The sequence below is a fragment of the Leucopleurus acutus genome (assembly GCF_964270905.1).
Source record: "Leucopleurus acutus genome assembly, chromosome: 16".
Lineage (NCBI taxonomy): Eukaryota > Metazoa > Chordata > Mammalia > Artiodactyla > Delphinidae > Leucopleurus > Leucopleurus acutus.
Genome location: NC_139158.1, coordinates 35,174,611 through 35,293,931, shown reverse-complemented (window position 1 = coordinate 35,293,931; position 119,321 = coordinate 35,174,611). Strand labels below are relative to the sequence as shown.

General features: G+C 52.9%; 4 protein-coding genes and 1 pseudogene across 7 annotated transcripts; 3 read left to right on the top strand and 2 right to left on the bottom strand.

The window, feature by feature from the left end:
- Positions 1–2,394: 2,394 nt before the first annotated feature.
- On the bottom strand, positions 2,395–56,613 carry LOC309973631 (coronin-7). Of its 2 annotated transcripts, XM_082857975.1 has the most exons (26): positions 56,584–56,613; positions 52,238–52,308; positions 51,679–51,862; positions 49,125–49,201; positions 36,898–36,948; positions 31,306–31,392; positions 30,782–30,864; positions 10,531–10,585; positions 9,977–10,034; positions 9,755–9,900; positions 9,575–9,667; positions 9,289–9,420; positions 8,330–8,456; positions 7,778–7,953; positions 7,192–7,300; positions 7,001–7,087; positions 6,778–6,920; positions 6,600–6,704; positions 6,437–6,522; positions 5,503–5,644; positions 5,316–5,405; positions 4,242–4,358; positions 3,827–3,962; positions 3,339–3,430; positions 2,728–2,814; positions 2,395–2,605 (listed from the first exon to the last, which is right to left on the bottom strand). In XM_082857975.1, exons 3-26 carry the CDS (start codon positions 51,860–51,862, stop codon positions 2,600–2,602), a joined length of 2,469 nt encoding a protein of 822 aa, XP_082714101.1. In that variant the 5' UTR covers positions 52,238–52,308; positions 56,584–56,613; the 3' UTR covers positions 2,395–2,599. The 2 variants fall into 2 exon arrangements, with proteins under 2 accessions (XP_082714101.1, XP_082714102.1); XM_082857976.1 differs by lacking the exons at positions 36,898–36,948; positions 49,125–49,201; positions 51,679–51,862; positions 52,238–52,308; positions 56,584–56,613 and adding an exon at positions 32,148–32,314.
- On the top strand, positions 23,713–25,843 carry VASN (vasorin; the record flags this gene model as incomplete). Its single annotated transcript, XM_082857977.1, has 1 exon — positions 23,713–25,843. The coding sequence occupies exon 1, from the start codon at positions 23,813–23,815 to the stop codon at positions 25,841–25,843; it is 2,031 nt and encodes a 676-aa protein (XP_082714103.1). The 5' UTR covers positions 23,713–23,812.
- A 5,739-nt stretch (positions 56,614–62,352) lies between the features above and the next one.
- LOC309972518 (small ribosomal subunit protein eS19-like) lies at positions 62,353–63,098 on the top strand (annotated as a pseudogene). The gene is made up of 2 exons: positions 62,353–62,481; positions 62,682–63,098. The product of its transcript is annotated as a small ribosomal subunit protein eS19-like (transcript).
- Positions 63,099–72,080: 8,982 nt separating this feature from the next.
- DNAJA3 (DnaJ heat shock protein family (Hsp40) member A3) lies at positions 72,081–103,110 on the top strand (the record flags this gene model as incomplete). 2 transcript variants are annotated; one of them, XM_082857259.1, is made up of 12 exons in its annotated part: positions 72,081–72,291; positions 78,175–78,308; positions 84,022–84,105; positions 84,898–85,098; positions 86,099–86,251; positions 91,386–91,533; positions 92,577–92,641; positions 94,123–94,251; positions 94,766–94,881; positions 95,641–95,738; positions 101,187–101,303; positions 101,911–103,110. In XM_082857259.1, the coding sequence occupies 11 exons, from the start codon at positions 72,081–72,083 to the stop codon at positions 101,288–101,290; spliced, it is 1,443 nt and encodes a 480-aa protein (XP_082713385.1). In that variant the 3' UTR covers positions 101,291–101,303; positions 101,911–103,110. The 2 variants fall into 2 exon arrangements, with proteins under 2 accessions (XP_082713385.1, XP_082713386.1); XM_082857260.1 differs by lacking the exon at positions 101,187–101,303.
- Positions 103,111–105,740: 2,630 nt separating this feature from the next.
- On the bottom strand, positions 105,741–115,205 carry NMRAL1 (NmrA like redox sensor 1; the record flags this gene model as incomplete). Its single annotated transcript, XM_082856346.1, has 6 exons — positions 115,142–115,205; positions 114,873–114,946; positions 111,364–111,602; positions 108,458–108,707; positions 107,000–107,190; positions 105,741–105,920 (listed from the first exon to the last, which is right to left on the bottom strand). The coding sequence occupies exons 2-6, from the start codon at positions 114,910–114,912 to the stop codon at positions 105,741–105,743; spliced, it is 900 nt and encodes a 299-aa protein (XP_082712472.1). The 5' UTR covers positions 114,913–114,946; positions 115,142–115,205.
- Positions 115,206–119,321: the final 4,116 nt, after the last annotated feature.

Below are 119,321 nucleotides of genomic sequence, written 5' to 3'. Positions count from 1 at the left end.
CTCAGTGAGGCCACCCTGATGCCCTACCATCGCTGCAACTTGTCCTCCATTCCTTTTCTTTTCTAATACAGGCTTTATTGAGAGAGAATTCATACACCACACAATTTGCCCTTTTGAAATGAATAATTCAGTGCTTTTTAGTATATTCACAGAATTGTGTAACCATCACCATTAGTTCCAGAACATTTTCAGCCCAGCCTTAGCAACTCCATACCCATGAGAAGTCACTGTCCGTTTCCCCCTCCCCAGCCCCTCGTGACCACTAATCTGCCTCCTCTTCTATGGATGTCTCTTCTGGATGTTTCATAGAAATGGAATCATACTACATGCGGCCTTTTGTGTCCGTTTTTGGGTCTTCGTTGCTGGGCGCGGGCTTTCTCTAGTTGCGGTGAGCAGGGGCTATTCTTCGTTGCGGTGCACAGGCTTCTCACTGCGGTGGCTTCTCTTGTTGCAGAGCATGGGCTCCAGAGCCCAGGCTCAGCAGTTGTGGCGCATGAGCTTTGTTGCTCCACACATGTGAGATCTTCCCAGACCAGGGCTCGAATCCATGTCCCCTGCATTGGCAGGCGGATTCTTTGATTTGATTTGATTTGATTTTTTGCGGTATGCGGGCCTCTCACTGCTGCGGCCTCTCCCGCTGCGGAGCACAGGCTCCGAACGCACAGGCCCAGTGGCCATGGTTCACGGGCCCAGCCGCTCCGCGGCATGTGGGATCTTCCCGAACCGGGGCACGAACCTGTGTCCCCTGCATCGGCAGGCGGACTCTCAACCACTGCGCCACTAGGGAAGCCCGGCAGGCGGATTCTTAACCACTGCGCCACCAGGGAAGCCCCTTGTATTTGGTTTAAACCTCCATTTTTTTTTTTTTTTGGTCCATGCCATGTGACATGCAGGATCTTATTTTCCCCACCAGGGGTCAAACCAGTGCCCCCTGCAGTGGAAGCCTGGAGTCTTAACCACTGGATCACCAGGGAAGACCCATAAACCTCCATTCTTTTTTTTTTTTTTTTTTTTTTTTTGCGGTACGCGGGCCTCTCACTGTTGTGGCATCTCCCGTTGTGGAGCACAGGCTCTGGACGCGCAGGCTCAGCAGCCAAGGCTTATGGGCCCAGCCGCTCCAAGGCATGTGGGATCTTCCCAGACTGGGGCATGAACCCGTGTCCCCTGCATCGGCAGGCGGACTCTCAACCACTGCGCCACCAGGGGAGCCCCATTCTTGATCCCTCCTATTTTTTTCCGAAGCTCTCCACATTCTATCAAATTATACCATTCATTCATCTTTATGTTTATTATCTGTTCCCTCCCACTAGAATGTGGATTCCTGGAGGGCAGGACATTGATCTCTTTTCTCCACTCTTGGGCATCAGCACCTGGAAGAGTGGCTGGCACATGGAAGGCACTCAACAAACGTTTGTTGAGTGAATGAGAGTCGGGCTGCCTCTTACTATGTCTGGACCACTACCCTTCTTTCCTTTCCTCCAACTCTCCAAATTCTTTATTCTCTCAGCACCCTGGCTGCCCTTCCTTTTGTCTGAAACGTTCTTCCCAGGGCTCTCTCCATGCCTTTGTGGCCTTCAGGCCTTAGCTCTCAGCTTAAACATCGCTTCTCAGACCCTGACTACAGTCTCCTCCTGCATCCCCGTGGCTCCCTTTCACGTAGTTTATCTACTTCACAGCCCTCCTTGCGCTGTCTATTTGCGAACTTGCACATGGTCCGGCTCACCCTGGCCTACTAAGACTATACTAAGTGCCTCGAGAAGCCATGTCTCTCCCGTTCATTACAGGAGCTGCCATCCAGAGCCCTGCTGGATACTAGCGTGTTGGATGAATGAATGAATTCCCAGCAGGAGCAGAGTGAGGCCTGGGACAAGCGGGAGCCCAGGGCCAAACCGACCTCACCCATACTCCTGTCCCCTTCCCCTTCTAGCCAGCCAGAGACCACAGCGACACGAGAGGTGGCCAGCTTAGAAAAGTTTAATTGCTAAAAACATCCAGGGTACGTGCAGGCTAGTCCCTGCGGGGCTCACACCCCCTTCGTTGGGCTATCAGCTCTGTGATGCCCATTCCTCCTGGCTTCAAGTTTGGGGAGCAGGGCTACTGGTCCCAGGCCCCTGAGACTGGTGCTGCTCCAAACGGCCTGGTGGAGGGCCAGCCCCCTAGGCCCTTGACCAGAACTGGAGCAGCAGGCAAGATAGGACGGCATGTGATAACAAGGTGCTGGGCGAAGCCAGCCCAAGCTGGGACCAGCCCAGGTCAGAGTAGAGGGGACAGGGAGCCCAACGGCTGCCCAGGGACATGCCACTGAGCCCTCACGCCCACCCCACCCCCATGCCCCTGGCTCCACATGCTAGCAGGCAGCTGAGGAGAAGCAGCTGGTCCCAGAAAATGCAGAGATGCAGACAATCCATGGGGGTTGCAGCAGGGCCCAGAGGCTACGGAAATGCCCAAGACCCAAAGGAAGCCAGGCCTTCTGGGGTGAGGTGTGCCCCGGCCAAGAGGTGGCTTCCAGTTTGAGGGTGAGACGTGAGGTGTGAAGGGGCACCAGGTGGTTCAAGGAGGCAGCAGTGGCAGGTGAGGCTAGAGGTGGCTGGTGGGCAGGCTAGTCCTGGGGAGATAAACCAAGAAGTGGGAGGGAGTTGAGAGGGCCTGGGGGAGAGGGGTGGTGCATGCGGCAGGTGTGAGTCGGGGAGAGATGGGACAGGCAGCAGGGCCCACTCGTCCACTCACCCACTCGTCCTCGTCCACACCTTCGAAGGAGTCCTGTGGGAGCGGGTCCACCCGGTTCCCCAGCTTTGCCACCATGGCACTCAGCAGCTGGGAGAGGGGACGGGAGAAGAGGTGGGAAGGGAACAGGGCTTCTGACCCCAAGAATGTCAGATCCCAAGGCTGGAACCCCAAGGTTCAAAGTTGTGGGAGAATCATTTTCATTAGAGCCCTGACAAAGCTGATGGTTTTCATTGAAAAAGATACCTTGACAGAGACGGGGGAGCCAGAGACAGACAGACTCTAACACGGAACATAAGAGTCACAGGGCAGCTGTCTCCACATATTGCCTCAGACGCTCAAATATGCACCAGGGTCCCCAGCGCACTTGGGTCTGGTTGGGTTGGGCCAGGCTAGGGTGGGGCCTCTTTCCACCCTTCCCTGGCTTCCTGAGCCCTGTGCCCTGGGGGCGGCAGCAGTCACCTTCAGGGCTTTGGAAGGTCTTCCCTGTCCTACTGACAAGTGGGTGACACTCGCTCCTTGCCCAATCTGGGTTGGACTAGAGAACTGAAGGGCAGTCACCAGGAGCAGCCAGGGCCCTGTGACCCCAGCGGCCAGCCCTCTTCCATGCCTACCTCTTCCTTCTTCTGCTGGTCCGACTTCTCTTCCAGGTAGAGTGCTGAGGATAGGGCCCGCCGGGCTGGGCCTTCACGGGGGGCCTGGCTCACTGGGGTGGGACAGCAACAAGCATCAGGCAGCAGAGAGCCCCTTTGGTGGGGCCTCCTGGCCTAACCGCTTGGTACCAGCCCCTGGAGGATTCCATGGCAGAGAGTGCAGAGGTGGCGCTTCGGTTCACAAGGCCTGCCCTTGGCACCAGGCTGTGTGCACGTGCGCATGTGTGTTGGGGGTGGAGGGCTTGTGATGGAAACACAGACCCTGGGCCCTGCCCTCCAGGGCCTCAGAGACCAAGTCCGAAGAGCAACCACCCCATCCCTGGGAGCACTAGAGGTTTCTGATTGCCAGCAGGGATGGAGGTTCGGACTTGGGCCTTCTGCCCCTTTCCCCAACCCCCACCCACTCCCCTGCTTCCTACCTGCCCCCCCAGCCCAGTCCCTCATCCTACCTGGGGTCATGTCAGGGGGCTGCAGGCTAAGAAGCCGGGGCTGCCCGTTAGCGCCTCCCAGCCAGGCCTCAGCGCTGAGCACCGGCTCCCAGCTCACGGCGGTGTCTGGGAACACGTCATCCTGGAAGAATTCTTTCTGCAGGGAGGGAGTAAGGGGCTGCCCTGAGGTACTGACCTACTCTGTGCCCAGAGGCCTAGGGCACACAGGCATCCATTGGGAGGGGGGCATGGCAAGACCCAGGACCCCAATCTGAGGTTTCTGCAAGTTTCAGAACACCAGCAGAGTAAGGGGAACAGGTGCCCCAAAGAGCAGTGAGTGGGGCAGTTTGGTGACAAGACCAGTCAGGCCCCAAAGCCTCTGACAGGAGCTAGGCAGGGGGTGCTGGGCGTTGGCATGCCGGGCCCCCAACCTCACCCTGACTCGGGGCAGCCGGAAGGTGACAGGCTCCAGGGAGGTCTGGCGAAGTCGCAGGCAACGGGCAAACTCCACCTCCCGCACGTCACACTCCGTCTTGGGCAGGAGAATGAAGCCCTGGGGCGGCAAGGGAGTTGAGCTGGGGCTGGAGTCCAGAGCTCACACTGAGCACCTGGGCCCCCTCACTTAGGACCATCAGGACCAAGACCTATCCCTGGAGAGTGGTGTGATATTTAACAACTAGCTCTCTGGAGGGAAAATGCCCCGGTTTGTAGCATTTGCCTATTTCCATGGTGTGAAAACTCCCACCATGTCAATTTCACACTACTAACATGACTGGGTGAATGCAGATTTGGGAAGAGATGTGCAGTAGCAGCCCATGATACAATATTTCTGCCAGACAGGGCCCACAGATGTAAATAACCTCAACAGTACAAATAATAGTGAAGTCAAGTAAAATAATTAGGAAGTGATAAATTAAGTATCTATTGCCTTGGTCTTTACTGTAACTTATTTGTGGGTTCATAAAACTTAAACTTACGTAGTTTAATTTTTAACAAATGGTTGAGTTTAAAAATCAGTTCCTGAACTTCCCTGGTGGCGCAGTGGTTGAGAATCTGCCTGCCAATGCAGGGGACACGGGTTCGAGCCCTGGTCTGGGAAGATCCCACATGCCACGGAGCAACTAGGCCTGTGCACCACAACTACTGAGCCTGTACTCTAGAGCCCAGGAGCCACAACTACTGAGCCTGCGCATCTGGAGCTTGTGCTCCGCAACAAGAGAGACCGCGACAGTGAGAGGCCCGCGCACCGCAATGAAGAGTGGCCCCCGCTCACTGCAACTAGAGAAAGCCCACGCACAGAAACGAAGACCCAACACAGCCAAAAATAAATAAATTAAAAAAAAACAACAAAAAACAGTTCCCGAGGCTGCTGGGCACACCCCACCCGGCCCAGTGACTCAAGGGCCCCACAGGCCCCTGCAGTCCTGCACATGGCCACGAGAGGGCGTGTAGCCCATGGTCCCACCTACGGAAGGAGGACCAGGGAGCGTGTGCGTGTGCGAGGGCTCACCTTGTGGGGGTCAGGTGATGTGAAGCTGTTGCACTCCAGGAAGAAGGGGGCCTCGGGGAGCAGCTCATACAGGAACACGCGGGTGTCGCCCTGGGGGGACGGCAACAGTGAGGTGGCCAGCATTAGCTGCCTTTCCCCCCACCTCCTCTCACCTGCCCAAAGCCCCCGCCTGTGCACCCCAGCCCACCTTGCCCGTGAGCAGCACCAGGCGGGTATCTGGGTCATAGCTGGGCAGCAGGGTCGAGGGAGCCACATCCAGCCCCAGCACTGCCAAGGGGCCACTGGCCAGGGCCTCAGCCGAGTACAGGAGTAGCTGGCGCTCACTTCGGCTGCAGGGGGGCAGAAGCAGGTCCTCAGAACTGGAGGGCCCTGGGGCATGGCAAGGACTCCAGCAAGGCCCCCAATCTTGCGGGGCTGGAGGCCTGAGGGCCTCGGGGTGGGAGGAGAGGCCTCTGCCCATCCTCCTTCCTAACCCAGCCTCAGAACCACTGGCCTGGCCTAATACAATAGCTTTCTAACCTGCCACCCTGCCTCCTCCCGGACCTCTGACCCCTCTGCCCCTCCTCAGCACACTCGTGTCCCATGGCCGCCGTGGCTATTAAGTCTGGACTTTTCTCCCCACATTCTGTTCCAGGCCCTTTGCTCCAGCCAGGCTGGTCACCTTCTGGGCCACTCCACCCAGAGGTGAATGCCCTCTCCTCCGGGTCTGTGTTTACCAGCCCCTTTGTGACCCAGTTCAGATGATACTTCTCTTAGGAGGCCCTCCCTGATCCTTCCTTCAGAGCACCAAATGCCCATCCCTTGGACCTCTCCAGGAGGCTTGGTTCTGTGTTTTGTGTGCTTCGTCTGATCCCCACCAGATATGGGCTCTGCAGCAAGGATGGCTTTCATCCCTCTGGGCCCCTAGTTGATTCATTCCTCCCCATCTCCTTCCCTCCCATCAATCCACCCATGCACCCATCCATCTATCCATCCACATATCCATCCATCCATCCACCTGTCCAATAAATGAGAGTTGGGGACAGCTTCTGCATGCCTGACACGTGTATGTGTATCTGGGGGAGGGGGCACAGGTGGCTGCTGAAGTCTGGGGATGGGAATAGTGGTCCCAGAGTTCTCACCTGTCAAAGCCAGACACCAGGAGACAGTGACCATCACACACCCAGACAATGCGGGCTCCACGGGCCCCCTCAGGCCCTGGGCCTTCCTGTTGAGATACAGTACATGAGGCCCAGCTGGGACCCCCGCCAGGTCTGAGGGCCGCCCCCAGCCCCTCCTGCTCACCTGCAGGGGCTCAGGGCTACCCCGGGGCTCGTAGATCCGCAAGTGCCCATCCTTGCAGACAGTGGCCAGCTGCCGCCCATCAGGACTCCAGGCCAGGCCAAAGATCTGGGGGCAGGTGGGGATGTGAGAAGCAGCCTCTTGCCCTGTGGCTGGGTGCCTGCCCCCAATGCTGTCCTACCTGATCCCGGTGGCCCTGCAGCCTCAGCCGCTCTGCTCCAGCCTTAAGGTCCCAGATCCGAATAGTAAGGTCATAGGAAGAGGAGGCCAGCACGTCAGCTGCCAGCGGGTGGAAGCGCAGAGAATAGATCTTCTCCGTGTGGCCTGGAGGCGAGGCATGGGGTGACACTGAGCCCCTCAGGAGCCACCGCCCACCCCCCAGCCCCCACCCAGGCCCCCCTGACCTGTGAGCACGGCCTCAGGCATGGTGAGCACCTCCTCAAGGCCCTCTGGGGGCACCCGCCACAGTCGGATCCTGGCATCCTCCCCAGCTGCAGAGAGCACAGGCTCATCACTGCTGACCCAAGGCCCCCCTTCTCTGTTCCCATTGAGGACCCTGGGACCCTCCCTCAAGCCCAGTGCCCAGCCTCCTTACCCACAGCGAGGTGGTGGGGATCAAAGGGGTCCCAGGCCAGATCGGTCACGGCTGCCCCATTCTGCAGCGTGGGCAGTGCTGTGTCGGGCAGACGGCCGGGCTTCCGCAGCTGTGGGAGGTGCCCCCACCCCGAGGCCCATCAGTAACGTGCAGGAGAGTCCGGTCCCCAGGGCTGCAGGGCAAGCAGCATGCCTGGGCCCACACCCTCTGCAGCTGATGATGCACCACCAGGTGGCCCAAGCTCTCTGCCTCAGCCACCTTGCGCTCTGAGCCCCAAGTGCCAAGCCCCGGAAAGTGAGGGAGGCAGCATGGAGTGGTGGAAAGAGCTCAGGCTTGGGGCTCAGGTGGCCTGGGTTCAATTCTCAGCTCCACCACTTACACAGCGTGTGACCCGGCAGGTCACTAAGCCTCTCTGTGCCTCACTGCTTTCATCTGTAAAATAGGGATAAGAGTAGCACCCCCCACACACCGCATGGGATGCTGGGCACTTGGTTTGTGCTTAGAGAATGTGAGCTGGTGTGGGCACCTGACGCCCTCAGCGTCCTGCAGGGACATGGGGACAGCACGGCAGGGTGGGGCCCCTCACCTCGAGCACGGCCACCTGCCCACCACTGCTGAGCAGGGGCATGGCCACACGCTGCCAGTTGGCACAGAAGCCGTCGCTCTCACCAGGCGTGGTGAGGTTGAGCCCCTTGAGGTTGGTGATGTGGCTGTCTCGGTGCAGGACGGTGCCCTGAGCGTGCCGGAACTTGGAACTGGGGCCTGGCGGGCAGCAGGGACATGGAGCCACGTGAGGTGAGGGTGCTCTGCCTGCCCTGCGCTGTCCTGCAGGAGGACCCGGGCCAGTCCTGAGTCCGGGCTGCCTGCTCCCCTCAGCAAAGGACCGTGCAGGTTGTGTGCCCAGATTTCTGCCAGTCCAGCCAACACAACTCGCCCAGAACGAGACTCGAGGGATCTCGGAACGTTTAGGCCACCCTCTTACAGGTGAGACTCTCTTCATCCCGCAAAGAAGTGACTCCTCCAGGAGGGGAGGCGGGACTGTGGGGGGAGGCAGGACTGGGGTGCAGAGGAGGGTGGCTGGGGTGGGGGTGGACAGGGCTCCCATGGTAGGGGGTTAGCCCCGCACTGAGGCACTTACCCAGTAGGCTTTGCAGGGACCTCTGGCTGGGGCTGGTGCTGATGCCGCTGGTGCTGGAGAGCGAGGGCCCCAGGCTGGAGGGCGTGGAGGGTGAGGTCAGCCAGCTGGGAGGGGAGGAGAAGCCCTCCTGGGAGAAAAGCTCCGGTCAGCCAGCAGCCCCGTCAGGCGGGTGGTCAGCCAAAGAGAGAGGAGATGCCGGGGTCATCACTTTGGGACACTGGGGTAGGCAGGAAGCCCCACCGTGGGATGTGGGGTGGGGACGCAATCGCTGATGGGCAGGAGGTAACATGGGGTGAGCTGAGCATTAGCATGTGGGACAGCAGGTAGCAGCTGCTGCTCCTGGGAAGGTGGGCCCAGAATGGTCAAGATCTTTCAAGAGGGTCTTCCCTGGTGGCACAGTGGTTAAGAATCTGCCTGCCAATGCAGGGAACACGGGTTCCAGCCCCTGGTCTGGGAAGATCCCACATGCCACGGAGCAACTAAGCCCGTGCACCACAACTACTGAGCCTGCGCTCTAGAGCCTGCGAACCACAACTACTGAAACCCGTGTGCCACACTGCTGAAGCCCATGCAACCTAGAGCCCGTGCTCCGCAGCAAGAGAAGCCACCGCAATGAGAAGCCCCTGTACCACAACGAAGAGTAGCCCCCACTAGCCGCAACTAGAGAAAGCCTGTGCACAGCAATGGAAGACTCAATGCAGCCAATAAATAAATAAATAAATAAATAAATAAATAATAAAATTAAAAAAAAAAGATCTTTCAAGAGAAACTAGAAATCCAGATTTTATATGAAAGTCTCACTTTCTAGGCATTTGCTCAATTTTGAGAACACGGAGGTTCTTCATTTATGCTTCTTGTGTTTCTGAGACCATCGGGCAGGCCACACACTCCTGCCCTGACCTGGGGCCCCTGCTGCAGCATTGCAACGGGGAAGCCAGGTGGGCTGCGCTGATACTCACGCTGGGGTCCGCATCACCCACAGGTGTCTCTGTAGGCTGGGCCTCTTCCAGGGTGGGCTCTGCAGGGGGTACCAGATGGGAAGTGAAGCTGGGGTGGGGTCGGCAGGCTGGGTGGAGGCTGACCCTCTGCACCTGTGGGTAGAGGCCGGCAGGTGAGGCAGGAGGGCTTGGGGTGGGGATAGGGGACACCAGGCAGCTGAGTTAGTGCACAGGTGGACCACGTGCCACGGACGCGGCTGCTGCCCGTGGTGCAGGCCAGGAGCAGTCAGCCAGGCCTTGGCCTTACCTGCTGGTTGCTACCAGCCCACCAGGCATGGGGGTCGGAGGCGGGCACACAGCCTGCAGTGTCCGGGAACAGGTCCTCGTGGAACTCCACAGCCTGGTGGCACACAAGCACACAGGCAGTGAGGTCAAGTCCCCCAGGCTCCCCCAGGCCCTCCCAGTCCCTCACGCAGGACCCCCTCACCTTGCGGGGCACGTGGTAGCTGATGGGCACGATGGCTGTGTCGCTCAGCTGCAGGACGCGAAGCACCTCGCAGCCCATGACGGCCAGTGCTCGCCGGGGCACGAGGGCCACCCCCTGCAGCACGCTCTCCAGGAGGCACTGGGTCACTATCAGGGACACCGTGGAGGACAGTCAGAGTGGGTCGGGGAGGGGAGGGGGCACAGGGCGGGGAGCAGGGCTTACCTGGGCTCAGTGCCGGCTGCTCGGGGGCCACCTCATAGCAGTACAGCTGACTCTCGCCCTGAAACGATCCCCACCCGAGCGCTGCTCGCTGACTCTAGCTCCAGCCACCCCGTCCCTCCCCAAGGACGGAGTCACAGAGCCACAGCCAACGTCTACAGGGCGCTGATGTGCGCTGGGCGCTGAGCTGAGCCCTTGGTAGACTCTGCCTCGCCTGTTCATCATCATGGAGCACGAATGAGCACCAGGGGTATACGTTCAGTAGGACAAAGTGTCTGCTGTGTGCTGACTCTGCTCTATTCTCAGCCTTGGATTCACGAAGCTGACATTCTAGGGAGTGATCCCGACTGCATGGAATGGAGACTTGGAGCCCCATGTGCCTGGAGCCCCTGGCAGGGGTGGAGTCTGGGCAGCACTGTTCTAGCTCCTCCTTTCCGGGGTGAATAGCATCCTGCACTCCCCACTCTCCCAGGTGGCTGGCCAGGTCAAACGTTGGGGCCAAGTCTGGCGAGTGAGGGCACCAGCCAACATGGGTGGGGGCTTGAGCTTCTCCTCACCTTTCCCGCCAGGACCAGGAGCCTGGAGTCTGGATCCAGCAGGGGCATCAGAGACCTGGGGGAGAGACAGCCTGTCATAGGGATACAGCCAGTCATTGTGGCCAAGGGGCAGGGGAAGGGCTGACAGCATCGTGACTCTAGATCGGGGCTTAGGCCAAGCACAACAGTGGCCAGGAGTGATGCAGCCCCTCCAGTTGCATCCAGCCTGGTCCCCAGGGACCCTCTACCTCCTCTCCCTGCGCTCCCGACATGCTGAGCACATCCTCACGTCCCAGCCTTTCTTTCCCAGGTCCTCCGTCTGCCCAACTGCTTCACCCCAGGACTGTGCTGGGCCTGGGCACAGGGGAGCTGCCCCCTCTTTCTGCACCTCAGCCATGATCTCTTCCCATGCTCAGCAGCTCCAAGAAGCCCCCCGACATACATTCTGTCCCTGGTCTCACCTCCAACAGCCTAAACACCAGGCCCGGGAAGGTGAGAGGGGTGCTGGAGCTGGGGACCCCCTCCATCTCCACCCGGCACAGTTGGCCTGGGTGCTCCAGGACCCAGGCTTAGGGACCCTCTCCTCAGTCACCCCTGCTCCTGGGCTTTGATGCTGTCCTAGAGACTCAGAACTCCCCTAGGCACCATCTCTGAGCCCCAGTGCCCAAGCCTGAGCCAGGGGCCAGGAGCAGGGGCTCCTTCCTGCCGTGCTACCCTGGCCTCCCTGTTCTCTGTCCCCCAGGTGGGGCCCTGGTGCGGGGGCAGAGGCTGGAAGCCCCCAGAGCCCCTGCTGCTCTGTGTTGCCTGTCTCGGCCAACAGCCTGTTGTTCTCCAGAGATTTACCACTCCCCTTCCCCTCCCAGGCCCTGCAGGGCCCCTTTGCAGCCCCTAGCCCTGACTGCTGTTTTCCAGGCCCGGAGTCTCCTGGACATGGGGCACCCAGGAGAACTCAGACTGGTGTCTTCATCTGTTTCTGTTTCCTGCTCCTGGTTTTCTGGTCCTGCTCTCACCTCCCTGGGGACCCATGGGCCTGGATCCCCACCTCAACGCTGACACTCATCCTCAAATGGAACCCCGTCCTCCTCACTGTGGTCCCAGCAGTCAGAGGTCGCCCAGCTGTGGCAGCTGCCTCCATCCCTCACCCAGGCAACAAACGGTCCAGCCCACCCCCTCCCCTGCCCAGCCAGCTGCCCACCACCCCTCCCCACCCTGCTGGAAGGGAGCCACAGAGTGGACTGGGAAGCTGGGTGGGTCCCTGGGTGGCTCCATAGCTTCCTGGAGTGCCTTGGGCTGGTCACCTGTGAGTAACACAGCCTCTAATTACCTTGAGCCCAGCAGGGTGAGCTGGGCTCAGAACTGCCCTCTTGACCTGGTCTGATCACTGCCTGCTGTGGGGGAGAGGGGGGCAGGGGGACAACGTGGTCATGTGACCTCAGGTGTCCCCCACATTGACGCTGGATCCAGTGGGGCCACACCTAAGTCCCTTCAGCAGTTCTAACAGGACTTTCACTCACCCACTAGTTCATCCACAATCATTCACTCCCTTGGTGAGCTGGTCTGCGCCTGGCCCTCAGCTGGGCTGGCAGGTGTGACCAAAGGTGAGTGCAGCAGACCCCACCTCTGGCCTCAAAAGCTCACGGCCTGGGTGAGAGGCAGACAGAATTCCACAGACATATGCGTGAAGGAAAAGTTCTCCGAGGACACACAGCAGGGAGCAGAAGGGCCTGACTCTGACTGGCCACAGGGGAGTGGGCATTCTCTATGACCCAAAGTTTAAGAGAGATCAACCATGTCAAGGGGAGAGAGTTCCAGGCAGAAAGGGCAGCATATGCAAAGGCACTGTGGCAGGCGGGTGCACAGCCTGTTTGCGGAACAGGGAGTAGAATGACATGGCTGGTGGTCTGGGCAGTAAGGGTGAGGGGCTAGGCTCAGGATGGGGTGGGTAGAGGCCACACAGAGCAGGGCCTAGTACATCAGGAGGAGGGTTCTGCCTCCCCCCATCGGATGAGCAATAGAGAAGCAAATGACACATCTTAAGTGAAGAGGGAGAGGATGAGATTTGTGCTGAGCAGAAGTCACCATGTGGAGATAGGCAGGAGGAAGGAAAACAAGAGTCTGAGAGCAAGTATGCTGGGCAGGGACTCTCATCACCCTGCTGCTGCCTTGGCAAGAAATGGGGAATCGGCCTGCAGTTTCCACCCTGGCATCAATGGCTCACCTATGCTCTAAACCAACCTCTTTAAGAGGCTTGACCTGGCACCCCTGTGCCCCTGCCCCATCAGGCCCAGCTGGCTGGCCCAATGACTCAGGTGCTAGGGCTGCAGGGGCAGGAAGTCAAGGAGGGCAGGGCTGGCTTCTCTGACAGGTCAGGCCAGTCTTCTTCGCCTCAGGCAGAGCTACCTGAGAAGCTCCGTCAGGCGGGAGCATCCTACCCACCACAGCACAGGCCAAGAAATGGGGTCATGGCACCCAGCCCCAAGAGTTGGCCAACAGCTGGCACGGGCCTGACCCCAGGCCTTGTAAAGAGAGCCAAGCCAGGTCTGGGTCTGGAATGCAGAACCAAGCCCCAGCCTGGCATAGGGCCAGAGGGTGGGAAAGCTGGCATGGGCATCTCTCCTGCTGCCATGGCAATGGGGGAGGGCTGGCATCTGGGCCTGCCACTGGGAAAGGCTTTGACCTAGATCTAGGGGTCTCCTCCAGACTCAAAGCCACAGAAGGTCTAGAGCCCAGACCTGCCACCTACCCCTGAGCCCAAGTCCCAGAAGATGCAGAACCATGGTGGTATCAAGTGGATCACGTGGGGGAGGGGTACCCCCTGATACTCCCATCAGCTTTCCCAATATTGCTGCAAATAACACAGGAGGTACCGCGGTGAGCCTGCCAGGAAATACACTTTCAAGAACCCTCCTCTGGTTCTCCCTGCCAGCCCATCTCTCCCACTCAGACCCACCACCTAAACATCCTGGCATTGGCACTGGTCCAAAGCAGAACAGGTCCCCAGTTCTTGTCACCCAGGCTGGGCAGTGGGGACCCCCTTGAACCAAACCCAGCCCCCCACTCCCTTGCTCCCTTAGAACCAGGTTCTAAGGCAAGTGGTGCCTTGAAGCCAAATGAGGACAGGATGGACATACTGGGGAGGGGGGCCTCCTGGAAGCTGTCCTTGAACCTCCGGGTGGACAGGAGCATGGCCTGTGTGAGTCCAGGCTTAGGATTGGGGCAGGGGATGGATCCTTTAGGCAGGTGGGATCTCACTATCAGCAAGAAATGGCCACAGAGGCGAGAAGATTCAGGACCTGTCAGGAAGTCCTGTTCCTAGAGGAGAGTCAAGCTGGGGTCTCCTGAGGGCCTTAGGGGACACAGGGCCCAAGGGCAGAGGCATAGGGACAGTCTGAGCTGACCACAAACTCAAATGCTTCAGGAAACTGAAGGAGTGCAGCAGCCTGGTGTGAGACAACTAGGCTTGGTGCGGACTGGGGCCACCTGTGAGTCTGGGCCTTGGTCACAGGGGGCAGCTGCTGCCCAGCCTTGGCCGAGAGTTCCCACTCAAGGCAAGCTGGGAAGTCCCATTTTAATGTGAAACTACTGGATTTTTCAATGTTGGCAATGGCTTCAAATTTTTAAAAAGTCCCACAGGAGCCAAATGAAGCACACCTGAGGGCCTGCACTGGCCTAGGAACGGACATTTAGAGGTGTGCAAAGCACACTCCACAGCCACATATAACAACAAAAGCATGGGGTGGAGACCTCTGCCCATCCTGAAAGGGGGCCGTGTTGGGGAGAGGTCCTGAGGAGGCGAAGAGCTGAGAAGAAAAGTCTGGGAGGTAACCGTTGCACCTGGACCCTGCTTAGCCCTGTTAGAGACTGGACACGGAGACTATCCTGCCTTCTGGAGGTGATCCAGTCCTTCAAACACCATGCAACCCCCCCACCCCTGCAAGTTGGTGTGGCCCAGCCTGCTGGGATAAGCCTTCAGGCCCCCCCCCGAGATTTGAGCTGGCCCAGCCAAGCCCTGACTGTGGGCTGGGCTGGACGGGGTGGCGGGTGTCCTTGAGCCGGCTGTAAGTTAGGAGCTGAGCTGGGTCCCCAAAGGCTCTGAGGCATGACTCTGACCACAAGTGCAGAGGGGGAGGAGGGCAGAGTGTTTTCCTGGAATCCTCCAAGGCAGGGGATTTTTCTGGACTAGCCCAGCCCCTGGCACCCACCCCTTCTGCCCCATTAAGGGCCACTGTCAGCAGCACCCAGGCCTCACCTACTGACAGCGAGGCCCAACCTCACATTTCAGCCCAGCACCCCCCAGCACATTCTGGCCTTGAAGCTGCCGGTAACTGTGGGTAGTCTATCATGTCCCCTTCCTGGGTGTTGCTCCCTTCATCTAAGACGTGAGGAAAGTGGTCCAGAGGTGCTCACAGCAAAACGACCCCAGGACTCAGATTTGGCATTAGAGGTTGTACTTATGAGGCTCTCAGAAGGGATCTGTGTGTGTGGCCTAACCAGGAGTTTCTGAAATTGGGATTAGCTACCAACAACAACACGGAAAGATTTCACATAAAAAATCCAGATTTCCAGTTTCTTCTGTAAAACCTGAAACTCTGGCAGACTGGGACAGGTCATAGCTACTGAGTGTCCCCTCCCCAGGTCTCCACAGGCTCTGGGGTCCGTTCCTCGAGTTTTTATCACCTGCCTGCTATGTCACAGGCATCCAGGTTTGGGATGCTTGGTCTCACTCATTATTCGCTCGCTTCTTCACAGGGAAAAAGGGATCTGCCAGGGTCATATTACAAACTAGTGGCAGACCAGACTGTACCGCAGGACTCCTGACTCCCGACGGAGCCAAGCAAGGTCTCTCTTGCCCGCCTGGTCGGGAGTTGGCGGGGTGAGGACCTGGCTTCTTGGCCGAATGACCCTTTCAGCAGAGGAGAGGCGGGTCTCCGTCGGCCCCACCTCGGCCAATAGGGAACAGCCACACCCCCCGCCCATGGCGGCCACGCCCCCAGACTCTTAAGACTGAACCCGCCTCCCGCGAGCCGACTCCGCAGCCCAAGCCTTGGGGCGGAGAGACGCGGACGCGGCTGCCTTGGCACCTCAAGACCTCAGGACCCAGGACCCCTCCGGCCTCCGGGCCAGGAAGCACTGAGGCCGCGGCCCGTCCCGCCCGGCTCGCGCCGCCGCCGCCGCCGCCCGGTGAGTGTCTACCGGGCTGGGGGGCTGCGGGCGGGAACAGGGGACGGGCTGTGCACACGCGCCGATCACGCGCGCGGACCCCCCCGACCTCCGCCGCGCGCACATGCACTCACGGCGGGCACGCGGCCCCCAGTCCTGCACGATCAACTGGATCAACTCGGGGACGCACGGCGGGCGGGCACCGTGCGCCCCCGGCCCGCCCCCTTATCTGGCAGTCCTCGGGCTCCGACAGCTCCACGGCCGGGGTGCGCGCACGCGCGAGTACGCGGCTCACCGGCCCGCGGGGCTGCAAGCAGACAAAATAAACACCCCCTCCCTCCTCCCACGGCTGGGCCCTCCGGCATGACCAGTTTTATGAAACAAACCCCTTTGACGGGATGGCCAAGCCAGAGTCTTGGGTTACTTTTACCTACTGGAGTGACACTGGTTCTGGGCATGAATACCCCTAACCCCTGTCCCCCTGTGCAGATCGACGGCCTGGGGTCCGTCCTGAGGGCTCTGTCACTCAGGGCAGAGCAAGGGGCCCACAGGCATGCAGCCCTTGAAATGGGGTACAGACCTTGGCTGACTGGGTTGTACTCCAGGTATCAGGGTGCCCCATCTCTGCCCCTGCCAGGGAAGGGGCTTTGCTCAGGCTGTGAACCCAATGGCCTGGAGCCAGCCTAGTCTTTTGTGTCCCTGGGCTGGCAGCACTGCAGCCTGAGGGCTGCCGAGGTCCCCTGTGGTCACTGGCAGGCCAGCTGATTAGTGCCAGCCATTCTGCCTCACCCCCATTTGTTAACGATTACCACACCAGGGTAGCTGACTACTTCTCCCGCTGGGGCCAAGGGCTGGAGTGTGAAAGGTGGGAAGGAGGAAGTGACCCTGAGGGTCCCTCTGCTTGCCTTCTGCACCAAGGACAGGTGAGGCTCTGGGGCGTGGCACCAGGACCCAGAGCCCCCTCCCCAGACCAAGAGCTTCTAGGGCTGGGGGACTGAACTAAATCTCAAGGTCCCTTCCCACTAGGCTGGACTTTGGGCATTGGGGGCAAAGAGGGGTGGCTGGGTGAGTGACCTCCAAGTGGGGTCAGCAGGCCCAGCTGTTGGCAAGGCCCAACAGGGCTAAGGCAGGCAGTGTGGGGGATGGGAGAGTAGTCCCCTGAGTTTGCTGTCTTCTCCCAGGGGAATCAGCCCCTGGAGCTTCTGTAAACAGAGTGTCAGAGGCAGGAAGAGGGCTCTGGTAATGAGCAACCCAGCTGGATTCCCTCCAGACCATTATCTGGCCTCTCCTGGGCCCAGGGAGGGAGGATGAGCACACGCGTGCCAGGCTGGGGGCCCGGGCACTGCCTGTCCCCACCTCCCCTGGCCTCATGTTTCAGTGAAACAACTACCTGGGACCAGTGAGCAGGTGGGGGCTGGTGTCCCAGGGTATTTGCTGGAATGGCACCACTCTCTCCAGACCCTGGACATGGAGGAGGAGGGGTTCAACATGAGAAGCCCCTCAGACAGTGCCCAGACCAGTGCTCTCGCCAGGCAGTCCCCTCTGGCAAACGCCCCCAGGGAGATGCCCTGGGCAGGGGATGCATCCAGCTCCTGGCTCCCATTCCTGACACCTCCACTACAGTCCTGGGTGAGCTAGGACAAGTCCCAGGTAAAGAGTTGAGTCCTTGTGGGGGCTTTTAAGTGGGTAGCAGTTCCTGGGATCAGGACAGCAGGGTCTCAGCTGGGCCCTGGAGGCAGCTCCCACCTCAGTAGGCCAGCCAGCCAGTTCCCCTGGTGGCCAGAGAGAAGGCTGGGTGAGCCTCTGCCCACAGAAGCATCCCTGACCACTGGCAGGCCCTGAGCTCATGAGAAGGACAGCAATGCCACTTAACAGGGTTAGTGATCCCTCCCGGAGCCCCCCTCAGAGTCCCCTCCCTGGGCCAGGGAGCCCAAGGCTCCGCACTGCCAAGAAAACCAGCTCCCCTCACTGCTGTGGAATTTGAGAGTTCTTGGAGAAGGGGGAGGGCGTGTGTGTGCGTGTGTCCCAAAGCACAGCCCAGTGGGCGTGTGTCTGGCGTGGGCATGTGTCTGCGCGCGCGTGACCAGAGCAGGGCTGTGTTTGGGGGCGGGCAGGGGTGTGCTGAGGGTGGGCGGGGGCTCAGCCTTCTTCCTTTTATCAGTTTCCACATTCCACAGTCAGCCGGATTGCTTTCCCTCAGCTGGCTGGGCCGCCTGGCCGGCCAGACCCGCCGGCCTCCCCCGCTTTTCCTCATTCCACCCTCCCTGGGTATGAGGAGGCTGGAGCAGACTCCCTTGGGCCACCTTAGGATTGGGGGGTGGGAACAGGCGAGGGGCCAGTTCTTCTCCAAGGTGGGGAAGGGCCCCAACCCGCCTCCTCCCAGGGAACGCAATAAGGCTCTCACATTCCTCAGAGGCTGCCTGAGAGATTTAATTAAGGAGGAAGGAGAGAGCTAGCCTGCACTGAGAAGAGGCTGAGGCTGGGATGGCCACTGGGGCCCCCCTGGCCCTGGGCCTGGGTGGGCAGCAGTGAGAGGTGAGAGGCAGACTTGTGGCTCCCCTAATCAACCCCACCTGCCCACCGATCATCTCACAGGCCCCAGGAAGGGCCTCCTTTGCTGCAGGGTAACCGAGACCCTGGGCATGATGGAATGAGAAGGGCAAGACCCCTCTGGGGCTACCTCCTTCTCAGACCCTGTCTAGGCCCCAGACAGCCTGGGCCCAGCCGGCTTGGGGCTGGTGGCCTCCCTTGGTGACTAAGGTCTTCCTCTGGTAAATTCAGGTTTAATTGCAGAGTTAGGGCCTTAGTTGACGGGTGCTTGGCGCTGGGTGGGGACAGGGCAGTGAGCAAGCCCCATGTCTGAGCCCAGCCCCAGTGGCATCACAACTGCACGTGCTGACGGTGGCATCTGGACCAGCCCATTTCAAGTTGGGCCGCAGCCACCACATAGCTCCTGGGGCAGCAGGTGTCCTCTTCCAGCAGAGTGGCACCTCTGCTGAGAAGGCATGTCCTGCCACCCTGAGGGCTCACTTGAGCCAGGGACTGGCCTTAGTCACTGGTCTCCCTGCCCTGGGCTGACAGGTCTAGCAGCTGCCAAGTCACCCACAGTGCCACAGAAGACACCCACCTGGGGCCAGGCAGCTCCTGCCATGGAGTGGGGAAGGGGGAGGAGGTCCAGCTCCTGCTCTTCTGGTGCTGCCAGCTGGCCATACCTGCTCAGGGATCTAGACTCTTCCCTGGACAGGGAGACGGGCTGACGTACAGACTATCCCCCTTGGCAATATTCTGCCCCAGGATCTGAGGCCTGGCTATACAGGAGACCCACCCAAGCAGCTTCGCTAAAACACAACTCTGCCTGGGTCTCACCCCAGAAATTCTTATTTAATTGGCCGGGGGAGGGTGTGGTGTGAGCATTAGGAACTTTCTAAAGCTTTTTGGTGATTTTGATGTGCAGCTGGAGTTGAGAAGCCCTATAGGTGGGAGACGGAAGGGAAGCCCGGATGAGTTCATGGTGTGGAGTGTCAGGACTTACCCATAGTGTGAGTAGAACCCGCTGAGGGTGGTGATGGAGTAAGTAAAGCAGAGACGCCAAGACTGGTGGGTACCCCCACCACCAGTCAAAGGGCAGGGCTTAATCAAAAGGCAGGGCTAGGACCACCCCCCAAGAGGGCTATCTCCGAGGAACCTGAGGCTCAGCCCCCTCGGCCCCTTCCATGAGGGCCCAGGATAGAGACCCCAACCTGCTGGGCCAAGGGCTGCTTCTCCCCAGGGATGGGGAGAATGGTGGACCCAGCCCGGGCCTGGAGCCTCCTCAGACACGTCAGCGAAACTGGAGCCAACTGTCCTGGCTGCCGGCATGGTCCCGCCTGCCTGGGGGGTTGGCAGACTCCTGGGCTGGGCTGCTGCCAGGCCTGGCCGGCAGTGCTTCACCCTGGCGGGCCGGCACTGGGAGCCAGAGGCCCAGAGCCGTGGGGTCAGATCTGCAGCTCCAGACCCCTGTACCCACTCCGCAGTATTGGGTACGGAAAGGGACGTGTGCCTGCTTCTGTTTGCCCATTCCTGTTCCCCACTGGCCAGGCACAGGAGATGCTCCAGCCTGAGGTCTCATGTGGTCACCCAAAGGCCCGGGGTTCCACTCACTTGCCAGTCCCTGCCTGATCCAGGGCCTATGAGTGGGTGCCTCCAGGTGTCCCACACTTGGGGGTGGGTGGGGACACTCTGGGTCCCCCTGAGAGCTGAAATGATGATGTTGTTACTCACTGAGCCCCTCCTTCTGCTCCCCCTCCTCCCCCATCACATGCTGAACTGCCGGCCAAAGGACAGCTCACTTCCCCCCACCCCCTTCTAGAACTAAAGGCACCTTCCTCCCACCTCCCAGGCTGTTCTCTCTAGCTTCTCCTGTTTTTCCACGCCTGAGGATGGAGGGCAGCCTTTGCGTAGAGGCCTCACCCTGAGCCCAGGGGGCCTCCTGTCTGTGCCTAAATCTGCGTGAAGCCCCTCTCACACCATGGCATCCTCACCCCATGCATGCGGAGGGCAAGACTCAGGTTTTATGGGTGACACCCTCACTAGGTAGTGTTTACTGACCACCTAGAATGTCCTCCAAATACAAACTAAACAAGCCCTGAGACTCAGGCGCTGTACCCAGCCTCCCCCACTTCACAGATGGGAACTGAGGCTAAGGGCTGTGGCCAGGCTATCATGCAGCCAGGGTGCAAATGCAGGCAGTCAGACCCCAAAGCCCCATCCCAGCACTGTCCCCTGGAGGGCCCTTGTGGTGGGGCCAGGCCAAGGCGAGTCCAAGTGGAGGGGAGGCCCTGGACACTCTGCCCTCCTGCCTCCACTCCCCCCCCACCTCAAATCCCAGGGCTACCTCCAGAACTCTCCCCACACCCTTTCCAGAGGGAAAGGGCCCACCTCCCTGCCTCGAGTCAGCAGATCAGATATCAAAGCCCAGGCCCCTGGTCCTTCAGGGCTGCTGAAATTGCAAGGGCCAGGGCAGCCATGACCCCAACGAGACACTCCCACCCCCAATGCACACACACACCAGCACGCACCCAGACAGGCGGAATCGCTCCCAGAACTTGTTAAAAGAACTTCCCCATTTAAAACAAACAGAACAACACAGAACCACAACACGTGCTCAGAACAACTCCAGAAAGTGAAGCAGGGCTGCTAAGAAAAAAAGCCCACAGGTGAGAAAGGATCTGGGAAGCTATTTAGGGTCAGAGCTGGTCTCCTGCTGCCGTGTCACCGGCCCCCTCCAGTCAGTCAGTGCCCTCTGGGTCCCCTCTGGGGGCTCTCTGATCTGTTCTTGGTGGCAGAGCCCCCTGGAGCTGACAGCCCACAGCTTGCCATTTTCCCAAGCCCCAGTGCCAGCTCATTGCTGGACAGGTGGAATGGGGCTCAGGCAGAGGCACTCATCCCTGCATCCTGTGGACTGGAAGCAGGGTAGCTGCTGCCTACTGGGGTCTCCCCAGCCCAGAATGCCAGCTGCTCTTGTTCTGACCCAACGCCCACTCTCCATCAGCTTACCCAGATTGCCTCTGTGGCCAGACAGACCCCCGGTGTTCCTGCCTCCTTCCCCCATGATGACTTTACTGATTAAAGGGCCAGCAGACTACAGGTGAAGCTCAGAGCCCATGCTGGTCCCCTCATCAATGCAGAATGGGAAACACCCCCCAGTAAGCATCCCAGGCCCCTAAGGACCACATACCTGGCTCCTCGGAGCTAAGTGCTCCCAATCCTGGGAGGTGTCCATTCTGGAATGCCCAGGTGGACGATGAGGAAACTGAGAGGAAGCTGCTGTCTGTGGCCTCACAGTTCGGGTGCCCCTGGCCCAGGGCTGCCTGACTGGAGTGTGAGCTTTTAACTGTGATCTTTTATAAGGCTCAGGGGAGCTGAAGCTGTAGGGGTGGCCAGGCTGGCCAAGTGTAAGGTCCCCTCCCACCCCAGAGCCTGGCTGTGCCCTTCCTGACCCTGCCTGCCACCCCCACCCCCACCAGGAGGGTTAACTCAGGGGGAGGCAGCTCACCCCCCCGGTGCATGAGGGGGTGGGGGTTGCTCACAGCCCACATCTGGAGGCCAGGCCATACCCGCCGCCTTCTGAGTCAGGGAGGGTGGAGCGGGTCCCCACAGGGAAGGAGGCCAGGTGTGGCACACACAGCCCCCTGGGAATGGCGCCGGCAGGGCTGGGGGCACACGAGGCCTCCCGGGTTCTGGCTGAGGTTCATCTGAGGCTGAGTGCAAGATGCTCCTCTGCCATTCACTCAGCAAAAGATGGGCTCTGGGATACAGGGAGCAAAAACAGGGCCTCCCCTCAGGGAGGGTACAGCAGAATCTAGAGAGCAGAACAGGCAGCACTGGCTGGGGTCAGGGAAGGCCTCCCTAGCTGGCCTCTGAAGGGCAGTCATCAGTATTAACTAGTGAGGGGCAGAGGAGACCCTGCAGGTGGGCAGGGCCTAGGCAGGCCCAACCTGGTGATGGGCTTTTAGTCAGAGCTGGCCCAACACCATAGTGGCCTCCTGGGGACCACATGCCCCTCCTCCGCCTCACGTTCCAGGAGCCCACATCCTTGGGGAGGGGCAGCCCGATCGACGGCATTGGGCAGAACATGGGCTGCGTAGGGGGCCACGCTACCTGTGTGGCTGGATGGCTGGCCAGCGTGGGGGAAGGGGAGGCTGAGCCCCAGCACAAAAGGCCCTTGTGAGAGTAGGAGGCACCTGGAGGGGAGGCATGCCGGCCTCTCGGGGACTTTAGGGAACCACAGTGTGGGGACCGCTGCTGGGGTGGCCTCCGGGCTGCCCGCAGGAGCCTGAGTGAAGGGGGGCCCATGCTGTGGCCCTATCCTGTCTCGGGCAGTTCCAGCTACGAGTGGGAGCCTGGTGCGGCTGGGGGAGCCACCCCCACCTGGGCAGGACTGGGCCCCACATCAGGAGGGCAGGCCCAGCCACACCTGGATGTGGTTAAGGACCTGGGCTCTGGCTCAGATTTTCCGGGAGTGCAAAAGCAGCAAGTCACTGCACCTCCAGGAGCCTCTTCTCCTGTCATCTGGGAGTGAGGAGAACAGCTTCCACCTGGAGTGGCTGCTGGGGGACTAAACGAGAAGACTGTAGACGTTCAGTGCTGCGCGCACGTGGGATGGGCTGCTGCTCCTCTTGCTCAGGGCTTGGCCTAGAGTGGATTCCCAAGAAACGATAGAGGATATGATCTGCGAAGCGTTTCCAGGCTTGACACTGCCTCCCGGGCCACCACACAACCAACGTCCCCCAACCTGAGACCTGGGTCAGCCCAGGGAGGCTGGGGGCCCCTCACCTCTAGTTCTTTCATCGTGGCTCAGAGATGGGGGATCTGAAGACCAAGGTTCCCTGCCTCCCCCCTTCCCACAGCAGGGACACCTGCCAAGGGCTCCAGCCCTCCTCTGCCTCCCCGGGGAACTCTCCTGCTGGCCATGTCCTAGGCAGGTCTGACTTCACAAGTGGAAAAACACCAATCCCAGAGTTTCCCCGTGAAGTCTTCCTGCTGTGGTCTCTCCTCATTCAGAGGACTCAGAGTGCGGCGGCAGCGGCCAGTGGCCCAGGGCAGGCAGCTTCTCTACTTACATGCTCGGCCGCCTGCCTGCCTGGTCTCTCCCAGATGCTGTGGGAGGGGCTGCCGCTCCAGAACCCACCATTCTCCCTCCTTCGCTGTCCACCTCAGCAGAGATTTTTGGGGTGGTTTAGGGGGAGGGCACAGAGTCTGATGTTTTTTGACCACGTGTTCTCTCTGAGCCACAGAGAGGCCAAAGGGCTGGAGTTAAGGAGAAGGGGGTTATTTGTGGTCACTGAGTGTTTGGGGGCCAGGCCCCCCTCTGTGTGCATCAGCCCACCAAACCCTGGTGTCAGCGCAGGAAGTAGCAACTGATATCATAACAAGGTCATGTGATTGCTCAAAGTCACATAGCGAAGAAGTGACAGGGCAGGGACAGGAACCCAGCCAGGGCACTAGGGACCTGACTCATAACTACTGTATGCTGTTGGGTTTGGGGGCGGGGAGTGGAGAAGGGGGCTGGGAATTCCCTTCCCGGTCCTTCCTGGAGTGGCTGTCCCCTGGGGCCCCTGACTCAGGGTCTCCCGCTTTCCTCTCTGCTCCCAGGGACCAGAAGATGCGCTCCAAGACACCCCCGCCCCTGTTGCTGCCGCTGCTGCTGCTGCTGCCGGCCCTGGAGCCCAGGGTGCGGGGTTGCCCATCCGGCTGCCAATGCAACCAGCCACAGACAGTCTTCTGCACCGCCCGCCAGGGGACCACCGTGCCTCTCGACGTGCCGCCCGACACGGTGGGCCTGTACATCTTTGAGAATGGCATCACCACACTCGACGCGGGCAGCTTTGCCGGCCTGCCGGGCCTGCAGCTCCTGGACCTGTCACAGAACCAGATTGCCAGCCTGCCTGGTGGGGTCTTCCAGCCACTGGTCAACCTCAGCAACCTGGACCTGACTGCCAATAGGCTTCGGGAAATCACCAACGAGACCTTCCGTGGCCTGCGGCACCTGGAGCGCCTCTACCTGGGCAAGAACCGCATCCACCACATCCAGCCCGGCGCCTTTGACGCGCTCGACCACCTACTGGAGCTCAAACTGCAGGACAATGAGCTGCGGGCGCTGCCCCCGCTGCACCTGCCACGCCTGCTGCTGCTTGACCTCAGCCACAACAGCCTCCCAGCCCTGGAGCCTGGCATCCTGGACACCGCCAACGTGGAGGCGCTGCGGCTGGCCGGCCTGGGGCTGCAGCGGCTGGACGAGGGGCTCTTTGGCCGCCTGCGCAACCTCCACGACCTGGACGTGGCCGACAACCAGCTGGAGCTCGCGCCGCCCGCCATCCGGGGCCTGCGGGGCCTGACGCGCCTGCGGCTGGCAGGCAACACCCGCATCGCCCAGCTGCGGCCCGAGGACCTGGCCGGCCTGGCAGCCCTGCAGGAGCTGGACCTGAGCAACCTGAGCCTGCAGGCCCTGCCGCACGAGCTCTCGGTCCTCTTCCCCCGCCTGCGGCTCCTGGCAGCTGCCCGCAACCCCTTCAACTGCGTGTGCCCCCTGAGCTGGTTCGGCCCCTGGGTGCGGGAGAGCCGTGTGGCGCTGGCCAGCCCCGAGGAGACACGCTGCCACTTCCCACCCAAGAATGCCGGCCGGCTGCTCCTGGACCTTGACTACGCCGACTTTGGCTGCCCGGCCACCACCACCACGGCCACGGTGCCCACCATGAGGCCCACGGTGTGGGCGCCCACAGCCCCACCTTCCAGCATGGCTCCCACCTGGCTCAGCCCCACGGAGCCAACCACTGAGGCCCTGAGCCGACTACCCCCTGCCCCGCCCACCATGGGTCCTGCCCCCCAGCCCCAGGACTGCCCGGCATCCATCTGCCTCAGTGGGGGCACCTGCCACCTGGGGGCGCGGGGCCACCTGGAGTGCCTGTGTCCTGAGGGCTTCACGGGCCTGTACTGTGAGAGCCGGGTGAGGCCAGGGCCGAGGCCCAGCCCTGCCCCGGCCACCATGCAGCCACCCCAGCCCCTGCCCCTTGGCATTGAGCCCGCTAGCCCCACCTCCCTGCGGGTGGGACTGCAGCGCTACCTGCAGGGCAGCACCGTGCAGCTCAGGAGCCTCCGCCTCACCTACCGCAACCTGTCGGGTCCCGACAAACGGCCGGTGACACTGCGGCTGCCAGCCTCACTCGCAGAGTACACGGTCACCCAGCTGCGGCCCAACGCCACCTACTCCATCTGCGTCCGGCCCCTGGGGGCCGGAAGGGTGCCTGAGAGCGAGGAGGCCTGTGGGGAGGCCCGCACGCCCCCGGCAGTCCGCTCCAACCACGCCCCAGTCACCCAGGCCCGAGAGGGCAACCTGCCACTCCTGATTGCGCCCGCCCTGGCCGCCGTGCTCCTGGCCGTGCTGGCTGCTGTGGGGGCGGCCTTCTGTGTGCGGCGGGGGCGGGCCGCGGCAGCTGTGGCTCAGGGCAAAGGGCAAGTGGGGCCAGGGGCCGGGCCCCTGGAGCTGGAGGGGGTGAAGGCCCCCTTGGAGCCAGGCCCCAAGGCGGCTGAGGGTGGTGGGGAGGTCCCGCCTGCCGGGCCTGAGTGTGAGGTGCCACTCATGGGCTACTCGGGGCCCGGCCCCCAGGGGTCCCTCCCAGCTAAGCCCTACATCTAAGCCTGGGAGTGATGGACGGTCGGGGCCAGGCTCTCGGCCCCACTGGGACTGGCCAGGGCCCTCCTGCTGCCAGATCAAGGAAGTTCTCAGATCTGTACGATGAGGACATGTCAGGACCGGGGCTGTGTGACCACAGCAAGTCCCTGCCCGTCTCTGGACCTTGGTCTCATCTGTAAGAAGCTGGGACCCAGGTGATAACCTCTAAGGTCCCCCCACCCCCCGCCCGAGTGCCTAGAGGATGGCGTCAGCCCCGTCTTCTGCAACATGCAACCTCTGGGGTGGGGCGGGCCCTGCCGTGTGCTGGTAACACAGGCCCGGGCTGCCAAGCCCCCCACCCCAAGGAGACTCTGGGGGCCAGTGAAGGAAGCCCCCAGAAAAGAGAGCAGAGGGAGAGTGGGATTGGGGATGGGGTGGGTGAGACTGCCTCAGCCCCAGAAAGTGAAGGAACAAAAGAAACTGGAAAGAAAGATGCTTTAGGAACAAGTTTTGCTTTTGTTTTTTAAAATATATTTATAAAAGATCCTTTCCCATTTATTCTGGGAAAATGTTTTTCAAACTCAGAGACAAGGACTTTGGTTTTTGTAAGACAAATGATGATATGAAAGCCTTTTGTAAGAAAAATAAAAGATGAAAAGAAACAAGCATGTTTCTCAGGCATGGCCCCAGGGTATCCGGGCTGGACTAAGGGAGGGTGGGGGCTCACAGGGTCAGCCTAAAGGGACAGCCCTCTCTGTGGGGAAGCTGGGGCCAGGGACCCCTCTCCCCAGGAGGCACCAGGCCCTAGTCAGCATGCCCTAGGCTATCCTGCCCTGGGTTGTGTCTGCTCAGTCCGCTTGACTGAGGTGCCTGGACCAGCCTCCCAGTGAGACTGGGAACCAGGAGGGAGCAGGGATAGGAAAGGGGCCACTTCAACCTCCGGGTAGAGGAACGGTTAGGGCAGCCTTACCCTTCCCAGGCCCAGTCTTCTGCCAGCAGGAGCTGCAGGGCTCCTGGGAGAGGCTGGGGAGACGCTCATGGCAGACGCAGGCCAAGATGACCCCCAAGGGTCCCTCCTCAGAGATGGGTCTGATGAGCAGTTCACCGCCTGCCTTCCTCTGTGGAGGAGGTGCCTTGAGCCATGTCCTGCCAGGCCCTCATGGATGGTCCTGGACCAGATGGCACACACGGCCCAGCCCTTCCTGCAGTCCTATGGCCCCTCTGCATGGGCTCAGGCTGCAAGACCTTGCTCCCAGCCTCCTGCTCTAGCTACAGAGAAAGGGCCTTGGTAGAGGAGCAGCACAGATCCTGAATGGCAGGAGCTCTTTGCTGGGTGAGGAGGCAGGGACTGAGCCAGGGCTGTTAGGGTCCCTGTGATGCCCCTTTACTCTCTGCACTTGAGTAAAGTACCCAGGCTTTCCAGAAACCCCGGAAGTGGGAGTGTTTTCCAGGAAGCCACAGGCCAAGGTGGGGGCAGGGCCCCCAGGGATGCTATGCACAGCCCTGGCCTGGACCAGGTGCTGGGAGCTTAGGAACAGTGACAGACACATGCGCCCAGCACCTTTTCCTATTACCCTGTGGCACAAAGGGAGGTGCCCCTGGAGCCAGAGAGGCCCTGCAAAGGCTAGAGTGAGCCTCCCTGCGGCCCCATGCCCATCTCCCTGCATGGGTCATGGCCCCTGGCCCCCAGCCTCACCCTGGCGGGAAGGAGGCAGCCCAGCCAGGCCTGGGGAGCAGGCCCTGCGGTTCTGGGCGTTGATGTCAGTGCAGAGTCAGGCCCGGCCACACAAGGCTCTGGATTCAATTATCGGCTGCTGAGGGTTCTGGCATGAGAAGGGAGGAGGTGGGTCATGGTGGGCAGAGAGTGGTGGCAGCGGGCCTGGGTGGGGCCCCTTCTTCCTGAGGCAGCGGAGGCAGCAGCCCAGGTGGATTTCCTATGGGCCTGGGTCCCATTAGGGGAATGGCTCTGGCGAGGCCTGCCCTCCCCTCTGGCGGCCCCGTCAAAGGGGCCATTGTGGGTCTATGGGCTGCTGCTAAACACAGTGGCTGCTGAATGAATGTTTTCGCTGCAAAGCTAAACCTGGCTAGTGGGGCCGCAGGGGCGGGGTGAGTGGTGGGGCCCACAGAAAGGGGCCTGAGCGCTCACGCCAGCCCTCCCAGAAAAGGTCTTCGGGCATCCCATCAGATGAGGGGCCGGGGGACGAAGAGAGGGCCAGGGAACGAGTCGGGGACCAAGCCAAGATACAGCCACTACCCAGGGTGATCCTGCTGTGGGGAGACGCCAGCCCCCAACTGCTGGGTCCTCGCTGCCACAGGCCCTGTGCCACGCGGGCTACACATGCTCCCATTTCACGTCCAGTGATCCCTCTACAGAAGAGAATCACAGGCCGGAAACGGTAAGACAGCAGCTTGCTCACAGCAGGCAGGGACGGATCCCAACACCTGCTCCCTGGCCCAGGAGGTGGGGGTACCAGCCTTGCGGGGAGGGCTTGGCCCTCCAGGAGAGGGGAGGGGCTACTGAGAGCCGCAAAAGGCAGGCAGGGAGGGGGTTCCCAACCTCCAGGGAACTCGCTGGGATGTAGGGCCAGTGCCTCTGGCCAGAGGTGGACACCTCAGTGTGAAGAAGCAGAACAGACTCCCAGCGTCGACCCTGTGAGGCTTGCTGCCAGGGCGACCTCAAGAGAAGATCGATTTCTCTGGCTTCAGCTTTTATTCTTTGGTAACGTGTGGAGAAAAATCTCCATCTGCCTTCAGCTCAGGGCCGATACTGCTGACCATTCACCCAGCCCAGGAGCAGGGCACCCGAGACAGGTGGTGGTGTTTCTGTGTCTCCTGGACCGGAGCACGAGCTGCTCCGTTAGCCCAGGCCCTGCCGGTAACCCCCCACCTCCACCCAGCACAGGAAGTACAGGGCAGCCATCTGTGGACCTGCTGCCCGAGCCCAGCTTTACATATAGGACCTGCTGCCCTGCGCGTCCCACGTGGGGAGGTATGCTCCACAAACAACACATATGAGCAGGGGAAGGGCACAGATGGGAGCAGAGACAGAGGCCCCTGGGAGGGTGGGGCCCTGGGTCCTCCCTGGGAGAGGATGGGGAGGGGCATGTACCTGACCCCTGGCCCCCTATAGCTCTTATAAGAGTTCATACTGTTCTGCCCAAATGGAGATGGAAAATCTGTAAAATAGAAAAGAAACTGAGCGGGTGCGGTGGAGACCCATGCCGTGCCCACAGCTGACACCCTGCACACTTCCTACCTTCAGTCCAGTTCACTCAGCAGCCCCCAACACCCCAGGGGGCTTCTGAGGGGTTCTGGCTTCTGGGGAGCCTGGGGGTAGGGGACCCACCACCTCTCAGGCCAGCCTGGAGGCTGGCACGCATCCCTGGCATCCACCAGCTTTGTAGAGGGCTGGAGAGTCCCAGCTCCTTTGCCAAGGGCGTGGGCCCAGTGGGGCAGTGGCCAGGACTGGGGGATGAAGGGGGCGGGACACTGGCCTGGCCGCCCATCTGGGAGTGATTTGAGAAATTCCAGGCCTCGCTGGCCCTGCGAGGCTATTCTTAACTGCTATAATTACAGGGTCAGCCTTGGCCAGTGGCACCATGGGGTCTGGGCATCATTAACTCCCCCAGGGGCCACACTGGGGCTGGGCAGGGGCTGCTCCTGGGGTGGGGGTGGGGCCAGCACAGATGGGGCGGAGTCTGGAAGGCAGGAAGTGGTGGGGAGAGGAGCATTTGACGGTAGTGCTGGCTCCCTTTTCCGGGCTGGGCCAGTTCCCTCCCTCTGCTGGGGGGCCCCATAGGGAAGGGGCTGTCTGGCCTGGGTAGGCGTGGAGGACAAGATATCAGTGCAGCATGAGGGCTGGGGGAGGGGTTGCTGGACATGAAGCCAGAAGGCCTGGGGGCCCTGATTCCTCCAGCGCAGGGGGACCCTGGTAACATCCCACTGTATCCCCAGGGCCAAGAGCAGACAGAGGCCTCACACCTACTGCTATGGGATCTCACTCAGCCTTGCCTCCCTCATCTGCAAATTGGGCCTTTTCAGCACCCCAGGCTTTCCCTGGGTTGTGAGACAGGATGGGAGTGCCACCCTGACGGTTTCCCCTTCTCTGGGGGCTCTCAGCGGGGTCGCCCTGGCAGGAGCTCTTACGGCACTCAGCCCTGCGTGCCCCAGACACGGCCCTCACTGCTCCCAGAGCTTGGACAGGTCACCACGCCCTCTATGACTCAGTTTCCCTAGTTGTAAAACGGAAGAGGAAGGGGCTGAATGGATATCCAAGGACCAAGGCCCCATCCTGGCTCTGACCTCCCAGGTCCCTGCCTGGGTGGGGTGTTCAGCAAGCCGCCCCAAGAGTCACAGCTGAACAGGAACCAGGTCCCACCACCTCCTGCACCAGCCGGGCTGCAGTCCTCCAGCCTCCTGTACCTCATCTCCTCAGCGGGCATCCTGGTGCGTGGGTTGCCCCTGCACAGAGCTGGCTGGGCCAGGACCCCGTGGGGCACCACCATAAACCCTCTTGCACACGCTTCCAGGAGGGTGGAAGGATGAGGTGCACTTGTACCTCCAGGCTGCCTGCACCCCCCAACCCGCCCAGGACCACCAGTGACAAGCATGTGGCCAGGGCTGAGGTCTCACAGAAATTGCAGGTCCGAGGCCTGCCTCCGTCCTGCACTGGAGCCTCCAGACCTGCCAGCCCACCTGACCCCACGTCACCCTGCGGCCACCTCATGATCGTAGCCTCAGTTTCTTCAGTCTTTGGCTCCACCAGAACACTCACAGCAAAATCAAGCGCATCCCCAGACTCCCTGTCCCCGCACCGCCGAGTCACAGTCCCCTCCCCAAATGCCAAAACACACCAGCACAAGCCCCCGGGCAGAAGCCTGCCCCACAACCAGCAGTGTGCACTTACAGACATCACTGGGCCCTCAACGTCCCCAGCCATTCCAACACGCCAGCCACTCCTACCTGGGAGAGGTGTCCAGGGTGAAGGAGGTGCAGGCGCTGGAGAAGAGCCGGGTGTCCCAGAGCTTCACTTCACGCTCATGCATCTGCAGGGAGGGGGCAAAGAGGGGCTCAGAGGGGCCCAGCCCGGAACCCAGGGACTAAGGACACAGCCTGGCACGGGAGCACTCGCCCCAGAGCAGAGCATTCGGTGGGGTGGGGGGGGGTAAATCATGCCAGGGAGGGAGAGTTTGGGTTTTCATGTCCTGCCCCTTTAAGAACCCTTAGGTGACAAGGGACAAGGGGCGGTTCCCTCTGTGGACTCTGGTCCCTGGGGGGGCCCACCGCAGTTCCCAGGGTCAGGCTTAGCTATTGCAGATGGAATCTGCCCGTTTTCAACAGCCGTTGGTCCCCTGGGGCTCTGAGACCCGGCTGCACACAGGGCCGTATATGGACGGGTCTGGAGCTGGCCCCAGCCCCCCCCCCCCAGTGGGCCTCGTCCCCGCCCTCTTGGTGTGGATGCCCTACTCCTCTGGGAGGAGACCTACCTTGTTGAAACCGGTGGACACAAGGTGCTCCTGGATGCCTGTCCACACCAGCCGGCCATCCCTGCTGTTCTCATGGGCCCACGTGCTCTGGAGGAGGAAAAAGATGGCACTGAGTTGAGCCTTGGGGGGCTCCTTGGTGGGGGGGGGCACCCACCTGAGAGCCCTCCAGAGGGTAGGAGGGGTCAGCTGGGGACAGCTCTGCACCCAGAGGGCCTACTTGGCCACGAAGCTTGGGCTCAGTCTCCCTCCTTGTAAGGGGCCTGTCGGGCTGTTCTGCTCATGGCCAGGCCCCTCTTGCTGCGGTGATGGGGCTCAGGACGGCGGCACGTCCTTGCCTCTGCAGGTGTCCAGGGGGAGGCACTTGGCTGCTGGTCACCATCCTCGGGCTCTGAGGACCCCAGTGCCCTCTCGGAACTTCATTTTCCTTGCTCGTGGCCTGGGCTGCCTACTTCCCAGGACTGTTGCGAGGATCAACTGAGACCACATGTGATAGGAACAGGCCAGCCACAAAGCGCCGTGCAAATCAAGGGATTACGAGTATTACTGTTGCCTCTTGACGCTGCCAGGGGGCCAGGGAGAAGGCCTGGTGCCAAGCATGGGGAACAGTCCCTGGAGAGGGCAGAAGAGTGCCCCTCTTGGCCCTCCCGTGGTACTGGAGCTGCCAGCAGGAAGGTTTGCTGGGCCCCTGGGAGGAGAGATGAGTTCAAACCGCAGGCGGCCCTGTCCCCCGGGCCCAAGCAGGGGGGAGCTGAGGGGGCCAGAGGAAATGCAAACAGCTCCCTCCCAGTCACCCTGGCCCCTGGAGCCTGAGACCAAAGACCCTGTTACCAAAATTAGCTCACCCCAAACTGTGGCCAGCTTCCTCCCAGCTTCCCACGATCTCCTTGGGAATGAATGAGGGAGCCAGGCGGCTGTGAGGAGCTGGCCCCGCGCCCCCTCCCCAGCCCGCGGAAGCCGACCCCAGCGTGGGAGACCATCGGAAACGGCTCCGTGTCATTCAAGGGGCTTTTCTCACTGCTTCCTTCCCACCCGGCTGTAGTCGGCACAGGAAGTCAGGGCTGGAGCCTGAGAACTAGGGCCCAACATCCCTCTCTTTACGCAAGATGGGCTGTGGGGTCAGGGCAAGGGTCAGCTCCGCCACCAACACCCCAGGGTCAATCAGAAGTGTCACATGGGCTCTCGCCCTCTCATCGGTGTGCAAACATCCCACGTAAGGAGCACCAGACGGCTCGCACTACGTTAGCACACCATTCATTCATTCAACAGCCGTGCAGGCCTCCTCCTGGCCAGGTACTCTGCTGGGAGCTGGCAGTGGGGCCGAACACATCTCAGATGGATGGTCACGTCCGGGGTGAAGCAGGGCTGCTCACTCACTTTTTCTTTCATAATATGAATATTTGAGTTGCATGTGACACTAGGCACTGGGGACATGGTCCGCAAACTCATAGAAAGGGTCCGCAAACTCATAGAACGTACAGGTCCGCAAACTCATAGAACGTACAGGTTGAAAGGCAGATGTGAACCAAACAGAAATAACTATGTCAGCGAGTTGCTGTAAGTCGGGGGTTAGGGGTGCGAGCTTTGGAGTCAGACTGGCTGGGTGAAAGCCAAGCCACCAACAGCCTCGTCCCAGGATGTGCCTCAGTGTCCTTACCCACACAAAGAGCACCATGATGGACCCACTGTGGAGGGCGAAGCGCTCAGGGTTGTGTCCGGCACACATCAATGTGCATTTTTTAGAAGCATGATAACAGGGTACAATAGAGTATAATTGAGGGCAGTGGATTTAGGGTAACACTTAAGATGTGAAGGATTGGCAGGCGTGAGCCAGTGGTGGGGACCAGCATCTGTGAAGAGTCGGGGTCTCGGAGAGCGAAAAGGCCGGCAGAGCTGGCAGCGGGGTCGGGGGAGAGGAGGAGGCGGAGCAGGGTCTACAGGGCCTGTGGACAGCGAGGGAGCGTTTTTCATCCAGAGGCACAGGTTTGGATGGAACATTCTTTGGCCCGTGTCTCCACCTTCCTATTTCACACACAGAGAAACCAGAGGCCCAGAGAGAGGAAGCCATCTGCCCCAAGTCACCCAGTAGGACAGCCACCTACACCAACCGTTACTGTTCTCTGTCTGCACAAGAGGAGCTGATGGAGGACAGGCAAGGAGACAGGCACAGCCAGAAGGCAGCAGAGCCCAGACCAGGAGGAGCCCAGGATGCTGGCTGCCCCCAGGCACCTCGGGTCTCCAGCAATCCTCCCTGGACGAGTTCACACTGGGGGAACCAGGCAGTGATGGGCAGGGCATTGTGGGCTGGCGAGTCCTGCTCGCCCCACAGCTCTCCACTCTCACCTCGGGTCTCAGAGGACATGGCACCCAGGAGGTGGAGACAAGGTCAGAGCTTAGGCTGAGCCCAGTGCACCCAACATGGGCACACCCAGCTCAGTCTGCCCCAGGGGCCAGAGGAAGCCCCAGCAACTTGGAGGGGAGGCCAAGGACCCCCTCCCCATTCCTCTATCCCCAGATCACTGGAGTGACTTTCAGTTTCAAAAATGGCAAGTTCTTTGCTGACCTCAGTGGGACTCGGGGAGGAGGAGCCCTCCCTCCAAATCCCCGGATTCTCATTCTCCTGGGGTAGAGGGGAGGCTGCAGTTGGGACCCAGGCACCCTGCCACCCGAACCTGAGCCCTGTCATAGGAAGCCGCTGATGGTGATCCCGAGCCTACAGGCCAGGCCTTGGGGTTTCCCTCTTACAGGCAGCTAGGTGTCCTGCTCGTGGAGAAGCCCCTCGGTACCCCCATGTCTCCCCCACACCTGGCCCCAAGGAGAGAACAGGAGGGGCTGAGGCCAGGCCGCGCCTGCCCAGTACAGGGGCGCCAGGAGTAGGCGCATACCCAGCATTCCAGCTGCAGTGAAGCCAAATCCCCCCTGTCGCCACAGCAACGCTTCCTGTGTGGGGCAGGGCGACTGGAAGAGCGGCCCTGGGCTCCTTCCTAGGGTGAGGGGACCTTCTCCGGTGGTAAGACCCCCATCACTCACCCACACCCCTCCTCAGCCAGGCTCAGTCCTGGGCTGCAGATGCTGGCCCCCCAGGCCTGTCTGACACGGGGTGGTCGGAAGGAGCGGTTCCGCCTGTCCACGCCAGAGGTCCTCTGGCCCCCTCCTGCCCTGGACCAGCCTGTCAAAGCTCACCACCCCTGGGTACCCCCTCAGCTGTGGCTTCTACTTCCCTGGCACGGCCATGGCTTCAGGGCCTCGGCCACCCCCACTGGGGCTCTGGCACAGTGAAGGGGCAGGAGAGGCCTGGGGCTCCGGAGTCAGATGGACCGAACCTGCCTCTGCCACTCAGCTGTGAAACCCTGGGGGAAAAAATAACCAAAGGACTGACTTTACAGGATGGTCAGGAGAGTGGAAGGAGATTGTGCGTGCCAAGAGCCTGGGACATAATAACCCGTCATAAATGCAACCTAAAAACAAAGCAGAGGGTGTGAACAGGAGGGAGCCGCCCAAGCATCCCCTGCTCCAAGCTCCAGTCTCCAGAGGAAGGGCCCAAAAAAGACAGTGGAGGGAGGACTCCCCAGGCCTCCCTGCCCAGCCCCCAGGCCATGGGGACAGCCAGTGGGGCAGGGAGGGCAGAAGCTGGAGGGAGGGCAGTGCCTTCTTCCCCAACCCCCACCAGTACCCCCTCCAGTGGGGAAGGAGGATCTCAGAAGAAGGCACTCCCAGAAGGCCTCTCCCCCGAGCTGGCCCCTCGGCTCACACCGACCCTGGCTGCCAGCAGCAGTTTTCTTAATAGAAGCCAGGTGTGGGCCAGATGCCCTGGCGGAAGTGGGGGGCAGGGCCAGGCAGAGGGCAGCATTCCAGGTCCTGCTGCCCCCGCACAAGCGGCCAAGCACAGGCAGCGTCCCAGGAGCTAGGAGGGGGTGGGAGCCACCCACGCTCTTCCCGGGTCTCCTCGGCCCAGAAACCCCCTTCAGGGGGGCTCCCTCCCTCTTCTCTGAACTTGGAGCCCTTGGACGGCAGCCATTGCATCTCTACCTCAGCACCATGACTGCCCCCAGTTGCTGGAGGAGGAGGAGAGAAAGGAGGAAAGGGTTCAGCTGGATGAGCTGGCCAGAGGCACTGCCTACCTGGGGCAGGAATGGAGGTGCCGGGCGCTGTGGCCTGGACCCTGGGGAGGAGAGGGTGACCTGAGAAAGCTGCGGGGAGAGGGCCTCAGTCTCCCTCCTCGAGCTGAGCCTGGGGCCCCTTTCCAGGCAAAGACTGAAGGTTATTTAACACAGAAAGCTACAGTGAGGCCCACTGCTCACGCTGCCCTGAGGCTCACATAGCTCCACCACAGCCAAGGGGCGACGACACCAAGGAACCAAGACCCAGCCTCGAGGAAGCAAGGCCAGGGTGGAGCTAAAGCCACTTCTGCTGGGCTTGGTTCACCTGCCAGGATGGGGCCTCCTCTTGGTCTTCAGCCAGTCAGAGGTGGAGCTGACTGCACTGCCCTGGGAAAGAGCTGCAATTGGCTGTATGAAGGGGAGGTGTGTGTGTGTGTGTGTGTGTCTGTGTGTGTCTGTGTGTGTGTGTCTGTGTGCGCTACTACTGCTTGGGTTTAGACTGGTGGATTACCCTTGACCCCGGGTGGGGAACAAGTCCTAGAAATGGAGATGAGGCATCTCTGCTGGGCCTGGGGCCTCGCTGGGGAGCTCTGCCCACGAGCTGGCAGCAGAACCCTGAACTGCACCTTCCTCAGGAAAGAAGGCTCCTCAGCTTCTAGAAGAATTTTTAAAAATGTAAATCCGCTCATTTCACTGTTGGCTTATAACCCTAATGGCTCCCAAAGCACAGGTGACAAGCCCCTGACTCAGGCTCCTAGGACAAGCTCAGCCCGCCCCAGGCCGTCCACAGCAGCACTCAGGCCTCAGCCCCAAGCCAGCTCCTCAGGGAAGCACTAAATCACTCCAGCAAGAGGAGCCCCCCAGCAATTGCCCCGTATCTGTCTCGTTCACCACAGAACATTCTATGCCTGGCACCAAGTTGTTCTCAAATGAATGAACGAGTCCCCAGTGGCTCAATGCCTGCAGCATGAACCCATCGCCTGGCCTCCTCGTTTGGAACTCAAAGGGCCACATGCACCCATGCACAGCCAGACACAAACCGAACCCGCTCAGCGCCCGGGGCCCACAGATCAGGCAAGCCCCCCAGCACCAGGGCCTGGAGGGGTGCAGAGGGTGGGGGCTGGATCTTCTTGGCTCCTCTGTGGCTGGCCTCCGCTGACCGTACCAGGAAAGGTGGGTAGAGATGAGGGTTTCAAAGGAGAGGAAGTTGGAATCTCAAATTAGCTTCCTGAAGCCACAGGATGCTTCCACCGAAGGCCTGTGGGTGGCCTGGCTGCCCCCACCCTGTGATCAAAGCTGGATCCTCCCAAGACCCAGAACATGCTTCCCAGAAAGAGCCTCGAGCCACCTCCCAGGTGACCCCCACGTACCCGCCAGGCCTCGGCCAGGGGCACGGGGCGTGGCAGAATCTGTGTGTCAGAGGCTGAGCTGCCCTTGCCCGCGCCTGCTGAAGCCGCTGGGGCCTCAATCCAGCTCCGCTGCCCACACAACTCACCTGGGAGGCCTCGGGCTTGGCTCTGGGGTCAAAGATGCGCAACTGCTTGTCCTGGAAAAGCAGAGAGGAGAAAACAGCACAATTAGGCCGGGGAGGTCCTCTGGGAGGGGGCCTATCTCCCCCACCCCTAGGCTCTGATGGTCCCACACCCAGTACACAGGTTGAGCATCAGGCACCAGGCGACCCCTCCCCAGCCCAGTTCCTCCTTCTCACAGCAGGGGGCAGGCCCCCTTTCCAGCCCATCACCCACAACAAAGACTGTGACAAGAGTTCACATTTCCGGAGCACCTACTATGTGACACGCATGATCTCACCCTATCTTTCCAACCACCTTATGAAGCCGTGCTATCACCATGACCCCTTCACAGATGGAGAAACTGAGGACCAGAACCAAACTCTAGGTTCCCAGCCGCTACACATGTGTCCGGCCCTGTGCTCAGCCCAGCCTAGAGGGGCTCACAGGACAACATAATTTCTACACTTAACTTGGCGTCTAACCAGGACAGCAAGCTTGCACATCCATCTACCACTCAGCACACAGTTACTGGTTCAGAATACCTGACTGAGGGTGGGGATGGGAACAGACGAAAAAAGAAGAAAAAAAATACCAAAACAAAATGCCCATACCTTATATAAACAGCTTTCTTTCTGTGGAATAATCTCTCTGCGTGTGTGAGTGTGAAAGTGTACACAAATGTACATGCATAAAGAACTGGGGGAGAGGAGGCAGAATCTGTATCCATTGACTATTTACAGGCTTGGCCATGATAAATTGTTAACTGCAAAAAGGAAGATGCAGAGTTACGCGGTGTGGTGTGATTCTACTGTGGTAAAAGTAAAAAACTCCATTTGTCTGACCACATTCCTGTATGTTTTGCAAGTCTGCTGAGTAAGGAGAAAGGTCTTGACAGGCACGGGCCATGTTTTAATGCTGGCACCAGGGGTGAGGCAGGTAAGGGGTGATCAGCTTTTCCTTTTTACATCTTAGTACAGCTCCACTTTTTTCCGATCAGCACAGATTCATATTTTCTTATTTCAAAAAACAATCAACCAGCAATGAACAATTGGAATTTGAAATTAAAAACACAATACCATTTACATCAGCACCCCACAAAAATGAAATACTTAGCTAGAAATCTAACAAAATGGGACTTCCCTGGTGGTCCAGTGGTTAAGACTCCATGCTTCCACTGCAGGGGGCGCAGGTTCAATCCCTGGTCGGGGAACTAAGACCCTGCATGCCACACGGCACAGCCAAAAAAAAAAACTAACAAAATACGTATAAGATCTACATGAGGAATACTACAAAACCGCTGAAAGAAATCACAGAATTAAACAAATGCAGAGATATTCCATGTTCACAGTTAGGAATACTCAATATTGTCAAGATATCAGCTCTTCCCAACTTGACTTATAGATTCAATACAATCCCAATAAGTTTTGTGAATAGCGACAAACTGATTATGAAGCTTATGTGGAGAGGCAAAAGACTCAGAATCGTCAACACAAAATAAAGGAGAAGAACAAAGGTGGAGGACTGCTGCTTCCCGGCTATATTCTAAAGCTACAGTAATCAGGACGGTGTGGATCTGCACAAAGACAGACAAATAGATCAATGGAACAGAACAGAGAGCCCAGAGGAAGACCCCCTTAACTACAGCCAGCTGATCTTCGACAAGGGAGCAAAGGCAATACAATGGAGCAAAGACAGTCTTTTCAACAAATGGTGCTGGAACAACTGGGCATCCACATGCAAAGAAATGAATCTAGACACAGACTTTACATCTTTCACAAAAATCAACTAAAAATGGATCATAGTCTTTTTTTTTTTTGCGGTACGCAGGCCTCTCACTGTTGTGGCCTCTCCCGTTGCGGAGCACAGGCTCCAGATGCGCAGGCTCAGCGGCCATGGCTCACAGGCCCAGCCGCTCCGCGGCATGTGGGATCTTCCCAGACCGGGGCACAAACCCGTGTCCCCTGCATCGGCAGGCGGACTCTCAACCACTGTGCCACCAGGGAAGCCCTGGATCATAGTCTTAAACATAAAAACACAAACCTTTATTATAAAACCTCTAGAAGATAGCATATGAGAAAACCTAGGTGACCTTGGGTTTGGCAATGACCTATTAGATACAATACCAAAAGTGTGACCTATGAAAGAAAAAACTGATAAATTGGACTTCATTAAAATTATAAACTACTGGTCTGCAAAAGACACTGTTAAGAAAATAAAGACATGCCACAGACTGGGAGAAAACATTTGCAAAGCACATATCTGAGAAAGAACTTATATCCAAAAAACACAAAGAACACTTAAAACTAAGAAAAAAAAATTAAAAAATAGGCAAGAGATCAGAATGGACACCTCACCAAAAAAGATACACAGATGAAAAATGAAAACATGAAAAGATGCTTAACACTGTATCTCATTAAGGAACTGTAAATTAAAACAACAATAAGCTACCACTACAAACCTACTAGAATGCCTAAATTTCAAAAAACTGACAATACCAGGGCTTCCCTGGTGGCGCAGTGGTTGAGAGTCCACCTGCCGAAGCAGGGGACATGGGTTCGAGCCCTGGTCCGGGAAGATCCCACATGCCACGGAGCGGCTGGGCCCGTGAGCCATGGCCGCTGAGCCTGCGCGTCCAGAGCCCGTGCTCCGCAATGGGAGAGGCCACAACAGTGAGAGGCCCACATACCGCAAAAAAAAAAAAAAAAAAAAAAAAACTGACAACACCAAATACTGGTGAGGATACGGAGCAACAGGAACTCTCATTCACACTTCTGGTGGGAATGCAAAATGATTAAGGCCACTTTAGAAGACAGTCTGGAAGTTTCTTACAAAGCTTTAAAGAAAAAAAAAAACTCTTACTACATGATTCAGCAACTGTATTTACCTAATATCCTAAGTATTTACCCAAATAAGTTAAAAACTTATATCCACATAAATGTTTATAGCACTTGCAAAAAACTGGAAGCAGCCAAGAAGTTCCTCAGTAAGTGAATGAATAAATAAACTGTGGTACATTCATACAATGGAATATTGTTCAGCGATAAAAAAAATAAATAGCTCAGACCCCAAACCATAAAACTCCAAGAAGAAAACATAGGGGAAAAACTTCATGACATTGAATTTGGTAATGATTTCTTTTTTTTTTTTTTTTTTTTGCGGTACGCGGGCGTCTCACTGTTGTGGCCTCTCCCGTTGCGGAGCCCAGGCTCCGGACGTGCAGGCTCAGCGGCCATGGCTGACGGGCCCAGCTGCTCCGCAGCATGTGGGATCCTCCCGGACCGGGGCACGAACCCGTGTCCCCTGCATCGGCAGGCGGACTCTCAACCACTGCGCCACCAGGGAAGCCCTGATTTCTTTCTTTTTTAAAAATTTTATTTATTTATTTTATTTATTTTTGCCTGCATTGGGTCTTTGTTGCTGTGCACAGGCATCTTCTAGTTGTGGTGCGCAGGTTTCTCATTGTGGTGGCTTCTCTTGTTGCAGAGCACGGGCTCTAGGCGCCCAGGCTTCAGGACTTGTGGCTCACAGGCTCTAGAGCACAGGCTCAGTAGTTGTGGTGCACGGGTTTAGCTGCTCCGTGGCATGTGGGATCTTCCCAGACTAGTGCTCGAACCCGTGTCCCCTGCATTGGCAAGCGGATTCTTAAGCACTGTGCCACCAGGGAAGCCCGGTAATGATTTCTTAAATATGACAACAAAGCACAGAGAAAAGCAAAAATAGACAAATGAGACTACGTAAAACTTAACTTTTGTTTATCAAAGACCACAACAGAGTAAAAAGACAACCTACAGAATGGGAGAAAATATTTTCACATCATCTATCTTTTAAGGAATAAATATCCAGAGCATATAAAGAACTCATATTACTCAAAAATGAAAAATCAAATAAACCAACTAAAAATGAGCGAAGAACTTGAATAGACATTTTCCCATAGATACACAAATGGCCAACAAGCAAGTGAAAAGATGTTTAACATCACTAATCCTCAGAGAAATGCAAATGAAAATTATAGTAAGATATCACCTCACACCCGACAGAATGGCTACTATCAAAAAATCTGGAATATAACAAGTGTTGGTGAGGGTGTGGAAAGTTGGAATCCTTGTGCATGGTGGTGGGAACATAGAATGGTACAGATGCTATGGAAAACAGTCTAGCAGTTCCTCAAAAAATTAAAAATAGAATTATCATATGATTCAGCAACTCTGGGTATAAACCCAAAAGAACTGAAAATAGGGTCACAAAGAAATATTTGCACACCCATGTTCGCAGCAGCATTATTCACGATACCCAAGACACAGAGGCAACCCAAGTGTCCACTGACAGATGAATGGATAAACAAAACATGGGACTTCCCTGGTGGTACAGTGGTTAAGAATCCGCCTGCCAATGCAGGGGACACGGGTTTGATCTCTGGTCCAGGAAGATCCCACATGCCACGAAGCAACTAAGCCCGTGCGCCACAACTACTGAGCCTGCACTCTAGAGCCCGAGAGCCACACTACTGAGCCCACACGCCACAATACTGAAGCCTGCGCACCCTAGAGCCCACGCGCCACAACTACTGAAGCCCACACACTCTAGGGCCCGTATTCTACAACTACTGAGCCTGCGTGCTGCAACTACTGAAGCCTGTGCTCCGCAACAAGAAAAGCCACCGCAACGAGAAGCCCATGCACCGCAACAAAGAGTAGCCCCCGCTCGCTGCAACTAGAGAAAGCCCACGCACAGCAGCAAAGACCCAACACAGCCAAAAAACAAAACAAAACAAAACGTGGTATACACATTCAATGAAATATTTTTCAGTCTGAAAAAGGAAACCCTGTCACATGCTACAGTATGAATGAACCTTAAGGACATTATGCTAAATGAAATAAACCATTTACAGAAGGACAAATAATGTATGATTCCATTTATATGAGGTATTTAAAGTAGTCAAATTCATAGATATGGAAAGTAAAATGATTACAAGAGGCTGGGGTAGGGGCCAAAGAGAAGTTGTTCAGTGGGTGTAGAGTTTCAGTTCTGGAGATCTGTTTCACAACAGTGTAAATATACTTAATACTAGAACTGTATATTTAAAATGGTTAAGATGGCAAATTTTATATGTGTTTTTTATACCAAAATTTAAAAAAAAAAGCTATCAGTCCACAAAAAGATATGGAAGACCTATAAATGCATATTACTAAGTGAAAGAAGCCCATCTGGAAAGGCTACATATTCTTTGATTCCAACTATGACACTTGACATCCAGGAGAAGGCAAATCTTACAGAGACAACAAAAAGATCAGTGGTTGCCAGGGGTTTGGGAAGAGGAAGGCAGGGACGAACGGGTGAAGCACAGGGCACTTTTTTTTAGGGCAGTGAAACTATCCTGTGTGAAGCTGTAATGATGGATACATGATGTCATGCATTTGTGGGAACCCACAGAAAGCACATCAAGAGTGAACCCTGGGGACTTCCCTGGCGGTCCAGTGGCTTAAGGCTCCACGCTCCCAATGCAGGGGGCCCAGGTTCGATCCCTCGTTGGGGAACTAGATCCCACATGCCGCAACTAAGAGTTCGCATGCCACAACTAAAGATCCTGCAGGTTGCAACAAAGATCCCGCAAGCGGCAGCAAAGATCCCACGTGCCGCAACCAAGACCCAGCACAGCCAAATAAATAAATATTTTTTTTAAAAAAAAGAAAGACCGGGCTTCCCTGGTGGCGCAGTGGTTGAGAGTCCGCCTACCGATGCAGGGGACATGGGTTTGTGCCCCGGTCCGGGAGGATCCCACATGCCGCGGAGCGGCTTGGCCTGTGCGCCATGGCCACCGGGCCTGCGCGTCCGGAGCCTGTGCTCCGCAACGGGAGAGGCCACGGCAGTGAGAGGCCCGCACACCGTAAAAAAAAAAAAAAAAAAGACCAAGTTTGTTTAAAAAAAAAAAAAAACATGGAAGAGTGAACCCTAATGTAGATTGTGGGCTTTAGTTACTGTAGCAACATTGGTTTAACTATAACAAACGCACCTCACCAATGCAAGGTGGAGTAGGGAGGGGAATATGGGGACTCCTGGCCCTGTCTGCCTGGCCCTGCCTAGGTGCTTGGGATTCAGACAGAGCAGACAGTCTCTGCTGAGTGCTGGTGTCTGCAACCCAGAGGTAGTCACAGGTAACTCTCGGGAGGAACCTGGACCTGACTTGAGCCCAGAGGACAAGTGGAGCTTGTACTGGGAAGGGAAAGGCATTCGAGGGAGGAGGAGAACGAGCAAAGATGTGGAGACAGGAGCTCGCTGGCATGAGACGTGGAGGGAAGACGAGGTCATACAGGGAGAATGAATGGCAGGAGTGGGGGGCAGCAGGCAAGCACACAGCTGGACAAGGGAGGGGTCAGCCTGCAGAGGCCTCGAAAGCCAGGCCTCCCTCCACGGGCCTTCACGGGCAGGGTCCCAGGGTTCTCCTTCCAGCTGCAGTTTACTGAGCACTTCCTACGTGCCAGGTGGGCACCAGGCACAGTCCAGTAGTTAGTTCTGAGGCACCGTCCACTCCACAGCCTCGGTCGGGAGGAGGCTGCTTAGAGACAGACAGCGATCAGACAGACAAGGACAGTGAGGGACACAGGATGGAGACAGGCAGAAAGAACAGTGAGAGACAGAGAGAGGATGGGGAAAGATAGAGGGTCAGAGAAGAACAGAGACACAGAAAGAGAGAAAGACAGAGAACAGAGACAACTATAGACACAGAAAAGACAGCAAGGGACAGTGAAAGTGAAAGAACCAGAGATTGAGAACAGAGACAGGGCAGCACGGGACAGACAGAGGATGGGTCAAGCAGTGAACGACATTGGATCTCGACAGATGACAGGCAAGAGGGAAGGCCTCCTGGCAGCAAGGGCCACTCCCACCCCTGTGGAGACCAGACAGGCAGGGTTAGGACGCCAAATCCACCACTGATGTGCTCTGTGACCTGGGCAAACCCCAGAGCCCAGGGTGGGGTGAGGGTGATGGCAGCACCTCTCACAGGTCGGAGGCACAGTCTTGGGACCTGGGCACCTCCCTAAAGGCAGCTGGGCCATCGAGCGCAGAATTCCAACAGGAGGTCCAGACCAGGCTTCAGACTGGGCACTGGGGGCTGGACTGGCGCTGGTGGGGCCTGCAGGGCCGGGCAGCGGGGGTGACACTGGGCTGCTGAGGCGCTGGGCTCACAGGCCCACTCCCGGTGGAGTGGGAGCCCAGCTGGCCAAGCCCAGCCATCTGTGGGGCCAGCGTGCCCCCTAGCGGCCACCTGCTCCTCCCCTCAGCCGCAGGAGCTGGGAGGGGAGCCAGAACGGGCTTCACTGGGCTGAGCCAGCCCCTCGCCCTGCAGGGGCATCAGGAAGCCTGCAGGTAGAACTGCTCCAAGGCAGGACAGGAGTCATAACCAGGTAGCCAGGGAGGTTTTCCCCGTGGGGTTGGCGGGGAGCACAGTGTGGAGACCAGGGAGGCCCTGATGAGAAGAATGTTGCCCACCACTGGTCAAGAGGGGCTCAGGCTCCCTCCTGATGAGGGTGGGCCCCTCACGGGCTCCTCTCGCACTCTCAGAACAAACCCATGGGCACCTCCACCTGGACTGCGGTCACAGGGGCAGCCCCCCTCCTGCACCACTCCCCAAGGGCTTGCGGTTTTTGACTAACCCGTTCAGGATCCTGAGGCTCCCTTTACAGCAAAGGAAGGGGCAGTGGACACAGGACTGTGGTGATACCCGGCACTCACTGACACATGACACCCTTCAAGGACAGCGTCCTCCCCCAGGATGCCGCACCCACATCAACAGTATCGCGAGGCCCTGTGTCCCCACAGGTAACCAGGTCTAGGAACTGGGGTGGGAGCTGGGGGGCCTCCCCTGGGCACCACTCCAGGCAACCCACTTGGGAAATCTATGTTTTTCGTCCCTGCGCCTTTGGGCTCTGGGCGGAGAAGGCACAGAGGTCCACCAGACTCAGAGATGGCCTGCTCCACTAATCCCTCCCCACAAGACACCAGCAGGTGAGGAGTTGAGTCGCCGTCCCAGGACACAATGGGGACAGGGTGCTCTGTGACTGGGTAGCTCTTCCTTCTCCACCCGCCCCGCTCTGGGCCCAATCTTGATGGTAAATGGGGCTCAGACCCCTGGGGACGTGGGGCTGGACCCCCACAACAGAGACACCCCCCTGTAACCAGCAGGGGGGCAGTCCAGAGTTCAGGAGCCCAGCCTGGGTGGTGGGGAGGAAGAGGATGAGACCAGCGGCCCAGGGTTCCTCTCGCAAGGTTGCATCCAGATCCTGGGAAAGCTGTCCCCAGGGATGGCACCCTGGGGACTGCCGTGGCTGCAGGGTTTGTGGTGAGGCCCTCCGTCCCTGGGTGCTGAGGGCTCGCAGCTGTCACCCCTCCTGGCACTGCTGCCCACAGCCATGCGCATGTCCAGTGACTGGTCAGCATGCGGACAGGGCCCAGCCCCCTTGCCTCAACAGGGACAGCTCCCGCATAGTTCCACAAGGCATCTGCAAGCAGTCCCTGGACCCAACGCCCTCAGCCCCCTCCTAGGTACCCACAGCCCCATGCTCTGCCAGGCCTTCCCCCAGGGAGTCACTTCTCCCTGCGCTGGCCCCCCTCCTGAAGGCTGATATGCTCCTTGCCATCACCCCACCCCCACACCGTGTCCTCCACCACAGTGACTGCTGCCCTCAGAACAAAGCCCTCGCGTGGCCTCCGGCTCGGCCTCAGCTGGCCCTACCCTGCCCCCGGCCACACCCCTCAGCTGGCTGCCTCTGAACACAGCAGGACCCCTGGGAGACAGGACCCCCCGGGAGAGTGCCTGCCTCCTAATCGATCCCTCCGCAGCCTCGTCAAAGCCAGACTCAACCACACTGGGGGTTCCGACCACTCTGGGGGGTCCGGTTCATATCAGGCCCAGCTGGGCCGGGAGCTCTGGGGAGCACCGGCACCTCTGGCTGCTCCACAGGAAACGACCCACGTCCAGCCCCCAGACACCTGCTCCCTAGACACCCTGTCTGGGGCTGGGCTGGGGGCCTGGAGCCGAGTGGACGCAGGGCGGAGGCCACAGGCTAGACTGGCCTCATGGGTTGCAGCTCTCGAGTGAAGGGCCGTCCAGGCCACAGTACCTGCGGGCAGGGTGGGGTGCTGGCGGGCGGCCCGGGCAAGCTCTACAGAAGCTGCCTTCCTCCCCATCCAGGGCCGTGGCCCAGGCAGGCTGATGTGTGGGCCATCGCTGAGGCCAGTCCCTGCTCAGAACATCACCTGTCTGCACAGGACTGCTCCATCACCATGGAAACCAAGGCCCCTTCCTGCTGCCCTTCTGTCAAGCTGCCGCGGCCACACACTGCAGCTCTGACCACCTCAGGCACCCACTGGAATGTGAGGAGGAGGAAGAGCAGGGCCCTCCCTCAGGAGCTGGGGCTTTCCGCACACTTCCTCGCGGACTCACATGTGGGATGGGCAGCCCTGCTCTGTTCAACCTCCAGGCTCAGAGGGCTGACTGCACACCCACGGACACATGACTCCCCGCAAAGCCCAAGTTGGAGCCCAAGGCGTTCACAGAACAGCCCCAGGGCCGCCTCCTCTGGAAAGCCGCTGGCTAAAATGTATCAACCACCTTAAGAATCTTCACAGCCTGCAGTCAGCAACACCCCTCATAGGAATCTAGGTGGGGGTGGGCAAGCTCTAAGGCCCACAGGCCACATCCAGCCTGAGACCTGGCTCTACCAATGCAGTTTTACTGGGACACAGCTACGCTCCTCATGTATGTACTGCCCATGGTTGCTGCCCTGCTACAAGGTGCACTGACAGAGACAGCCTGGCCTGCAAAACCCAAAGCATCTACTATCTGGCCCTTCACAGAAAAAGTTTGCCCCTACTCTAGGCTAAGAAACTCACAGAGAAGGCAGAGAAAAACCCTATATACAGATAATTCAAACGTTACAGCTTATAACAGTGACATAAACTGGAAGTAATCCACGCTTCTGAGAGTAGGAGCTCCACTGAGAAAACTGTGAATCTATATGATTAAATATTTCCCATGACATTTATTAAATTTTTGATGAATTAGAGAAAATGTTTATTATGTGGAACAAAAAACTAACATGGAGAGTATGATTCCTACACGTATAGAAAAAGCATAGAGAGAAAGATGTCAAAATGGTGACAGGCCCTGTCCCTGGGTGGAAGGGTTACAGGTGACTTTTTTTTTTTTTTTTGCTTCTTTACTTTTTCACTGCTCTCCAAAATTTGTAAAACAAGCATAAACTACTATGCTTGGGTGATCAAAACACCTCCCATGACAATTCCCTTCCAGCTTCCTCCTCGCTCCCATCCTGTCTCATTCTGTCCCTCTCTCTCTCTCTCTCTCTCTCTCTCTCTCTCTCACTCAAACACACACACACACACACACACACACACGCTGTGGAGGCAGCACAGAGGGGGTTTCTCAGTGGAGGGGGAGGTCACAGCCCAAACACAGGACTCTGTCCAGGCTGGTCCCTCTGCCTGGGACACCTGTCCCCTCCTCAGTAAGGGCAGCCCCGACCTCACTGTCCCTGGGAAGCTGTGTCACCATCATTTTGCCCGAGCAAGGGAACCATGTGACTGCCTTGCCCTCGAGCACGGCTCCTTAGGGATCTAAGGGGACAGTAGCCCCGTCTGATTTACCTCTCGACCCCCAGAGCTCAGGCCAATGTCTGGAGCCTAATGTTTAATAAACCAAACAGGGGGGAAAAGTGGATGAAGACCAGTAAATGGGGCTTCCAAGAAGGCAGAGAGAAGAGAAAGTGGGAAATAGGATCCTCCCGTGTATGCAGGCCCCACATTTTCTCTTCAGAGGCATCCTCAACCCCACCCCAGCCAGCTCTGGTCCCCACCCCCCCGGCCACACTTCCTGGAAGAGCCCTTGCAGGCTCCTTCTTTGCCTCCCACCTTCTTTCACGTGTAGCTTCAGGCAGCAGACACCCTGCAAGCTCCTGAAGGTCTCACGACCCAAATCCACAGGTATGTGTCAGCCACGTCTTCTCAGACCCTTCCCGTGTTCCCTGGACGCCCTCTAGCCTAGTTCTCAGGGCTTCCTTCCTCCCACCAGGTGCTCCCCCGTCTCCTCGCAGGTTCTGGTCCTTCCTCAGGCTCCCTCTGCCTCTGCTCTCAACCCTTCTCACCCACTCAGGGCACTCTCATCCCTCTGCAGGTGCCACATAAACACAGACGCCACCCAGGCCTCCACCTTCCGCTCAGACCACTGCCCAGAGCCAAGTGCACGGACTCAACTGACACCTCCGCCCAGACCTCCCCGGCACCTCCAACCTGCGGAGTGCCCAGTCTTGGTGGCAGGCCTCCTCCAGCCTGTAGCCCAGGAGCCGGCCTCGGGCCCCCCCACCCCTCACACACAGCCCACCACCAACCCTACAGCTCTCTCCTCCCCAGCTCCCTCGTCCCCGCCTGCAATTCTCTGTCCACACTGCAGGAGGGGAGCCTCAAAATGCAGATCTGCTCGCCTCACACCTCAGCCACCCACCTCTGGTTTCAAAAACACTCCAGTGCTTTCCTGTTGCTTCTGTAGTAACAAGCACGATCCTGTGTACGCAGCTCTGCTCTCTGCCCCCAGCACGCTCCCCCTGCCCCGCACCATGAACCCTTCCCTCACAGCCCTTGCCAGAGGCCAAGCCTCCCCTGGCCTCTCCAACCACTCAAAGCACCTCATGTCCCTCTTTCACAGCCTGGGTCACAATTATCCTTTTATCTGTACGATCCCTGGACCCACATCGGCCACCCCCACTACCACAGGACTCAGTGGGCACAGGACCTGGCATCACTGAGGACCCTGAGGCCTTCTGACTGGCCGGAGGGCCAGCACAGTGCCCAGCTTGTGGACGCTGCCTAACACGACCTTCACGGAGAGGCAGGCAGTTTGGACAAAGCAGCCAGGCAGCCAGGTGAGGCTGGCTGAGAGTGGTGTTGGGAGCCCCAGAGGTCCAGTGTGGGTCTTTCTTGAGTGGGGTGGGGGCTTCAAGAGACAGGTATGAGCCAGAGGCATGAGGACAAGGAAGGTGAACATCTATCCTGGCCTCAGTTTGCTGCTGCCCCACAAGTACTGCCGAGTCTGACAGGTACAGCCCAGGACACGGGCTCTGCGACACAACAGCCCTGGCAGAGCTGCGCATGCCTCAGGCCCCCCACAGGCACTTACTCAAGTCTCACCGCCCACCCTTACCTTACATGTTGTGCCCACCAGGGCTCCGTCCCGGCTCCAGGTGGCACCCTGCACCAGGTCCCCGTGGGCCGCCAGCTCTGCAGAGAAGCGGCCAAGGTCAGGAGGGGTCCAGGGTCCCCCCAACCCTGTCCCATGCAATGAGGGCATCAGGGAAGCGGGCGCAGGCAGGCCTGGCTTGGGGGTAATTCCGGGAAAGGGGCAGCAGCAGCGAGGGTGCTTCAGGCAGAGGAGCAAGGGCAGCAGCTCCTCCCAGATTGGGGGGGGGATGCTTTTGTTGGGGGGGGTGCTTCCTTCAGCCCTGCCCTCCTCAGGCCACGCTCCCACTCCCTTCCCAGGCTCCCTGCTCCTGGGCCACCCCACTCTGCTCAATCACCAACATCCCCCCAACCCCCACAGACCACGGACATGTCACACACACACCCGCCCTGGGCCCCTACTCGGGCCATCCCCATTCCCTCCCCCCACAGCGTGACAGTTTTAAAATGTGTCCACAAATTCTTTGACACTCCTCCTGTTATAGACCGAATTGTGTCCCCCACAAAAAGATGCTGAAGTCCTAATCCTCAGCACCTATGAAGGTGACTTTATTTGGAAATAGGGTCTTTGCAGATGATCCACTGGGGAGACCTGAGATGATGATCAAGTTCAGCTGATATTGCTAGAATGGACCCTAATCCAGTATGAACGGTGTCCTTGTGAAAAGGGAAATCAGAGAGAAGATGCATACACAGAGAGAAGATGATCTGAACAGAGGGAAGATGGCCATCGACATGCCCCAAGAAATACCTGAAGCCACAGAAGCTGAGAAGGGGACCTGAACAGATTCTCCCTCACAGCTCAAAAGGAACCAACCCTGCCAACACTTTAATTTTGGACTTCTGGTCCCCAGAATTGTGAGACAATAAATTTGCTTGTGGTACTCCGTTATGACAGCCCTAGGAAACTAACTTCTTTCAAAATGTGGGGCCTGATTCCCTTCTTCTTGAGTGTGAGCAGGACTCAGAGACTCGCTTCTAACGAAGAGCATGTGCCTTCCAAAGCTGGGGCGTAAATGGCACCGTGGCCTCCTCCTTGATGCCTCCCTTGGACTGTCCACCAGGGGAAGCAGCTACCATGTACTGAGGGCACTCAAGCAGCCCACAGAGAGGCCCATGGGGGAGAACCGAGGCCTCCTTCCCACAGCCAGCACTGTGTGAGTGAACCACTTGGGAAGCGGATCCCTCCACCCCAGTCCAGCCTTCAGATTGACGGCAGCCCCAGCTGACAGCTCAACTCCAACCTCATGAGGAGCCCTGAGCCAGAGCCACCCAGCTAAGCTGCTCCCAAATCCCTGACATTCAGAAACTATGAGATGATAAACGTTACCAGCCGTTATAAGCCTCCAGGTTTCGGGGTAATTCTATTTGCAGCAATAGGAAACTACTATGACAAGGTCTACTCCCCCGAGGTTAATCCCAGCCCTGTCACCTGCTTGCACTGTGGCCTTGGCCAAGTTATTTAACCTCACCTCACCTGTAGCAGGGAACGGCAACACCCCCCCCACGTGAAGCCCTCAGCACAGCGCTGGGCACACGAGAAGGGCTTGAGAGATGCTAGTTACAGCTGGGGTGACTCTGATGACACACTGCCAGGTGGCCTGCACCAGGTTAGGGTGGTCTCCTCCACTGCACCAGCAGCACTTTGGGGGCAAGTGGCACAAGACGGCTCCTCAGTCAGGAGGGAGTCCCTCAGACACCCCGTTACACTGTCAGCCCTTGGTGCTAGCCCCAAAAGTGGGGGTATCACCATGGTGAGCCTGGCTTGGGGGTAATTCCGGGAAAGGGGCAGCAGCAGCGAGGGTGCTGCTCATAAGGTCATGAGGGCGGAGTCCCATGAAAGGTATTAGGCCTCTTATAAAAGAGGCCCCAGAGAGCTCCCTCACCCCTGCTGCCACGTGAGGACACAGCCAGAGGACGGCCATCTGTGAATCAGGAAGCAGGTCCTCACCAGACACTGAATCTGCTGGTGCCTTAATCTTAGACTTCCAGCCTCCAGGACTGTGAGAAATAAATGCCTGTTGTTTATAACCCACCCAGTCTGTGGGATTTTGTTATAGCAGCCCAAATGGACCAGGACAATATACACTGGGAAAATAAGAGAAGCAGCACCAGGGGGAAGGGGATGTAGAAACAGCAAAATTCTCATCCCCTAGAGGAGAAATCAGTAGTTTGTTTTCAAAACTGAAATGTCACACAATTCAAGAAATAACAGTATAAGTAAGTTACTTAGACATATGGAGGAAAAAGCAGAAAAAACAGCTAAGTGAGATGAAAACACATGTCTATGGGATTTAGGGAGGGATGGGGTGTTTGTAACAAGCTTTGTAAAATTATATGTAATATATACACACACATATACAAACATACACATACACACACCCATATATATATGTATATATATCACATACATGTGAAACTTTGTTACGTGTCTTAAAAGTCATGTTACCAAAATCATAAAGGAACAAAGTGCTGCCAGACGGGGCTGCCCAGGGAGGGACAGTGAGTGTGGCCCATACCTGTGAGGGGCTGCTGCTTGGCGGCATCCCAGACCTTCACGGTCTTGCCCGCCGCGCTCACCAGGACGCCATCTGCGGTGGGGTGGAACTGCAGCACCTCCACCTGGACGTCCTCAGGGCCCAGCACCAGCCCAGGCTCTGAGGGCAGTGCCCTGCCAGGGGCAGGCAGTCGCCAGAGTTTCATCTGCAGGAAAGAGCGAGTCCGTGAGCCCAGGACTGGGAGGGGCCTCGCTGCCTCCAGCCAGCCTTGCCCCGGCTGCCCCCTACCCCAGGGGAAGGGAGGGGACGGGCTCAGGGTCACAAGGTGTGGTTAGGGGCCGAGGGGAAGATGTGGGAGTGGGGAGAGCCAAGCGCACTGCTCCCCCAGCACCACAGGCCTGCTGTCCTCAGGCAGCCGAGCAGCAGAACGCAGGTCATGGCCACAGCTCAGGATAAGCGCACGGGAGCACACGGGAGCTGGCGTGGGTTGAGGAACTTAGCAGGAGGGGCTGGACTGCAAACCAGCAGGGCCCTGGTGGCTCATAAGGCCTGGAATAGCTCTTCCAGCCGCTCCACTCACCGTCCTGTCGGCTGAGGCCGTGGCCAGGAGGAAGTCATCAAAGGGAGAGAAGTCCAAGTCCGTGACCAGGTCTGAGGGAGAGAAACAGCTGACACGGGCCAGACATGGGCCAGATGTGGGCCCGCCGGAATGTCCTGTTCCAGCCCACCGTGCCCTCTCCCAAGGCCGGGACCACGGCCCAGGGCCTCTGAGCTGACCCCTCTGCCTACATGACAGCAGGCTGCAAGTCCTCGAGGGGAGGGCACCTCTAGAGACCACAGGCCTATGCTACAGGCCCCCGCCTGCAACACACATCCCCAAGAGTCCTGCATCCCAGGGTGGTCAAGGGCCCATCACTGGGAGGTTGGCAGGATGATAGGCAGGAAGCTCCTTGGATCACCAGGTAACTGCATTCGCCCAAAATCCAGAACCCAGCTCAGGTGAATGGATACAAGCACCGGCCCCCACAGGATTCACATATAGGACAGACTGGAGGCCATCCAGCCCTAACAGACGCTTATCACATCCACAGGGAGACACACACTTCTCTGCAAATGCAGCAAGAGGCGGGCTGTGAACTCAGGGGGTCCCCAAGGTCAGGGGTCAGAGGAGGCTTCCTGCAGGGGGCACAGTGGGCCCTGGAGAATATGGAGGATGGCACAGGTTAGGACATCGGGTAGGCAGGGGGCTGGAGTGACATGCCTGACCTAGGAGTTCTCTGCCCCTTGACAAGCCAGGGCTGGCCCACCTACAGGAGTGAACCTGACCCAAGCCCAGGCAGCCAGCTTCTCTCTGCAGGGAGTTAAACCAGGAATGGGAAGCCTAGCGACAGGGTGCCTTAGGGACTGGCCTGGGTGGAGAGCAGCCAGCTGGGAGGGAGCTGTCAGCTCTCAAGCCAGGATCCTCCTAAGGCCTGTGCGTCCAGCTGCTCCTTCAGTTCTGGAAGCTCCCCAAGAGTCTCCCAAATCCCTTTCTGGCTTAAGCACGCTGGAGTTAGTCTCAGTTCTTTGCAACCAAAGAACCTAAACTGCTCATCTCCGGGGGGTCGGGAGGGGAGGTGGGGCACAGAGTGACGTGGGGCTCTGGAGTGAGCCAGAGCCCAGAGGGGAAGTGAGACTGGGGGTTTCAGGGGGACAGAGACAAGGCCAGGGCTCAGGTGTGGGGGCAGTGGAGATGTGAGCAGGACGGCCAGGCCCAAGTCACCAGAGCAAGGAGCACAGTGACCATCCCTACTGCCAGCCTCCCCACGGGGGCCGAGCAGGTACACTTTCCTCCCAGGCCAGAGACTGACCCTGGGCATCCTGCCAGAGGAGACAAGGAAGAGAAGGGGTGGGGACTTCCCTGGTGGCGCAGTGGCTAAGAATCCACCTGCCAGTGCAGGGGACACAGGTTCAATCCCTGGTCTGGGAAGATCCCACATGCCGTGGAGCAACTAAGCCCATGCGGCACAACTACTGAAGCCTGCGTGCCTAGAGCCCGTGCTCCGCAACAAGAGAAGCCCCCACTCACAACTAGAGAAAAGCCTGGTGCAGCAATGAAGACCCAATGCAGCCAAAAAAATAAATAAAATTTTAAAAACTTAAAAAAAAAAAAAAAAAAAGGAAGAGAAGGGGCAGACGGGAAGAGGCACACCTTGGGACAGCCCTAACCCGGACTCCTGGCCACGGAAGCCCTACCATCCCCCCCCTGCGGGCTCCTCACGGAACAGGGCAGGGCCCAGGCTGGGTGCAGACGCTGGCACCCCCAAGGGAATGAGCAGTGGTGATGTGGCCAATCTGAGTGCTCAGTTGTGCCTGCAGGCTTGTGGCCTTCGTGTGTGTTTATCTCACCAAATCCTCACAACAACCCATCAGGATGGCACTGTGGTGTCATCCCCAACTGGAGGAAGAGGACACGAGGACGGAGAGGTTAAGTAACCTGCCCATAGCTGCACAGCTAAGAAGGGGCAAGGCTGAGGGTCAGGCAGGCAGTCCAGCTTCAGAACCTCCATCTTCACCACAACACACGGTGTTTCCCAACTCAGAGCAGGCCCCCAGCCACCACCCCACAGCCCAGGCATGCAGCAACACTCTCTAGATGCTTCCCAGCCTTCTGCTCCCCTGGACCAAAGGGCTACTTGGCCCTGAGCCAAAAGGCAGAAGGTGCCCCTGAAGGCAGGGTGCCCTGAAGTCAGGGCAGCAGCCAGAACCCAGGCCACCACAGTTCCCCCCACCCCACCAGCACCTAAGAGGGCAGACCGGTGCCTGGTGCCCAGACAGCAGGTTCTGAGGAGCTGGAGCTCAGCTACCCTCAGAGCAGCTTTCTGGCAAGGCTGCTCCTGCAGGGAGAGGCTCTGGATAGCTGGAGCCACAGTGAGGCTACGATCTGCCAACACAAGCCTGGTTCCCCAGTAACAGGGGGCCCACCACCTTGCAGACAACACCAACTTGAGGCCACTTCCCCATGAGGAAAAAGCATCAAGAAGCAAACAGCATGGTGCCTAAAAACACCTGGGTTCCGATTCTGGCTCTGCCAGCAGCAATGCCAACACTGCTAAATTCTTTAACTCTTTGAGCCTCAGTTTTCTTAGCTGAAAAACTGGTTATTTAAAAACCTACTTCGGAAAAAAAAAAAAAAAAACCTACTTCGGGGGGCTTCCCTGGCGGCGCAGTGGTTAAGAGTCCGCCTGCCAATGCAGGGGACACAGGTTCGAGCCCTGGTCTGGGAAGATCTCACATGCCGCAGAGCAACTAAGCCCCTGCACCACAACTAATGAGCCTGAGCTCTAGAGCCTGTGAGCCACAACCACTGAGCCTGTGTGCCACAACTCCTGAAGCCCGTGCGCCTAGAGCCTGTGCTCTGCAACAAGAGAAGCCACCACAATGAGAAGCCCGCACACCACAACAAAGAGTAGCTCCCACTCACCACAACTAGAGAAAGCCCATGCGCAGCAACGAAGACCCAACGCAGCCAAAAAAAAAATGAGGGATGAGAATGGATGAGAAAGCAGACTTCATCGACGTGCTACAACATTAGATGGATCGCAAAAACATCATTCCAAACGTAACAGACCAGATTCGAAAGACTATGTATAGTGTGAATTCATTTATGTGAGACGTCCAGAAAAGGCCAGTCTGTAGAGCAGAAACCAGCAAACGTTTTCTGTGAAGGTTGGGATAAGAAACATTTTAGGCTTCGAGGGACATACAGTCTGTCTCCTTAACTCTGCAGTTGTTGGAAAAAGCAGCCACAGACGGTAAGTCAATGAAGAGGCGTGGCTGTGTTCCAATAAAACTATTTACAAAGACAGGCAGCAGGCCAGATCTGGCCACACAGTAGCTTGCAGCCCCTGCAGCAGAGGCAGAAAGATCAACGGATGCCTGAGGCTGCAGCGCCCAAGGCAGAAACGCATTAACTGCCAAGGGGCACAAGGGGTCTTTCTGGAATAATGCAAATGTTCTAAAACTGGATGGTGGGATATGCAACCCTGTAACTTTAATAAAAGTCATCGAATCCTTCACTTAAAACAAGTAATATTTATAGTATGTAAATGATACCTCGATAAAGTTGTTTCAAATTTTAAAAAAGGATTAGGTGAGAAAACGCAGATACACGCTTAGCACCCAGGGAGCTCTCCATCAGTCTTCACTACTGTCATTTTATTAACCACCACCATCTTCATCAGGACTGCTACACTGAGCTGCACACCCAGACCAGGGACGAAGGATCAGCCCCCTTCCCTCACCCAAGGCTGCCCAACAGGCAGCCAGGAGCGCAGTCCAGAGGGTCTGGGCCCATGGCCATTGCAGCTGGACAGGGAAATGGGAGGCAGCTGGGCCAGCGCTGCTGTAGCCCAAGGAGAGCAAACTGTTCCCTCAAAGCAGGCAGGCTGCCAGATGGACTGCTGGGCGCCCCCAGAAGCAGCTGTAGTGGTGGACAAAAGCTCTCTTTGTGAGGGCCCATCTCCGGCCCTGCAGCCCAACCAGCCCCCTCCTTGGAGCGCCCTGTGCAGCCTGGCTGGAGAGGATGCCTGGTGGTGAGAGGTGATCTGCTGGGCTCCAGGTGAGCACACAGGGCTAAGAACCACATAGGGTTGAGTCTTCTGCAGTGATGGGGAGCATCAGCCTGGAGTCTGGCACTGGCCGGTGCATATCCCCCTCCTTCCAGCCTGACCACCTGGAGCACCCAGCTTCCCTCCTCTCTGCCCAGGGCAGAATTCTCAACCAGGAACCAGCCTTCCAATCCGGACCCCATCTGTCAGAAGGCACAGTGAGGAGAACAGGAAGGATCCAGCCAGCCACAGGGCTGTGGGATCAGGTGAGTATGAATCCTTGGCCCCAGGTCGGGAAGGGCAAGTTCCAGGCTTCCTGGGTCCAGTCTCCACTCACCTGAATGGCAGCCCAGGTGGGCCACATGTCTCTTGTCCTCTCCCTGGCCTTCCAGAGGCACGATGCCCAGCACGCCTGTCAAACAAACACGGGGACTCTGACTTCAGGCCTAATAGGGATCTGTTACCCAGGACTCCCAGAGCACACAAGACCCAAATGCTCAGCCTTGGACCTTCCCAGAGCCTCCACCAACTGTAAGGCCACACCGTTTGGGACAGAGTGATTGGCAGAGGTTTCGGTTCTTGCCCCACACAAGAGCCTTCCGTGACATCGACTGTGCAAAGACACTAGGGTAAAAGGTTGTCTCTTTAAGGCACTGTGGGTCATAAGCAGTCAGCTTGGGGCTACCAGTTGCCACCTTCCCAGCTTTACCTGAGAAAGAAGCCCTCACCCAAGGGCAGCAGAGCTGAGGAACAGGGAGAGAGATCAGGATACAGTGAGATACAGCTCTGCCTGAAGCCTCTGGAATTCTTAGTTCTATAAACCAAAAAGGTATCCATTTCTTGCTTAAATCAATTTGAGGTCTGAGTTATCACTGACAACCAAAAGAGTTTCAACCAACACAGGGAGCTTTGCATTTGTATTGATCCCAGCTGCTCCCAGAAGAGGAGTGGATTGCATATGAGGATAGCTGGAAACAAAGGCGACAGCCCCCTCCCCACCCTCCAGGCCAAGCTCTTGAAGACCAAGCCAACATGTTTATACAAAGTGTGCTGGCAATGCCCAAAGCAAAGGCAATCTGCCTACTGCACATTGACCAGTTTGCAGGGGTCTAAGGCCTTCATGGTGCTGACCTCTGAGTCCTGAGAGGCCCCTCCAAGCCTCTGGCCCCACCCTACCTAGGGTGACAATGTCTGAATTCCCACAACCATGTTCACCTCCCTACCTGGACGGTCAGAGGTGAATGCAATTAAGCTGCAGCTGGCTTTGATATGGTTCCCACATGAGGGGACAGTTCCTGCTCGAATGTCACTGATCCAGGTCTGAAAATAAAGAACAAAAAACGTGTTGGCCAGGGCTCTGCCTAAAGCAAGGGGTAGGGCATACGGCATAATCCAGGGAACTCTACCTTAAAGCTGCACCATTAGAGATGCATTCCTTAGGATCAAACCCTGTTCCCACTCACACAGTCCCTTAGAAAATGCAAAATGTCCTTGAAATGATAACCTGTCATTAAGGGGTTGATTTCCCTTATTAAATAAGTTCTCTAATAAGGGGGAGGAAGCTGTCAGAAGGAAGCTTAGGCTGAACAAAGTCAAGAGGCTAACTGGGCAGTGTGTGTGTTGGTCGGGGGTGGAGGGGTTTGATTCTGTTCAAAGGGAGAGAAGCAGAGAAAGGAGAAGTAAGCACCTAAGGTAGAAGACAGACTTGACTTCCTCAGCTACATTGCTGAAGGCCTCCACCAAGTACAGGGTCTCTTCCAAGCCCCAGGAGAAAACATTCAAGCTAAGAGAGGGGAAAATAAAGGCCTTTCCACGAAGTCCCATAGTCAGGTGAACGATGCACCCCCATAAAAAGGCAATAAGGTTAACACCCACATACGTAGAGGAGTAGAGGAACACTTTTTCTAAAACGGAGGTCGGCGGGGTCCCAATGTTTCCTGTTGGTTTCAGCACCTCGCAGCATCCCTGCCGCCTGACGATCGAGCACCCACATTTCCCAGCCCACCCACTCACAGTGTCCTGGAAACCACCCCCACCATCCAAGTTTCTAGTTCAATGTTCACCTGCCACGGGTAGAACATTACCATCTTGCATTATTCTCCCCTCCTGATTCATGTTTACTGTACAAATATAGTGACAGGAAATATCTTTGAAGAGAACCCATCACCTGCTCTCCCATCTCCCTAACATATAAACCGTTTTAAGCTCTCCCTGTAATCCCTAATTCCATGCCTGTCTGTTTACCTTGTTGGACTGAGATCCACCCAGAAACAAGCCCCAGAGCTCCTCAAGTACACTCCAGACCCCTCCAAGCATTACTGCACTCAGAGCAACGGTCTTAATGCAAATGTCAGAACCTCTCCACCACCAGCCCCCCACACCCACTTCAACCTTTCGATGGCTCCCCACTACACTCAGAGTAAAACCCAACTTCTTCCTGTGGCCCTCGGGCTCTGCAGGCCCACTATGGACTCATCTGACACCATCCTTCCCTGTCACTGCCCTCCATCCACCCGGGCCCACTTTCCTTCTTCCACCAGGCTCTTTCTCACCCCATTCTTCCTATGGCTGGCTGCTTCTCATCCTTCCTGACTTAGCTTAAATGTCACCTCCTCCCAGCAGCCTTCCCAGACTATCCTACTGAGGTTAACCCCACCTCTAGGTCCATCTCCATCTTCATCTTCATCCCAGCCCCTCATGTGTGATCTTCAGTGCACTTATTAAAACCTGCATTGCCCTTGCATGCCTGTCTGCTTTCTGGCTGTCTCCCTCAAGAGACTAAGCATCAGAGAGGAAGGAAAATGCTGTCGTGTTCACTGCTGTGGTTCCAGCAGCTGGACACAGCACATGGGACGTGCCCAGGAAATATGATCCAGAGGATAAAAACCGGGTTTTTGCTCCAGGCTGCCCTCATGTGAGATGGTCCCTGATGGGGTCACCAGAGGTCAGTTCCTAGGCTTCATTATTGGAAGACACTCACAGGCCTCACAAATAATGTTTCGCTGCAGACCAAGGATGGCATCATCTCTGAAGCACACCCCTCATCAGGCCTGCTGCGCTTCCAGGGGACCGAGGTGCCCTCCCACCACCTGGTTCAGCTCTTCCTCTGGGCTCCACCTGCTCGGGCTTCCCAGGCCCCACCCAGCCTTTGGCAGCATCACCCCGAATAGGGGAAGAGCTCACGCCAGCCGCGAGAGGAAGCGCCAGCGGAAACCCGAGGGAGGAGCGCGCTTCTGGCCGAGGAGCTCCCCCTCTCCAGCTGACACACCCAGACTCGCCAAGACCAGGGCAGAGAGGGGCATGTCTCTCACACCCCAGCCCCGGGCAGGGGCGATCGGGGCGGCAGGGAGGAGGAGCCGCCCGGCTCGGGGCGAGGCCGACCGGAAGCCGGGAAGGCAGGCAGCCTCGCAGGCTTCAGGCCTTGGCCCCACTGGGCTGGCTGCGCCGCCTCGGTGGTCCCGGTGCGAGGCGGCCGAGCCAGCGGACCGCAGGGCTCATGGCGAGGCCAGAGAGTGTCCCGGGAGCGCCAGGCTCCGACCACCGCGCGGCGACGGACGGCCCGGACGACGGCCCCGGGCCTGAAGGGGGCGCGCCTAGGCAGGCGGGCTCGGGGCGGGGGGAGGGTCCCCGCGCTGGACCAGAGGAGGGGGAGGGGTGGCCGCTGGGCAAGGGGCGATGGCAGCCGGGCTCACCTCGCGGCGGGGCGGCCGAGCTTCCGTATGCCGGAACTTGGACACCTTGAAGCGGTTCATGGCGGCGGGGACCGCGGCGGGCGCAGCTTCGAAGACCCGAGCGTCGGCTCTCAGGTGCACCGCGAGCAGCCGCGACTCCCGCCTCCTCCCGCCCCACCCACGGCCCGCCGCTCGCGGCCACGCCCCTACGCGTCTCAGGCCAATCGCAGCCCGCTCCGGTCCACCGAGCCACTCCCCCAGCCCCTCTCCCTCCGCGCGCACGCCGAGGGCCCCGCCCCCAGGCCAATCGCCGCTCGGCCTCCCCTGGAGGCCACGCCCCGATGCCGAAGGCCTGGCCGCGCGGGTCCGGAGGTCACGTGCGGCGCGTTGTCCGCCCGCTGTCCCGCCGGGCGTGCGGGACGAGGGGCAATAGCTGTGATTTTGTGGCCAGGGATTTACCTCGGGAGGCTTTCCGGTGTGCGGGGCACGTCCTTCCCCGGGAGGAGGGAAAGCAGAAGTGAACTAGCTCCACTTAGGAGACTGGGAACACTCTCAGGGAGAGAAGGGCCGCTGGCACGGGTCACACAGATAGTGGCAGCGGAGGGGAGCCCAGGTCTGATGCAAATCCCTGTCCTACTCTATAGGCTCCGCATCCCACCCACCCTGCTTAGGTCATGTGGGCTCGGTAGGAGCGGGGATGGAGACTTCAGCGTCCCCTTATAAGGGCGAGTCAGGCCTTGGGCGCGGTGGGGCAAAACTCCCCGAAGGAAATCAATCAATTACAGATAAGCTGAAAGGGCAGGAGATAAGGGCCATGGAGAATCTCTTAAACAGCAAATTTGCCCAACCGGCGCTGCTTGGTTAGTCCCTGGACAAACCCGGGGCGATGCATTCCGCAAGCCTTTCTCTTCGCTTTGAAAATTGACTCCGTGATTCCAGAATATGCTTTCTGCTTGAGAACAGACATAACACCGGCTCAGGCGTGTCTGGAAAGGGGACTTTGATCTGAGGAATGCGAATGATTGGTCGCAACGTCCCGCTGCTGTGAAAATTCGCCTTCCGCAGCCTGCTGCAGACAACAGCCTCAACTTAGGCAGGCTGTCCAGAGGGTAACTCTGAAAGCTTAGTCTGGCGATGGGCACGAATGGACTCCAAAATGCAAGTTCTTTTTTTCAGTTCTCACAGGTAAAATGTGACCACTCAGGGGCCCTTACTGAGTTAAGAGCGCCTTTGATCTCCATAAACTAAAGATAGACTGGCAGTAGGGTTGACTGAGGCCTGGGATTTGGAATTCCAAGCAGTCTGGCAGCCACTGGAGTTCAGCTTTCCCATGGCACATACTCTTCAGACTCTGGAATTCCAGCAGCTTTGGAAAAGGCACCATCAGTACAGTCTTGAGTTCGTGTGGTGTTCAGTTACTGCAGGTGTCGCTTATGCTTTTCTTTTTTTTAATTGTGGCAAAAAAACATATAAAATCTAACATTTTTACCTGTACAGTTCAGGAGTGTTAAAGACATTCACAGTGTTGTGCAAGAGATATCCAGAACTTTTTCAAGCAAAGCTGGAACTATAGCCATTAAGCAAAGGCTCCCCATTTCCCCTTCTCCCCAACCCATAGTAATCATCATTCTGCTTCCTGTTTCTATGAATTTGACTACTTTAGATACCAAATATAAGTGGAATCATGCACCATTTGTCTTTTTGTGACTGGCTTATTTCATTGTAATGTCCTCAAGGCTCATCCCTGCTGTAGCATGTGGCAGAACTTCCATCCTTCTTAATACTGGATAATATTCTGTTGCATGTATTTACCACATTTTGTTTATTCATTTGTCCATCAACGGTTACTTGGGTTCACCCACCTCTTGGCTATTGTGAGTAATGCTTCTAAGAACATGGCTGTGCAAATATCTCTTCTGGACTCTGCTTTCAATACTTTTGGATATATACCCAGAAGTGGGATTGTTGGAGCATATGGTAGTTCTATTTTAAATTTTCTGAGGGACCTCCATACCAGATATTGTTTTTAGAATTACAGTTACTAAAAGTTAGGGTTTTTAAAAAATATTTATTTATTTGGGTTGCAATGGGTCTTAGTTGCGGCACGAGGAATCTTTAGTTGCGGTGTGTGGACTTCTTAGTTGCAGCATTTGTGCGGGATCTAATTCCCTGACCAAGGATCGAACCCAGGCCCCCTCCGTTGGGAGCACAGAGTCTTACCCACTGGACCACCAGGGAAGTCCTACTAAAAGCTTATTACCATCCTTTACTTACTGTTGGTTGTTTGGTTAATTCTACAGTATGCAGTAACCCCTATTTGCATCAACTGTATTTGACTTATAACTTTCCAGTACGGGGACATTCAGACATTATGTATTGTGGTTCAAATATAAATCAACTGTAGACCTAAAACTATACAATTCTTAGAAGAAAACATGGGGCAAAAGCTTCACAACAACCTTTCCCCTGGCTGGCAGCTTGGAGGCTGTACGATGCCTGGAGTTGCTGTAAAAGACGTGAACCAGCAGGAGTTCGTCAGAGCTCTGGCAGCCTTCCTCAAAAAGCCCGGGAAGGGCTTCCCTGGTGGCGCAGTGGTTGAGAGTCCGCCTGCCGATGCCGTGCCCCGGTCCAGGAAGATCCCACATGCCGCGGAGCGGCTGGGCCCGTGAGCCATGGCCGCTGAGCCTGCGCGTCTGGAGCCTGTGCTCTGCAGCGGGAGAGGCCACAGCAGTGAGAGGCCCGCGTACTGCAAAAAAAAAAAAAGTCGGGGAAACTGAAAGTCCCTGAATGGGTGGACACTGTCAAGCTGCCAAGCATAGAGAGCTCTCTCCCTACGATGAGAACTGGTTCTACATACAAGATGCTTCCACAGCATGGCACCTGTACCTCCAAGGTGGCGCTGGAGTTGGTTCCATGACCAAGATCTATGAGGTGTGTCAGAGACATGGTGTCATGCCCAGCCACTTCAGCAGAGGCTCCAAGAGCGTGGCCCGTCGGGTCCTCCAAGCCCTGGACGGGCTAAAAATGGTGGAAAAGGACCAAGATGGGGGCTTCAAACTAACACCTCACGGACAGAGAGATCTGGATGGAATCTCTGGACAGGTGGCAGCTGCCAACAAGAAGCGTTAGAACAAACGATGATGGGTTAATAAATTGCCTCATTCGTAAGAAAAAAGAAAAAGCTTCACAACATTGGATTTGGCACTGAATTTTTGGATATGACACCAAAGGTACAGGCAAAAAAGAAAAAATAGACAAATTGGACTTCATAAGAATTTTTTTAATTTGTGCATCAAAAGACACTGTCAGGGGCTTCCCTGGTGGTGCAGTGGTTAAGAATCCGCCTGCCAATGCAAGGGACATGGGTTTGAGCCCTGGTCCGGGAAGATCCCACATGCCGCGGAGCAACTAAGCCCGTGCTCCACAACTACTGAGCCTGTGCTCTAGAGCCCGTGAGCCAAAACTACTGAAGCCCGCACGCCTAGAGCCTGTCCTGTGCTCTACAACAAGAGAAGCCATCGCAATGAGAAGCCCGCGCACCGCAGTGAAGAGTATCTTCTGCTCACCGCAACTAGAGAAAGCCCGCGCGCAGCAATGAAGACCCAACACAGCAAAAATAAATAAATAAATTTTATTTCTAAAAAAAGAGAGAGATACTGTCAGCAGAGTGAAAGGCAACCCACAGAGTGGGAGAAAATATCTGCAGATCATAGATCTGATAAGGGATTAATATCCAGAATATATAAAGAACTCCTAAAACTTAACGACAACAAAAAACCTACATAGGGACTTCCCTGGTGGTCCAGTGGTAAAGAATCTGCCTTCCAATTCAGGGGACAAGGGTTTGATCCCTGACTGGGGAACTAAGATCCCACATGCCACGGGGCAACTATGCCTGCGTGCCACAACTATTGAGCTCACGCGCCTCAACAAGAGAGCTCGCGTGTGGCAAACTACAGGGCCCACGTGCCCTGGAGCCATCCCACCACAACTAGAGGAGAAAAGCCCGCATACCACAACTAGAGAGAAGCCTGAGCACAGCAGAGACCATGCGCCATAATCTCGACAAAGATCCCGTGTACTGCAACTAACACCTGACACAGCCAAAAAAATAAGGAAAATAAATTAATATTTTTAAAAAGTTTTAAAGAAAAAATCTACCTAATTTTATTTATTTATTTTTTTCCGGTACGCGGGCCTCTCACTGCTGTGGCCTCTATCGTTGCAGAGCACAGGCTCCAGATGCACAGGCTCAGCGGCCATGGCTCACAGGCCCAGCCGCTCCGCGGCATCTTCCCAGACCGGGGCACGAACCCGCATCCCCCGCATCGGCAGGCGGACTCTCAACCACTGCGCCACCTGGGAAGCCCTAAACCTACCTAAAAATGAGCAAAGGACTTGATAGATATTGCTCCAAAGAAGATATACACATAGCCAATTAGCACATGAAAAGATGCTCAACATCACTACTCATCAGAGAAACGCAAATCAAGACTACAATAAGTTAACACTTCACACACAGTAGGATAGCTACTATCAAAAACAAAACAAAACCCAGAAAAACAGAAAGTAATAAGCCTTGAAGAGGATTTAGAGTAATTGGAACCCTTGTATGTGCTTGGTGGGAATGTAAAATGGTATAGACACTGTGGAAAACTTTATGACAGTTCCTTAAAATATTAAAATAAAACTGCCACATGATCCAAGAATTTCACTTTTGGGTACATACCCAAAAGAATTGAAAACAGAGTCACAAAGAAATATTTGCATGCCTATGTTCATAGCAGCATTATTCACAATAGCTAAAACATGGAAGAATCCAAATGTACATTGATGGATGAGTGGATAATCAAAATGTGGTATATACATTCACTGGAATATTGTTTAAAGTAATTAGCTTTTAAAAAGAAAGACAATTGGGGGGCTTCCCTGGTGGCACAGTGCTTAAGAATCCTCCTGCCAATGCAGGGGATACAGGTTTGAGCCCTGGTCTGGGAAGATCCCACATGCCTCGAAACAACTAAGCCCGTGCACCACAACTACTGAGCCTGCACTCTAGAGCCCGTAAGCCACAACTACTGAACCCAAGTGCCACAACTACTGAAGCCCTCGCACCTAGAGCCTGTGCTCTGCAACAAGAGAAGCCACCGCAATGAGAAGCCCATGCACCGCAACAAAGAGTAACCCCCACTCGCCGCAACTAGAGAAAGCCCGTGTGCAGCAATGAAGACCCAACGCAGCCAAAAATAAATAAATAAGATAAAAAAAAAAAAAAGACAATCGGGAATTCTGTGGCACTCCAGTGGCTGGGAATCTTCACTTTCCCTGCTGAGGGCCGGGGTTCGATCCCTGGTTGGGGAACTAAAATCCCACAAGCCTCATGGTGCAGCCAAAAAAAAATAGGAAAGAAAATCTGCAAGATGCAGATTTCATTAGGCATAGATGAAACTTGAGAACAAAAAGATAAATACTGTACGATTCCATTTATGTGGTACTTATAGTACTCAAAATCATAGAGATGGAAAGTAGAATGGTGGTTGCCAGGGGCTGGGGGAGGAGGAAGTGGGGAGTTTAATGGGTATAGAGTTTCAGTCTTACAGGAAGAAAAGAGTTTGGAGATGGATGGTGGTGATGGTTGCACAAAATTATACATATATTTAATACCACTGAACTGTGCCCTTAAAATAGTTAAGATGTTAAATTTTATTATGTGCATTTTCCCACAATAAAAAAAATATAAATCAACTATACACCTACTGCAAAAGTTCATAGTAAACCTCCCAGATTTGCTTGATGTCACTTCATTGTTATCCCTGAATTACTTGTGTTTTTTTTAATGTACCATTATGTCAGATGGGCCTAAATGGGCACAGTCAGAAAGCGAGAAAGCCTTTAACCCCCAGAGGTAACAAATGGATATGCCATGGGCTAAATCTGGTCTACAGATATGTTTTAGTGGTTCACATGGTGTTTTAAAAATTGGGAAGCTTCAAAAAAGTTTGGATTTCAGATCTCTTGAAAAACTGAAAGATCTGGCAACACTAGGTCCACATCCCTACATGGCTAAAATGCGCTGGAGCTGACAGCAACTGCCACTTTTAAAAAATATTTATTTATTTATTTGGCTGCGTAGGGTCTTAGTTGAGGCACATGGGATCTTCATTGCCGCATGCAAGATCTCCATTTGGCATGTGGGATCTTTAGTTGATTACTTTTGGCTGCGCTGGATCTTCGTTGCTGCCCACGGGTTTTCTCTAGTTGCAGCAAGCTGGGGCTACTCTCGATTGGGGTGTGTGGGGTTCTCACTGTCGTGGCTTCTCTAGTTGCGGAGCACAGGCTCTAGGCGCCCGGGCTTCAGTAGTTGTGGCTCGCGGGCCCTAGAGCACAGGCTCAGTAGTTGTGGCACACAGGCTTAGTTGTTCCACGGCATGTGGGATCTTCCTGAACCAGGGCTCAAACCTGTGTCCCCCGCATTGGCAGGTGGATTCTTAACCACTATGCCACCAGGGAAGTCCCAGCCCCTGTGGTCTTATGCACAGCCACTCCACTCTTGTGCTTTACCTGTCTGGTCCTGGCACCTGGGTTTGTGATCCCCTGACCTTCTCTCCCAGGAGAGAAAGAGGCCATGCCCCTGGCTGTGCTGGGTCATGTGACTATTGCCACAAACTGGGGGCTGGTGGAATCAGAGTAGAAGAATGTCAACTTTTCCATTGCCATAGTGATGAACCTGAGCTCCACAGCAGGGGAGACGGAAGGGCCAGAGGGACATCATCAAGGCCCAGAGAATGACCATCTCACGTATTCCCAGGTCCATTCTGGCTGAGTGATCACTGGAGAATAATTTTAGTAGAGTTCAGAGCTCTAAGGCTGCTGCAGACGTGAGCAGAATAAATTACTTCATGGATTGCAAAGTTGAACTGACAGCCTCCAAGATTCCTTCCAGCCCCTCAGGCCTATGAATTGACAGCTTTGTCTCTTTGCACTCCTAGAAACCCCATTTCACTGTCTGTCTATAAGGACACAGGAAGACACCCCTCTACCTTAAAAGGCAGCCTATCAAAACGTGGATTAGATTTCAATAGGGCGGATGTCTGGTTAGCTTGGTGCCTGGCAGGATGATTTCAATTTCACAGGTCCTATTTCCAAGAGTAATTAATAATGAACAAGAATTTGGGAGTCCATTATAGTGAGGTCCTCATTCTAGAAAACTCAAAACACTTCGTGTAACCAAAGGAAGAGACATCAGCAGAAAGAAAAGGGACGAGCAAGAAGAAAGCCAAAAAAAACACACAAAAGCATTAAAGAGCCTTAGGATGCATCTTTATTTTCAGCTGTGATTCCAAAGAGAGTAATTTTCTGACATGGTGTTCCCTCAATCTTCTGTAAAGTCAGTTGTTTCCATAAATTAGAATTTTTGTAAGAGAGGGAGGCATGAGGCCAGCTTCAGTGCCAATGACAAATTATTTAGATCTAGTTATCTGCCCCTGAAATGGTTGTTTATTAAAATACACAAAGGCACATGTAATTATTTCAGCACAGGAAATGAACAATTAAGCAACAAAATACATTTCAAAAATGGAGAAAAACATGACAGTGCACCTTGTATTATTATTTTGTTGTTTATGGAGGTGTACCCATGTAGTCTTGGGGCTCTGAAGTTTTACTACATCTAGTGATTTGTTCTGTTTTTTTTACAATAACTTGCAAACTATTTATATATATATTTTTTGGCCGTGCCGCGTGGTACGCAGGATCTTAGTTCCCCCAACCAGGGATCTAACCTGTGCCCCCTGCAATGGAAGCACGGGGTCTTAACCACTGGACTGCCAGGGAAGTCCCGAAAATATTTTTTTTTTTTTTTGTGGTATGCGGGCTTCTCACTGTTGTGGCTTCTCCCGTTGCGGAGCACAGGCTCCGGACGCGCAGGCTCAGCGGCCATGGCTCACTGGCCTAGCCGCTCCACGGCATATGGGATCTTCCCGGACCGGGGCACGAACCCGTGTCCCCTGCATCGGCAGGCGGACTCTCAACCACTGGGCCACCAGGGAAGCCCCCCAAAATATTTTAACAGAAACACAAAATTTAATTTTTGTGGTGATAATTCACAACTAAAGGACATTTCCATAGAAAAGACTGTCATTTACTAAGGTGATGTTTTTCACTTTGGAGTCTACTGATCACCAGGAGATCCACAGCTTTATTCTCAGCAACTGTGGTTCTTTTTTTTTCTTTAGGAGTTCCTTTCATTTCTCAGGTTTGTGAAACATTGCTTAAGTTTAAGCCTAGCTTGGGCAGAAGAGTATTTAGCTGGGAGCTGAAACAACTTGTGGTTTTTTTAAAGGGCCTTTTAGGAAATCATTAGCATGAAAGTCCTGTTGGGAATACCCAGGTGAGCCAGGCAAGGATATAGTTCATCTTCTACTGCAGGGAACTGCACCCACTGCAGAGGTCATGCCTGGGAACATCTGGGTCCCACATTCCACACTCCCTCGGAATTGTCCCATACTCTCTTGGGGAGGAAAGGAAATGCCACAACTAGAGAAATTGTGACCTTGCTTGTATTGCCTCTGAAGGCTTAGGCCCTTCTGCCCTCCTGGGAAGGGCTCCTCACTCATATGGAGAAGGAGCAGCGGTCCCATCATGTAGCCGTGGACTTGGGCAGTCCCATAGTACCTCAGAAGCCCAATGTCCACTGGAAATCACAGGGTAGACCTTCTAGTCTCCCTTTGCCTTCAGCCCAGCACGCTGGAGGACCACACTTAAATTCCCTGCTAGTGCTCCCAGATCTCCCCACCTCAGGAGAGCCAGAAAGGGAGCAGTAGAATAGTAAAATGAGAAGTGCAGACAGGAAGATGCTTGCGAAACTTGTCTGCCTTTTGCAAAACATTTGTTTCTCCTTAAAGCTGAAGTTTTTGGCTTTAGACCAGAGAAGAGGGTGGGGGGGGGGCGGGGAGGAAGCGGGGAAGGAGACCCAGGACATATTTTGCCTGAAAGTGTGGGTAGGTGTCGCCTGTGTGCTCATCCCAGTTTTTAGCCACAGCCTGGGATGGATGCATTTGTGTTCGGTCACAGCTGAAGTCCTTGGGTGATGGTGAAATCATCTGTAGGTGAGGGTGGTAATAAATACTTGCCCTGCCCCTCTCCTTTTGTTGTAAAAAGCAAATGAAATTCTGCATGAGGAAGTGCTTTGTAAACTATCCAGGGTTATATGACTGGGATCTACTGATCACAATTTACCAAGGCTCATGGTTTAAAGAGAAGGGCTCTAGTTTTGCTGTTAAAAGATCTTAGTTCACCCACTCACCAGCTGTGTGAACTTGGACAAGTCTTTTCACTTTTCAGAGCTTATTTTGGTGTTATTTTGTGGTGAGGGTGAGGGGTCCATTTGTAAAAATGGGAATAGCCTCTGCCCTACTAACCCACAGGGTTGTGATTGTATCAAGATAGAAAACATGAGAAAGTTCTTTGTGAGCTGGAGACTGTTCTTAGCACAGCCAAAGTTTTCCGATCTCTCCATAGCCACCAATTGCCTGAAATTGGTCCCATCGATATCTCAGGGGTGTTTAGTCCAAGTAATAATAACTCATTATCTTTTTCCCCCAAAACTGCTTCTTTCCTGGGATTTTTAGCTTGGCATGACTACTGTTTGGAGAACATAAAAAAGTGTATTCGTTGTCTCCAAACAACCATCGACTCAAGATGATTCAGGAAGCACAGACCAAGGACCACTGCTGTGGAGATTTCCCAAGCTTTGTAATCTACTCGTTTAGTAACTGTATCATCTCTTGTTTTTCTATGGTGACTAGCAGTGAGAGAAAGCAGGCATAGCCCTAGGCTGCTCTCACCAGGGAGTCTTGCCAGAGGCTTCCGTGTTCTCTCCTGGACCTTTTTCCCCTCCTTTAGTAGTCACCCTCACCCACTCCATTCCCTATGGCCTCCCCAACAATCAGCCTTCCTGCTATCCCCAAAAACAAGAACACACACCCACTTTCGGTGTGGAGGATCTTCACTGTTAATCAGTGTGGGGAAGTAGATGGGGGGAGGGGCTGGTACTAAAATACAAAAAAGTGAGGAAGTTACAAAGCTGACAAAGTTTTCATATTAGTGAGCCCTCCTCTAGTTCCTAACTCACTCTGAGGTGGTAAATGAAAATCCCTTTGGCTCTTGTTCTCAGCTTTTATTCCTGAAAGCTGTACTTCTCATCCAGCACCCTCCCCCCTCCCCTTAGGTTTTGGGATCCCTTTGGGCAAGTAACTGTCTGCGTTCTCCTTGGTGTTCCAGTGCTTAGCATAGAGCCTGGCACATAGGACTGACATATATTGAGCACTTACTATGTGCCAAGTACAGTATGAAGGCTTTACATGGATTATCTCACTCTGTCCTCAGATGATCCTTTGAGGTAGTTACTATTATGCCCCATTTTAGAGAAAGGGAACTGAGGGACTTCCCTGGCGGTCTGGTCCAATGGTTAAGACTCCACATTTCCACTGCAGCGGGCACAGGTTCGATACCTGGTCAGGAAACTAAGATTTTGTGTGCCACGTGGCGCAGCCAAAAAAACAAGAGAAAGGAAACTGAGGCACAGAGAGGTAAATTAAGTTGTCCAAGGACACACAGCAGAGCTGGGATTCAGTCCCAGGCAGTCTGACTCCACAGCCCATAAGCTTAAGCACTATGCTGGAGACATTTAAATATTAAACAAACTCTTTTCCCCACTTCCCATCCCATGGACAGCCTTTTCCTGTTTCTCTAGAACGTCCCTTGCTCACCTCAGTCCTCTGCATTTCCTAGCGCAAACTCTCAACTATTTCTTGCAGTTTACAACAGCCTCATAACTCTTCTTCACTGGACCAGTGGTTTTTAACCTTCTTTCAATTTCAGAGCCTGTGGAGAATTTGATTGATGAAAGCTATGGATATTTCCCCAGATTTATATCCACATACACAAAAATTTCATGTATAATGGGGAAAGGGGCAAGGAGCACAGACCATCTTAAATTCATCCATGAGCCCTCAGGTTACCTTTCTATTGTTAGGGGTGGTGGCGGTGGGAGTGTGAAAGCAGAAACCCCTCTACAGGACTTACCAGGCCAGGTTTATCTTTCCAGCCTCATCTCCAGTCACACACCCCAAGTTTAGAGCGTACAGGGCAAGCACTTTCACATCTGCTTTTGAAGTTCTTGCTGCTTAGAATACTCTTCCCCTCCACCGCTACCTGACACACTTTTCACCAAAGTCCAACTCGAATGTTACCTCTCAGATGCCTTCCCTGACACCCCAATGCCCCCGACCTATTTGAGAAACTCCTCACCTGTGTGCCTGTAACACTGTTTATACCTACAATAGCATTGATCACATTATCTTAGTTGCCAAGGAGCCTGTCTCTCGACTCATCGTGAGCTCCTCCAAAGTAGGGATGGTATGTCATTCATTATTGCATCCTCGACATTCTAGAACGCGCAGGACACCTAATAGGTGACCAAAACGTTTATTAAATTCGTTTTCGGGTAGCTCGGCTCACATTCAGCGACCGCCAAGTTCACTACAGGTTTGGAAAAGACAAATGAGCTTAGGAGAGAGCTGAGCGATCAAAGTTCTTTTCGTGGGGAATCATCCAGAGGGAGAGTGAGCTTGAGGCCTGGATCTAGGAATAAGGCAGAGACCGCAGCCGCTTGCGCCGACGCCGGGTGAGTAAGCCTCAAGCAAGGAGACCTAAGACTCAGGGTCAGGAGAAAGGAAGCCGCGCGCTGCATGCTGAGATCTGCGCTACAAACGGCCGCATTGCACGCCGGGGTTTGTAGTCCCGCCCCTTGCCGGGCCCCTCAGACCAGTTACATTCGGCTGCACTCAACCACGCCCTTATACAGATAAGGCACAGTATTGATCGTCCAACACAGAATGACTAGGCTCTTCAAGGCAAGTTACCTATTAGCAGTTTTTAGAGCAAACATCATTTCGGCTTCTGCTACGAAGAAAGTGCATTGGGTGCGGACGCGCACGCGCAACGCGCGCGTGCGCCCGGGTGCGTGCGTGTGTCTCCCTCACTCCCACCGCGAGTGAACGCAGCGGGCCCCGCCCCCAGAAGTGCCGGCTCTGCGCGCGTGCGTAGTCCGCGTGAGGCCGCCTTGAGCCGGGTGGCGCAGGCGCAGTGTCCCCGGGCCAAGATGGCGGCGCGGTGCTCTACACGCTGGTTGCTGGTGGCCGTGGGGACTCCGCGGCTGCCGGCTGCAGCGGGGAGGGGGGCTCGGCCGCCCATGGGGGGCGTGGTGGGGGCGTCGCTGGGCCGCAGTCTGAGCGTCCCAGCCTTTGCGCCTTCCCTGGGAGCTCGCGGTCCCGGGGCGCTGCTGACATTGAGACCGGGTGTCAGCCTCACAGGTGAGTGCAGGCTCCAGCGCCTGAGTGAGGGGCTCCAAGGCCTGGAAAGGAGTGACTCGCTTTGCTCCGACTACGGTGGTAGCGGGGTGGAGCGTGTCTTCTGATCTACATGCAGAATCGCTTGGGGGAGATGGGCCAGCAGTAGGCAGAGAGACCCAAGTGGCTACTCAGAGGTGGTAAACGAGGGAGAGCTGCGTGAAGCCTCCGGCGGCGGGGATGAAACGCCCCGCAGCCGTGAACCTTCACCTCTCTGTAAACATTTCTGGAGGCCTCTTTCCGGCCTGCCGCTGCTCTCCTGCCCAATTCCTTTCCCTTCCCTCTACCTTCTAGCCTGTAATGGAAGGGAAGAGGTAACTGCCATTCGGTGAGTACCTGCTCATGGGCTAGCTGGACACTTTGTGCTTCTTACTTGATGGTAACAACAACCCTGCAAGGTGGGGCTCATCATCCCCATTTTATTTTGTTTTTGTTTTTGTTTTGCGGTAGGCGGGCCTCTCACTGTTGTGGCCTCTCCCGTTGCGGAGCACAGGCTCCGGACGCGCAGGCTCAGCGGCCATGGCTCACGGGCCCAGCCGCTCCGCGGCATGTGGGATCTTCCCGGACCGGGGCACGAACCCGTGTCCCCTGCATCGGCAGGCGGACTCTCAACCACTGCGCCACCAGGGAAGCCCCATCATCCCCATTTTAAAGAGTGGGGAACTGAGGTTCTAGCAGAGGAGTTGACCCGCCCAAGGTCATAAAGTTAGATAAGGAGAGTTGTCCCAAATCCAGAGCTGTTCTTCCACAGCTTACGCTCTCCACCACATGGTGTAAATTGAAGGACATACTGTTTTTTAGAAGTCCCTTTTGATTGACATATATACACTAATATGTATAAAGTAGATAACTAGTAAGAGCCTGCTGTATAAAAAATAAATAAAATTCAAAAATAAAGAAGTTCTTATGTTGGTCATTGATGCAAACTAATATATATTGAGCACTTACTATGCACCAGGCATGGATCATTTCCATGTAATAAACACTGCTATTAATTCTATTTTATAGATTAAAAAATTGAGGCTTAGATGTTAACTTGAAGAATGTCGCAAAGCTAGAAAGTAGTTGAGCCTTGATTCAAAACCTGCTGCTTTCTTAATTGCTGGAGGTGATGTTGAATTAGTATATATTAATCCTTTTAAGTGTTTAGCTATGATGGGTTCTTACGCTGTGTGTTGGGTGACTTCCCTTATAGTGAGATAAGGAAGGAAGGAGGAAACAGTGAACAACCAACGATGTGCCTGGATTGGGCTAGATGTTTGTGTTCCCTAGAATTTGTGCAAATGATATTTAAACTATAAACTTACAAAGATGATTAATTAGAGGATCCTGGCAAGGTAATTTACACAAGGTAATTTCCTATTGAGATCCAATTTTTAATGCTTACATAAAAGCCAGTAATTAAAGTATCAGTAATTGTTATTACCTTGTACAGTGAACACTACTCCAGTAATGTGTGTGCGACCTGGGTGGATTATTTAATCCTTTTGTGCCTCTTATTCCTTAATTGAAAATTTTTTTATTTACAGGTATTTATTGAGGACTTGTCATATGCTAGGTACTGTTCTAGGTACAGGGGATACAGCAGAGAACAAAGAGATTGGATGTGGTTTTGGTCAGAATGGTCCCTTTTTTTTTTTTTTGCGATAGGCGGGCTTCTCACTGTTGTGGCCTCTCCCGTTGCGGAGCACAGGCTCCAGACGCGCAGGCTCAGCGGCCATGGCTCACGGGCCCAGCTGCTCCGCGGCATGTGGGATCTTCCTGGACCGGGGCACGAACCCATGTCCCCTGCGTCGGCAGGCGGACTCTCAACCACTGCGCCACCAGGGAAGCCCCAGAATGGTCACATTTTTAAATTCTGTTCCTGCCACCTATATTTCCTCATGGATGGATGGAGCAGTAGTCTGCCCAGGTTTCCTCAGGATTATTTGGATTAATGTCATGCTGTATTTCTCAGTATGAGCAAAAGTGGTCGTTTTTAGGTTTTGCCAACGTTTTCTAATGTCAAGGTTGTTGTGAATAGAATTTGACTACATCTTTGTGCTCAATTACTAATTCCTTAGATACCTATTAAGCTAAATTAGTTCATATCACATTTGTCCAGGTTTGGGAACATTTTTTGATAATTGTGTATGTGTATGTGTGAGAGACAGACAAGCACTAAGTACTGAGCCTGGCATGGGGTGATTACTAAGGAACTGCAGTCAGCTGTCCTTTTCCCCAAGTGAGCCCAGTGCCCACAATGGGCATGTTTTGTAACAAGTGTTGAACACCTGTGAGAGGTGGCATCCTTCAAGGTGCACTGTTACCACATCTAAGGTCATCATCTCAGCTCCCAAACGTTGGTGTGTGATCGCATCTCAAATCCAGCAGTACAGTTAGATGATGTAAAAACAATTTATTTTAAAAATTTATTTATTTATTTATATTTGGCTGCATTGGGTCTTCGTTGCTGTGCGCAGGCTTTCTCTAGTTGCAGTGAGCGGCGATTACTCTTCGTTATGGTGTGCAGGCTTCTCATTGCAGTGGCTTCTCTTGTTGTGGAGCACGGGCTCTAGGCTCATGGGCTTCAGTAGTTGTGTCATGAGGGCTCAGTAGTTGTGGCTCGTGGGCTCTAGAGTGCAGGCTCAGTAGTTGTGGTGCACGGGCTTAGTTGCTCTGCGGCATGTGGGATCTTTCTGGACCAGGGATTGAACCCATGTCTCCTGCATTGGCAGGCGGATTCTTAACCACTGTGCCACCAGGGAGGTCCCTAAAAACAACACTTTAAATCTGACTTTTTCTCCCAGAATGGAAGGTAGTTATTTCACACCTTCTCCCAGAGTGGAAGGTTGGCCATTCTTGGAATGACTTGGAAGCTAATCCTGTTCTGGGTTGTTCTAAAATGGGCAAGACATTTATTGGTCATATCTTGGGGGAAAATATGTCTATTAAGTGAGCTCTTTCTAATCATTGCTAATCATTGATGCCTTTGGGATAATGTCAAGTCATCAAACTTGTGCTAGTTAAATGTACTTGTCTTTATATGCAGTTGTGCACATTACTGTCTCCCATTCTAACCCAAGCCTGAGTTCTCTTCTCATGATGTAGAAGCTGCAGCTTCCAGAACCTTTGCCACTACCAGCCTCTGCCTTCTGGATTGGAAGGGGTGGGGGAAACAGGCAGGATAAGTCAAGGTAACCCCTCAGTCCTGGAGTGAAGCGGGGGTTGAGTATGGGAGCACTGAGAAACTAGCTCTGCTGTTTTTCTCAGATCTGACCAGGTAAAGACGACAGTGGTCTCTGCCTCTCCCACACTGTCTACTTTTCATATTCCAGGAAATCTAGGGTGCAGCAACAGAAAACAAGTATGGAGGATACTGAAAATACGGATTTACTTTCTGCTTCTGATTTTATCATTCGTTCTGACCATTCCTACTTATTCTCCTGATTTTCCTTTTTCTTGACCCCTTCCTGGATATGCTCCACACCCTGGGTTGTCTTTTGTGCATACATGAATTTTAAGTTGTGTCCCAATCCTTGTTGTTGTTGTTTGAGAGCTCTTTCTCATGCAAATCTGATCAGTTCTCTGTTTAATGCTTGCAGTGGCTCCCTATTGCCCTCAGGATAAAATCCAGACTCCTTAGCATACTCAAAGGCCCTTCTGTTTATTCCTAGGCCCTATTAATTATCATCCTCATCAACATCTGTAACCACCCCTCTACCACCACCACCACCACCACCAAACACACACACACACACACACACACACACACACACACTCTCTCTCTCTCTCTCTCTCTCTCTCTCTCTCTCTCTCTCTCTCTCTCTCATCTCTAGTTATATCATAGTACCTGTAGTTACACAAGCACTTTCTCTCTCCAAACCAAAGGTGATCATATGATGTAGTTGCTGAATGGAGCACTTTTGAAAGCAAAAGGGGATGCTATTGCAAACAGTGCCAGGACTACAGGCATAAATCTGGATGGATTCCAGCCCTCCTTAGCTGAGCTAATTTCTGCAGCTTAACAGCAAGTGCCTTAGAAGACCTCTGAATTTCTGAGATTGGGTTTACTGGTTCTCACCTGGGGATGATTTTACCCTCCAGGAGACATCTGGCGACATCTGCAGTTTTAGTTACCAGTTTGGGGTTGGGGGGTGCTACTGATAACTAGTTGGCCAGGGATGCTGCTAACACATCCTACAATAAATACATAGGTATGTTAGGGTATAAATAGATAACATAGGGCTGCCATAACTAAGTACCACAGACTAAGTGGCTTAAAAAAATAGAAAATTATTTTTTCACAGTTCGGGAAGCTATAAAATTCCAAGATCAATGTTTTGGTAGGGTTGTCTTTAAAGACCCCCATCTCCAAATACAGTCATGTTCTGCAGTGCTGGGGGTTAGGACTTCAACATGTGAATTTGGGAGGGAGGACCCAATTCAGCCCATAACAGCCCCCCCACCTCCCCCTCCCACGAGGAACCTGATCCCGTTGTCAACAGTGTGGAGGCTGAGAGACTGGCTAGGTGACCCTTTTGTGTATTCTTACTCTGTGTCCCTGTGTGCTCATATCACTTCACACACTGCCTCCCACACACCCCTGCTGGGCGGTAAGCTCCTCGAGGGCATTGGCTTAGACTTGTATCCTCATTGCCTAGTACTGTATTAAGATCGTGCTGTGTCTCCTGCGAGGAGCCCAGTGCCTGGCAGGCATGTTTGCTGAATGAATGAGTGGTGAATCTAGAAGCTTCTCCTTGGCAGGGGAACCTTTGACTTAAAAACCTGGAGCTGCCTCATGATCCTCATTCTCTTTTGTGGCCCTGCCCTCTCTTTTGAAATAACTTGGCACCTTGTGCTCCCATCCCTGCGCTCCCCATCTTCAGTTGTCACAGGATAGGTTGGGGGTTAGGAGGCAGGTTGTAGAGCAGCTCTCCCCCCTTCACTTGGTGACAGTCCAGTTGGCTCGCTGCTCCATACAGAGGGCAGTTGAGTAGATGTGTCTGTCAGCCTTTCCTCCCAGCTTCTGATGCAGGAGGCCTGAAAGGAGGGCAGGGCATGGAGGCGGGGCTACCATGTGCTTTGATCCCTTTTGGGTTGTCTGCTCTGGGGTAAACAGAGGTTCTGGCACAGGGCCGTTTAACCTTGTGTGTCTATATATATGTATTGTTTTTAGGGGAGGGGTCGATGCTTTCAAAGAGATCTGTGACTCTAAAGACCAAGAACCATTTATTTAGCACAGTGGTTCTCAAATTGAGTGTGCCACAGAATCATCAGCTGGAGGGCTTGTTAGACACAGCTTGCTGGACCCCACCTCCAGAGTTTTGGATTCAGGTTTGGGTGGGGCCTGAGAATTTACATTTCCAGCAAGCTGATGATGATGCTGGTCCAGGGACCACACTCTGAAAACCACCCCATAAGGAGATATCCAAGGTTGCATGGTGGAGAGAAAGAACCCGGGAGTCGTTAAGCTTTAAGTGAGACAAGGCCTATGTGAACACTTGGCATATGGTGGGTGCTCGGCCAGCCGTGTAACAGGAGAGCTTTGTTCCTTTTCAGTCATCCCCAGGTGCAGCCCCCATCTGGGGGTGGTTCCTTTAGAGGTATAATGAGGCTACAGCCCTAGTGTAATCCAGCAGAATCAGCCCCACCCAGCACTTTTTTTTTTGTAGACTCCGTTTACAGTGGCTTTAGCTGTTTTTGAAGTGCAGTGAGTTTGGTCCCCAGTGGGCTTGGAGGAGAAGAGGCCCTAAAGCTGTGACCTCTTTGCTCCTTCACAGGTATTGCCTGGCTGGTTGTTTGCTCACAATTTCCTTTTGTTGAGTACATTCCCAGAGTGATTTTCTTTCCTTTTTTCTTTTTTAGGAGTAAAAAGTTACCCTTTTCTTTGTACTGCCTCCTTCCACACGAGCGCCCCTTTGGCCAAAGAGGATTATTACCAGATATTAGGAGTGCCCCGAAGTGCCAGCCAGAAGGAGATCAAGAAAGCTTATTACCAGGTCTGTATGGAAGATTTTACAGACGAGACTGCAGAAGGGATGCTGTGGATGTAGTGTGACCCTGACGGGTGCAGTGTGTGTGCCCGTACCTGTCGGTTGTGTGCAGCCGAGAGTGTGGAATGAGATGGGAAAGATGGGCTCTGCTGAACCATGTTCCTCAAGTGCGTGAGGCCACACTGGTTAATGCTGTAGAAAAAAGGAGAGTCAGAACCAGAGATTAAAAAAAAAAAAAAAAATCTTGGGCTTCCCTGGTGGCGCAGTGGTTGGGGGTCCGCCTGCCGATGCGGGGGACGCGGGTTCGTGTCCCGGTCCGGGGGGATCCCGCATGCCGTGGAGTGACTGGGCCCGTGAGCCATGGCCACTGAGCCTGCACGTCCGGAGCCTGTGCTCTGCAATGAGAGAGGCCGCGGTGGTGAGGGGCCTGCGTACCGCAAAAAAAAAAAAAAAAATCTTTTTCCAGGGCTGTTTTTGTACTTAAATCTCTTCTGTATCTTCTGAGTCAGTAGGTGTGCTGCTCTAAGTTTTAGGTACTCATTCTTTGCATTTAGATAAAAGTTTATGGGTTTAGAATTATTTCATTTTTTTAACCCATCATCCATATCCCGGAATGTATTGGGCTGATTGGTAAAGTGGCATGTGAGTTATCTAGACCTGTGGTTTCCAGGCTTTTGCTCTGATGAACACAATCAAAATAAAAGAAAAATTAAAGACCAAGGGCGCCGATGTAGGAATGCTAGCTTTTGTATTTTGCCTAATATAGGTGTTAAAAATAATCAAGTACAATCTATTAATGTCATTTGATGAAAGAAAGAGCACTTTAACACCATAAACATAGGAAAGCCATATCAGAATAAAGAAGATTAAAAAATTTTTTTAACATCTTTAATGGAGTATAATTGCTTTACAGTGGTGTGTTAGTTTCTGCTTTATAACAAAGTGAATCAGTTATACATATACATATGTTCCCATCTCTTCAAGAAGATTAAAATTTAATAAAATTAATAAATTAAATACAATTTAAATTTTAAAAATTACTGGGAGTTCCCTGGTGGTCTGGTGGTTAGGATTCGGCACTTTCACTGCCGTGGCCTGGGTTCGGTCCCTGGTTGGGGAACTGAGATCCCGCAAGCTGAGCGGCACGGCCAAAAAGAAAAAAAACTTTTTTTAAAGCCAAATACTGATCAAGACCAGACCTTATAGCTTGGATAGCTACTTTCTTCTCTTACTTTTTTTTTTTTTTAAGGGTGCAGTTCACTGGTTTTTAGTATATTCACAGAATTGTATAACCATTACTACAATCAATTTTAAAACATTTTCATATCTCAAAAAGAAACCCCACACCATAAGCCCTTATTCCCCATTCTCCTCTGCCCTTGAAATTGCTAACCTACTTTCTGTCTCTATAGATTTACCTATTCTGGACACTTCATAGAAATGAAATCATGTGATATGTGGACTTTTGTGACTGGTTTGTTTTACTTTATTTTTTATTTTTCTGGCCACGCCATGTGGCATGTGGGATCTTAGTTCCCTGATCAGGGATCTAACCTGCACCCCCTGCAGTGGAAGCGCAGAGTCTTAACCACTGGACTGCCATGGAAGTCCCATGGTTTCTTTTACTATAGAATAATGTTTTCCAGGTTCATCCATGTTGTAACATGCAGCAGTACTTCATTCCTTTTAGTGGTCAAATAATATTCCATTGCATGGATATACTGTGTTTTATTTATCTATTCATCATTTGATGGATATTTGGATTGTTTCCACCTTTTTGTTATTATGAGTAGTGCTGCTATGAACATTCCTCTGTAAGTTTTGTGTAGACTTATACTTTCATTTCTCTGGGGTATATACATATACCTAGGAGCAGACTTGCTGGGTCAATTCATAGCAATTCCGATTGCCATGTTTAACATTTTGAGGAACAGCCAGGCTATTTCTTTTTTTTCTTTTATTGAAATATAGTTGATTTACACTGTTGTTAGTTTCAGGTGTACAGCAAAGTGATTCAGTTATACATAAATATATATATCTATTCTTTTTCAGATTCTTTTCCCTTACAGGTTATTACAAAATATTGAGTATAGTTCCCTGTGCTATACAGTAGGTCCTTATTAGTTATCTATTTTATATATAGTAGTGTGTATATGTTAATCCCAAACTCCTAATTTATCCCTCCCTCTCCCCTTTCCCCTTTGGTAACCATAAGTTTGTTTTCTATGTCTGTGAGTCTACTTCTGTTTTGTAGATAAGTTCATTTGTATCTTTTTTTTTAGATTCCACATATAGGTGATATCATGTGTTATTTGTCTTTCTCTGTCTGACTTACTTCGCCTAGTATGATAATCTCTAAGTCTATCCATGTTGCTGCAAATGGCATTATTTCATTCTCTTTTTATGACTAATATTCCATTATATATATATAAGCCATATCTTCTTTATCCATTCATCTGTCAGTGGACATTTAGGTTGCTTCCATGTCCTGGCTATTGTAAATAGTGCTGCAGTAGACGTTGGGGTTTATGTATCTTTTTGAATTATAGTTTTCTCTGGATATATGCCCAGGAGTGGGATCCCTGGATCATATGGTAACTCTGTTTTTAGTTTTTTAAGAAACCTCCATACTGTTGTCCATAGTGGTTGTACCAATTTACATTCCCACCAGCTGTGTAGGAGGGTTCCTTTTTCTCCACACCTTCTCTAGCATTTATTTTTTGTAGACTTTTTGATGATGGCTATTCTGACCAGTGTGAGATGATACCTTATTGTAGTTTTGATTTTCATTTCTCTAATAATTAGCAACGTTGAGCATTTTTTCATGTGCCTGTTGGCCATCTGTATGACTTCTTTGGAGAAATGTTTATTTGGATCTTCTGCCCATTTTTTGATTGGGCTGTTTGTTTTTTTGATATTGAGCTGTATGAGCTGTTTGTATGTTTTGGAAATTAATCCCTTGTCGGTTGCATCGTTTGCAAATATTTTCTCCCATTCTGTAGGTTGTCTTTTCATTTTGTTTAGTTTCCTTTGCTGTTCAAAAGCTTTTAAGTTTAATTATTTCCCATTTGTAGATTTTTTTTTCTTTTTTTTTGCGGTACGCGGGCCTCTCACTGTTGTGGCCTCTCCCGTTGTGGAGCACAGGCTCCGGATGCGCAGGCTCAGCGGCCATGGCTCACGGGCCCAGCCGCTCCGCCGCATGTGGGATCTTCCTGGACCGGGGCACGAGCCCGTGTCCCCTGCATAGGCAAGCAGACTCTCAACCACCGCGCCACCAGGGAAGCCCCATTTTTGTTTTTATTTCCATTACTCTAGGAGACGGTTCCAAAATGATATTGCTGCGATTTATGTCAAAAAGTGTTCTGCCTATGTTTTCCTCTAGGAGTTTTATAGTGTCCGGTCTTACATTTAGGACTTTGATCCATTTTGAGTTTATTTTTGTGTATGGTGTTAAAGAATGTTCTAATTTCATTCTTTTACACGTAGCTGCCCAGTTTTCCCAGCACAACTTATTGAAGAGTCTGTCTTTTCTCCATTGTATATTCTTGCCTCCTTTGTCATAGATTAATTTACCATAGGTGTGTGGGTTTATTTCTAGTGCCAGACTATTTCAAGCAGGCTGCACTGTTTTAGATTTTCACCAGTGGTATGTGAAGGTTCAAATTTCTCCACATCCTCGCAAACACTTGTTATCTGTCTTTTTGATTCAAACCACCCTAGTGAGTGTGAAGTGGTATCTCACTGTGGTTTTGATTTGCTTTTCCGTGGTGGCTAATGATGTTAAGCACCTTTTCATGTGATTTTTGGCCATTTGCTGTATGTGTATTAGATCCTTTGCCCATTTTTAAATTGAGATATCTTTTTATTTACTGGGTTGTTAGGGAATGAGGAAAGACTTGGGGATAGGAAGCAGAGATCCTGTCTTGGGATAGTGAATAGTGTGTCTCTTGAGCTGGAAGGTAAGGTACCTGATACAAGGGTGGGAGAAGATTGGAGAGATGGAGCCTGGGGCCAACTTAAGGGGGCATGTGAGGCCCTTAGCAAGTACTAGAGATTTAATTTAAGAGAGAGTAGGGAACCATCCAAGTTTTTAGGTGTGGAAGTAAATAGATCAGGTAAAGCTGTGTAATTTACATCCTTTTTTTTTTTTTTTTTTTTTGCGGTACACGGGCCTCTCACTGTTGTGGCCTCTCCCGCTGCAGAGCACAGGCTCCGGACGTGCAGGCTCAGCGGCCATGGCTCACGGGCCCAGCCGCTCCGCAGCATGTGGGGTCTTCCCGGACCGGGGCATGAACCCGTGTCCCCTGCATTGGCAGACTGTCAACCACTGCGCCACCAGGGAAGCCCTAGCTGTGTAATTTAAAACCGGAAATTTAGAAAGTAGGCTTTATGGAGCAATAACTGGGGTCAGACATTGATAAAAGCTTTTCATGTGTTACATCATTTAATCCTTATGGCAAAAGACTTGGCGAGGTTATGACATGCAGCTGAGGCCACACAGTCAATAAGTGGCATATATAAGACTAAAACACAGGTCTTTCTGACTGCAAAAGGCCTCTCTTCCTTGTGCTGATCTCATGAGTATATCTTGCCCTGGCCTGGAACTAGCCTTGTGGCCCACCGTGATCTACTGCCCTACCTTGAGGGCCCCCTTCTGGCTGAGCACTCAGCCTCCGACGTCCTTCCACGTGCTGGTGTGAGGACCAGCATGTCCAGCAGCAAAGTGAGCAGCCAGTTGCCGGCAGTGGTGGAGCCAGACGTCTCCTGAGTCGCTTTCAGCTTTAGGATTCTGTGCCCTCCTCACCCTCCATCAGGGTGACCCAGACTTGGAAGGCATCAGTAGCTGCAGCAAACATAGTGAACACCTACAAAGGTGTCACACAGCACTGCTAAGCATGGCCAAGAAGAAACCTTCATTTAGAGCTGCTCAGCTCGCCTGTGTGCTCTGGACAGCCAAGGGAGATCTTGTTTTGTTTTTTAATATTTAAATGTGTGTTTTTAGTAGGTAATATATTCCCCTGGTTCAGAAATCAAAAAGTACAAAGGAGTGTACAGTGAGAAGTCTTCCCTCCTTCCCATTCATCCACATCCCTCCTGGAGCAGTCAGTGTTTTCAGCTTAGTGTATGTTCTAACTAATTTATACAACAGATACAGCTATTTATCTATCCAGTTATTTTTCTCTCTTTTTATATAGATGGTAGTCTACCAGATACACTCTTTTGCATCTTTCACAAAGGTGCTCAAGTTCTAAAGAATTAGTTTTTTTTTTTTGTTAGAGATTTGTTGTGGTTGAAAAATGTATACACACCTCAGATTTGAAGAGATAGTTTTATTTATTTATTTATTTATTTCTCTTTTCCAAAATTCAGTTTGTCATTTTGTAATAAATTTTTGATCAAATTTGAAAGCTGAACACAATGTGTATGTTCTTAATTCTGGCTGTGCTTTGCTTTTAGTTTGTTTTTATTGAGGTATAATTGACATGTTAGTTTCAGGTGTACAACATAATGACTCAACATTTGCATACACTAAAATGATCATCACAGTAAGTCTAGTTAGAGATGGTTTATTTTAAAGTCTTAAACCTTGTTTTAAGAATTGCTATTGGTTGTAAAGTCTCAGACAACTGCTACAAAGGAGGTGAGGTGTAACTGGTATCTGGGGTTCTGTTTTAGTAATCATCTTGTGTCCATAGTAATTTACCATTTCCTCCCTTAGCTCGCCAAGAAATATCACCCAGACACGAATAAGGATGATCCCAAAGCCAAGGAGAAGTTCTCCCAGCTGGCAGAGGCCTATGAGGTAATGCAGCCCACCGGTGTGTGCAGTCACTGTCATTCCGCTGTGTGTGTGCATCAGAGCTCGCTGCCCAGGGCAACCGCTGTGTCAGAAGGTCCAGTGGGAAGGCTGTGTTCCCCACGAGATCACCTCGTTGAAGGAAAAAAAAAAATTCCCAGATCCAAAATTTTCACATTAGATCTAACTTGGAATCTCATCAAAGAACAGGATCCAATAATCTGTGTTAACAGAGCTCCCTCCACTCGGACTTGTAGCTGGGTCTCGGAACTCCTTGTCAGAGTAAACAGTTTTGTGCCTATTTGATGACCCCTCCCATCCCTAACTTAGGGCATCACTGTCTGGTGGGGATGGTGGGTGTTATAAAAGTAGACCACCACTGCCCTAGAGGAATGTAGAATGTAATCAGGGGGATGAAGCGGACATGAAACAGCCACTGAGCATTGCAGAGTTAAGTGAAAGCAGACCTCCTTCCTGGACTTCGGCCGTGCTGAAGGGGTTCAGGATATGTAGGATATCCTACGTCTGCTCTGTGTGTGTGTTTGTGTGTGTGTGTGCGTGCGCAAGTGTGCGTCCCCCCGACCTTTCGAGAATAAGTCGCAGACGTGGTGTCTCTCTATCCCTAAGTACTTCTGTGTGTATTCGCTAAGAACAAGAACATTCTTTTCCATAACTTCAGTACAGCTGTCAAGATTAGGAAATTTTATGTTGATTCAATACCACTGTCTGTGCTTGGTGTGTGTGTCCCTGGACCTTGGGAGACTCAGGAGCACCTGACTGCTGTGCCTTTCACGGTAGGTCCTGAGTGATGAAGTGAAGAGGAAGCAGTATGACACCTATGGCTCTGCTGGCTTCGATCCTGGGGCCGGCAGCTCTGGGCAGAGCTACTGGAAAGGAGGCCCCACTGTTGACCCTGAGGAGCTCTTCAGGAAGATCTTTGGGGAGTTCTCATCCTCCTCTTTTGGAGACTTCCAGAGTGTGTTCCATCAGCCCCAGGAGGTAAGCATCTCATTTTGAAGAATCATTCAAATTTTAGCTGCCAAGTGTGATGCAAACGGATTTTACCAATTCTTTTTCTCAAAGAAAAAGCTAAAGCGCTTAAATGGGATGATTTGGAGGCAGCCATCTTGGTAGGAAATGGTTCCAGTATTTGAAAAATCATATAATAATGTGTACATACAGTTTTACTATATTCTTACAGTTGCTTAATCCAGCAACACCTAAGGCTCTCAGAGTCCATAGTTAGAGTGTGAATATTTTATCTAGAGCCTGCCTCATTATTCTAGGAGTGCTCAATCCATAGGGAGCTACTGCCAGTCCTGCCTCTTCCATATTTATGTCTTGTTTCAGACATTATCAGAATTGAAGAGAGAGGGGAGTTGTTTTATGATGTGAGTTATGATTGTGGATCGTTTGAGTTGTTAGGAAGGACCATGTACAAATATTTTCTGTGAGCATTTTCAGTTTGTTGAAAAGCACATTTTCACTTAAATATTATCTCTTAAAAATTCTGAGGACTAGGGCAGAATCAGTTGAGTCCCATCTATTCTTGCTTGATAAAGTACAAGTAAGTTAAAAAGTAAAGTAACTAGGGGAACAGATGAATTGGTGGAGCATAGGATTTTTAGGGCAGTGAAAATACTTTGCATGATACTATGGTGAGGATACATGTTATTATACATTTGTTCAGACCCGTAGAATATCCAAAACCAAGAGTGAACCCTAATGTAAACTGTGGGCTTTGGATGATTATGTTGTGTCAATGTAGGTTTATCCTTGATAAAATAAATACCGTTCTGGTGAGTGATGTTGATAACGGGATGCTGTGCATGTGTGGGGGCAAAAGTATGTGGGAAATCTCTATACCTCCTTCTCAATTTTGTAAACCTAAAACTGCTTTAAAAAATAAAGTCTTTAAAAGAAAAAGTAACTGTAAACTGCTGGGCAGTGCTCTCCCTTACTTTAAGAGAGATAACAGGCGGTCCCTTGATTTCTTTAGTACATCATGGAGTTGACATTCAATCAAGCTGCCAAGGGTGTCAACAAGGAGTTCACCGTGAACATCACTGATACCTGTGAGCGGTGTGATGGCAAAGGGAACGAGCCCGGCACCAAGATGCAGCACTGCCACTACTGCGGTGGCTCCGGCATGGTGAGTGTGAGGCCGAGGCCCTGGCCTCCCACCTCTTGCCCCCTTCCTGCTCCCCTCCACCACTCCTCTTTTCTGTGCTCCAATGGACCTAGGGCTTTGAGAGCTCATAACTAGGTGGGACTGTTTTATCTAGAATCTTCTACATTTTCCCAGGAGTGCTCTGTCTTAATCAACAATACAGAAGAAGCAATGAAACTCTGCTGTCTTCTCTGAAAATACATTGTGGGGTATTTTGATAATTTGAACCTGGGGTAGGGGAGGGGGACTTAAATTTTGCTTGAAGTGTGATCATTTTTTTCTTTTTGGTAAGTTTCAGGTATAACTCAAACTTACAGAATAGTATGAAGAACCACTCCCTTACTCCTTCTACCCAGCTTCACCAGTTGTTAACATTTTGTCCCATTTGCTTTGTCATTTGTGGTGTGTACATATGTGTGTGTGTGTATGTGTGTGTGTGTGTATATTTTTTTTTTTTGGCTGCGCGGGCTCTTTGTTGTGGCATATGGGCTTCTCTAGTTGCGGCGTTTGGGCTCTAGAGTGCACAGGCTCAGTAGTTGCAGCACACGAACTTAGTTGTGGTTTGTGGGATCTTAGTTCCCCAACCAGTGTTGAACCTGGGCTCCCTGCATTGGGAGTGTGGAGTCTTAACCAGTGGACCACCAGGGAAGTCCCTATGGTATATATATTTGCTAAGAGCAAGAATATTCTTTTATGTAACCACAGTAAGTTGTCAAAATCAGGAAGTTTAATGTTGATACAATACCATTATCTGTACAATTCAGATTTTTTCAGTTGTCCTTATAATGTTCTTTTTTTCCACAAGCCCAGTATCCAGTCTGTGATCTTGCATAGTATCTGGTTGTCATATCTTTTGTCTCCTTTAATCGGGAATGACTTCTCAGTCTTTCTTTTCTGACAACTGACATTTTTTAGGATTACAGACCTGCTTTGTAGGATGTCCCTCATTTAGGTCATCTGATGTTTTATCCTGATAAAATTCAGATTATGCATTTTTTGCAGAAACACCAGACATGTAGTGCCCTTTTCATGGATCATGTCAGGAGTCATGAGGTGTCAGTTTGTCTCATTAGTGGTGATGTTACATTTGTTCACAATCAGTTAAGGTAGTGTCCACCGGGTTTCTTCATTATAAAGTTTATTATTTTTCCCATTGAAATTAACAAGGAAGTTGTGAGGTACCTTGACACTATATAAATATCCTGTTCCTCATCAAACTTATACCCAATAGTTACAGCATCCATGGATCAGTCTTGCCTAAATCAGGGATTATTGTGACTGTTGCTAAATGGTGATTTTCTTTTTTGTTTTTTAAGGGTTTTTTTGGAATTTTTGAATTTTATTTTATTTATTTTTTTATACAGCACATTCTTATTAGTTATCTTTTTTATACATATTAGCGTATATATGTCAATCCCAATCTCCCTAAATGGTGCTTTTCTGATTGCAACATCCCTTCTTTGTTTATTGTCATTCTACTGAAAGGAAGAGCTTTCTCTTCTCCATTTATTTATTCATTCTTTCATTCATATCAGTATGAACTCATGGATTCTTATTTTATTCACTGAACTGTCATTAGTATTACTTACTTTGATGCTCAAACTGTCCCTGACTTGGCCTGTGGAAGTGTCTTCTGGCTGGCTCCTGTATTCTTTTGATGTGTCCCCATCATTCCACTGCGCCACCAGGGAAGTCCCTGCCTCAGTCTTCTTATGGCCACGGTATTCCTTTATATGGACACATCACCGTTTGTTTAGGCAGGCCCCTGTTGCTGGATGCCTAGGTGGTTCTTATTTTTTTCATGTTATAGACAACGGATACCTTTGAATAGTGTCATTCCTCATATTCATTTTTTGAATATACAGGTATCTATTACGTGTGAAGTAGAATATCTTTTCTAAGATTTGAGAGCCATTGTTTTTTTGCATGTATTCCATCTTTTGTCCTTCTTTATATTGAGTAATTGGTCTTTTTCGTATTCATTTGTAGAAGCCCTTTATAAATTAATTGAATTAGTCCTTTGCCAATGATTTTAGTTGTATTTGTCTTTTGACTTTGAATATATTTTTGCCTATTTGTATATAATTTTCAACGTTCAGAATCATACATGCAATTTTTCCCTTTTTTCATTTATTATAATGAAAGCATTTTTCCATATTTTTGAATATTTTTAAACATTCTTTTTGATGGCTAAATAATAGTCCACTGATGGGTGTGCCCAGAGTTACCTGTAAATACTCCTACAGCTTAGTCTGAGAAAGTGAAGTTGTGCTTACATTCCTCTAGGGGGCGCTCTTGGAGAGGATGAGGATTCCTGTGGTTACAGTTTTGTGAGTTGAGTTGCTGCCACTTGTTACAGATACTTTTTATTTTATTTTTTATTTTATTTCATTTTTGGCTGCGCCAGGCAGCTTATGGGATCTTAATTCCCCAACCAGGGATTGAACCCGGGCCCTCGGCAGTGAAAGCTCCGTGTCCTAACCACTGGACTGCCAGGGAATTCCCTACAGATACTTTTTATTGATCCTAATTCCCTCTCACTTTTAAGGTCCTTTCTCCAAGGCCATGAATTGCTATGACTTTCTTTTTTCACATTTCTTAGGTGAACATTGAGATAAGACAAGCTGAAGTGTATTTCTCTCAAAATGTAATGTTTGAGATTGGGGAAAAAATTTTGCAAGACATAGCTAAAGGATTAGTATTCCTAATATGTAAAGGGCTCTTTCAGAATATTGAGAAAAAGACTAACAGCTCATTAGAAAAACAGATCAAGGTGAGAAGAGGAAATGCAAGTGACCAGCAAACGTTTCTTGCTGGCGATCAGGGAAGTGCAGGTGGAGCTAAGGAGATGCCTGAAGTTCGCCACACATTTCAGAGATGGGTTCAGGCCCTGCTGACAGGCTTGTGGGACGTGGCACTCGTGTGCACTGATGGTGGATGTGGAAACCACCCTGGCCACAGCTGCAGTGGCTGTTCACCTGCACATATGCCTCTCTCTGTGGGGATGTAGCCTATAGATCACACCTGGAAAATAGCACATGTACAGGGTGTCCCTTGGAGCCTGTGTGTAATAAGAAAGGACTGGACAGCCTCAGTGACCACCAGGAGTGAGTTGTCTGAAAAATACACTGATGAGGAGTGCTTTCTGAGATTATTAAATTGTTAAAAACAAAATAGCAAAAGCCACAGAACTGTGTGCACGGTATGTTACCTGGGCTTATTGAAAACTTGTAATGCACAGATGGATGGCTTGAAATGTGTGTCTGTAAATGTAGGATGCACAAGTATATCACTACAGCTGTGCATCTATGGAAGGTACTTGGAATGGTTAGGGGCCAGGGGTGAGCGGGACATTTAGCTTTTCACCGTACCTTCATTTTTTACTTTAGAATTTTTTTTTAAATAAATTTATTTATTTACTTATTTTTGGCTATGTTGGGTCTTCGTTGCTGCACATGGGCTTTCTCTAGTTGCAGCGAGCGGGGGCTATTTCTGTTTGTGGTGCATGGGCTTCTCATTGCAGTGGCTTCTCTTTTTGCAGAGCATGGGCTCTAGGCTCATGGGCTTCAGTAGTTGTGGCGCACGGGCTTAGTTGCTCTGCGGCATGTGGGATCTTCCTGGACCAGGGCTTGAACCTGCATTGGCAGGGGGATTCTTAACCCCTGCACCACCAGGGAAGTCCCTACTTTAGAATTTTGTACCATACGCACATAGGACCTTTTCAAATAAATATAGCACATAAAATTGTATTGTATTTTTTAAAAAATCTTTTTATTTATTTATTTATTTGGCTGTGTCGGGTCTTAGTTGCGGCATGCGGGATTTTTAGTTGCGGTATGCATACTCTTAGTTGCGGCTTGCGGGATCTATTTCGCTGACCAAGGATCGAACCTGGGCCCCCTGCATTGGGAGTCTTAGCCACTGGACCACCAGGGAAGTACCTAGCACATAAAATTTTAAATTTAATAAATATTTGTCCTAGCAAGTCCACCTTTGGGAATCTGTCTTAGAAAAAAGAATTAAGACATCAGAACAGAAGGATCTATGTGAAGAGATTTTTTTCTTCACCAAAACAAAAATTAAATATTAAAATGGAAATTGAAATCTATATATATTGGTCTGGAGGAATGTTCATGATATATCATGAAGATGAAAGGGAAAGCAAGTTGCAGAGCGATAGTATAATATATTGTCATTATAAAATTTTTACTTAAAAAGTTTTTTATGGAGAGAAAGAGAGAGTGAGTGAGCGAGTTGTGGGAAAGAACACCTCAAACTGAGCTACCAAGAGCTGGTCACCTTGGGAATCACGATGAGGGGGGAGATTAATAATTTTTTTAATATATGTTTGTATCCTTTGATTTGCTATAACAACAGGTATTTGATAATTTACCAAGAAAAAAACCCCCAAGGATGTTAGGTTAAATAAAAAGGTAACCGATTTCCAGTGCCCAGTGAGGAGCTGATGGGAGTGGCCACAAATTGTAAGGCCCCACCAGCTGTGCGAGGGGCTGGGAGCCGGGGAGGCTCCTGGAGGACTGGGGTGGGAGGGGCTGGGGGGGGTGGGGAAGAAGAGACCCCTGGGTGGGAGCATGAGCAGCACCAGTACCTGCGAGAGGAGCAGCTTGCCTCCTTGCTCCCAGGGTACCTGTGATGGGGGCTGGGGACAGTGGGGGGCCCTGGGAGACAGAGAGGCCAGTGCTGCTTCTCCCTTGGAGTGGGCAATGGCAGCTCTGGGTAGGGGTTGCATCCAGTCGTCACTTTCCTCTTTCTTTCTCTGGTTTCCCAGCTGTCCCTTTTGTAATGGGGGGGGTACTCTTTTTAAAGCATATTTGCTCAGCTCCCAGGAGTTTCGGGAACTTCTGTAGAGAGGCAGCATCTCATTTTTCAGCCTCATATAATCAGGTTTGTGGTTTGGGATTCAGAAGTCGGTGCGCTCTAAGTCAGATTAACAGTTTGAGCTCCTGCACCTGTGTCTTTAGGCAGTATGTTTTAGCGCATGTGCACGCAACACGTGAATCTTTGGTGAAATGTTTCTCGTGCACATTGTGGTCCCAGGACCTCGCTGTCAGGGTTTACCGGTGTCTAAGGCTCCCATTTTTCTTCTTTTTATCAGGAAACCATAAATACAGGCCCTTTTGTGATGCGCTCCACATGTCGGAGGTGTGGTGGCCGGGGCTCCATCATCACGTCTCCTTGTGTGGTGTGCAGAGGAGCAGGAGAAGCCAAGCAGAAGAAGAAGGTGGTGATCCCTGTGCCTGCCGGTGGGTCTGGGGCTCCTCCACACACAGGGGATGGGAGCCAGGGCCATCGTGTCCTTGTTTCTGGAGCCCAAACTCGAGGAGGAACCAGGGTCTCCTTGCGTTTTCCACTGCACCAGTTATCCTTAAAATCTGCACCCATGTCATGTGGGGAGATGGAACCCGACGTGACCGCTCTGCTTCTGTGTGAAGGACTCCCCCATCTCCTCCATCTTCTGTCCCAAGGCCAATGTCGTCCCCACTGACAGCCCAGCAGGCAACACCACCCCCTCCTCCTGCCCCCAGGGCCAGCTTGTGCCTGCTCTCCCTAACTGGCTCCTGTTCCTAGGGCAGTGTTTCCACTGTGTGGTCTGATCATGTCTCTCATCCTGTTGAAGACACTGCAGTGACTCTCAGGGGCCGAGAAATGGCCTCCCCTTCCAGCCCCTGCTGGTCTCAGCCTCCGCTCTTTTTAGTCTCCCCCTCATTACCTGCCTTGCAGCTTCCTGACTTTCACGTAGCCCCTGCCTCCCAGAACAGAGCCTTTGCATACGCCATTCCCCGGTGACTGAAGCTCACTGTCCACCTTCTTTTCAGTAGGTTAACTCTGTTCTCCCGGAGCTCCCAGCTCAAGTGTCACTTCCCCAGGGGAGCCTTCTGGAACCCTCCCTGTTCCTTAGATGTTCCTTTGTCTGGAGTTGTGATCTTTTCTTTCTAAGAACACGTCTCTGTTTGTAGTGATACATTTGTTAGTATTGTTATTTGGCTAATAGCTGTCACCCCGATTAGACTCTAAACTCACTGAGATACGAGGTGGACCTGGCAGTAAACCGAAGAAATGAATAGAAGGGGCTTTTGTTCAGTTATCAATTATTGTATGTTGCACCTTTGGAAAGTTATTCTTGTTTTAAGTTATACTTGTTGCTATCTTCGGTAGTTGTGTTATTCCTTGTTAACAGGAAACAGAAATGAGTAAGTTGGTGGGTTGTAAATGGATCTAGCATAGAAAATGCCTTGAGAGGTCCCAAAATAATCGTTCTCTTTTGAACTTTTGTTTTTACTTACAGGAGTTGAGGATGGCCAGACTGTGAGGATGCCTGTAGGAAAAAGAGAAATTTTCATCACATTCAGGGTAGGTTCTCTGTTTGCACAGCTTCTGTCAGGCCCTTGCTCTCCTGGAGAGGGTACGGCCCAGGCTTCTCATAGGAGAGGTAGGAGCTTCACAGAGTGTCTGGCCATCTGAGTTTCCAAGATGAGCAGTGGCCACTTTGACAGGGTGATTAAACGTGTGTTACATCAAGCTTTTGTGCTAAATGTGGAGAGAACAAAGTTTCCTCGAGGTGTTTACAAGTTGGACTCATAAAAATACAGAAAACATCTTGTATTGTTTATGTATCAAATTGTTCATAGGGACAAACAGTGCCACAGCTACAGTTTTATGTACAATGTGCAGGGCAAACCCACTTTTCTGAGGTGAGGGAAACATGAGAGGAGGTGGCGCCTTCTGCCAGCGATTCCACCAGACGTGTACCCAAGGAGGTGCAGTTCGCAGAGGCAGGGTGTATGACAGCCTCGTTAACAACAGCGAGACAGTGACAACAGTCTGCTGTCCTTGGAGAGGAGAAGGGTGAGTGGTCTGCACTGTGGGCCCAGGGCACCTCAGAGCAGGAGGCTCGCGCTACACATGTCAGCATGAGATGTCCTGGGACTTCTCAGTTACGAACAGGGAGAGAGCAGGTTGCAGGGCGAGGGAAGGAGGTCATCTGTGTAAAACTTTAAACCATGTGAGGTGGTGTTATGTATTGTTTAGGGGCATGTAAACATGTAGGAAAAGTAAACAGATGCTTGTAGGAATGATACCTACTAAATTGGCCTGGTTACTCTGGAGGGGTGAGCTGGAGGTGGGGAGAAGTCACCTGTGTCCTAATGTTCTGTTACCTAAGCTGGGTTGTGGAAACACCGTGTGTTATTTACTTTGCTGGTTTACGTATATGTGAAATATTTTATAATTTAAAACAAAGAAAAAAATAATGTAAAGGATGAGTCTTCTAGACTGAGAAATCGAAGACAAAGGCAGCGGGCTGGAAGCCAATCTATGAGGAATGCTTGGTAGAGAATTCAGATTGTTCGCAGCTGATGATAGAGAAGAAAAAAAGAAATCACTGGAAGGCAAAGAACGTCTTTCACACAAAAAATAGTGCTTATAAAATCAGAATAATTCCAGTGTTGTCAGTCTGACTTGAAGGTAGTTTGTACCAAATGACTCTGGAAAGTAAACCGTTTTTGCCTTTGTAGATTGTATTAGTCTGTGTTTCTTTATACTTTCCAATAAAGATTTTTATTTTTTTAATGTTCAGAAGCTGATTTTACTTTTTTACTTCCCTCAACAGTTAAACAGCTTGATCAGAGATGACACTCTTGCATTGCAGTGGAGTAGGAACCTGCCCTGTAACTCCCAGAGCCTGGGGGCGTGGTTGCTTTGGTGAAAGTACATTCTCTCCCTGAAAGTACATTCTCTCCCTGACGCTGTGCTCTGAGCTGCTGAGATGCGTCTGTTGCCCGCTCTCCAGAACAACTTCTCTGAGCGTAACCCCCTCTCGTGCTTGGCTGTAGGTGCAGAAAAGCCCCGTGTTCCGGAGGGACGGTGCAGACATCCACTCCGACCTCTTCATTTCCATAGCTCAGGCCATTCTGGGAGGCACCGCCAGAGCGCAGGGCCTGTACGAGACCATCAACGTGATGGTAAGAGGACAAGTGTGGCCTCGCCACCCTTGTATTTCCTTGTTCTTTTTTTCTGAAACGGGAAATGGCTGAGAAGTGGCTGGAACCTGGGAACAGCCAGCCTGTCGGGGATTCGAGGAGACAAGCTGGGTGTGGGGGGGAAGGAGGAGTGTCGGCTGTGCCTTGGGTGTGACTTGGCAGGGAAGGGAGCTCCCGGGCCATGTCCACTGCTGCTGGGCCGGGGAGCAGCCTCAGTGGTGCCCCAGTTGGCTCTGCCTCCTCCCAGGTCTTGCTCTCCATGCTCCCTCACTCCTGCTCTGGGCTTGCCGCCCCAGACTCCCTGCCCTCAAGGCCGTCACAGGCTCTGCTCGGGATGGACCTGGCTTAGCCAGTTTCCGTGTGGTGTCTGGTGGGTTTGGTCTAGAAACCTGAATGGAGTTCTTTTTGGGAATAAGATTGTCTTCACGTAGTGAAATGTTTTCATTTGGGCAACTGGAAACCAAGGAAAACCAGAGATTCCTTTCTTTCTTTATAGATTCCCCCTGGGACTCAGTCAGACCAGAAGATTCGCATGAGCGGGAAAGGCATCCCCCGGATTAACAGCTACGGCTATGGAGATCACTACATTCACATCAAGATCAGAGTTCCAAAGTAAGCGCTGCTTAGCTGTGGCGAGGCCTGCCCGATCTCTGCAGCTTTCAGCACTGGGCAGGAGCCGCTTGAGGGCTTCTTACCTGCTGAGTTGGTGCTGAGCGGCATGGTGGTTCAGCGCCGAGCCTGACTGCCAGACCTGTGTGACTGCTGCCATAAGCGCTGAGGCTTAGGCAGGTTACTTCTCCCTCTAAGTCAAGTGTGTCCTGCCCGGGCGCTCCTTCTGAAAGTGGACGTAATACAAAAGCTCGACCTCGTTGAGTTGCTGGAAGATTAAAGGAATAACCCATAGGGAATGCTTAGCTATTGCTGCTGCTGTTGATTTTGTTATTATTGTTCTCAGGTTGCCTGCCATCTGGTGGGAGAGACCTATAACCAGATAGTGGTGGGTGATGTCTGCGGTGTCTGGGAGAAAAGTCCAAGCCGGGAGCTGTGGGCATCCGGAGCAGGGCATGCCAGACTCCACTTGGGAGGACTGGGTTTCCAGCCCTCTCTTTAATTAGATCATTTCCATTTTGTTCCCCGCTGTAAACTATTTAGCATAGCCACAGTGGCAGTTGTTTAGAACAAGTTAGGGTAGTTCAGGAGGTTTATTTTACGGAAGCTTTGAGGGCGTGGGCTCTTGGATTCAGAGTGTGTCCTGTGCCTGGGTTGCGGGTCTTGCATTTCCCACATGCTGCATGGGGACTGGCCGCGTCCACGTCCTTTAAAGAGCTGCCCAGAGGAAGCACTCTGACACTGACTGTGCTTGGTCCACAGGAGACTGACAAGCCGGCAGCAGAGCCTGATTCTGAGCTACGCTGAGGATGAGACCGATGTGGAGGGGACAGTGAACGGCGTCACCAACACAAGCACTGGTAAGGTGGCCCAGCGACCTGTGGGAGCCCCCAGCCCCTCGGAGGGTGGACGGTTCAGAAGCGTGTTGGGGTTTCCACTTGGGCAGAGCAGAGTAGAAAGAGGGGAGCTGAGGGCTAGGAACGGCAGGGGCAGCCGCGCTCCAGAGTAAAGCTGTTCCCCCTTCCTCTGCACCTGTGCTGCTTGCCGAGGTTAGCAAGTTCCACGATGCTTCCTGCCGGGTATCAGCTGTGTGTCTCAGAGGGCTGCTCTCCTGAGTTCTATCCTTGGTTCTGCCACTTGCCTTGTGACCTTGGGCACATCCCTACCTGAGATCACCTTGTAACCAGTAAAGGAGAAGATGGGTTGGGAGGCTTAATGCATTCCTCTCCCAGAAAGCTTCTCCAGGATTTCAGAGTATCCTGTAAACAACTACTACAGCAATGAAGGACCGTGGTCACATTACCCCAAATTTGCCTGTTCATAGCAGGCTTAAATTCTGAATTCCTAGGGCAATGAAAAACAAAACACCTTATTTACCCTGAGCTTAAACATCATAGGCCCTCTGTAGAGTGGAGTTAAATATTGGTGATTTGATACCAAAATGCCCACAGGCAGAAGCTTTGACCACGGGAACCTCAGCCACAGCCCTCCTCCCATGGGATGGGGCTGCTCTGCTGAGAAAACGCTGTTCTCTGTCGGTTGGGCCTCTGCTGGGGCCAGGACAGGCTGTGCCAAGGGTGAATTGGCTTCAGCTGCCCAACATGTTGCTTCCTCGTTGCATCATTTTGTTTTTGTCTGGGTCCTGGATCTGCCTCTCACCTTCTCAGAGCTTGAATGGCATTAGATCAGTGTATGGTCATTCAGAGCAGGTGATTGGAGTGGGGGGTGGGGGCTTGGCCTTGCAGCCCCAGGGTAGGGGTGGGGGTCCCAGCAGCAATAGCCTTTGCATGGACTTGGCTGAGCTCCTGTTTTGTTTTTGTTTTTTGTGTTTTTTTGGCTGTGCCACGTGGCTTGTGGGTTCTGAGTAACCAGACCAGGGATCGAACCTGCACCCCCTGCATTGGAAGCGTGGAGTCTCAACCCCTGGACTGCCAGGGAGGTCCCCTGAGTTCCTGTTAAGTCCAGGGGACCAAGTCCTCCGTGAAAAAGCAGCTGCCACAAACCCTGTCTGTGGCCAACTAGGCACCAAGTGGGCACTTATTTTAGTGGTTTCGTTCTTAGACTTTTTTCATATTTTCTGTTAATATCCCTTGAACTAAAAGGAAGTGGGAATGGTTGTTCCATGTAACTCTACTTATGCACCTCTAGCTTCTTCCTGAGTCCCAAATTTTTCCGCAGTCATGGAGCATGTGAGATTTCTTCTGCAGCCAGTTCTCAGCTGTGCCCCCTCCCACATTGGGAACTTGAGGTCCACCTGGGCCTTGCTCACTATATTTGAATGTCAGTTATTAGTCGTCACCAGTTGTTGTCTTCAGTCCCTTTCTGAGAGCTTAAATTGGGAGTTGATCATGCAGTCAGCTTATGAGTGTTCTTAGAACCGTCATTATTTTCATGGTTCTTTGTCCTGTTAGCTCATTCCCTGTCCCCTTGTTCAGCCAGGATTTATTGGGACGCTCCTGTGTGCCAGACACTTTGCCAGTTCTTCCTTTAAATGTTTATTGACATAATTTTGCTAACTATAGCGTAACTTTACATAGGCATTGGATGCGTTTGTGAAAAGTGTTTATAAAGTAAAATGAGTATGCCGAATTATTATTTTTTCTACTTCTGTTGTCATTTCAGAATTGTATTCCAGTGGGAAATTTGGCTGCCAGACATAATTCTTTAAAAGGCATTTAAGAATCTTAGTAATGGCTTCAAAGAATGCATTGTCAGTCAGTCTGCTACCTGGGTGTGGTTAAGCCTCTTGTTACACTGTGAAGAAAGTTACCTTTGCAGTCCACATGTGAAAACACACCAGTGTACAAAATTCCCCTCCTGTCAACTTCCTTAAGGTGACTCCTATTTATTTAAGTAGAGCCTGAATCTCTTTTATTAAAGTTTTACTAGAAGCAGTTGCTTACAGTCATCAGTGTTCTTGGGCTAAAGTGTCATTTCTTAATAGCCTCTAAGTGAGATAGTCATCGGAGACTGTCACTGCAGATACAAACGGATTCCTGGGTGTCTTTGCTTTCATTATGGGAAGGCATTTGGAATAGTTACAATTATGTAGGAAACTGACCTAAAGTTTTTGGTGGGTTTAGTATCCCTTGTTTACTTTTGTTCCCTAAAGCCCCTGCTGAAAACCTTAATGTCTGACCCTGGCTTCATTCCCAGTCTGTGAAGCAGAAGACCGTAGTGAGCTTGGGACCCTTAGTGCTCTCGGGGGCCTGGGGTGCTCTGAGGTACCACGTGGCCTTTTGGGTTTAGAGACAGTGTGGCTCATTGTTTGTGTTTCTGGATCATCATTAATTCCTGTGACAACCCACATACGTACACTTAGCTGTCGTGTAGGAGCCTGTTCCATAGCTCATTATTTGGGGATCCCACTGCGTTCTCTTCTCTGACAAGCTGACAGTTGACTATAGAGCCCCTTTATCTAGGCAGGGTGGAGGCAAGAGGAAGATGAGGGAAGAGACATTTCAGTGGAACAAGGGGTGCTCCACTGGCTCAGTCTGTGCGTGTAGATGGCTCAGGGAGTCAGGCTGTGAGTGTAGACCCGCACCTCTACCTGTAGGGTGGGTCCAGTCCTCAGAAGTCATCCTGGAGTCCTGTTGGCTTCTCTGTTTCTTCACACAGATGGTCATTGAGCATTTGCCATGTGATAAGCAATGCACAAGAGAGACAGGGTCCCTGCCCCATCCAGCTTACAGTGTGAGTGGGGAGGACAGGGCAAGCATTGAACCCCCAAATAAGTGTTAGACCTTGCTGATAACACTAGGGGTTTGTGACTGTGGAGAAAGGTGGTTGGTACACATTCCCAGAATGAATGTTACCTGGTTATTCTTCATTTTGTAAAGGGCCATCAAACACTTATGACTGGGAATCACTGCCTGTAGGCTGGGAGCATGTCCTCTTTGAATCCCCTGCACGTGCACAGCGCCTGTTAGCTGAGTTTATCTGAATTCATTTTCCTTCTGAGGGATGGAAATGTAACCCCTGCTCGGGCAAGCTGCGTGTGGTCTGATAGAGGAGTCCTGTGCCTCGGGTCTGACCTCTGCCTGAGGTTGGCGGAGCAGCCCCTCCGCTCTGGTCACCTCCTGAAGGTGCAGACTGGAAACGCTCATGCAGTGCCTGTGCAGCTGGAGGGATCATGGGCATTTCCTGTTTATCCTAAGTGCAGGAATCATGTGCCAGCTTGTATCCTGTAATGAAACCAGAAGGCACCTGAGTGCTCAGGACATCCTATAAGGACACGTCCCTCCTCCCATGAGCCAGAAAAGTGATGTAGGTATAGACTGCATCATCCGTGTGCAGAGGCTCACAGTTTATCCCTGACTTTCAGTTCAGAATTTTAAATTCAGTGTTTAAATCCTTTGATGTCCCTGTCAGTAAGCCTTATTCCTGAAGGAGCCCACATTTAAAATAGAGAGAGATAAGAATGTGTTCTGGTGGCAGGGGGTGAGAATTTCCAGGTGTGTCTGTTTTATTTTTTGGTTTTGAATCATTAACCCGCTAACTAGGTATTTATTCTGGCTCTCCCAGACTTTGGCCAAACGCTATGGCCCCGGGGCATGACTGCAGAGACAGCAGAGTGGGGGTGGGGGTGATGGTGGTCACTGAGTGTTTCTGTGCCCCATTGTGACTAATAGTTAAGAGCTTGGGTTCTGCTATCAAATGATTCAGGTCCCAGCTCTGCCATTTTTAGCTATAAAGCCTTAGGCAAATTTCTTCACTTCTGAGCCTCAGTTGCCTCATCTATAAATTGGGGATACTAGTAGCATCTACTTCATAGGGTTCTTCTGTGATTAAATAAGATCATGTGGATAAAGCATTTGGCACGATACCTGGCACATGTTAAAAGCTCCATCAGCAGCAGTAACTCATAGTGTGAGACACACACACACGTGCACACACACACAGACTTGCTGTCCCCTCACCAAGGACATAACAAAATTCAATACTTTTGCCTTGCCTTGCCTTGTCCGAGGAGGCCCAGGATATTTCTGGTTTGTGGATTCCTTTGTGTTAGGAGAGTCCTTTTTTGTTACTTAAGTCTTTATGTAAGAAAAGGGGACGTGAAGGACTGAAGGAGGGCACACCTGGCCTTGTAACCTGCGGCCATGGATGCCTCTCACAGGGGCCTGCCGCCGTGATTGTGCCGTGCCTGGGTCCTCACCTGGGGAGCCCTGGGCATCGGGCTTTTGTGGTTGCTCAGACCTCTGTCAGCACATTCTTGTTTGGGGCCACCGCTATCTCTCTGAGGACATTCCTGACGTAGGAGAGCACATCAGGTCCAGAGGACGGCCCGGGGGGCTGTACCCAGGACAACCTGCCCCACCCCTGCTGGGGGCCTGTTGCCCAGAGCTTTGGGCCTCTCACCAACAAAGGCGTCTTAGACTGAGATCTTGGAGACGTGACCATTTTGTACCCTCTACGTGCTGTACTTGATGTACATCTCCTAGCATGTTGAGATGTGCTAATTCTCCTAGCACAACGAAAAATATTGAGTACAGTCCAGCTCATAACAAGTTGGCCCTCTGCCTCGTGGTCGGCAGTTCTTTAAAACGATGTGTTAGTGCAGCAGAGTTGCTCTCAGTGGGCCCTCAAGAAACAGCAGATCAGCCTCCCTTTATCTGGAGCATTTGGAGCCAGATGCTTGCCCAGTGACACACAGGGTCCTCGGCTGCCATTGTCATAGATGAGAAGTGCGCATGTCCTGGGATCCCCAGGTGTCCCGGAGACGGTTTGTGTGCCCCGACAGGCTGTGGAAGCTGGTTGGTTGGTCTTGGTGCGTGTTCTTCACTTCTCAGAGCCGGTGAGTGAGAGCCTGGACTTTGGCGCCTGACTGCTTGGGTCTCATCTCGGGCCTCCTGCCTGCTTACCGGCTCTGTGACCTTGGGCATGCCACCTAACCCCTTTGTGCCTCTGGTTTTTGTTTTTTTCATCTGTGGAACTTACCTGTAAGGTTAGCCTAAGGATCGAATGAGCTAATGTGGATGCCGTGTGGCCTGGCCCAGAAGACATCTGGCACTTGGCTCTATTTCTATTACGGTTGTTAAGGTAGAGACAGCTCCTTTTTGTCCCTTTCTATTTCTTGTCTTCCTTTCGAGGGCCAGTGACTCGAGGAGCAGTTGGGATGCTCCGAAGTGCTGAGTCATCTGACAGGCGGGGCAGCCCTGGCCAATCGGGGTGCAGCCCCCTCTCCTCTCCGGGTGGCGCTTGGTGGCTCCTTCAGTGGCGAGCCCTGGGTAGCCAGGCGGGACCTGGGATGGGACACATGGAGGTGTGCGCCCTTGACCCCAGTTCTCTCTGCTGTTTGTGCCCAGGTGGTAGCACCATGGATAGCTCCGCAGGAGGCAAGGCTAGGCCTGAGGCTGGGGAGGACAAGGAGGGACTCCTTTCCAAACTTAAGAAAATGTTTACCTCCTGATATCCCAGCCGAGGTAGGAAAACCCCTGAGGTTCCTCCCCTTTTCGTTCCCCTCTGTGAACTAATCCATTTTCTGTCACTTTAACCAGTATCGTCCCCCCACACCCAGAGTTGAAGAGGTTCCAGTCTCAGGCGTGGTGTGTCTGGCTCCCCTCAGAGTCAAGCCTCAGCCTGTGGGGAGTCAGCCGGTAGTGCAGGGCCGAACCACAGAATGTAGCCGCTTCTGCGGCTCCACTTCCTGGAGAGGTTGCTGCTTCCCAGCCCTCCTTCCACCAGCTCCTGGGGGCTCTGCGTCCTGCCGTGGTGAGGACCAGGTTGCCCACGGTCACAGAGGGCAAGTCATAGCAGAGCCAGGCCTAGAACTCAGATCTCCCCAATCCCCGCCCTGTCCTGCCTGGGAGGCACGGGGAGGTGTCAACCTTGGTTAGGGTTGGGGTGGGGGGCACTGCCAGGAGTCCTGCTTGCTCACTGTGGTGTCTCGGGACTCACTTTTTACTTGTGCTGGTCCCTGGTGGCTGGGGCTCCTGGTGCAGCTCCTTCTCAGGGATGACAGAAGCTCACCAACAGGGCGTGTTCTTCCTGCGATGCCAGTGAAATGTAACTGTTTGTGTCTTGGCTCAGGAAAACGGTCCACCGGAAACTAGGCCGGGAGCAGCAGCCCCTCCTTGTGGCCAGGGCATCTCAGATGCAGGAGGATTCCACACAGCAGCACCGAGCCCCTGCCTGCAGAGGCCCTCTGGACCACCTTGGAAACAGCAAAATCATGTGACAATGCACCTCTCCATGGAAGGGTCATGGTGGACAGCCCCTGGGCAGTAAGGCATGGCAGGTCTCAGGGCTGGTAGTTTCCTATCCATGGGTAGGTAACTTGGCCTCTTCTGGCTCCGGCAGAGTCAGACAGCTGGACATTTCTTGCAGAGCTAAAACTCTGATTTGGAATCAAATGTGGTTAAAGAATTAAAGGCCATGCTTACAGCTTAAAAATGAAGCCTTAAGTTGCACCGAGTTGTGAAGTGATTAATTTCCCTCTCAGCAAACCTCTGGGAGGTTCCAGAATGAGTCTTTCCTGACAGGGTTGTCTTTTCCAGGAACCTGGGGCATGCACGCCCCACTTGTGTCATCCACTCCTCAGCAGGGGCATCCCCTGCTAGAGTTTGTTTTAATTCCAAAAGGTACCAAGCAGCTGGAACATGGGGGCCTTGGCCCGGGGTGACACATATGAAGACAGTCCCTGGAGATGCTACTCTTGATCACATGGGCCATGATCTCTGTCAGGATGGATAGTCCTTCCTCCCACCCCACTTGGGGTGGCCCCTTGTCCCCTGACAGTTGAGTTCTGTTGTTCTAAGCCGGGTGTGAGTGGAGCTCCTGCCCTTCTGCTGGCCCACAGCCAGCCGTGGCCTGGGGCCGACTAATGGCCTCTTAAACCCGGAGCCCTGCCCTGCTGCCTGCCAGGGCCTTGGTTCTCACCACTCACAGTTGACCTCTGTTTTCAGAAGTGTGTTTAAATTATTCAGTGCTAAGAATCATCTTTTCCTGATAAACGTTTGTTTAGAAAAGGAGAGCACAGTCTCAGCAGTTGAAGGTTCTCCACCATCCAGCCAGAGCAAAACACTGTTTCCCGAGCCTTGGCTCGTAGGATGTGTGGGTTCCATTGTGTTTCCAGATCCCCCTGCTGTGGTAAGACAGGTTAATGGAGAACACTTCTGATTAGTTCCCTTTTTGTTTTCCTTCATAATTTACTAAAATAAAGCATCTACTAGTGTCTGCTTTAGGAATGTAAAATGATTCTGTATCAATGTAAATAAGATTATCTACTGCAAAGAGATATTTAAAACCTAAATTGTTGTCATTTCTTCTTTGAAAGAGTTCAGACAGCTTTCTGCAGGTGGCCCAGCAGGGGGTTACTGGTGGTCACCTGCCAGTCAGGCCACCCCACGTCTCTGCTGGCCTTCCTGGGGCGGCTGGAGGTGGCTGTCCTAGTCCTTGGAGTCACGTGCGCCAAGCGACGGGTGGCGCTCTGACAGGCGCTGACCCTCTCCAGCCCAGATCCCAGAGTGGGGAGGGTGCTGATCTGACGAATGTTCTAGGGTTCGGCATGTAGCTTTTTCTCTGGCAGCCTGCGATTTGAGAGACGTGCAGTGTGGCCTACTTAGGTCCCTACAGGTCACCACCTCCCTCACTAGATTTTTTTTTTCCTCCATTATTTTCAGAGGAATATTAAGGTATATTTTTGTGTTGCAGTGTTAGTCCGGGCTGTCTCACAAAAGCCCAAGTGCTGTCATGGCTGGAGTGGGCCCTGAGCATATAGCTCCGCCCCACTCTGGGTTCTGGGCTGAGCAGGTTGAGGTGTGAGGGCACTGCTGGGTTGGGTTGGGTGAAGAGGCTGGGAATACCTGTTGGGTGAGAAAGGGGCTCAGTGACTTCCTGCCAATTTCCAAACTTGTCCTTCATTGAACAGAAGTTTGTCAAGTGCCTGCTGTGGACTCAGTATGGGCCTGGAAGGATCCTAGACCCCAGGGTATGGCGGTGGGGAGCTAGATGGTTTCTCTCGTGATAGCTTAGGTTTTCTTCCTGGAGAAGCCAACCGAAGTCCCACTCGTGGCTGTCTTCTGAAAACAGAAGCCTAGACTTTGAAAGGGAAAAGTGGATTTTCTTTCTAGCGAGACATCTTCATTGCTGTACTGAGGCGTCCTCCCCTCAGATGGTCAGAAGGTGGCGGGGCAACATCTGTAGAATCAAGCGCCACTCAAGGCCTGGACTGGATTTGGCTTATTCCCACAGCTGGATCCTGAGACGTGTGTCCAGACAACTTTGCAGCCCGAGGTGGGGCTGTAGTGTGAGGTGAGGTATTTAAAAATACAAAAGAGTATCTCCAGGTCCCTGAGCCTCTGGGGATCGAGAGGAGGAGAGGTAGATGGTGTGAGCATTTGCTGAAATGTTTGGAGCGTGGACAAGGGAAGGCATTGGAGGCTCACAGGCCTGACCATGTGAGCCCAGGGGAGTCAGACACTGCTTCGCACAAATGCCCTTACGTTGCCTTCACAACAGCCTGGCCAGGGGGCACCGGGTGAGCAAACAGACCCAAGAGGCTCGGCGACGTGTCCATGGCCTGCTTGTGGATGAGGAGCGGCTGGAGCCTGGCATCAGCTCCCTGCAGTTCGCCCTGGACCTGGACCTGGACCTGGCACAGCAGACTCTACCCAGGCTTGGTACTGGCCAAGGGCTGCTCCAGGATCTCGGCACGGTGAGTCACAGCCCCAGCAGGTGAGTTTCCCACGCAGGGGCCTGGGGGACTTGGGCATCACAGGGCTGGACACAGATGACCTCTCATGTTCTCTTGCTGACATGGGTGGGCTTGGAAGCCCATGTCAACACATCCTTTTCCTCCTACCCTGCCTGGGAGGCTGCTCCCCTCAGACCGCAAGCTGTCCCTGTCCCACTAAAGTGGGCCCCTCCTCCAGTGTTCCTCATTCCTCCTGCTCTCTGCAACCCTATGTCAATCTGCAGTCATTCTGCAGATTTGTATCTGGCTCTCTTGCTAAACCAGGCTCAAGGCAGGGCACATACTTTTCTGGTGAACATTGTATTTAGGGCCTAGCTTACACTGGTAGGTTGTCAAAGAAGTGCTTTTTCAGTGACTCAGTTAATGAACAGATCGAATGAGTTTGGCTGCCCTGCTCCCCTTTCAATGCCTCTGCGGGTCCTGAGGCTGAGGCGGGGTAGTACAGATGCTGGTGGAGGTTTCACAAGTCCACGCAGACACTGGTCAGTCTGCCGGCTGTGTCCTCTGGGCCTTCATTTCTCTTCTCTAAAGCAAGCAGGAGAGGGAAACGGTCCAAATGCCTGGGGAGCTCAACCCACCAAGTAGGGCTGGGTGGTTATTTCTCTGGTTTCCCTTCCCAGCCTTTGCTGTGGGCGGTGTCACCTTTTCTCAGCAGTGTCCAAGTCTTATATGACCTGGGGTCCACAGAACTGCCACGTTCCTTCAAGGGTTTCTTTCCAGCCTGTTTTGCGATCACCCACGTCTCGAGGCCTCTGCACCCGGGGGCCCAGGAGGCAGGAAAAGAGTGAGGGAGAAGGGGCCGGTCTTCCTGCCCTAAAACTCAAAGAAGGAACACGTGGGTGGCTGCACTCACGTTCTGGAGAGGAACGGCATGTGTGCAGGGGTGTCAAATGTTGCTCCTGGCTGGCGGGGGTAGGGGGGTCCTCTCAGCCGCCCCCCCCGACTTGACTGGGCCCCCCACCACTGTATGCTTCCTGTTGGAACTTTCATGTCCTCAGGCAGCTGCCACCCCAACCCCAGTCCCTGAAACAAAGCACTTTTCTTTTGGAAGCCATCTGTGAGAACAATGGCCTTTATTTAAAAAATAAACTTTCTTGTAACACAAGAAAGGATCACTGTGACTATACCTCCCGTCCCCCCAGATGGGGTTGAGAGGTGGGCAGGGTCACAGTCCTGCAAAGTCCCCTTTGTGCTGCTCCAGCCACTGGTCCAGCGTCCTGGCCTTGGGGTTGAGCCTCAGGCTCAGTTCGATGTTGCGGTCAGGTTTCAGGGCATAGAAACGGAACATATTGGCCAGGTCCTGGGCGCCGGGGAAGCCAAGCTTCTCGTAGTCCTCGGGGCTTATCTGGAAGCAGAGGGGAGTCTCTTAGGGTCGATCGGCATCTGCAGTACCCTGACCACGCTGTTGACACCTCAGTTCCTACCCTGGTCCCCACTAAGTTCACCTGAAAACCAGTCTATTATAAAGATGAAACGTCAAAAACCACTGTTCTAGGGCAATTTAAATGCTGTTCTTCCAAGATGACGAGATGAAAACTTCTCAGTCCTTTCCAAATCAGAACTATGCTTACGTCACTTCTTGCTCAAAAAACCAAAGGTGTTCCCCTTTCCTGACCGAACTGAATCTTAACTCCTCAGCTTCCAAATCCTCCATGACTGCCTCAGGCCTTCTTTGTTTAGAGAGTAATATGCAACCATTTAGTGCATGTTTTCTAGTGCGTTCATTGGGAGCGTTTACAGCAATTGTTCCATTCAATCCTCACAGCAGCCCGAGGAGGGGGATACTCTCCATACACCCACTTTACAGATGAGGAAACTGAGGCAGAGAGGGGTCAGGGGCTGGGCCTCCAGTCACACACGGGTGGGTGTTAAGGGCTGGGAGCAAGATCTGAGTCCAAGGTCTGACTGGCCCGTCCTGCCGTAGCCTCTCCCCCATCATTGCTCTGCTTGGGTCTGAGGGCGCTCTACAGGTGGTTTTTGTCATTTAATGACTTGGAGTAGCCCAGATTTTCATAATGAGAAACAAGAAACAAGGCACCTGGGGGTCTGGACAGGAAGACAGAGTAGGCAAGGGGAGGAGGGGACTGTGCCAGGCCAAGAAGAGGGGACCAGGATGGGGCCTACTCCGGCCTCCTTCCCCTCCCCGAGAGAAGCCCAAGACACCCTGCGTTTTCCCTCCTTGCTTTGGCCCCTACTGTCCCCTCTTCCTGGAACCCTTCCTTACCACTTGATCAACTGACAAAACCAGAAGTTTCACTCAGTGGCCACACCTGACTCCTAAGAACAGCACGATATAAACGTTCACAGTGAATGAATTTGGCTTTACGCTGCTCAGAGTGCTAGGGCAGCCCTAGATGCCCCTTCCCTTCTACCCACAAAGCCCCTCTGACCGCGGCTGCCAAGTCCCAAGCCTGGGCCCTCCACCTTGGCATCTCGCACGGTCTTCCTGGTATGCCTGGAGAGCAAGGCAGCGTACTCCTCCACCGTGTGCCTGCAGGTGCTGAGCCCGATGTTCTGGCCGATGTAGTCTTCGGGCATCTTCAGCAGGCTGAGCACCACGGGGCCCAGGTCGGACACAGACATGCCGTCCATGGGCACATCACCCATGGGCAAGCCTGGGAGGGAAAGAGGGACGTGCTGGCACGCGTCTCTGAGGGGTCGGTCCCCACCGGCCAGTCGACTGGATGTGTGCACAAGCCAGCACCTGGCACGAGGCAGACACCCCCGGTGTCAGCAGGAGAAATGAGTCAGGAAATGGGACACGATCGACCTGTGCCACCTGGCAGGCCATTCAAACCCTGGGAGCCTGGCTGTGCTCTTCCCAAGGCGGGGAGAACCCTGGGCCTGCTGCCCCTCTCAGGCCTGAGACGGGAACAAGGGGAAGGAGAGGAAGGCTTTGATAGGCACCTCTGAGAACGGGAGCTCCCAGGTTTCAGGCCCCCGTACACTTCGTCAGACCCGAATCCCTGATAGGGACGCCTGTGGTGGGGGGTGCTCCAAACACCAGCTCCACCGGCAGGAATGCTCGATCAGCTGAGGCCAGGGCTGACCCCAGAGCAGCATGACGGGTGCTGATAAACATGTTAAATTAACGAGTGACTCCACCTGCCAAGGTGTGGTCTTGGGGATGGAGAGGCAGAGCTGTGTCCTGATGAGGCACCTGGAGCGCTCAGGCCCTGCCCTATAAAATTTCCGTGGCTGCCCATTCAGATGGGCCAGGGAGCCTGCCGGGGTGGAGCCTGTTCCAACTTACAGACGGAAGACAGGTGAATCTGATTATGGCTTTGCAAATCTCTGGTTATGGCTTTGCAAACCGGTGTGCCAACACAAGGACAAGACTGCTCACCAGCAGGTGAGACCCAAGCGAGGGTGAGCGGCGTTCACGCAGAGGTGAGAGGCTGGGAGGGCTCAGACCCCTCCTGCTCCGCCTGCTGAGCCACCTGCATTAACCCGCTGCCCCGCCGGCAGGACACAGGTCGTACATGGTTCCCTCGAAGCTGTTTACAGATTTGCAAACAGATGTTGAGAAGAAAGTGCTTTCCTATTTCGGGAAATCTACAATTGGACCTCGCCGTCCAAATCCTCTCCTTATTTATGAAGCAGTAACAATAAGCACACTCTCTCCGTAAAGCTCTCCGACAGACAAAGCACTGCATCCCCAGACTCGGCAGATTTTCCCATGGCCCCGGGGAAGTCCGAGTCATGCCCATCTCATGGGACAGGACGCAGAGGCCCAGCATGGTCACATGCGTTGCTTGCAGTCACAGCCTAACGTGATCGAGCCAGAGCTTGGACCCAGAGCCCTCTGAGGACAAGCCCAGTGGGCCACCACGGCTCCACACGGTGAGAGGAGACACCCGAGGAAGCGGGGAGGGCACTCACTCAGCAAGTAGCTCTTTCCATCTGGGGCTTTCTGGGGCAGGAAGCAGGAGAGGAGGTTCTCGAAATAACAGGGCAGCCGCACGCTGGTCATGGGGACGCCAATGTCCCGGAAATATTCCTCCACCTCCCCTTTGCCGTCAAAGTGTCCCGCTGCCAGTCTCCCTGCTGTCAGCTTCTTGATGTTCTCCAGGCCACTGTAGACCACGTAGTGTAGGCCCAGGCGCTTCGCCAGATCGGCCAGCAGCTTTCCCTGGTGGGCAGGGAAGGAGAAACCACAAAGCTCAGAGGGAGGATGTGTGTCCCCAACACGGCACTGGCTCTCCCACCCCAGAGGCCACTGTGCCCGGTGCCAAGAGCCCTCTGATAAGGCTCCCTCTTCCGTGTGCGGCTCACATGGCACCACACTCTCTACCACGGGATTATAAGCTTCTCACCACTTGCATAGCCTTAGCGCCCCTTCTCTAGATCATCTGGGTCGTTCCATCTTCCAGTGTGCTGGACCACAGCCCACCGTGTGCCACGTGGGAGGGTGTGCACAGAGGCTTCCGCCTCTGCCTGCTCTCAGAAAGCATCTTGTCCCCGTGCTGGGCCGTCTTCCTGGGAGAGCCCCAACCATCCCCTAGGGAAGTGCTACGGCTCAGCAGTTAAGCACACAACACAAACCACCTGGGCTCCAGACCAGCTCTGCAGCACACTGGCTGTGCCATCCAAGACAAGGGGTCTAACTGTTTTGGCCTTGTCGGTTAAATGGGGACAGAAACACGACCTGCTGCACAAGGCTGTGTAGGGTGCTGGATGGTGGCCTCCCAAAAGATATGTCCATGTCCCAAACCCCAGAACCTGTGAATGCCACATCATTTGGAAAAAGGTTTCTGCAGATATTTTTGTTAAGGAACTTGAGATCATCCTGGATTATCCTCGTGGGCCCTCAACCCAATGACGAGTGTCCTTATGAGAGATGGAAGAGGAGACACAGAGAAGACGAGAGGCCTTGTGTAAACAGAGGCAGAGCCCGGAGTGATGTTGCCTCACGGAGAGCTGGTACCACTGGGCACTGGAAGAGGCAAGAATTGGAACCTCCCTTGGAGCCTCCAGACAGGGCAGGGCCGACACCTTGCTGTTGGACTCCTGGCCTCCAGAACGGGGAGAGAATAAATTCCTGTTGTTTTAAGCCACCTGGCTTGGGGTCATTTGTTATGGCTCAGGAGGTCAGGTTGACGAGATCTGCGTGCACCAGAAAAGCTGTCTCTGTCCACTCTCTGAGATGGGCTTCCATGTAAGACTGTAACTGAAGAAAGGCTCAGGGCTAAAAACAAGTTTGGAGACCAGTGGTCCGGTCCAGTCTCCCTTTATTGTACACAGGAGGAAAGACAGACCAGCGCGGGGAAGTCACGTCCACAGCTGCAACGGTGGGGAGCTGTGGATGAGGCAGGACTGAAAGCCGACAGGCACGGGTCTCAGCCCAGTGCCTTTGCTGTGGCACCAGTCATACCTCCCACAAATACCTGAGCGCCTGCTACGTGACAGGCCCACCGCAAGTGTCCCCACCTTCCAAGAGACTTTAAAAAGATGCATGTTCCTCTCACATCCCTCCCCCCACCACCTGGGCTCAATAACCACCCAACCAGAGAGAAGCTGGGTGGAAAACAGAATAAAGAGAAACAGAAAACATCTGAAAGGGGACATGGAGGACTTTTCGGAATGATGGAGATGTATTATATTTTGATTAGAATGGTAGTTACATGGGTATATTTATTTATTTTCAAATTTCATTAAATTGTACAATTAAAAAGTTTACTTTTATTTATTTATTTATTTTTGGCTGCACTGGGTCTTTGCTGCTGTGTGTGGGCTTTCTCTAGTTGCGGAGAGCGGGGGCTACTCTTCGTTGTGGTGCGCAGGCTTCTCATTGCGGTGGCTCCTCTTGTTGCGGAGCACGGGCTCTAGGCGCGTGGGCTTCAGTAATTGTGGCACGCGGGCTCAGTAGTTGTGCTCGCGGGCTCTACAGTGCAGGCTCAGTAGTTGTGGTGCACGGGCTTAGTTGCTCTGTGGCATGTGGGATCTTCCTGGACCAGGGATCAAACCCATGTTCCCTGCATTGGCAGGCAGATTCTTAACCACTGCACCACCAGGGAAGTCCCTACATTTGATTTTAAGAAAATTATGGGTCAATAGAGTTTTTAGAAAGTGTGAAGAGTCACTGGATGACACAAAGCAGATTGTGGTTGCCTGCGGCTGAGGAAGTGGGAAATGGGGAGTGACCGCTACCAGGTATGGTGTTTCTTTTGGGGTGATGAAATGTTCTGGAATCAGGTAGTGATAATGGCTGCACAACTTTGTGAATATGTTAAAAACCACTGAATTGTACACTTTAAAAGGGGGAACAGGGACTTCCCTGGTGATCCAGTGGTTAAGAATGAGCCTTCCAATGCAGGGGATGCGGGTTTGATGCCTGGTTGGGGAACTAAGATCCCACATGTCGCAGAGCAACTAAGCCCGTGCCTCAACTACTGAGCCGGTGAACCAGAACTAGAGAGAAGCCCACGTGCTGCAACAAAATATGCCGCGTGCCGCAACTAAGACCTGACGCAGCCAAAAATAAATAAATAAATACTTTAAAAATAGTAATAAAAGCTTTAAAAACAAAAGGGTGAACAGTATGGTACATGAATGACGTCTAAAAGAAGTCATCGGATGAGGAAGCGGCCATCTTCTGCCCTCATCAAAGTCTAGGAGAGCTGCATAGAAGAGGAGGGGAAAGGCCTGCAGTGTCAGTGGTCAGGCAGGGGTCAGCCCCTCTCTGGCAAGTTGGAGCTGCCCCACAAGGGCAAGTAGAGACCTGGGAGCGCCTTTGAAGATGGCCTGCTCCTGCCCCGGCTTCCCCACGCCCTCCCGCCTGCCCTTACCTGCTTGACCTCCTGCTCCTGGCTGCAGTTCTCCCAGTAGTTGGTCACGATGAAGGTGGCGTGAGCCCCGATCAGGGCCAGCTCCATGCTGGCCTCATCATCCTGGTCTCCCTGCACTACTTCTGCACCTTGCAGCCTCAGCTTCTTCGCTGCCCTCTGCCCAGGGTCCCGGGTCACCACTCGGACCCTGAATGTCCCATCTTCCAGGAGTGTCCGGGCCACTGAGCCCCCCTGGGCACCTGCAGAGAGGCAGAAAGACCCGCAGGGTGGGACCAGCCTGGGAGCCTGCCAAGGGTGAGGCCCTGCAGGGAATCCCCCACCACAGCAACACACCTGGCACTTTTCACCTGTGATTCCCACTGTTTTGCCTCACACAATCTTGTAACTAACAGCTTCATTGAGATAGAATTCACATACCGTAACATTCATCCTTTTATTTTAATTTTATTTTTTTAAATACAATTTTAAAACAAATTATTTATTTTTGGCTGTGTTGGGTCTTCGTTGCTACACGCAGGCTTTCTCTAGTTGCGGCGAGTGGGGTCTACTCTTTGTTGTGGTGCACAGGCTTCTCATTGCAGTGGCTTCTATTGTTGCAGAGCACGGGCTCTAGGCACGTGGGCTTCAGTAGTTGTGGCTCACGGGCTCAGTAGTTGTGGCTCACAGCTCTAGGGTGCAGGCTCAGTAGTTGTGGCGCACGGGCTTAGTTGCTCCGCAGCATGTGGGATTTTCCTGGGCCAGGGCTTGAACCCGTGTCCCCTGCATTGGCAGGCGGATTCTTAACCACTGTGCCACCAGGGAAGCCCACGTTCACCCTTTTAAAGTGTACAGTGCAGCAGCTTTTAGTACATTCAGAGTGTGCAACCATCATTGCAGTCAATTTTAGAACATTTTCATTGCCCCAGAAAAGAAAGTCCATACCCATCAGCAGCCACTCCCCATTTTCCCTTCCCCTTTAGCCCCTGGCAACCACTAATCTACTCTCTGTCTCTACGGATTTGCCTAGTTTGGACACTTCACATAAATGGAGTCACACAATATGTGGTGTTTTGTGTCTGGCTTCTCTCACTTATGTTTTCAAGGTTCATCCATGTTTTAGCAGTCATCACACTTACACCTTTACAAAAATTTTAAAATGTATTATGAAATATTTTTTTAATATTTATTTATTTATTTTGGCTGCGCCAGGTCTTAGTTGCGGCATGCGGGTTCTTTAGTTGCGGCATGCATGTGGGATCTAGTTCCCTGACCAGGGATCGAACCCGGGCCCCCTGCATTGGGAGCGTGGAGTCTTAGCCACTGGACCACCAGGGAAGTCTGTATTATGAAATATTTAGCACATACAAAAAAGGGATACTAACACCCATAAGCCCACCGCTTAGCTTAAGAAATAAAGTATCACCTATACCTTAAAAAAAAAAAAAAAAGATTGAGGGGAATTCCCTGGCAGTCCAGTGGCTAGGGCTCTGCACTCTCACTGTTGAGGGCCTGGGTTTGATCCCTGGTCGGGGAACTAAGATCCCACAAGCTCCGTGGCACGGCCAAAAAAGAAAAAAAAAGAGAGAAAATTATTAAAATCATCAAAAGAAAGAAAATAAAAATCATCCATAAATATATGTATAAGAACATTGGCTGCAAATAAATAAATCCACTCCTTACCAAAAAAAAAAGAACATTGGCTGCAGTATTATTATCCATAGTGGAAGTTTATGGACAACCTAGATGTCCTTTGGTAAGAACCTGGCTAAATAAGTGCTAAATCCATACAAAAGTGATTAAAAAGAATGTGGCAGGGCTTCCCTGGTGGCACAGTGGCTAAGAATCTGCCTGCCAGTGCAGGGCACACGGGTTCGAGCCCTGGTCCGGGAAGATCCCACATGCCACGGAGCAACAAAGCCTGTGCGCCACAACTACTGAGCCTGTGCTCTAGAGCCCGCGATCCACAACTACTGAAGCCCGTGTGCCTAGAACCCATGCTCCACAACAAGAGAAGCCACTGCAATGAGAAGCCTGCGCACTGCAACAGAGAGTAGCCCCCACTCGCTGCAACTAGAGAAGGCCTGCACTCAGCAACAAAGACCCAACACAGCCAAAAATAAATAAAAATAAAAATAAAATTACAAAAAAAAAAAAAAAAGAATGTAGCAGATCTGTATGCACGACTTATGTGACCGCAACATGTCCTAGAGTGGAAAAGGCAAACTGAAGAACTACAACTACCCTCATACAGTACTGGTGGGAATGTAAAGTGGTACAGTCGCTTTGAAAAAGTCTGGCAGTTCCTCAAAATGCTAAACACGGTCACCATATAATCCAGCAATTCCACTCCTAGGTATAGTCCCAAGAAAATTAAAAACATATGTCCACACAACAACTTGTATGTGAAGGTTCACAGCAGCATTATTCACAATAACCAAAAGGTGGAAACAAATCAAATGTCCATAATGGATGATGGATAAACACAATGTGGTATATCCATATAATGGAATATTATTCAGCCATAAAAAGGAATGAAGTACAGATTCATGCTACAATGTGGATGAACCTGGAAAACAATGCTCAGTGAAAGATGCCAGACACAAAAGGCCATGTACTGTATGATTTCATTTATATGAAATGTCCAGAATGGGCAAATCTTTAGACAATAGACTGCCAGTTTCCAGGGGCTGGGGAAATGGGGAGTGACTGCTAGTGGGTATGGGTTTTTTTGGGGGGGTGATGAAATGTTCTAAAACTGATTGTGATGAGGGTCACAGAGCTCTGTGAATATACTAGAATTGAACACTTTAAACATGTGAAGTGTATGGTATGTGATTTATACCTCAATAAAGCTGTTATATATTTTTAAAATATATACAGTAAAGAAAAAAACAGGTGGGGTAAAAATAAAACACTCCCATTTAATAAACAGTATCTTTATATACCTAATTTGTCTGGAAGGATACTCAAGAAACTTTTTTTTTTTTTTTTTGCAGTACGCAGGCCTCTCACTGTTGTGGCCTCTCCCATTGCGGAGCACAGGCTCCGGACGCGCAGGCTCAGCAGCCATGGCTCACGGGCCCAGCCGCTCCGCGGGCACTAGGCATGTAGGATCTTCCCGGACCGGGGCACGAACCCGTGTCTCCTACATCGGCAGGCGGACCCTCAACCACTGCACCACCAGGGAAGCCCTACTCAAGAAACTTGACAACAGTGATGGATGGGGTTTCGGGGACAGAGGTGGGAGGGAGATTTAATTTTGATATTATGTGCAATCACCTGCTATTCAAAGCTAAGTAATTTTTTAAAAAAATTCAAAGGGAATCTGCTCTCAGGTCCTGCCCCACGGCCCCACCGTGAGTCAGGGGTCCCAGCCATCTCATCGCTCCCTCCAGGACGCCGGGGACGTCTTCTGGAGCTGAGGGGCGGGCGCCCACGCTCTGCGGGGTCGGACCGGCCTGACCTCTGCCCTGGGCTGGCCTTGGTGAGGGGTCCTGCGCCTCGGGGCCCCCGTTTGGGGTTTCGCTTACCTGTGGCTCCAAACACGACCACCAGTTTCTTGTCTGCCATGAGGCCGGGAGCCGGAAATTAAGTCCGGAGAGGTCTGAGGGCCGTGAGAGGTGCACAGTCGGTGAAGGGGTCGGGGGTGCCTGCCCGGAAAGACCCCGCGCGCGCCGGGTAGGACCAAGGGGGCGGTCCGGCCGGGAGAGGTCGGGACACCGCGACCCCCGCCCCCTCGGGCCCGACCCTCCCGGGTCCTACCTGCACCCGCCGCCCGGGTCCCCCAGGTCGGCTGTACCTCCTAGCCGCGGCCTAGGTGGGAAACGGTCCGGGAAATAGGGACCCCTGGTTTTGCAGCCGAGTCCACCGCCGAGGGGAAGGATGGAAGCCTGCGAGCGGCGCCGCCCCCCGCCCCCAGCTCCAGCTGCAACCTGGCAAAGTCACCCCTTCCCGGCGACCCTGCGTGAAGGGACCCCAGGCTGGCCTGCTTCCGAATCCCAGCCGTCTGGGCCCTGACTCTGCGCGGAGCTGACCCGCCACCCCCCTCCGCGGACACAGATGGTTCGTCCCAGCTCCGGCTAGACTCAGCCTCAGGTCAGAACCCGCCAGCCCCACGCCTGCGTAAACCGAATTTGTGTAAATCGGATCTAACCGAAATGTACACGCCGAGGGCTTCTTAGCCGGATGCTGGGGGTCATGACTGTGCGAAGCAAAAATAAATACATAAATACATAATAAATAAATAAAATTTCATCTTGCATGAGCATCTGAACTTTGATATACGGGTGTCACCCAAAGACAAATAAATCTATATCTGTGAGTCTTAATACCCAAGGCTCTGTTTGAGTTCTTGTATGCCTGACTCACATTTGAGGTTGCTACTACTTGCCCGTTTTGAATTCTATTTAACGGGAAGGAGGTCTCTCTCTCTCTCTCTCTCTTTCTTTCTTTTTTTTTTTTTTTTTTTCTTTTTTGGCCACAGGCAACGTCATGTGGGATCCTAGTTCCACGACCAGGCATTGAACCGTGCCTCTGCAATGGAAGCGGGGACGGCCAGGGAAGTCCCCAGAAAAGAGATTTCTTTGTGTTCAACTAAAACTCAAAAATGGCCCTCTCACTCCTCTTCGGAAATTTATTGCTGATTGGATAAAAGCATTCATTTTTTTCCTTTCATTCTTTCCAAAATGTGTACTGACTCCTCAGGGAACGTCAGCTTCCTGACAGTAAACATTCTGTGTTCACTGCTGAGTTCCCAGCACTTAAAATAGTACCTGGCACAAAGTAGTCGCTCAATAAATATTTGCTGACTGACTGGTTGTCTAAACATCTACTAGGAACTGGAGGCACAGGGAAATCAAAGTAAAACTGGTGCTGTTTTCCCGAATCTAATAGTGGAGATAACCCACCAGGGAATGTGTATTTTATGTATGTAAAATATTGGTCTTTATGTGTTGTAAGATGCGTTTATTTTAATAAATACTCATTTATGTTTGTGTTTACAAGTGAAGGTGGTGTCTAAATAGAATGTTTAAATCTTGGATTGTCTCCACACCCTGTTATGTATGTCTCTGAGCTCAGACTGCAAAGTTTGCCAAGAATACCTTCCTCCCACCACCTTAGATAGGGCTGACTCCTACTCATTCCTTAATGCGCCACATAACCACCACTTCCTCCAAGAAGCCATCCCTGACCCCTAGGCTAGGGTAACTACTATTTCACTCCCATCTCTATTCCACTGGCAACATTGTCTCTACCATATTAGACCCAGGGCTTCTTAAGAGCTGGCCCCATGTCTTTTTTGTCTCTATCTCTCCCTCCGGGCACAATGTCCAGCACTTAATAGGAACTCAATAAATACTCACTAAATGGAACACAAGTGCATATTATTCTGATAAAAGATGCGGTTTTTCTTTAACTGCATGGGTTAAACCACAAAACTCGATGTTCCGAGGTCTCCACTTTAAGGAAATAAATCCAAACAAGGAGATCCCTAGTGGGACCAGCTGCATAATATGCAAGGCCCAGTGCAAAAAGAAAATGTGGGGCTCCTTGTTTTAAAATTACCAAGAACAGTGATAGCAGAGCATTAAACCAAACCCAAGGTCCTTCTGAGCCTGGGACCCAGTATCACTGCTCCAGTCATAAGCCCATGAAGTTGATTGGCCTGGTCCCTAGGTTTGAGAGTAGCAGCCCAGGGCCACGCTGGGGCCTGAGCAACTCCAGTGCCCTTTGACCTTGCTGAACCTGAAGCTTGGAAATCAGTGCAGGCAATGAGTGGCAGGGAACAGCATCTCTGCCCTGGGCTTCTGGTCAGTGGTGCTGGTGCCAGGGAGCTGTCCTGAAGTTGGTGGGCAGACAGGCAGCCTGGGCAAAGGTCTTGTTTCTTGAAGCCCCAGCTACCCACCTCAGGCGGTTCCCTGAGGCCTGAGGGAAGAGATTTGGCTATTGACTGGCATATGATCAGCCGTGACTCGGCACCTCCTGTGGGACTTTATATCTGACAAAGGACTTCCAGCAAAGCACTTGCCAGCAGCTCACTCAGCCAAGCGAAATGTACTAATGATGATAACAGTGGGAACCCTTCTCTGGGCTTCTCCTACATGTCAGGCACAGACTTAGCCCCACATTATCTCATTTTTAACTCTAGAGCAACCCCTCCTTCAATCAGTGCCACTCGATTTAATTCAATTTTACGTGTGCGTGTTTGGGGCAGTGGGCAGTTTTAAGATTCATTCATTTTTTTTCTTTTTTTTTTGGCCACGCAGCATGGGCATGCAGGATCTTAGTTCCCTGACCAGAGATGGAACACATGCCCCCTGCAGTGGAAGCACGGAGTCTTAACCACTGGACCGCCAGGGAAGTCCCAAGATTCATTCTTTTATTATTTTTTTAAGTTAATCCTGTTGTGTTTTTTGGGTTTTAAAAAAATATTTATTTATTTATTTAGCTGAACCAGGTCTTAGTTTTGGCATGTGGGATCTTCGTTGCAGCATGCGGGATCTAGTTCCCTGCCCAGGGATCAAACCTGGGCCCCCTGCATTGGGAGTGTGGAGTCTTAACCACTGGACCACCAGGGATGTCCCAAGATTCATTCTTTCAAATTTGATTTTGATAGCATAATGCATTTATTCATTCTCATAAAGAGTTTAAATGGTACAGATATATAGCACAAGTGAGCCTTGACATCCCTCTGTCATTCTAGTGTGTAAACCTTCCCTCTTTTGGATGCATTTACATGCCTAAACATGAACATGTAGAAAGATAACATTTTGCAGTTAAAAAAATAAAACAGAAAACAATTTTTAATATAAAAAATAAAAGGGATTGTTGACTAAAAAAATTAAATAGTCAATCTAAGAAAGAAATGGAAAATTTTATTCTCATCAACCTGAGCTCTGAGAACTGTTCCAAAGAGGCAAGGGAGGAGGCCAGAATATATGTGATTTTGATGAAGGGTTACATACAGTCAAGCACACATCGTGGGAGAAGCCTACTGCTATTCATGAGGAACAGATATCTTAGTTAATGGTTTTAGTGCTTTTCTAAGTATGGGAAGATACAGGAAACTGGGTTCTTAAAAATTTCTCCTGAAAATATCTGAGGGCCATTTCTGTCAGTTTTCCTAGAGCACAAAGTGCCTCATCCTGATCTTTCCTCTTTCAGGGTGGGTTGTAGGTCAGTGACTCTAGTGGCTAATGACAATTCTTGTAGAACTGGCTGGTGGGCAACATTCTTTATTTTACAATCTCCTCCCTTTCAGTCTTAATTTCAACCAAGTTTTGGGAGGCATTTTATGGCCAGTTTGTCCCATGGAACTAGGAATGCTCATTCTCAGGTCAGGATTTCATTGATAGGCCACTTAATGTACTATTACTGGACTAGGCCCTGCTTAGAGTAGTCAAAAGCCTCTGGACCACCTGTCTTACAGTCTGTCATGGTCAAGGAAATGGTTCCCTCTTGTTGCTTCTTCCCATATGTAGAGTTACACTATTACAATCATTGATCTTCTAGAACTATATATAAGGTCAATTGTTTCAAGTTGCTTAATCGTCATTAATTTGATCTGAGGCTCAGTCACACATTTGGTAATGCAAGAAACATTAATCTTGTAAACGTAGAATACAAGTAATTCAGCTAGTTACATTAATAAAGTCATAAATAAATATTTAAGCTAAGAACTTCCGTTAGGTGCAACCCAGTATCTCCCCAAGATATCTGCATCCTGACCTCTTACAGGATTGAGAAAGGAATGTTATGGTCTCAGGAATTTCATGACTGGCTTCAGAAGGGGAAAAATTGGTATTTATGGTTGAGCAGGTATTTCTGCCGCTAGGGAGGGCTGGTTAATGCATAAAGCAGATACACATAATGCACACTAGAGGGGAGGGAGGAGGCCCAAACAGAATTTTTTTTTTTTTTGGCCAAGTTGTGAAGCTTGTGGGATCTTAGTTCCCTGACCAGGGACTGAACCCAGGCCC

Coding starts and splice junctions, on each gene's coding strand:
- LOC309973631 (XM_082857975.1), bottom strand. CDS start 51,862: ATGAAACTCTGGCGACTGCCTGCCCCTGGCAGGGCACTGCCCTCAGAG. Junction 10,586..30,781: donor ACCCTGGACACCTCTCCCAG/GTAGGAGTGGCT, acceptor TCTCTCCCCCAG/GTCTCTGATGCCCCTGCTGG. Junction 3,431..3,826: donor GCCCCCTGACATGACCCCAG/GTAGGATGAGGG, acceptor GTCCCACCCCAG/TGAGCCAGGCCCCCCGTGAA.